The sequence below is a fragment of the Gavia stellata genome, chromosome 21 (genome assembly GCF_030936135.1).
Source record: "Gavia stellata isolate bGavSte3 chromosome 21, bGavSte3.hap2, whole genome shotgun sequence".
NCBI lineage: Eukaryota > Metazoa > Chordata > Aves > Gaviiformes > Gaviidae > Gavia > Gavia stellata.
The window spans coordinates 15,646,374-15,749,519 of NC_082614.1; the positions used below are offsets into that span (position 1 = coordinate 15,646,374).

The 103,146-nt window shown below is 46.9% G+C and overlaps 1 protein-coding gene across 1 annotated transcript; it reads left to right on the top strand.

Moving 5' to 3' along the window:
* Nucleotides 1–22,253: 22,253 nt before the first annotated feature.
* Nucleotides 22,254–94,773, top strand: GRK3 (G protein-coupled receptor kinase 3). The gene is made up of 21 exons (XM_059827620.1): nucleotides 22,254–22,366; nucleotides 40,532–40,608; nucleotides 60,025–60,098; nucleotides 65,248–65,349; nucleotides 66,503–66,577; nucleotides 68,112–68,173; nucleotides 69,265–69,316; nucleotides 69,956–70,047; nucleotides 72,818–72,917; nucleotides 79,915–79,993; nucleotides 81,197–81,327; nucleotides 82,132–82,226; nucleotides 83,448–83,555; nucleotides 86,294–86,360; nucleotides 86,584–86,684; nucleotides 87,862–87,928; nucleotides 88,394–88,489; nucleotides 91,054–91,216; nucleotides 91,871–92,007; nucleotides 92,954–93,067; nucleotides 93,641–94,773. The coding sequence occupies exons 1-21, from the start codon at nucleotides 22,254–22,256 to the stop codon at nucleotides 93,800–93,802; spliced, it is 2,067 nt and encodes a 688-aa protein (XP_059683603.1). The 3' UTR covers nucleotides 93,803–94,773.
* The last annotated feature ends 8,373 nt before the right edge of the window (nucleotides 94,774–103,146 follow it).

Sequence of the window (103,146 nt, forward strand, 5' to 3'; positions counted from 1 at the left end):
GCTCCCGCAGAGGAACCGCAGCCTTTCCCTGCCCAGCTGCGCTCGGCGAGGCGGCGGCACCGTCCTCGCAGCTCCGCGGCTCTGCCAGGGCCCGGTGCAGCAGTGGAGGCGGCGTGGCGGCTTCTGGGCTGGCCCGCTTTGGTCCCCTCCGCCGGCAGGATGCGACCATGGCGGCGGCAGCTGCTGTATGTCACTGCAGCTTTGCGGCGCGGGGCGGCTGTGGGCGCACGGGGGTCGGGGGGCTGCGCGGGTTGGGGGGCTGCTTCCCAGCCCTGGTGATGGGCATCTGACGGGACGCCCCGGCCACCCCTGTGCCAGCTCCTGCCACGCTCCTCTCCCGTGCACCGCAGCTCCGGGCAGCAGGGACCTGGCTGCAATATTTTGGTGTGAACACCAGCAAACCCAGGGATGGCGGGGAGGTGGGGGCGCGCGGCCCCCCCACGCGTGACCGCCCCGGCGGATGGTGTTTTGCCCGCGGAATCCTCCGCGTTTCAGAGACCTTTCCGCTGCGCTCAGGATGACGGAGCCCGGCATAAATCACCGCTTTGGCAAGGCCCAGCTCCACCGGGCGATAATCTGAATTAATCATTTGCCAAATGTTGCTGCGAAATGTCAGCTCCTCGGCGAGTCGTGCTTTGGCAGCGCGCTGCCACAGCGCCTCGACTGAGCCGCTTCCCTGCGAAAATCTGTGCGTTTCCCTCAACAGGGAAAATTCAGAATGAGCCCAGACCTGAAAATTTCTCGTGAAAAACGGAGTTTTAATGAAAGTAGCGACACACACCCTTCTGCGCTGCTGGTGGGTGAGCACGGCCTCGTCTGGGTGAATCGTCAGCGGGAAACGGCATTTTCTGTGGGTGCAAAAATCAGCAACAAGGTGGAGAGCAGCGACCCGCAGTCCTTGCAGCCGGGGAGCGGGGCACCCCCCTCCGGGACCACAGAGCCCGGCTGTGAGCAGCGGGGGGGTCCTGGGGGGAAAAGCACCAAAAGCGGAACAGGAAAATGTGAATGAGCCGAGAGGCGGCTCGTCTGGGACTTGACGAGGGAGTTTCCTCGTCTGGGGGCTGGGTGCGCTCAGGTGGGTGCCCTCGGGTCACCTCGATGCAACTTCAGCTCTGCTGAGGTGGGGTTTTCCACTCTCTGACCCTGGGCTGCTCCCCGGGGCACCGGGGGCCACCGCGCTGCCCCAGGTGCCCACGGCAAGGGGACTCGGCGGTGCCCTGACCCCCCGGGGTCCTGCCCAGCAGCATCCTCTCCCCAGGACGGCGCTCCTCGTTGCTGGCCCCGTGTTTTCGTGGCCTGAGTCAGAGATGGGAGGAAACAGAGGGGCCACGGCACAAGCGGGACCTGACCCCCCATCCGGGCGCTTCGCACGGGCAGGTGGGCTGTACCCCACTTGCCGCGGGGCGATGGCGGCACACCGCAGCGGGCGACTTCTGCAGGGGCTCACGTAGGAGGAGACGTGTTTTCCTGACCGAGCGAGGGCTTCTGTTCTGTGGCAGCTGCTCCTGTTCTGACTCACAGTTGCTCACCGGTAACCCCAGCACAGTCACATCCCATCCTGCAAACGGCGCTGCCGGGTGTCATCCACGGCACAGCCCATGCCCCCACACGCCGCCGTCCTTGGCCGGGCTGGAGAGGTGCTGGGCCAGAGCACCACACTCCCTGCCTTGCCCCCGCTGCCCGCAGGGACGGCAGCCGGACAGCCGTGCGGCTCCATCGCTCCTGGTGCCACTGTGCACCACGGCTGCTGGGGACCGTGCGTGGACGTGCCGCTGGCAGGTCCCCAGCTCTCTTCTCGTGTGGGAGCGGCGTTATTCCCTGGGTAGCCTCCCAGCATCACTGCTGTTCCCGGCTGCTACGAGCAGGGAGAGCTCCGGAGAGAGCCACTTCCCCATCTGGCTGCATTTTTAAGCAGGCACAGATAACAAATGTGAAGCCATCTGCCCGGCAGTGCCGGGTGGGCAGATCTCCCAGTCCTCCCAGAGGCACGGCCTTGGCCCAAGAGGCAAAGAGCCGCGTCTGGTCTGGGGAAGGCGAGACTCACCACACGCTGTCGCCCAGCGTCACCAGGGCAGAGCCGGGTCTCCGGTCTCGTGTCGCCCTGTGCCAAACGCCGAGGCAGGAGCTGTCAGATGCCGGCGCGTGGTCAGGACCCGATGGGGCTCTGGCTGCTGCCCAGCTCGCCCGGCAGCTGCCGGCATTGCTCGGGAGGTGACGGTGTGAACAACTGCTGCACCCTCTGCGCCGGACCCTGGCAGTGGCACCCCCCCACGGGGCTGGTGGGATGGGGGGGCAGAGGACGGGGCACCCCACTAGCCCCTGCCCCGGCTATGGGGTGGCTGCACCGCGGGAGCAGGGGAAGCCGGGGTTCAGCTCTCGGGGGAGCAGTGCTGCAGGCACCGCTGCCAGCGGCCGAGCCCTCCTGGTGCTCCTCTCCCAGGGACCGTTTTTCAGCCGCTTATGGCTTTCCCAGAGGTTTGGATCCACCACCCAGGAGCACAGGGCTGGAGACGGCAGCGTGGGCTGCTCGCTCCGGCTCGGTGTCCTCCTCCGGGATGTTTCCTCCTTCCAGCTCCCCTTTTCCTTTTGGAGAAGCCATAGAAGTGGTAGGACCCGGGGGGTTGGGGGGGGAGAGAAATCAGAGGCGGGGAGGCTGTTTCGCTGCGCCGACAGCCAAATAGCAAGAGCCGCTGATTGGCACTTGAGGCTGAACAAACCGCGCAGCCGGGCGAGGGCTGGGTTTGAGGGCGAAGGTAATTAATCTGCTCAGGAAGGACCCTCCGCTTCAGGGGATTCGCCACCATTGGAAACGTCACCACCGAAGCGAGTGTTTCGGGAGACGTGGGCACCCGAAAGGCGCAGCTCCTCGGCACGGCTGAGCAGACGCCGTCGCTGGCTCTCAGAGAAATGTGCTGGGAATTTTTTTTTTTTAATTTTTTTTAAGAAATTTTATTCAAAAGCACAAGATGGCTTCCGTCCCATGCGAGCTGCGGAGGTGCCATCTGGCACACCGCCACCCTGCCGCTCGCCCCCCGGCATGGCCGCCCGCCCGCCGCAGCGGCTCGGTGCCCCCGGCCACCCCGAGCTGTGTCTCTTGGACCCTCTCCCTCGCGGCTGCCCACCGGGCCTCGCCGCCGGCGGCGGGGCTGCGGGGGGAGAGCGGGCGCTGTCAGCGGCGGTAGCTGGTGATATTTCAGCAGTCCCACGGCTCTGCCGGCGGGTGGGTGGTTTTGCTGTCGTGCCAATAGATGGGAGAGCTAAAGCTGTTCTCCAGACGGGCAAAGTATTTTTTTTTCAGCCGGCAAATACTATGGGGGGGCTCAAACCCCACTGCCACCGGCCGCACTGGGTTTCAGCCCCCTCGGCTGGCCGGTTCCCCTGATGCCCGCGGTGGCTGGGGCACGTTCGGTGCTTTGCGGGTGCCATCGGGCGGTGGGGGTCCCCTGGGACCCTCTGCAGGTTAACCCCCCTCCCCAAGCGCCGGGGGCTGTGCCGGTGGGGGGAACGGGTGCTGGCTGCGGGGGAAGGCGCGGCAGCCATTTGCCACGGAGTAATTCATGCCAGAATAAAAATAATGCAAAACCCTGGCTAAATAGGTGCCTTTTCCTTCCTATTTTATTTTTCAACTTGAGCATCAGCCATTGTCTGGCCCTGGAACGTGCCTTCACGGGGGACCGTGGCTGACGCGGGACGGGCTGGTTGGTGGGGAGGAAGAAGATGCGATGAAAAGCGATGTGGAAGTGCCTGTGCGCTCACGTTGGCTTTCCTTTTCCTTCCCTCTGTGCCGGCCAAGCCCGGTGGCGGCGGCAGCTGGGTGAATTCCCCTTCGTGCGCAGGGTGCCGAGGCCCTGGGAGACGCGCCAAGGTCGTGGAAGTCATTGGCTAAAAACCAACCGTCTTGAAAATATGAAATGCTTATTCTTAGTTATCGAGGGGGGAGTTTTATCCGCAGCCTGGATACTTTGGGTATTGAATGCGCTTTGTCAACTGTTAGGGGTTGACTGCAGGTTTCACAGATTTTTATCCTTTGAAAATTATTGTTATTGTTCCATTTAGTTCCCCAGCTTCTGGAGCCATGTGATTACATGAGATTCTTAGCTTTGATTTTTTTTTCTTCTTTAAATTAAATTGAGCCTCTAGCCTCATGTTTGTGCATACACGCGCAGACCCTACCGCAGATACTAAAGGCTTAAGAAAGGAAGGAAAAATAAGCAGGAACGCAGCATACATTATTAAAGTCTTGTGGTTTTCAGGTCAGGCTTGTGATTTATCAATGCTCAGCTTTGGCATGTGGAAAAGTAATGTCACCTCTGATTAATGTGAAAGCTGGGACGAGAGTGAAATAACCCGGTGTGTATTTCTCCAGCCGAGAGAGGAGCCTCTCCCCACTTCGGCGAGGGACGCCGGGTTGCTGATGTCCCCGGGGCGACGGGGAGCAGCGGGGCTGAGCTCGGGGCTGGATGCTGAGCTCCCTCCGGCTGCTGCTGCCTTGGGTTTCCCCTCTTCTGATTAGAGAAAACATCTGGGGAGAAACAGGAGCTGCTGTGAGCGAGGGGACCTGCTGTCGGGAGGGTCCCTGGCCACCGCGCTGGCTGGCAGAGCTGGGGGGGCCGGGGGGGGTCCACCGGGCACTGGCACCGTGCTGCACAGCCCCGGCAAGCAGAACGTCCCTGCTTGGCTTGTCTGTATAAAATCACCTGTTTATAGCGACCAGTTTCTAACGCTCGTATGTGAAGGGTGTGTGGGGCCAAGCGATTTTTCCGTTTCAGGCTCTGAATGCTGCAGCCAAACCAACAGGATTAGAAGTGGAGAGGAAATAAGCCGGGACTGATGGCTGCCGGACGCCGGCTCAGGACCCGTTAGCGTCGCTGGACTGATGCCAGCCCGGAGTACGGGGCCGTGTGGGTCGGCGGAGGACATCTCTTGTAGGCATAGGCAGAGGTAATACCAAGTCCTGTCCAGCAACCGGTGAGACAAATGCTCCTCGATCACCCCGTGGTACCCAGGGCTCTGCGCTGCGCCGGGAGCAGATGCCCAGAGCTGATGGATGCTCTTGTCCCGAAGGCCAGGCTCCCATTCGCTTTCCTGCTGCTTGTTTTTATTCCTAATATTAGTGCGAAGAGGGAGAAAAAGGAAGGAAAGAAAGCTTTACAGCTTCCTAGGCTTCTTTCAGCAACCGAAACTCCTGTCCAGTTGAAACGCTAATTAAGAAACATCACTTCTTCAAAGGCCAGAACTGGAAACAGCCACATGGAGACGTAATGGGATTAAAGTGTATCAGGGGATTACAGCAGCGGCGAGGGCTCAGCGGCGCAGCTCCTGCCCCACGCACCACAGGCAGTCGCTCGGTGTGTTCTTCCCAACGCTTGATCATGAAACACTCAGGACAAAACCAAAACGCTTTAAACCTATGAAAAGCCAAAGGTATGTGCCGGGAAATAAAGAGTGGGCTGCAGCCGAGGGTGAGGAGCCTCCCGCGCACGGCTGCAGCACTCAGCCCCGGCCCCCAGCGCGGGGGCTGCGGACACCCTCGTGCCGTACTCTGCTGTGGGACGGGGCTTTGCGTCGAACGGCTTTACCCAAACACATGGGAAAAAAGAAAATGTTGTCTTTCCCTCCGGGCGAGCGGCCAGGGCAGCCCCGATTGCTTCCTCGTCCCGCCGCAGCCGGCAATTAAACCCCGGCGATCGCCAGCAAACGCAGCGTGACCCAGTCATTGTACCCACGCACCCCGACCCGGTATCAGCGCTGCCGCCTTTGTACAGAAAATAGCAGCTCGAGGCGGGTAATTGGAGTAGGAGCAGCCAACGCCATTAGATAATTTGAGGCTGTAAAAACCAGCGGCGGGTTCTCGCTTTCAATGTCAACACGAAAGGCAAAGAAACTATTTTCAGTGATGCAAACTCCTGGGCAGCAGAAGTGCCAATTAGGAAACATCTGTTCCTCATAGTCCAGGCGGACTACGAGCGAGCACATGGCAACATAATGGGATTAAAATATATCACTGGATTATGTTAGTGCTGCAAAGCTCAGCTGCTGTGGATGTTCTTATGAAATAAGGGAAAAAAATGAAACCCAAATTTCTCTCTTTGGGATGGACATAACCTTTTTTTTTCTCTTTTTTTTCTGTCTTAATCTGTGTCTTATGTAACGTGCAGGAGCTGGTGCCATACCTGTTCTCCGTACGGTTCAGTTCATCTAAAAAGACAGCCTGGGCTGAGCTGAGTTTAAGCAATTTTAGACGAACTGGCCACGTGAGCAGCGGGTCCCTCCCGGTTCCCGGGCGCTGCCTGCGTGGCCGTGGCTGCACGGTGGGAGGCTGCACCCCCTGGGAAACGGCTTCGCCCGGGTGCCTGGGGGTACGAGATGGGGGCTGCCCCCTCTGCCACCTCTGCGCGGCCGCTGCTCCCGCTGGTGGGTCTGGAAGGGGCAGCGAGCAGGATTCGGTCCCTGGGGTAGAGCAGTGCCTTGTGCGAGGGTCAGGAGTCACGCAGCGGTGGGAAGCTCGTGCAGGAGCGGGGCCGTGTCTGTGAGCATCCCCGGGATGCAGCAGCGAGAGGCTCTTCCCCTCGGGCTGTCCCCTCCGCTCGTAGCATTTGCCCTGTAGGAAAGCACTGGGCGAAGCATTAGGAAAGAAGAAATTCAAGGCAGGGAGAGAAAGATGATCAGAGCAAGAGAGAAACCTGCACTGTGTCCCATGCCCCCCGCTCGCCGCGCTCAGCCCACCCGCCCCACCCTGCGCACAGGAGCACCCCGGGGCTCCCCCGCCGGTGGGACCCCGAGCGCGGCTCGGCTGGTTTGGGCCTCCCCATCCCTCCCGCACCGCAGCCGACCCACCACAGAAGGGTTTTGCGCAGCGGCAAGCAGCGATTTCCAGCCATCAGCCACTGCGAACCCCGCAGACAATAGGGACATTCTTCAGAAAACCACACAAATAACACAGAAAGGCGCACACTATTTTGGGACACTCATATGCTCTAAGGCAAATGTGATTTATATGTAACATCCATTTAGGGAGCCGAGTAACGAAGTCATGCATCAGAAGGAGGGAACCGCTCGCTTAGCAACCTTCCCATCGCATGACGTCTTCCTCTGCAGGACGGGATTGCTCCTTCGACAGCCGGGAGAACAAAATGCTGCTCCCAGCTGCCGTAAGAGGCATTTTTAATTGAAAGACACACCAGCTCCCATTAACGTCACATTCTTGATTCGGGCTTGTGCCCCGAGTTAGACCCCAGGCAGCCTTTGTGCTCCGAGGGGCCGTTTGGCTCCTGCTGGCTTCTGACCGACACCGGCACATCCGCGCGCTGCCCTCCCGGCCCCTTCCTCTGCTCTTCTCTGGGTGGAAAGAAGCTGGGGCATGGGGGGAGGAAAGGGAGCCCTCCCGTTGTGGGGACTGAGCGGGAAAGCTGCAATTTCAGTTCCCATCGAGAGCTGCTGAACCATCAGGGTGTCTCTGAGAGTGCTGCAATGGCTGATGGCAAACGCAGCAGCATCGGTTACGGGAAGCGCAGCTGTAAAACCCTCCCAGCATTTTGTTCATGAAAAGCATCTTCAGAGAAGCAGATTGAAAACCAGCCCCTGCTCCCTGCCGGCGCTGCTCGTGCCGCTGCAGATTTTGGCTGCGCCATGCCACGTGTGGAGGCGAGCAGGCGCAGGGGTGCGCTGGGTGCTCGGGGTGCGCTGGTGCTCTGGGTGTGCTGGGTGCTCTGGGTGCTCTGGGCATGCTGGGCACGCAGGGTGCTCTGGGTGTGCTGGGTGCACTGGGTGGGCTGGGTGGGCTGGGTGCTCTGGGCGTGCTGGGTGCACTTGGTGCTCTGGGTGTGCTGGGTGTGCTGGGTACTCTGGGTGTGCTGCGTGCACTGGGTGTGCTGGGTGTTCTGGGTGTGCTGGGTGCCCTGGGTGTGCTGTGTGGGTGCTGGGTGCCCTGCGTGCATGCTGGCAGCAGGATGGTGGCAGGGAGGGAGAGGACGGCTGTATCACATGGGGGGGATTGTCCGTCCTGGCTCACTCCGAGGTTTCCAGATGATAAGCAATTAAGGGAGAGAGATTTACAGAAGATTAAGTCCGAAGGCAAAGTCCATTATCTGCTGAGATGAGCTCCAAAGGAAGAGGCCATGCAGAACGGGGAAGTAGGGCGCTTTAACTGTTAAAATCCCTTTCGGCACTGATCTGGTATCTGCAGGACAGCGGCTCTTCTCCCGCGGGGACGGTGGCTGCCACAAGGATGCTGGCACAGGGGCCGCAGCAGGTCCATGCGCTGCCTTTCCCTTGCCACTGTAATGGCATTTTGGTACCTGAATTAGCCCCGGTTCTCTTACAGCAGCCTGGCTGCGTGAGAAATGTGAGCATACGCCATTGCAATGCTTGGTTTAAGCGCTTGGTACGCCTGGTGTGTGCAACGTGCCTGCCACGCTGTAGCTCTCACACAGCGAAAGCAATGCGAAAGGTGTTCTTTGCTGAGTTTGCGATGCATGCGCCTACACAACAGTAATTAATAGCTTGCATTTTCCTGTATGTGGTTTAGAGGCATTCTTTGCCCTACCCAAGCAGAGAGGAGCTCATTGCTTTTAGTGTTTAATTGAAACAAGTATCTTTTCTACATCCCATCGTGGTTTGATTTGCTCTTAGTGCAGTGCATGGTAATGACTGCGTCTTTCAGCGGACAAACCGAAGTGTCCTGTAGAAGAGGTGCTTTTCACCAGTGCCACTGGTCAGCTGAGCTAAACATGTTAAATCCATGGGAATACATTTTAGCAGAAAGATGCTTTTGAGGTCACTGACAGTTTATTCACTGTGCTTTTCTGACATGCAAATCCCTCTGTGAAATGCCCCTTTTTTCCCGGGCAGGCTGTCTTCGGGATGCTGCAGCTATCTGCCCGGATGCGCTGATGGTCCCCATCCATGGACAGTCCTGCCACCGGCTCCCGTGTGCCTCCGGGCAAGGCGGCCTCATCAGAACCGCGTTTCCTCAGCTGCGAAATGAAGATAATTTACTGGTTTGCTTTACAAGGGCATCGAGAGGGCAGATTAATTGTTTGGCATATGGAGACCGCAGAAAGGACGGGTTATGATCCTGCAAATCCTTCTGCTTTGTTGCTATGCACAGTGCAGCAGGAGCACAGCTTCGCACCGTGGCGATCGTGGGCTCCTTTCCCCCATGGACCTTTCCTGCGGTGTCGCTCCCGACCAGGCGGCCATGGACTCAGGTACCGGCACAAGGGCAGAACCAGCGTCCCGGTGACAGCATGGCTGGCGGCTCTGGTGGCCTCACGCCCGGCAAAGGGCAACCCGCTCTCCAGCACCTGCGTGCGGCGTGATGACGCAGCCGTCGCTGCCTGCCAGAGGCACCCGCTGCCATATGTACCTTTGGTGTCTGGATTAAACCTGGCACCTAGAGCCTGAAAATCTGCTTAAGGGAGAGCTGACATAATCCTGGGTGTTGCCAGGACGTGCACTGCAGACCAGGGGCAGATCCCTCCCTGCGCTCCTGCTTATCCGAGGCAGGTGCCCGTGGACGGTGCACCCGTGGGCTTCACCCACAGCTGGTGTACCGGGATGCCCCTTCGCACCATCCTACAGCCGACGACAGAAAAATCCTCTCACGGGATGATGTCGGGTGCCTGCAGATGGGCAGCTGATATCCCCCAAATGGCCAGCCTGCCCGCAGCCCCCGGCCCTTCCCCGCGGCGGGGAGGTTCCCGGTGGCTTTGCCTCCTTAGTCCCCGGGGGTGCGGGACTGGAGCCACACCGCATGGTCTTGCTCCCTGCTGGCCCCTTCCCCGGTACGGATGATTTCCCGAGCGTGCCCCTGCCCTGCCGCTGGCACCAGTCCCTCGCCATCCCCGCGGTGAGCCGTGCCCCCCCTTTGCTGGCCCGTCAGCTGCCTGGGGCGCTCCTTCCCCCCGCTCCGTGCCAGTCCCGGGCATGTTTGCTGCAAAATCAGGACGTTTTGGGGGAAGGCAGCACACTTGCCTGTGCTGGTGGCTCTCTGGGCACGGCGGCACTGTGCAGCTCCTCCGGGACCCGGGTGCTACCGACACCAAAGTAAGTTATCACTGTCATCTCCTACCAAACTGGAGAAGGCAGTAATTAAGGCTGCTGAGCACACACTTCTTTGAAAATTACCTCATTTATTCAGAGAATCAGATGCCGCAGTCTTTCATGGCTTCTTGCAAGGCTTGGATCTCGTGGGATGCGAGGCTATTAATAGGAACCAATCTTTCCCCTTCTTCTCCTCCAGGCTAAAGGGAGAAGAATTCAAACAAGGGCCCCTTTGATGTGATGGAAGTGCAAATAAACTCCATGCCATTTTGTTCCCAAGCTGGCAGCGCGTTCCTGCCGCTTCACCCCGTGTCTCTGTCCGGGTTTGCCTGTGCGAGGGCTCGATCCCCAGCACCTGGTGTTCCCTGGAGCAGGGTGGCTGCGGTGGAGGAGCAGCCCATGGCACCGCTGTGCTGTCACAGGACACGGAGAGCACCAGGTTGGTTCTGTTTTGCAGAGGAGAGTTGTTTTCTCTCACTGAAATAGAGTGAGAGATGCAGCCAAGTAGAAGAATTAACAATGTAATGGCTGGCTCGGGCAGAACGGTGTGATTTCCCCTCTGGTTTCCTGAGCAGCCTCGGAGGGAGGACTTTCCCCATGTAGGTTTTAAACACAACACCCAGGTAAGAGGAAAGGAGGGCTGGGACACGGGCGGTGAGGAGCAGCAGGCTGGGGCAGCCTGGCTTTCCCCCGTGTCTTGCTTCCTCCATCTGCAGCCGACGGAGATGAGCCTCCTTTCAACGCCTCTTTAATTTGTGGGCACGATGGCCGGTGCTGCAGGCAGAATGCATCCCCTCCCGCTGCCCACAAGGCTCCTGCCTCCAGCAAGACGTCAGTGGATGAGCAGCGAGGGCAGTGGCCGAGCAGGGCCAAGCCAGCAGCCCCCGGGGCTGCGTGCGCCCGGGGATGCTGAGCCGTGTGCCTCGGCTCCGCTCTGCCCGGACCAAGCCCGAGCTGCCAGGCTGGAGGAAAGGGGTCAGCCTGACTGCAGCGCTGCGGGAGGCACGTGTGCTGGCACCCGAGCTCCACACCCCGGTCCTGGGCGAGATGCTGATGCCTGGCGCTCGGTGCGGCGTAGCGTCTGGTGGCAGAGCGTGGCAGAGCCGCCCCGCGCTTGCCCAGCACTGGGCGATGCGCCGGCTCGGGGGCGGCTCGGCCACGGGGGACGGTGACTTTGGCTTCTGCCACTGTGCACCTTCCATCTGCGGTGACATCAGGTGCCCAGGGCCAGCTCGGAGACCAGACGTGTAATATTGGATTCGGGTGAATGATCAGCCAGGGCGCAAATGCCAATTCGTGTGCAAATAGACTTGAGGTACAAAAAGCCAGGGAAGAGAAATAACTAGAAAGCGTTTCCCACATAACTAGAATTGTTTCCAAGGAGCATATTTTCAAGGTTTTCTAGCAGGCTGGGCTGGCTCGGCGCAGGCAGCCTCGCCGGCACGCGGGGGGAATTTCAGCGAAGCGGCGCTGGAGCCCCGCACCCTCCGGCTGCCAACCTGCGCCCACCGCGCCTGGTGCGTTCGGCATCGCCCCGGGCTGCCGCCGGCCGGAGCGAGCCTTGCGCCCTCCCACTGCCTGCCGGAGTTAATTGTGTCCTTCTGATATACTCCTGCAATGGGCAGCAAAACCACCCTGGAGATGAGGGCTTTTATTTTCAGCACTGCATGATTTACCTTCCATAAGATGTTGTGACAGAATCTGAATTAACTTGTGCCATTTCAATATCTGCACGGTTGTCAGTTTTTCTCCTTCTAGCCCTCAAAATTTATAGCTAAATTAGTCAATTATTGATTTTTTTTTTTTCCCCTTTATCAAGTTACATTCAAGCCAGACGGTGGAACAGTGAATGCTCAATGGTTCCCTCTTGACATCTGTTTGTCTAATCAGTCTGTACAGGGAAAATGTTTCTTTAATGCCAGCTGATATTAGCTCTCCCGTGTAGTGCTGAAGGGGGACCCTTTTCAAGGCTTTAAGACATTTGCTGTTACAGTCCTCATTGGATTTATTTGCTTTAAACCATAACAACATACTCTGCTGTTTTTAAATCAGGGAGTTCTTGAAGACGGGTCAGTCCGGAGCTGGGCGAAGGAAGGCACGAGCAGAGGGGTGCGGGGGGGCCTCTGTGACCCCAGGAGGGGGTCTGCGAGGGTCACTGTCCCCCGCTCCTGGCCCTCCTCAGGCACCTCTAAGCCCATGGACAGGGCTGCAAGCAGCCTCCCCAGCAAGGTCTGGGCGAGATGCCATGTCCACATTGCGATGGAGCTGTAAGGACAATCGAGGGTGGAGATTTAGGTGTAAAAATGGCTCGAACGTCTCCTTGGTCCCCTCCTGCCCCGTGACAATTCGTGCAGGGCAGCCCCCCTTGCAGAGGAACACGGGGTGGGTGCAAGCGGCACCGGGTAACACTGCTTAAGGAGCAGAGTCAGGGCTGGGGATTAGCCCCGGTCCCCGGGTCCGCCTTTCTCCTCCAGCAGTAACAGCGGGTGGTTTAGTATCACCAGCGTCGTTCCTGCGCCTCAGCTGGTTACCCCGGGCTGGGCTGGTGTTGGCTGCAGCCCCGGCTCGTCCAGCAGCTGCTCTGCACAGGAGATGCTGCTCTCGCGCTTTTTAAGCTTGCGCTGGCCAGGTCAGAGGCATGCTTCTTTTTTTAGACGCGTGCATGGTGGGGAAGAAAGCTGTTTCATCACCGTGCTCGGTTTTAGTAACACTCCTGCGCGTCCTGCGAAGAGGTCGCAGCCAGCTCGGCAGCAGTGCGAGAGCATCGGGCTGTGGGCTGTAGGGACAGCAAAAATACAGCCCGTGGAAGGGACCGATGGCTTTACACAGCAGTGGGTGCCTGTCACAGCTGGGAGGGAGGGGGTGTCGGGCACTCCTGTTTTCAAGGAAAAGCATGCTGTTTTGCCATGCCAGCAGAGCTAGCAGTGGTCGTTCAGGTGCTAAGGTCGTTTTTACATTTGACCTCTGTGGGTGGCCTCAGGTCTCTTTCAGCACACAACTGTCCCTGTCAACTCTCCATTTACAGCTCAGTTATAAGTAAATAAATAAAGTGTCTTTAATAACCGTTCGTCCCAGTAAATGATTTGGCTCAGCCCATAAGGCTTGGATTTGAACCCTATGCTGGGAAGCCACTCAAACAACTTCTGGTTCTCAATAAAAGCAAACAAATGTGATCTCCTGCTGCGGAGAATCCAGCACAAGGAGCGCTGCGATTTCAGTCAGGCCACTGGTCCCTGGGAACCCCTCGGGTCCTCGGCCCCGATCGTAGCACACCCTTTCCATGCCGGGTTTATGCCAACCTGCCTCACCACCAGCATCGCATCCTGGGAAAAGCAGAGCGTCCTGCAGCTTTGGAGAGGAGCAAGAGCTGGCTTTCCCATCCCTTAGGCTGGGTTTTTCCCATTCAGCTGGAGGCACCAAAACGCGTTGAAGTTATTCACAAAAAAACCCAACCCAGGAGGGATCCACGGCATGTTAGAAGCTGCTCAGGTGTGCCTGCTGTTTTGGCTTTTCTCTCTGTCTGGTTGGAGCGGGTCCCTGTCATTTGTTGGGCAGGGGAAGGGCTGATTTCATTGCTGAGCAATGGAGAGACCCGTGGGAGCGGTGAGAAACCGCACCCCAGCTCCGGGCTGGAGTCGGGGCAGAGGGAGCCCAACCAAGGCGGGCAGGGAACCGGAGCCCCGTTTCTCTCTGTGCCATTTCGCTACTGATTCGCACCCGAGCCCGAGAAACCCTTCCCGCTCAGCCCGCGTTCTCCTGCAGGAAACCTCAGTGTCAGTGAATGGGCACCTACTATCCGTTTTAATTTGTGTTTAAAAACTGGATATATTCTTCACAACATTCTGTGTTTTCATTTGTGCCTGTTTCCATTCCTCATGGAAAGGCAGTAAAGGGAAATAAATAGTAGAGACTGTCTTAAAAATCTAGAGTCATTCCAGAGGAGGAAACAGTGCTTATTTAAAGAGAGAAAGAGAGCGCCCTTCTTTTTTTTAAAAAAAGTCTCTTTGTGAGTTTGAACTGCTTAAATTTCACCACTTTGTATTCAGCCGTTTTTCAAAATATTACCAGACAGGAATTCCTGCACATGACAATTTAATTATGCCTTATAGAAAGTTCATTTTTAAATCACTGTGTAGAGTAGAATACGGCTGAAAACTCAACTCGTGCCTCTTAACCTCTTGCCGGCCCGGAGTTGCCCACTCGCTGATGCTGGGATTGGAATATTTTTATCATCCAAAATGAAGAAAACACTCGTGTACATAACTTTGGTCCTGCAGATTAACTTTGTGAAATTAATTGTTCAAGGTTTTAACAGTTAACGCCTGAGCGGTCCGGTTTAGTGACTTGGTCTGATTGCCTGGGTAGCCAAGCGTCCAGACGAAGGGCTCAACGTGCAGAAAAGAAATGTCTCTCCCCCGAAAAGAAATGTCATCTGTATGAGTAGACCTGAAAACACCGTTTCTGTGAGTAACCCCCAAAGTCAAATTCTTCCTTTGGACAGCAATCCCCAAACCAGCAGGAAAGGTGTCCCTCAGAGGCCTTCACTCTGGAGCACAAGTCTGACAAGGAGCGGCTGAGGGAGCTGGGGGTGTTCAGTCTGGAGAAGAGGAGGCTGAGGGGAGACCTCATCGCTCTCTACAACTCCCTGAAAGGGGGTTGTGGGGAGGTGGGTGTTGGTCTCTTCTCCCAAGTGACAAGTGATAGGACGAGAGGAAATGCCCTCAAGTTGCACCAGGGGAGGTTCAGGCTGGATATTAGGAAAAATGTCTTTCCTGAGAGCGTGGTGAAACACTGGAAGAGGCTGCCCAGGGAGGTGGTGGAGTCACCATCCCTGGAGGTGTTCAAGGGACGTGTGGACGTGGCACTGCGGGACATGGTTTAGTGGGTGTGGTGGGGTTGGGGTGATGGTTGGACTTGATGATCTGACAGTTCTTTTCCAACCTTAGTGATCCTGTGATTCTGTGAAGAGCAGGCAGGTTTTCAGCTGGCTGCTATCAAACTGGGAGAGACTGGAGAGAAGGTGGAACCAACTGGGATGCCTCTCATTTGTGGGCTGCCTTTTGGCTTTGCCTGACATCCATAGTATGTTAAAAGATTTGCAGGGCTCCAGGCACGTGGTGAGCCTCCCCAGCTTGTGATACATGCTGGTAACTAAACCATCAGCGCAGCAGCTCCTCTGCAGCGGGGCATGTGGACTCCATCACAAAATAGATGTTTGCTGTTGCTATTGACGACTATTAACGGCTATTGGAGAGCAATGCTGCCGCAGTGTCAGCCCAGCCGGGGGGTAAAGGGACCAGCTCACTGAGACAGTGCAGGCTGGGAGTGCAGAACACAAATGCACTACAAATGTGCTACCAGGACAAAAGGGTCTGGGATGTGGGTGGGCTGCGCGCCTCTAGGATCTGAACTGCAGCATTTCGCAGAGTTGTCCCATTCCGGTTCAAATCCAGGATCTCCACTTAGGACAGATGTTGAATAGAACATGGTCTTGCAGCGCAGGCAGTACATGGCATTAGTAGCCGTTAGCCTGTCTCAGAAGAGGACTATTACTAGAATCAGTGCTGATCTACATGGACCATTCTTTTGGGGAGAAAAAAAGGAATTTGCAGAGGATCCTTTCTGGCTTCTTTTTATTCCCCACTGAATGGGCAGAACAACAAATCGGAGGGGTTGTTGCTGGTGTCCAGCTGTGCCTTGGAGTAAGGGCAGTCCCAAACGCCCGGGAGGATACGTGCCATGCCGGATGCTCGGAGGGATGCGCTCTGCTCAGCAGCAGCAGTTGTGCACAGAAGCCGCTTTCAAGAATCGAAAGCCCTCTGGGGCGGAGCTTGGGCAGGATGGGTCCCCGCGATGCTCACTGAACACACAGGCTGTTCGGCAAGCCCACAAAGTCGGGCTGGAGGCTCCCACAGATGTCGAGATGAGTTGGACCAGGCCCACAGTAAACCCATCGTAAGCCATCAGCTCCCGGACCTGGGTGCTCTTCGCCTTTGGGGAGCGAGCCCAGTTAAACCAGAGCAGCGGGAGGGCCAGATGTCTGGGGTGCCATCAGTACTGGCCCACCAAAGCCAATGGGGCCACATCAATCAACATCTGCCCAGGATTCGGGCCTCAGTTTTTATGAGATGATCTGTACTGGAGAATGTCCTGTGTGGCTGGCAATCGAATTAGCGAGGGGCCAGAAGAATGCCTTCTGATGTCGCCATCATCTGAATTAGATTCGTTATTTCTTCACAATTTATTTTGATAAAAAATATCATTTCAGCCAATTTCAAAGGAAGACATATTTCCTCCTGGAGTATTAAGCCAAGCCAGGAGTCCAGCCAGGCGCTGCCACCGCACAGAGCAGAGAGGACGACATTTCCTGCCATCCTCAGCGCAGCCTCCTTGACGTGCTGGCCCTGCGGCAGACGATGAGACTCTTCTAAATGGCCCCCGTGGGACCATTGTGAAGTTTAAGAAGCAGCCGGCAGAATCGCAGGAGACTCTGTGAGCACACCTGGGACGCATCTGCCCGGCTCTCAGGCAGCCACGGAGGAAATAGCAGCCTCGGATAAGGAACCGGCAGCCTGGCAAGGCGTGGACTGAGCAAGGAGAGAGGCAGCAAACAGGACATTTCTACATGGCATGTCAGTTTAAGAAAATGTAGAGGGGAAAATGAAAGTTATTTTTACGATAGTGGTGAGAGAAATGCTGTGATGCAATGGCAAACTGAAGGACCTGTACCTCTCGTGCCTGTGTTTCCTCATGCAAGACTTAAGACGTTGCATGACTTCCAACCCTGGTCTTATCTCTATCCCCAGAGGCCATCGTTATTATTACCAGCCAGACTACTCAAGTACAAACGTTTGATGGTGAATAATATTTTTGAGAATTTCATTTCCATTTGTTTCCTAATTAAAATTTAGCCTCATCATTGTCTCAGCTAGTTACAAAAAGGAACGTGGTGATGATGGTGAACTACCTTGAGCGCTTTACCTATCGGAAGTGGCTGAAGTACCTGCGTTAAGAGTATTCAGGAGAAAGCTGGAGGAATTTGTACAGATGCAGAGGAGGCATTGCGTTTCTCCAGGAGGCCAGAGCTGCAGCACTCATTCCCCTCCTGAGATTCAGGGTGCCTAATGCAACGGCACTGCGAAGGCAGAGGCTGTCTTCTGTAAAATTGCTCCTTCTGGAATAGTCAGTGAATAAAGGCAGCAGCAGAAATGGCCATTAATTACTCTATTTGTTTTCCGTATTGCCTCTCACTGCTTATTAGCGTAGCATTAAGGAGATGGGACGCGACTTCAGTCTCGGTGCGGATGCTGCAGAGGAATGCCCGTGTGCTTGGCCTGGACGTGCCGCCCGCCCTGCTCCGCACCGCCTGGGTGGGGAGAGCGGAGAAAGCCACGCCGGACCCCCGCAAATCGGAGGAGCCCGACAGGCAAAGGGGATAGCGTGAGGCTGTTTCCCTGGGGCGCCGGGTAAGAACGTCCCTCTCCGCCGTGTCCCGCAGGGCCAAGCGCGGGAGCGGTGACTCTCTGCACCTTCTTGTCTCTGCCGCAGGGCAAGATCGGGAAAATGCAGCAGACTGAGGAGGGCTTACCTTGCCTAATTTTTACTAAGAATAGTTTGCAGTTACTTATCTGTTACTGTCCTCTGGCCACTTTCCTGTCACTTACTAATGAATCCTCACACAACCTCATTAAGCAGGAGCTACAGCTCCCGTGTTTTACCTCCAGGTAACCCCGCGGTCGGAAGCTGATTTAAAACACTTTGGCGAGAGGAGCTCGGTGGAGGCGGCGTGGGGAAGGGATTTCTGCCCTCTCCCTTCAGCCAAGGAAGCAGCAAAATGGCACCTTTCTGCTTGGCTATTGCACAAACAAGCCACGGAGAGTCGGACCCCATTGGGATCCATCACCAATAAATATCTTATCCTCTACCAGCGCCGCTGAGGAGGAGCAAGGAATGCAGCGGATTTCTGGCTGTTGGCTTGCTCTCGCTGTAGACAGCAGCATCCCGTGGAGGGAACTGGGCTAAACACTGCTTAATGCTCTTAATCTCAAACCATGTGCATTCCTGGTAATATATTAGAAATATTAAAAAATAGCATTTAATAATCTTCTCTGTGAACATTCCCCTCAAGAGGTATTTTGTTAGCGTTAGCCATGCATAGCAGCAGAGATCTTATTTATTATCAGATTTGCCACTGGTTCGAGGGCAGCAGGACGAAGACGGCTCCCTCCTGGTGTGCTGTTTTGCACCATTATCTTGATGGGATGGTGTTAGTACAGGGCACACTAATAAATCTACTTTAGACTCGCTACCCTCTGTAGTATCATCTGTCATCCTGCGAAGCAGCGCAGTGCAAAATTAAACATTTAAATCTTATACAGATGGTAGGAGAAACTCACTCCTCGGAAGGAAGGAACAGCAGGGAGGGTTTCTTGGCTCTGCAATGGATGCACGCAAAATCCTGCGCTCAAGCCCAGACAGGTCTCGAGACACATTTAAATTGATTGAACAGCATCAGTCAGCATCCACAGAAATGTCAGGAGATACTTAAATGCATTCAGAGCGTGTGTGAGTGTATCGTATTCTGACCTCTGCGAACCCTGGCATCGATTAATTCAGGGTTTCCTTTACCTAGGGGAATACACACAGGCACAGGGCGCTGTTTATAAACACAGGCAAATACTACATACAACCGCTGAAACCAACGCACAACGCGTAACACAACACACACACAGAAAAGCAAACCCGACATGCAACACAGACAGACAGTAAAGCCGGGATACAGACAAATGCTAGGAAAAGCTGCAGACTTGCCCTCGGGGAACGGAGCGGGGATGCTAGCACTACCTGTTCCGCTCGCTTCACTTCAGCTTCAGGAAAAAGTCAGGTTTGCTTCCACTTTATCATTAAAAAAACACCTGTTCAAGTGACCTTCAAAACCTCTGAGTATAAAACTGCAAACCGTAACATGCTGCTAGAGGAGAACGCATAAAAAGCCCTCCCCTGCCCCGTGCCGGTGCAGCACCGCTCCAGCCGGGGGCAAGAGGGGAAGCTGGAGCTCCGCTGGCCGGCCGCGTGCCCGCCTCACCGGCTAGCGCGCAGGGGCAGCTACGGCGTCCTGCCACCACCTCTGACTGCACGGCAAACGCGCTTTTTTAAATAAACGGTGAAGAGGACACCTTTTCTTCTAAGCCACCGCTGCTTTGGTTCCAGTGGCTGCTGCCACGCCAGCTAGCACCAATGGAAACACGAAGGCAGAAAGAAGAGAACACGTTTCTTAACTGGGCTTCTGTATTAGCCATCACCAAACACGACTTCCTAGAAACTGTCACCGAGAACACCGTCGAAGGCTATGTTACAATAATATCCAGATAACAATGGCGAAAACACAGCACAGGAATAAAAAAGAGAGTTTTATGAATCCTAAGTGGCATTTTGGTGGCCATTGTTGCTATCATCGTCACCGTGAAGTCATTTAAATATTTTAGAAAACACAAGGGCCACCTTCGGCGAGGCGGGCAGCAACGGGTTGCGGTTTGCTTTCTCCTCCCCTCGGCGCAGTTGCGTCGTGATGGCGGCGTTCAGCAACGCTGTTGGGTCAGTGCTGACGGCCTCCCTGCAGTGCTATTGCTTCTTCCACACGTTCACGTTTCAGGCAACAGAAACTGGTTCTCTCCATGGAAGTATCTGTGAGTGGTGAAGGACGGAGGGACTGCAGGAGCTGCAGCTTAGCTGTCACCTTGGAAGAGCCGGCAAAATGCACGTGTCTGCTCGCGTAACCAGGCTAAGGACCTGCTAGCGCTGACAAATGTTTACTCCTGGTTAAATAAATCAGAATACTCCTTTTAACAGTGGAGCCAAACAGTTTTGGACCCATCATTAGATAACACCAGCCTTTCTCATCAAGACCCAAACGTTTTAAAACTCTAAAATGATTCCACAGATGAGGCGCAGAGCACGGGTTTTGCCTTAGTCGGTAGATTAGTGTGCTACAGCACCGGGCATCACGTATCCTTATGCATTTACAACTAATTAGACAATAATTCTGCAAGCGTTGATGAGGGTGCAGAGCTGTACATGCCTGGATGGCTTCACAGGCAGCAACGGGGGTCCTCCTGTGTGGAGCACTGAGCGAGAACGCTCCGCCGGGCTGGGGGAGAGGTACCACGGCAAGCACCCGCGATCCCCGCACCCCGGCGTGGGGTCTCTCCCATCGCGACCCCTGCAAAAGGAGAGCCCGTGCAGGGGCACTGAAATAAGGTTTGGGGCGGGAGGCCCGGGTCTGGACTGAGCCTGAGGAGTGACGGGAACCACGTCACGGCCCACAAGCCAGACCCCGCGTTCACTGCCAGCCCGGTGGATTTATGGAAATAAACCCATCCCATTTCCGTCTTGTAGCTCGGCTCCGTGAAAAATTTAAACAGGGCTGGCGGGAAACTTTACGCTGAGCTTCCAAGAGGGACCTGCCCCAGGTCCTCCTCTGCTCCCTTCCAGCTCTCTCGCTTGAACACCCCAAGGCTCAGGACGGCTCTGTGATCAGGAACGTCACCCGCGGAGGAGAAACCTTCCCCAACGGATCTGTTCAGGTGAAAAGTGTTGGTTTAAATTAACATTTTTAACAAAAAGCGGGTTCTCAGACGGTTCACGATGAGCCGCACGGTGAAATCCTCCCAGCTGTATACTCTACCTAGCTTTAATCAGATCATTAACGTTCACAAAGATGTAGGAAGGAGGAGTGGCGGCACTTGAAAAGAGCTCAAAACAAGCTGAGTTTTAAACTTCAGACTTGTCATTGACTTCGCCTTTCATTGAGTCAATTATTTATGACATATTTGACGAAATTCAGAAAAAGAAAGAAGTTGAAATCTGCATATCTGCTTGGCTGCAGTAGAGCTACTACTGCATGTTTGAACGGGGAATAGGAGCGGGGAGCTCTGCTGGGAGCCCCTCGGTGCCCGAGGAGAGCCGGGAGCACCCGGCCGGCAGATCGCCGCAGTAGCCCGGCGGTTTCGGCGTGCAGCCTTCTTTCGCGCCCTAACTCGCCAGCGGAAGAGTTTCAACGAAGCAGTAACGGGGTTTCACACGGGTGCCTTTATTTGTACCCACTTTCTCCCGACGCGCGTCACGTTTCAATAAACTACGAGGAAATTAATTTTGAAGATACGCGTCCGACTCGGCGCCGAGGCCCACGGGCAGGCCGCCGCAGGCCGGGGACGCGAGCTGTGCCGGGCCGGCTTCGGCTTCTCCGTTCCCCTCGCTGTCGGGGGGCTGAGGCGCGGGCGGCGCGGGGAGCCCCCGCACCCCCCGAACCGCGTCCGGGATCAACAGGCGGCGAGGCCGCGGCGCTCGCCCCCCCGGCTGCCAAAGCTACCGAAGCCCGCGGCGTCGGGGGCTTTGCTCCCCGCCTGCCCCGGCAGCAGCACCGGCAGCCGGCCCCGGCCTGCCCGGGGTCAGCGGCCTGCCGCCCTCTCGCCCTCAGCCGCGGCGGGGGGCGATGCGGGCGGCCCGCGGGGCCGGGCGGAGCCCGGCGGCGGCCGCCCCCTCCCCGGGACCCCCGCGGGCCTCCCCGGCGGCTCCCCCCCCCCCCCCCGCCCCGGCTCCGGCTCCGGCCCCGCCGCGCCGGCGGCCGCCGCGGAATCCAGGTCCGGATTTTTGCAGGCGCCGCCGCGCCGCAGCCCCTAACGCCGGGCAGCCCCTGCGGCCGCGCCGCCCGCCCATGGCCGCCCAGCGCCGCGGGCGCACTCGGACCTGCCCGCCCGGCGCCGCGGGGGCCGCGTAGGCTGCGAGCGGCGGGGGCCGCGCCGGGCTGCCCGACCGCCGCCATGGGCCCGGCGGGGGCGGGCGAGCGCTGAGGGGCCGCGCGGGCGGGGGGCGCTGCGGCCCGGCGCGGCGCGGCGGGGGCGGCGCGCGGCCGCGGGGGGGGGTTTCCCGCCCGCCCGCCGCGGCGGCCGCGGGCTGAGGGCGCGCAGGGCCGGCGGCGAGCCCCGGGCGCGGAGGGCGGGGAGGCGGCCGCTGCCCCCCCGCGCTCGCACACACACAGACAGACAGACAGGCAGACGCGCGCACGCACGCACAGGCGCAGCCGGGAGGCGCTCGGCGGCACCGGCGGAGGGGGAACCACCGCCGCCGCCCGCCCGCCGCCAACCCCCCGCCTCGGGGGCGGCTGCCCCCGGCGGAGCCTCCATCTGCAGCCCGGCGGCGGGAGCGGGAACATGGCGGACCTGGAGGCGGTGCTGGCCGATGTCAGCTACCTGATGGCGATGGAGAAGAGCAAGAGCACCCCGGCGGCCAGGGCCAGCAAGAAGATCACCCTGCCCGAGCCCAGGTACCGCCCGCCCCGGCCCGCGGGGCCCGGCAGCCCCGGCCCGGCCCGGCCCCTGCCCGGCGGCCTCCCCGCGCCCCCGCGCCGGCACCGCGGTGCTGAACTAACGGTCTGGCGGCGGCCGGCCCGGGCACCCCGCGGCCCCCGGCGGGTCGGCGCCCGCCTTTGCGGCCGGAGCAGGTAGCGGGGTCGGGGTGGATGGGTGCATTTGAAAGAACTTCTGCGGGCGCTCCTCGCCGGGGCAAGGTGTGGAGGAGCCCGCGTCTCCCGGGGAAAGCACCCCAGGGTTCGGGCGTGTGCTTGGTCCTAAACTTGACGCTTCATCCAGCGGGTGAGACGTTCGTTAAGGGGTGAGCTAAATAAAGTGGTAAAGCCAAAGCGAATCGTTCCCACCGCTTTACTCTGCAGAGCTGTTTTTTGGTGATGCTTCGTGAGGTTTGACAGCGGAGCAGGGAGACGCAGGGAGGGAGGACAGGCTCGGGAGAGAGGTTTTCTCTTAGCAAGCAGCTCACGGAGCAGGGGTGCTGTACGGCGGTGAACTAGTGCGGGTCTGGGTCTCGTGGCCGTGGGCTTCCACGGGTCTCGCCGGGTGCCTTGGCATGGCTGAGGCCGTTTTCTCGGGGTTTGGTGGTAAAAGCAGCTTTTCTTCCGAACGGCAGTCGCTGGTTATGCCTTATACAATCACCTGAGCATCGCTTATTTATTGCTGAAATTAAAAGCGAGCTTTCCCCCTCTTTCATGGCTCTGTGTGCATACACTTAAAGCGAAGATTTAGCCAGCAACAAAATATCGCAACCAAAAAATACTGCAAAACGTGTAGGCAGCTTGCAAGCCTGCCGGTGGCCTAGCCTAGCTGTCTGCTGTGAAGGAGAGATCGCTGGAGCCCTCTTCGCGCTTGTTCGCTCGGTTTTCTGCCTTTCTGCTTGAATTCTGGGTAGCGCAGTGGGGCTGCAGGGCAGGGGAAGGCGAGGGGCGCGGGGGTGCCCGGCCCGCGTTAATCCCCCTCGCAGAGGCAGCGAAACCCCAGGTAATGAAGTTTGGCAGTCGTTTTTAAGGTCCAGCCGAGGAGGGCTTGCTGGACAGATGATGCTGCCTGCTGTTCTCCTGGTACGTGTCAATGCTTATGAAAACAATATCCATAAAATCCAGCCTACGCTGTTAACCTGAGGCACAGCACGCTTTACGGGGAGTGCTGCTAGCTTTCCATCTATCAGTGCTTCGGGTATGTCTGTCACTGTCCTTAGCGTCAGCGGCGTGCCGTGGTGCTCCCTGTTTGCAGCAGGGACACGACCCTTCTGGGGAGGCAGAAGGTGGGGACGCGGAAGGTGTGCAGGGGAGGATTCCTTCCAACGCCGTGAGGAATAACAGCACCGCTGGCGCCTGCGAAGAGGCTCGAAAGCTGCTGCCGGGACCGACGTCCCCTTGCGCAAAGCGCGGCGCAAGCCTCGTAGCACAGCGCGAGGCCTGAAGGACCCGCGGTGTATTGCTCTCCTTCTCCAGCGTTGGCGTTTTGTCGATGTTTGGTGGTTTTCCCTGAGCTCGGAGGGATGGTTCACCCGCGTTGGGCTCCGCGGGGTGGGAAACGGCAGCCGGGTGCAGCAGGAAGTTTCGCAGAGCAGGAGGAAAGGTGAAGGGTTAGGTGGCTGAAATGCCTCGCTCCTAGAGCTGCATGTGGAAGAACCTGTTTGCAGATTACATGAAATATTAAAGGAAAAAGATTGTTTGCCGTCCCCCCCTGGCCTGTTGTGCTCTGAAGATTGTGAGAGGCCTTAAGCGAGGGAGAGGTTTGCAGCTGTAAGCCGTGCCAGGGTGCCGTGGGACGGGGGACGTGTAAGACAGCTCAGCAGCTGAATGAGAGGAAGCGTGGACATAAACGAGAACAGAGACTTACCTAAGCCTGGGACCACAAACGGCTCTAGATTGCTTGAAATGACTGAACTTCTCAGCTTCTAACTGAAACCAGGGATTTCCTCATACAGTAGGAAATTGTGACCGTTATTCTGGTGTCAGATGTCTTCGTGCTGGTTTCTGGTTGGGTTTTTTCGAGCCCTCTTGTTAAAACAGACATGGTGTGTTGGGCATACTTAAATATTCTGTATCACTGGCAAAGTGATTCATTTAAAATTATATAAATCGTCTGGTTAAGTGCAGGTTGATATAGTAACAGTAAAAAAAAAAATTACAACACACAAAGTCCTCTCTTGTATGATTTGAAATCAAACAATTTTTCCAAATAATTTATTTTATTTCTGTGTGTGTGAGAGCACCTCCTCAGAGGAGCATGAGCACAGCTTTGTAACGCCGGGCTACGAGTGGCTGTCGTCACGTTTGGCTCCTGGCTGTCACTGGGACGGATAGCAGGAAGGTCACTGGAATATCACATCCACGCTTGAAAATAAATGTCTCGGCCTTATTGCAGCACTCTTCTCACAGGAATGCATTCGGTGTTGGTTTATCTCCGGCGGGCAACCACTGCCCAGCGACGGCATCCTGTGCTGCTGACGTTATCTCCCCAAGAAATATGTCAAGGGTTTTACCCCCCGATTACAGTTTGTCTCTTTGCTGGAGCCTGGTACACCTGCCGGTACCGTTTTATCTTTCTGAGATAAGACTGACACTAAATGAAGTAACCGAGTTTGCTGTAATGCAAATTTCAGGGGGCTTCCTGTTTACAAGGAAATAGCTGTAGTGCAGGCAGAATAAATTCCAAGGCTGCAGGCCAAGGCTTAGCAGCAAATAAACTACGAGGGTGAAGAGTTTATTGGCCGTGGGGCTGATTATTGCTGAGTTTACGTGAAGCATCCTCAGACTGGTTTTGTACCAAAATCGTTAAATATCGCAGTTTGGGAAGAAAGAGGACAGAAAACGCTAATGAGACAAGAGTGCCTAAGGAACAGGCTTAGCGTGGTTTTGGTTTGTTTTTTTTTTTTTAAAACACCAAAACAAAACAACCCTTTTTCCATCCTCTGTCATCTACTTTTCCTTCCCTTCTGCGTTTCCTACTTTCGTTCCTAAGAGCCTTGCCAAGAACTGGGAAAGCTGTGATATCTTTTAGTTTTACGTTGTTTCTTGAAAGCCTGTTTTGAGGGTAGATTCGCATGGGTGGACTGACCTAAGATGGAAAAGGAGGCATACATATTGAAATATGAGCAAATACGAAATCTTAATCTTTTTTCTGAAGAATTACTGTCAAATACTTTAAGTTGGGGGGAAAGGAGTAAATTGCGTGCACTCTTAATTTTTTAGGCTATTCAGCAGACTTCTGAAGTTTGTCCCTTTTCCATGTAAATTTTAGATTTCCCTTATTTTGGTCAAAGGGAGTGGAAGAACACTGTATAACAGCTCTTCTTATTTGCCAGCAGCTGCTTCTTCTGCTTTGAGTCAAGGATTTGCATAATGTGAAGTTGAGAACAATAGTCCAGGAAATCAGGTAACGGGAATCAAAGAGGGCGCAGGGCTGGCGCAGGGCTTGCGCACAGCACTGCTGTCCTCACGCTGGCTGCGGCCGTCCTCGCCAGGAAAGTTAACGTTAAAGCCTCCTTACTATAAACATCACGTAAGCTTAGGGTGCTTTCGGTGTACAAATACCAAGGGCATGGTAACAAAACATAGCATGCATCTGTCCGGGCTGCTCTCCCACTGCTCTCGCTGCGGTTGTAGATGTTTCTCATCTCATCTCTACTTTTCTAGCCTGCTTATTCGGTAATTACCTCCCTTTCAAGTTAATTCTTATTTTTCTCCCAACCTTTTTCTTTGCTCTCCTACCTTCCTCTGAATCTTACCCCTCTGGGGGAGAAAAAGGCATGTTTCAGTCACTTACTTCTTAAAAATCGGACTTTTAACGTGACCTTCTTCCTCAGTTATCATCCCATCTTCACTTTACCTCCAGAGATGAAGACTAACGCACTGGTACCCCAGCTGCTTCTTGCCGGGACAGTTTAGTCTGTGATGAGCTTGCCTAGTATTCAGAGTGACTTGTTTAAAACTCTAATTGAGGTTCACTGAATGCACGGAGGTTGCTTTTTCTTTTCCAATTACACACTGAGCTGTTTGTGATTTGCTTTCTTCCTGTTACAGTGCTGAATATGGGCGAAACCCAAGTGACATCTCCAGCGCGGAGTTAAGCATCATTACTCTATCCTGTATTGCTTCTGCTTTTTCAATTTTGTTCTCTTGGCATTTACTCTTTCTCTGAATTTCAGTTGTTTCTTTGATGTGCCCTTCAGCCTGTTCGTGTACCTCTTGAAACTTCTGTAACATCTCTAAGTTACAGGCTAAAACTCCTCTGTCTCTCTGCTGTCAGTCTCGGTTACTTTGATGGGATTTTCTCTGGCTTTGTTTAATGCCTTCTTGTTATGCTTATTCATTTAGCGTGCTGTCTCTTAAGAAAATTTCCCTGACAATTGTTCATGTAATTTTCGTATTTGCTGCTGTTACGCTCATGTCATCCCTGTGCATCTTTCTAGGTGCTTCTTTGTTGCTTCAAGCATACCCTTCAGTTTGGGGCTTCTGCAGGTAGCGCTTAACTCACCGAACATCTCTTGCTCAGCGTCACGGTATCGAAAACTGCTGCAGCTGGCTGGCACTGCCAGCTCCCGCCGTTCCCCTACGTGAGTTGGGCGGCACCTCCTGCTTCGGTCTGTGCTATTCGTTGCCATCAGGTCTACAAAACTCCTCCCCTGAATCCCTCATTAAGACGCTCTTGTTACGAAGCTTATGAAGTGTGACTGTGATTAGTCTGCCAGCGCAGTGTTGCTGTGTTGATGCAGTGTTTGTCGTGTTTACTGATGGTGTTTCCTGTCTGTCTGCCCTATCCATTCACGTTCGCCCGTCTCCGATGGCAAGCGGGGGAGCTGGAACGCCTTTTTGTGGTGCTGGTCCGTGGCGCAGCACAGCAGGGCCTAAGAGGGTCTCATCAGTGTCGTTAATACCAAACCCCCCTACTTTAGATGCGGTTTGTTTAGAGGATATAATGGCTCCAGGAAGGCTTGTGCTGTATTACGTGTCTTCCTCACTATCTGAATGCAAATGGTAGAAACCTTCAAAGGTACTGTGTTCAGAAAAAAAGCAGGCCTAGATTTTCCAAAGGCTTATGCATTTACTGGACTTAGCACAGAAATGGTGCCAATGAATGCAAAATTAAATAGGAGATGATATGGAGGATTAAGGATCTAATGCTTAATTCGGATGAATTTGTGTCACGGTAACTTTAGCTCTGTAAGGTGGTGGTACTTTACTGAAGTTTGTTCCATCTGCTTGTAGCAATAATGACTGTAAATTATTTTAGTAGAACTTCTTAAGCTTGGCTGTCTAAAATTTCAAAACAGTTTAGGTTTTTGTGTGACATTTACAATTTTTTTAGTGTCAAGCAAGATTGTGTTGGTATTTTATGGTATTTTTACACCGTTTCCAGGACTTACTAAAAATTGAATTGAAAAATTTGAAGTGAGAAATAAAAACCAGCATAGAGGACACTGAGACTGTTCAGAGTGGTTTCATCGACATGTAATTTGTGAAACTGCAGAAGGAAAAGGGATTCTAAATGAAATGGTTTTATACACTAATTTATTATTTTCCAGCTATACTATAGCCCACTGTTTGAGTTGAACATTTAAGCGAAGAGTAAAGGAAGTAAAGCTTGGTGAGAGCTAAAGATGGCTGAACACGTGGTGTACAGCAGGCAAGTATTCTGAGAGCTGGGGTAAGTGCTGTAGGTGAGCCTGAGGTAGGTGTGTGTCGGAGGCAGGCAGCGTGGATTTGTACGTTCCAAGGTCAGCGTGTCCCCGTTAGATGGAGCATCTCGTAGTTCACTTTCTTGAAGCGGGTAGTAAACTACTTGGATGGATGCATTCCATGTGACTGTGCTTCCGAAGGCATTGCCATTTAGTAGGTGCAACTAATATTTCTGAGACGGTGACTGTCTTCTCATTTCAGTTAGTCCTGCTCAGGGTGGGTTCAGATGACAGAGTAGTTAAAAACTCAGTTTTGTTCAGAAATTCAGCCTCCTAAGTTTGCTGTCAGTAGAAGTGTTGGTTGAGAAGGTTGTAAAAAGATGGCTTTCTCAAAGTAGTTCAGTAGACATACGGAAAGCTTGGGCTGCTAACAAAGCGTACTTGCTTTTTATCTCAGGTTAGCTTTGTAGTACAGTACTTTCTTAGCCGGAAAAATGCATGCTTTAGGGATGGAGATGGACTGTCAGCGTAGGAGCCTGTACAGGAGGGCTCCTGCTTGCTGCAGGTACCGCTCTCTGCACCGGTTGGGTGTTCTCTCACTCGGGAATTCAGGTCGTTATTTGTTGTAACTGCAATGTGTGATACCTTAATAAAAGCCAGTCCTATACAGAAGTGCATGGGAAGACGAAGGTGCTGTTGCAAAGCTCTTGCAGCTTTAATAGACAAGAAATGAGAGTCTGGAAGAAGGGCATTGTTGCTACCTCTATTACATAGCTCAGAAGCTAAGCGAAGTAGAAGATAAATGATGTACCGTTGTTGACACATAGGATGTTTGGCAGATGTGGCAGTTGAAGCTGGATTTTCTGAGCTTCAGCTAAGCAGTGGAGGCTCCAGCCTGTCCCAGCTCCTGAGCGTACATTACTTGGAGCGTCTCTGGGCACAGGAAAGAGAGATCTGGCCTTGAGGGAGATGCTCCAATTAGTTCTCCTGTGGGGATGCTATAAGACTGAAGCTTATGTTTTGAAACATAGAGCTTCCCCTGGGCGTCATTACCTTAATTAAGAAAAAAGGTAAATGAGGGTGATCTGGGAAGACATCAATGTGCAGACTTTGTTACTGTGCTAAAAACAGAGGGATGTTTCTAGGGACATTTTTGGGGAAAGCTTCCGTAATGTGATGTTGCATTGTAGGTGTAATGCATCTGTGGGATCCCATGCGGAGCCGGTGCCGGGTGCAGATGGGCTGTGGGTGCTGCTGGGACCCGCCTGGAGCAGCAGCCAGGGCTGGGAGCATCGACTGGAGAGAGTTCAGCTGAGCTGCAGAGCACGCTTGGTGTTTCTAGCGGGAGATGTGTACAGGCAGATTTCTCTTTTCAGTAAAACTAATAAACCTTACAGCTATTACTCCTTTCATAGGTAGGACGACTTTTCAATGCCTGGACCTTCCCGTGTGAAATGTTTTCAGCGAAACGCTGGTACTATAGCTTCAGGAAACAAACGTATGTGGCTCTTGGTTTCTGTTCTGGTGAAATCATGTGGAATGGCCTGGTTTAACCTTCTTATCAATAATAGCTTTTTTTTTTGGTAATTAATAAAATTAGAAAAAAGCCTATCAGGAGCTGTCAGGTCCAGGTGCGTAAACCAAAACACATCATTTAATTGAACTAAATTGACATAAAAGCAGCAGTTTCTAGCTTTAGAAAATACAGCTGTTTTCCACAGAAAGAGCTTCACCCCATGCTTACTAGTTTCTCCAAGAAAATCATTCCAATACTGAATAAACACCTACGTAAATATGCCTTGCATAAATAAATAAATATGTCTGAGAGTGTTAGGACAGACCGCTTCCATATAGAAAGCCCCCAGTCCCCTTCCAGTGTGCCAGGAATTTGTCCTGTCAGCATGCGTCACATCCTATTGAGAAAGGGACTGGGGAAAGGGCAGATTTCTCAGGATCTGGTAGAGCTGTGCACATCAAAGCCGTCATTAAACGCCAACAGAAATTCGGTCCAGCTGATGGAGCGTGCTTGCGATACACTGCACCAGAGGAGCACCAGCTGCAGTCCGACCTCCCCGCACTCCGCTGCAGCCTCGGGGGGCTCTGCAGGGATGCATGTTGCAGAAGCTCTGTGTGGAGCTGGGGAAGGTTGGATGCTCGTCACCCGTGAGGAGTTGCTACCTCTGCTTAAGGTGCAGATGAGAAAAGAGCTCCCGGTAGCTTCCGCATCCTCCCAGAAAACTAAAAAGCACTGGGGATCCTAATAAAATAGGCAATTCCTCAAGCCTTAGAGGAAGACACCCCTTTCCCAAGGGGCTGCGCACAGAATGCAGCCTCCACGTGATGGCTCTGTGGATGCTACTTGGCTGCTGTTCTGTTCATTACATTTCTGCCTTAATTTCAGAAGGGAAGGCAAGCTCTGTGAAACACAAGTCTTCGTTAAGCTGAACTTTAAATGAAGGAGGCAAAACGTGGGTAAGCGTTTTACTCTTGAGGCCGTAAGTCTCTGGTGAAACAAGCCTGGCTGTGCCACGGGCAGACCCGCTCCAGAAGGAGTTTGGTTCGGGCAGCTGCGGTTTGCTGGCTACCCTTGAGCGTTTCGGCTTTCCTGGCTTTGATTCCCTGCCCTCGGTGGATTGTAAGGATAGCCGAGGGAGTGCCTCTGAGGTGACTTTCCTTTCTGAGCCTTCTCATCGTTTGCTGTTTTTCCTTACGTCTCCAGCCTGGCTTCCCCGTGTCTTCCCCATCCCATTCTGTTCGTTTTCACATTTAAGTGATTCTGTGCATCAGTCCTCTGATTGATTGATTTATTTATTTTACCCCAGATTTTGCCAATCTTACTTCCAAATTGTTCTAACGATCACGGTTACTTTGTTCACATCTCCCTTACTTCTGGGACCTTAAAATAACTGCCAGGTTGAAACGCACAATGAGGAGCAAAAAAATCAATGAAGACAATTTTGCATGTCTTTTTCTGTTTTGCTTTAGGAGAATCGCAGCAGTGGTGGTTGGGATGCAGGGCTCTGGAGGGATGCTTCCTTGTTCAAACAAGGAGAAAAAAATACGGGAACATTTCTGTAGTTTTAACTTGTTGTTTAAAAGAATTCTGAGAAGATCTGGTTCTTAGGCCAAATATTTCTTAACAGGTTTCACTTTCAATGAATCTTGCATTGCTAAACCTTTTAAATGTGCTTTTTAGAAAGGGAAAAAAAAAGAAGTTTTGGCTGTAATGGCTGTGTGCCATTCTGCCGTTGCTTCGAATTGTACTTGTTGACCCTGTCATGCTTTCAGTTCAAAGGCCTCTGGGGCAGGATCGTTGGTCCAATTTTAGCAACTTTGTGATGGATTTGGATAGTGCGAATAAACATTTAAGTCTCTGTAAAATTGCATCCTGAGACTATAAATGAATAAATAAATCACAGGCGAATGTAGTGTGTTTCAGTCAACGTTGGCCATAGTTCTTGGTGGCTCAGTTAATGTTTATACTTGCACGCCGCTTTTAAAGAAGGTTCTAAACATTTTGTAGATATGGAAAGATTAAAAAAATTGGCATGTCTTCAGTAATTTTGTATTTGTTTTAAAAAAACCCATTGTGATTGACAAATTACTTAATTGCAGTAGGAGTGAGGAGATGTGATTTTGCTCCGATCTCCCTTTCTTGTAATTTCTCAGTAGCAGCGTTCTGGTGGAAGGGCAAGTCCTTGACATTACAATTCAGTGTAATTATTCCTGAGAAATTCATGTACTTAGAAGCTTTTATACTAGTTTCAGATTTTAGCAATGATAATGCAAATGATCGTCAAGGAACATGAGGATAGAGCGTATTGCAAAATCATAGCTACATAGCTATTGCTTTTGGCTCCCTTGTTGTAAACTTTCTCCATTAATATAATTTGCATAAATGAAGCTGCTTCGTCTCCTGGCTGAGATGCATGCACCAGAGGGGGTGTGTGCGAGAGCGTTGCTGAGCTTTAATCCCTTCCACCGCAAATGGGGTTCTTGGGTGGAATATGCTATTAATCATCCTTGACGATTGTAAGCGTATTTGTTTGCTGCAGGGAAACGAGATGGCACTGGCCTTTGCATAAACTTCAGAGGGTGTGCAAAGGCAGAGAATGGGAGGGAAATGGGTGAACGTGGGACAGAAAATGGCAGAGCCCTGTTCTTGTCCTGTGCGACATCCAGTGCAAGAATAACCGGGATCGGTTCTGCGGGTGCCTGCCGGCCGTGCGTGGGGCTGGGCCGTGCTTAGGGAGAGCAACGAAACTGGTCGGTTGCACTCGCTGCTGCTTTATTTGTCAGCCGGTGAGACGAAGGGTAGAACGGGCATGTGCGCTAATTAACATAGCACCAACGATCACCTTTATTTCTCTATTAAATAATGAAGTCAGTTGGATGTTGCATGGCTGTCAGGAGTATTCCAGTGATGTTATAGGGTGCTCAAAAGGAAAAGAACAAAAGGAACATATTTTTTCCCATGTTATTTCATTGTGAAAAAACATTTTTGGATGACAATCTTCTAATGATTTGTTTCCTCTTCAAATATGGAATTTTACAAGTAATAGATAAATATCTCAGATTAGGTGGTCTAATGGTCCTTTCTGGCTTTATATGCTGGGAATTTACTTTGCCCCATTAATTGCTTGAACAAAAGTTGCAACGTGTCAAATACCCTTTGCAGCATCTGAGAACAAAATAATTTGGAGAAGTATTTACTTCTGCTGAACTTTGAACTGGGTGCAAGTCTGAGAGGAAGCAAAATGCAATGGACTGAACTGTTTGCGATAAGTTCAGTCTTCTTAACCTCTTATATAGGAGGGAAGCCAGTTCTTTTTTGCTGGTTGCATCTGCCCTTCGCTTTCACCCCCAAAGTGGAGCATTAAGCTGAGCTGGGGGCTGTGATCCAGTGGCTCACTGCAGTTTACAGTCTCGTTCGAGGGGAGTTTTCTGTTCAGTTGGAGAGGTACTTTGTGCCAGTGATGAAGCTGTTACAGGGAAATAATAGCATCATTAGTAATCAGTCACAGATCTACGCTTTATGTTGAGACGTTTCTTTCCTTCTCCCTGTCGTCCTCTGTTACGTGACTTGTTTTCTTCCCTACTCTGCAAAACCTCAGTAAAAATACTTTTAAGGAGAAACTGTATTACTAACGACGCATTGGTAGTAGTATACTTCAGACTTTCAGATTTTCTTCTCATTTGACGTTGGGTCTAAGCGGGCTTAGCTATCTTCTGGCTGCAGGCAAGCTGGGGTCTTCGTGGGCTTCGGGAGACTTCCCTGCCTCTGCGGGCTGGTGCGTTTGTGCAGAATGAGAAGGCAAAGAAGAGAGTAGAGGTGAAAGCTGAACGGGATGAGGGGACGTGATAAATACGGTGTGGAAGGCAAGGTGAGAAGAGGGTGAGAGATTTGAAAAGGGGAAATAGGGAGTGACAACAAGAAGGGAGAGGAGAAAGCAGGCAAGAATAAGTGGAAGGTGACTGTCCAGTGTGGAAACGAGGTGCTGGAGGTGCGGAGAGCGGGAAGGTGGTGAGGGGCAGTGCAAAAGGTGGCGGTCAGAGGCAGTGGTAATTTAGTTGCTGAATATCTAGCATTTTCTTGAAATAATTGTTAGCGTTTGAGTAGTTTTTGGACGTGCCAGGAGCCACGAGGAGCTTAGTGTGCTGGGTACAGGATACGCACATGGCAGAAGGACGATACCTGCCCTGATGGCAAAGAGGAGGAAAAAAAGAAATACAGCTTTATTTTACAGACTGGGGACCTGAGGCAGATAATGTTTATGACTTGCCCAAGCTGACACAGGAAATGTTGGTAGAGTTAAATACTGAACTCCGCTCTGCTCTCTTTAAAGCTGCCATTTCATTCTTGTTTTGTTTTTCTGTTCTCCTTTTTCTGTTTCAGTTTATAGGTGAATGTATTAGTGAGTGTAACTGTGCATTCTTAATGTAGGTATGATTCTTCAATGCTTGCAGTAAGGCCAAACATTTTGTTTTTCAAGCTGTGGTGTGCATGTGTGCATCTGTACAATAGACGATATCCCACAAATCTGAACTTTTACTGATTTATAAGAAAAAATAATGTGCTTTTATGATAAATAATTAAAAGCTCCTTTAAGATACAGTAGTAAGAAGGCCGGTAGTAAGTAGCTTCTTGATCTAGTTCCAGTAGTAAAAGTATGTGTACGTATACAAACCACTGCATCTTTCTTTACCCTTTCCATTTCCTAGGTGTGAGATGCTTTCAGAAGAACTCCTGCATAATTTAGTGTAACAAATCTGCGGGGACAAAATCCATGCATCTTTGAAATTAATAGCAGAACTGTTAGGAAATGCCAAAATGCATGCTGTTTATTTTACTCTCCCCCGTAACATCTAGTTTCTGCGTACGCCCGCATCCGTTGCGGTCGTGCTCCCGGCTGCCTGCACTGACTCGGGCTGCCTGATGGACTGTTCCTCGGGCTCCGTGGCCATCCTACGGGCTGTGCGGTTGCAGATACAGTCGTACACCCAGCGGAATTTTAATTTCTTTTGAAAGGTGTGCTTATCGTTGGAGTCACAGAATATTGCTGATCTCTTTGCGGGGGGGAACAGCAGGAGTAACTACTGCTGTCGGCACCGGTGTGTGGCTGCAGCCAAGGACAGATCCTGGCTCTGGGGTGAGCTCCCTCTCCGAGGGACCTCTTGCTTTGCTGCTCCTGGTATAGCTTGCCTGAGAGGGAGGAATGTGGATGAGCTGTATGCATGTCCTTTTCTGTGTTAAGAACAACATAATGTGTTTTCTTCTTAGTTTTTCAGAAGATGTGTTTTCACGTAGGCATTTTCCACCTGTACCCACCTTGGCGCTGCAACTGTTGTCTGCGTCCTGTCAAACTGCGTGCCACCATGCATGCTCGTAGACAGTGAGAGCTTTTTAGTTACAGAATGTATTTTAACCTTGAAGGTTGCATTTCAGTGGATTTCTTTGATCAAGTCTGAAAGATGAGGATGCTGGCTGTAGTCACTAGAGCTTCAAGGTGCAGCTCAAAGCTCCTTCTAACAGGTTCTTCAGCTCACGCTTGTAATAAAATAAACCCCTTTTCTGGGGAGGTGGAGGAGCAGACCAGGTTAGAGCGACCTGTGCTGTTCACAAAGTTTATAGTTCGATGGTGATGCAGATAGTCATCTTTCCGCCTGTTTCTGGGCAGGCAGCGTGCTCTGAGCTGCTTCACAAGCCTGGTGTTTTTGTTCAGCTCTTTCTTTAAGGGCAGCTTCTCCCGTGGGGCTGCAGGAGACGAGCCCACTGAGCACCTGCATCCAAGCTGCGGCATCCCGCTGCCCGCACCCCGCTGCCCACACCCCTCAACATCAGCACGAGGCACTACGTGGTACCGTTTGCACTGCCAGGGATCGAGGTGTTGGTTGTATTTGCAATAAAAAAACTCTCCCAAAACTTCTTTACTCTCTCGCTGCTACATTAGTTCTCTCTGGCTGACCTCGGCACGGGTGCTGCCGTGCCCCTGGTCGCAGGGCAAAGGGCTGCACCGTGCTCCCAGGTACCCGCTTAAATTAGGTCCCAGTTAAACCAGTGAAGAGGTATCCAGAGTCCATGTTGCACTTCTCACAAGATTTTAAACCTGACCTTTGATTTCCCATACATATACTTGTCCTGTTATTTCAGTTGACTTGTGGTATGTGGACAGCAAACTGAGCGTTTCTGAAATTTTTGTTGTTTGTTATTTTCTTCTTCTTTGAAATAAAAAATATATGGACAAAAGGTTTTGCTACAGTATAGTCGGATATGCTTTTGTTTCTGAAGTCTCCCTGGATTTCACTTTTAGCCAGCTTTTGTTTCTGCTTATTTTGAGTGTTGCTATTAAGGTAGATCATGCTGTGAACTGAGATGAACTTATGCAAAAAGTCCACTTCTCGCATTAGCGCATTGTTTGCGCTGAAAGCATATTTGGATATGGAAAGCTTTTCAGAAATGGCTACTTTTCTGTGAAATGCGGCTTTTAATCCCAGATTGTTTACGTGTAGGGCAACTGGTGATTCAATATACAAAGGCAGAGAGGGAACCTTCCTTCCTGTTTGTGGAATGTGCTAGCCTCCATTTTAAAATTTTCCACCCTTCTGAAGGATATATGGATTCTGCTTCATTTCTTTTGAACTCAGTAGGATTTTTACCTTTAACTTCCACGTGAGAATTAGAGGGTGATTATTCTGGGTAGTCATAATCCACTTGGTGTAATTTATTCCTACTTATTCATATGGATAAGGAGAAATGAATTTGAAGGGGTGAAAGTCTGTTGTTTAGAAGCTGGAATGCAGTGTGGACTCCCGTAGCCTGTGATCATTTTACAGATTTGTTCAGATTCTGTAGCTGCAAAAACGTTTTGTTCCTTTGACATGTTATCCATCAGACCAGAAGTACTAGATGTCAAGGGAGAGGAGGAGAAGCGCTGGAGAGATATGTTCGTTACACAATCGGAGTGTTTTCCTGGACACTTCAGTCATACGTTAAATTTTTCATTATCTTCTCCCATTGTCTAGACTAAGAGATGTTGATGTAATTTCTTGCAGTGCACTTGTTCGAGCAGAGGAAAGCTTTCTTGATGTCGTTATTATTAAAAAGGCTTATTATGTTACTAACGGTCTAGCGGTCAGTGGGAACGGGACATTGCCGAAGAGTGCTCCAAGTGCAGGCACGGTGGTGAGCAGCGCTGATGGGCTCGGCTCAACCAGGAGGCCGAGGAGAGGGAAGTTTGTGGTCTTCGGTGATGCATGCTATGTTCATTCGTCAGTGGTCCTCCTGTGAGCATGGGGAGAGAAGGGCAAGGTGTGGTTGGGAGAAGAGGGATGCAGAGGGAAGGAGCCCGCGGGCGGGCAGAGCGGCAGGGCTCTCCTAAACCTCCCTGGGCTTCTGCTGCCGCGTGCCTCTGGCCGTGCCCCCGGTCCTGCCAGCCCGACCGCTCCGCTCCGCAGCCGAGCGCTGCCGGGGGAAGCGGTGTGGCTTCTGCTGCCCGTGCTCACCAGCACGTGACAGTGTCAGTACAACCCTTTGGCGGCCGGTCACAAGCGGTGTTCCCCAGGGCTCAGTTTTGGGGCCGGTCTTCTTTAATATCTTGATCAATGATCTGGATGAGGGGATTGAGTGCTCCCTCAGTAAGTCTGCAAACAACACCAAGTGTTGATCTGCTCGAGGGTAGGAAGGCTCTGCAGAGGGATCTGGGCAGGATGGATCGATGGGCCGAGGCCAATTGTGCTGGGTCCTGCACTTGGGTCACAACAACCCCATACAACGCTACAGGCTTGGGGAAGAGTGGCTGGAAAGCTGCCTGGCAGAAAAGGACCTGGGGGTGTTGGTCGACAGCCGGCTGAATATGAGCCGGCAGTGTGCCCAGGTGGCCAAGAAGGCCAACGGCATCCTGGCTTGTATCAGAAATGGTGTGGCCAGCAGGAGTAGGGAGGGGATTGTGCCCCTGTACTCGGCGCTGGTGAGGCCGCACCTCGAATGCTGTGTTCAGTTTGTGCCCCTCACTCCAAGAAGGACATTGAGGTGCTGGAGTGTGTCCAGAGAAGGGCGACGGAGCTGGTGAGGGGTCTGGAGCACAAGTCTGATGAGGAGCGGCTGAGGGAGCTGGGGGTGTTCAGTCTGGAGAAGAGGAGGTGAGGGGAGACCTCATCGCTCTCTACAATTACCCGAAAGGGGGTTGTGGTGAGGTGGGTGTTGGTCTCTTCTCCCAAGTGACAAGTGACAGGACAAGAGGAAATGGCCTCAAGTTGCGCCAGGGGAGGTTCAGGCTGGATATTAGGAAAAATGTCTTTACGGAGAGAGTGGTGAAGCACTGGCAGAGGCTGCCCAGGGAGGTGGTGGAGTCACCATCCCTGGAGGTGTTCAAGGGACGTGTGGACGTGGCACTGTGGGACATGGTTTAGTGGGCATGGTGGGGTTGGGGTGATGGTTGGACTTGACGATCTTATAGGTCCTTTCTAACCTTAATGATTCTGTGAACTGGAGGTATTTTGCCATCGATGTGCAAACATTTTGTGCATTTAAGAGAAGAATTAAGTTTTATGGCCACCATTTTAAACATGTTAAGCTGGGATGTATATTTTTTAAAATCTAACCGTAGAACAGGCAGCCAAATTTTACAATTCTGTCAATTAGATGATAAATTTTATTTTACTACCTTGCTTTTCCCGACTACAGAACATGATCTCTATTTACTGCTTCCTCATCGTTTGAAATCAGTATTTTGTTTAGGTTGTTAAAATACACAGAGAGCAGACCTAGTTTTTAATGAACACATAAAAAGACTAGCAAGTTCGTCACTGAATAATTTATAGTCTGAAACCAGATTCACAACGTTTAGCCCTCCCAATTCTTGTTTCACTTGATGTGATGGTTAGCCTCCGGAGTTCTCGCTTTGGAGCACAGTGTTCATAGATCTGTGTTCCATGTGGGGCTTTGAGATATACATAGAAACTATTAATAGAATAATTTCCTAGACTGGGGTTTAGGGCCTTTGAGTTAATTTCTTGGCTTTTATTACAGACTTCTTTCTGGTCAGGTCATTCAGACGTCAGGCCTCAGGTCCTCATTTGAGGAGAAGCACAAGTACTTCTCTCCCTCCAAGATGACGGAAGAGATCTTTGTTAATACTTGTGAGGTTTTTCAGGAGTTCTGGTGATGGGGTCCATGTAAGCACATGAGAGGGGACAGTCTCAGCCCTTCGCAGGACTGTCTGTGAGGTCCGCAGCCTTTTCGGGCAGGTCTCTGCTGCTCACGGTGACCCAAAACTGCACAAGTTCGTGTTAATGAAGAAGCTTTAGAGAAAAAATGGGTGAGAAATAACCCCAGAAATCTAGTTTTTCTTCTCCAGAAAATGTTAAAACTTGTCCATGAGAACTGACCTGTTCAGTTCTTTCCTGACATGAAGTAGTTCAGAGTCCACGGTTTACAAGCATTAGGTGCTCAGTCTTACTTCTGCAGAAATGTGAGTGATATTTAACAATCTTGTTTAGAGCGTGAGTACTTTGTACAAGGTATTTGTGGTTATTTTCATGAAACTAAATAGTACATATGAAAATACCAATTTTAAAATTGGAAACAGAAAAAGTCTAGTGGAATTTTGACTTAACGCTATGACAATATAGTTGTTCTACCAAGGCACAGTACTGCTGGGCTACATTGATTTTAAAATTTATTTACTTGTATTGTTGCCCGTATGAAATTTTTATAGGCATTATATTAAAATGAATATTGAGGTTACTTGACAAATAAAGGAAATCTTTGTTAATGTGGTTTAAATGAGTGATTGTGACATTATAAATTAGGCAAAGTAGATGTTAAGTGCACTGCAGCCAAGCTGGTGGCCTAATGGAGCTTACATTGGCTCATTTTCTAAATGATATATGGCAATTGCAGTGTTAACAGCCTGATGTAGCTTTGACTGACTTGTACATTTATTTTCCGTGGTGCAAGCTGAAACCTGATGTAAGAACGAAGCAAGGAAGCGACGACCAGACTGTCCCCTGGAAGTGCTGTGACCCCACGGCTTGGCTCGCCCGAGGCGAGGCCAGTCCTGGGCTCCACCTGGTATTGCCTGCGTGCTTCTGCCTGCAGTCTCGTTCCTCTGTTTTTGAGGAAAAACACCCAGCGTTTGGTGCTCCAGCTCCCGGTGGCAGCCCCATGCTACCCTTCCTTTCAACCCGCAGATGTCTAACTGGGATAAAAACCCTGCCGGGCAAACCTGGGGAAAGCCTGGCAGCTCTCCTTTCAACTGTTGTGCTCTTGCTTCCATAGTGGCATACAGTGAAGGGAACTATGTGCCATCGCCGATGGCTTGTTTGGGATTTTTTTTCCTCAATTTGTGCTCAGTTGCGTTGTCTGATAAGGTTTGAAAATAAGTATAGATTCCTGAAGGGCAATTCTAGCTACATCACACTGTGTGGTGTAGGCTATTGCTACATTAAGCTTGAAGTGGAAAAGTTAGGTCTCTTCTGCACTGAATAGGTACTAATATTACTAATAATCTATACTGTATAGTGTTAATATTTACAGTGGGGAGAAGTGATATTTCTTGTGTACCTCAAACTCAACCTTTAAAAAAAAAAAAAACCTTAAAAAAATCGCAGTATTGAGACTGCAAGGCTAATTTCAGGCTAGTAAGGTGATGTCTGGAAAGGTATTTATAGGCGAAGGTTGAATTTTCATAAAACAATTTGCAGTGTTGAATTCTGTGAATTCAACCATCTCTGTGTTTGTGAGTTGACTACAGGCCTGTTGACGTTCGTGGCTGTAGTCCTCTGAACTCTCTTGGTCTTTAGATAGAGCAGCAGACTGCCTGTGGTGCTGTGAGTTGATGCAGTAGATGGGTGGTGGTATCTCATTTTGCATGAGTCTTTTACATTGATATTTCATTTTAGTGGTCTTTTTCTCCAGAGTATGTTAAAGGTCTGGTTTAAAAGAAGCAGTTTCAAGTAACTCTTCTTTTTTTCTTTTTCTTTTTTTTTCTTTCAGTATCCGCAGTGTTATGCAGAAATACCTTGAGGAAAGGGGTGAATTAACCTTCGACAAGATCTTTCATCAGAAAATTGGTAAGTCATATTTCAATAAATCGTTAACTCCCGTAAATATTTTTAAGATTGGCTTGCCTGCCACTTCTCTGTAATGACTGCAGAAAAATCAGTGTTGTAGATGGTCTGAAGAACACTGGAATATGGATGGGACTTAGTAAAACAAAGGTCTTCAATAAAATGAAATGTTGTGAAAGGGAAGAAGATGAAGCAAGGCAATCTGTCAACTTAACTTCATGTTCTGGAAAACTACTGGAAAAATAATTAAATTATTTGGAAACATCGAGGAGAAAATTATATTACTTGGTATGGGCTTGTCAACAATATAATGTGTCACATCAGTTAAACATTTTTTTTTTCTCTGCAGGGTAATAAGCCTTGTGGATAAAGGGAGCAGTAGTCGAAAAGATACCATACGTGTTGTCTTGACTGCCTGACACCATGTCAGACACTGGCTGAAACTGCTGTGTACAGGGGGTGAATCTGTTGGGCAGATTGGCTTGAGGAACAGTTATCAGTGCTTCCGTGTGAACATGGAAGGATGTATCCAGGGGGTTTGCACAAGGGCGTCAGAGATCAGTTAGCCTGCAGCATTTTAGTTAACAGTGTGAATGCTGGGATGAAGAACCTCTGTATTCTGCTTGCGTGCTGAGAAAGACTGTGACCACACCGAGGACAAGGAGAGAATTGCAAAAGATCTCTATAAAATAGAGGAGGAGAAAAAATGCAGTGCTGCTCAGTCAAAACAAGCAGTGTCCTCTACACCTGTGCTGGAGTAATTACACAAAGACAGAGTGGGGGACCACTGTTCAGGTAGATGTTTTTAATTGACTTGGCTGTTATAGTGAGCTGTAGGTTGTATTGTCTCAGCTAGATCACAGGATTAAATATAAAATCAGGATTGGAGCCAGTGAGGCATGTGAAGTAATCCTCTTTTGGCAGAATATTGTGTCCATCCTGGCACTGACGTACAAAATATACATGGACCTGCTGGAAAGAGTCCGGGAAAGAGCAGTGGGAATGAGCAGACCTTACTTAGCAGTCTGCTAAATATGACCTGCAAGGAAGTACTGAAATAGGGTGTTATGTAGGCTATGAGAGAGAGAACTGAGGTTGAACAGTCTTCAAAAACAGAAAAGTTGTTGCAGAAATGATGAGGTTGGTCAATTTTCCAGAGGCTTAACATGTGAATTTAAAAAAAAAAAGCTGGATGTAAGTAAAACCGTTTCAGTAGTAGGATGGGTAGTAAAGCAGGGGAATGGCTTTCATGAGGGGCTTGAGAAATCTTTGTCCAGTAGATCTGGGGAGTGTGTTGGTATACATCTGCTGGGATAGTACAGCTGCTCTCGTCTTGCGAAATGGGGACAAAACCATAAAATGGGCTGGGAAGACTCGAGGAGATCAATGGATCTATTCCTGTCTGAAATACACTGAGACTGTAATTAAGAGTGGAAGCAAAGGCCCAAGACCCAAGTGCCGCTGCGCCCAGTTTCCCGGGGAGGGTGGTGCAATGGGGGCATCTTTGGGCTGCTTGAGCTTTAGCTGGTCTCTCTTCTTGGCTGGAGCAGAATATCCAGCCTTCCAGGTCATCTGGAAAGGTGCAGCTCAGTAGGTACGAGAATATTCTGGAGTGAGAGTTTTAAGTATTGCCAGATTAAAATAAATAGTATTCTTGTATAGTACCACAGATTGTCATTAATGGGTTTCACAGCTTTTTACAAAGAGGGTTGTGGAGACGCCAGTCTAAAGTGTGTGTTCATAGAAGTCTCATGGAGCTTTCCATTGTGTTACAGTAATTGAACTGTAGTCTGTATCTTTGTGCATAAAAACCTATGACTTTTTATTCTGGCAAAAAATTTTACGCTGTAAATGCATAGATACCTCATTTGCTTGTGCTGACATCTCTCAGTATGTGCTTCAGTTTAGATGCCTGTGCTGAATCATTAATGTTTTGCTATAGCATGGCAGTTGCAAAATAAGTGGAATTTTAAGCAACCAAACACAGGCTGACTTTAACTGTTTGATTCTGTTTGGTGGCAATGAAATGAAGAAGTATTTTTTTTTTTTCTCCTTTTAAAAAAAAAAAGAAGTAGTCAACAGAACAGCTTATATGTAATGGATATTTCTATTTACGTAATTGAATACTTTTCATTAATAGTTGGTTCCAAAGAACAGTGAAGAATGTTTTGGTAAGTTACAGCAAAGTAACTGTAACCTTGGAAGGATTTTATCTTTCTTTTCTCCCATGTTGGTAGCCATCGAACCTGGAATTTTAGAGCCCAGAGTTTCATTAACAGATTAGTTTCTCCCCCAGATCTTGAGAGGCATAGTTCACAGATGTGCAGAGTTTTTTTCTTCTCTCCCCTCGGTACAGTCATAGCAGTACTTGCCCTCTGTTACCTGGAAGTGAGGAGATCTTCTGTGACCACTTTGCTGGAGTTTCGGTTACTTCTGAAGCCAGTTTCTTCTTTAGAAGGATTTAGAATGGCGGAAAAAGAAGAGTAAAGATAAACATGACTTTCTAACAGGAGACTTTGCATTGCACTGGAAAATACTGTATTTCCTTACTGTGGCTGTTCATTTAAATTTTATTGTGTTTTCTAGCTTGTTCTTTGCCATTAAATTACTTCTGTTTCCAGACATTAGCATAATTGCTTGTGGTAAAGTACCTTCAATTTTAGGCGAGCATTATGCAAAAGGCTGTGAAAATAAATACGGTGAGGTAATTAAAAGTCCAATCACCTTCTTACTCTTTTTGTTATCTCTTTATATGGCAGGGACGTGGGGGGAGCACGGCTGAGGCTGGACCTGCGTGTGCGGGTCTGGGGCGGACGTCCCGCGGGAGGCAGCTCCTGCTCGGAGGAGTTTAAATCAGCAGAGTCAAACGAGTCTCTGATCCTGAGCTGTAATTCTGCTGGTTCAGCCCCTTGCTGCTGGCTCTTCCTGTGACTTGATTTTCTCAGTTAGAGCCGTCTAGTATACAATGCTTTATCCCTATATACTAATTATAAAACTTCATCAAGCTACCTATTTTTTCCTTTGGCAAGCAATGTAGATGAGGACTATTAAGCTTTTTTCCAGACTACAATTCTTTCTTATGGCTCCAGGCCATTGTTTTTTCTCTTTTTCAGTGTCCTTCTCTCAAATGTAAAACGCAGGGCTTTGATCAGTTGTCTGACACAAGTCTTCCCAATGTCATTTGTGGGGTCGTTCCTGTTGGATGTTTTCCTATGAGTAGGTGTAATTATGGTGCTGGTCTTATCAGCTGCAAGTGTTTATCCTTAATGAGCCCTTAAATCTTTTTAGGATCAGTGCTTTCCAGGTCCCACGGTAGAAGATTGGCCCAAATTCCCTCCCTCCTCCTTCCCCCAGGTGCAGGGAATTGCATGGTCAGCTTGGGCTTGGAGACCTAAACCTTTGCCCTGCCCTTCAGGATCAAAATAAGAGCAGGAAACTCTGTCAACAAGCAGCATGGTAGCAGCCCTTCCAGGGATGAAAATGGCCTGGAGACTTCATAACATTTGCAGAAACAAGTGTCTCTCCTCTATTTACATCTTTTTCTTCATGAAGGCAAAGAGGTTGCTCTCATCTCTTGAAGATGGCAATGACTGTTTGCAGGAGTGATGCTCCAGAATAATCTTGAACTCTCTAAGAATCTCCTAATGAGTCAGAGGACATGAAGATAAAGGAGCCACCCAGAAAAACGCTCTGGCAGTGCTTAATAGCCCAGCAGCCGGCTGTTCCCGCAGAAGCTGCTTCCTCCACAGCACAAGCTTCATGGGGAAGTACAGCATGTCTCGAAGCGGAGCGCGTAACCACCTTTAGCTAGTTTTCTTCTTACCACATCCTGTTTGCTACAACACCAGATTGTGTGTTTGCTTTAGAAAAAGAGACATTTTCTGGTATCCCAATATCTATAATTTACATGTGGAATCCATGCCGCTTCGTGATTGCGTTAAAATTGCCCGTGGGGTTCTGCTCGTGCCCCCTGGCACTGCAGGGTGGGCACGATCGCACAAATGCTGCTTTCAGAGGGCAGTGCTGAAACGAGCTGTAATGTGTGTGGCTGCAGGGCGGATTGGGGGCTGCTGCAGCGAGTAGAACTGCCAAGTGTTAAAAGGAGTGAATTAGGTCATAATATTACTTTAGAAGAGGATTATCGTGGTTATTAAAGTTAAATGCTTTGGAGCAAACTTGTTGCCAGTTATAGTTCAGTGACTCTTATGTCTGACACTGGCCTTTCTGACAGATTGCATCTACCTGGTAGGTAGTGAATAAAGTTGGCTTAGAAATTCTGGGATGTGATGGTAAAGCATCCTACAGCTTCAGGGCCTGGCTTAGGTTTGTCCTTGGGTTCTCTGGTGACTGCTTGGAAGCTGGTGGGATGTGGCAGTTAGTCTACACCCTTCTCAGTTTCTCATCTGTTACGTGGAGCCGTTGGGTTTGGGTCTCGGGAAAGATGAGAACAGAACATATTTTAGCTGTTTCAGCAGCTGGTCATACTGCAATATAAGCTTTTCACCTTGTCTAGTAAGTAACTTGCTTTTTTTTTGTTTGGTTGGTTTTTTCCCCTGAAGCTGGATCTATTTTCTTGAAATACAACACTTGTAAAAAGAACCAATTAAAAAAACTTGCAGTTGACGTAACAAGGTACAAACTTTTTTTTTCCTTTTTAGCATCCACTTTTGTGTAGTGAGGAATGATCTTTCTTGGGTGACTCATTTAACTTTCTTTTATATCCTCTTAAATCAGCAGGCTCCATGTTGGAGGTCTTCCCAGCCAGGGTGAGCATTTTGCCATCTGTATCGGTGCTTCTTCCTACACACGCATTGCTGTGAGGGGCTCTCTCGCATCTTATCTGCTCCCTTTGTACTGCTACAGCTAAGTGCAGCTGGTGCATACGCTGGTTGCTTTTTAGCTGAGTTTCCAGAGCAGATGAGCGTTTGGTGTATTTTGCAGTTCCTTCTGCACAGACAGCCTGCAACTGTGGGCAGGGACTTTTCTGCCTGCCCTCTGCAGTTAGAGGGAAACGCGCTCCTGACCGTTCTGGCTGTGTTTCCTCCAGCTTTGTCAGTGACAACTTTCTGTTGAAGAAAAAAAAAAAAAAAAACAACAAACTAGGGTGAGAACAGCTAAAGAGTTGAGGGTTTTTTTAGGGCAATGAATCATGCTTTCTGTTGCTTGTTTCTCTGGTTATGGACCCATCATATTTCATTATTTCAGAATTTTGATGCTAATCATTAGATGGATCTTGAGTTAAAGTCTGTTGAGAAAAACATTCTTGCTCTTCCTCTTTCTGTTGCCAGCGTGGTAGCACAGCGCACTGCGCTCCCCGAGATACCTAAAAATAACAGGCTGGGAAAAGTACCTCCCTAGGGCATTATTTAAGCTATTGTTTAATTTAAGCATAAGATCTATGTGCCGTTGGCATTCTGAACTAATTAAATAGTCCTCTGAGGAAATAACAATGAAAGCAATAAAACTTGGTTGGGAGTAAAGAAAAGCACCCAAGTTTTTGGCTATTAAATGAGCAGGGGATGACAAAATTATTAGCAGGTCTTGCTTGTAGCCACTTCCAGCCGCTCGTGATGCCTCTGAAGCTGCACGCTTGCCTGCACCGTCAGGGGAGGTCCTGCGAGCGGAGGAGGGGGTCCTGTGAGCGGAGGGGGGGTCCTGCAAGCGGTGTTTCCTCCGGCCGTGTCCGGCTGAGCCATGGGGCACCGGGGCTGGCGGCGGCCGAGGGCTGGCCCGGGCGTGCTGGGGAGCCGCCGTGCTGAGTCCCCGCAGGGGTGGATCGAGGTCTGCTGTCCTCGAGGATGGTGGCGAGTAGGAGGGGCTGCACAAAAAACTGTGCCTTTAAAAACTGAGAGTATTTTTAGAGCCAAAGTCACCTAGGGGCATTCATTAGCTACTGATCTAAGACTTGAATGATTGGAAGTGTCACAGCCTTGGACTTCTTCCTTAACAGTGTCCGTGAGACATGTAGCACTGCGATATTTTTACTCTGTTCTGGTATATTGATGTTAAATAATGTGCAGCCATATACTAGGGAAAATAGCTACTTGCTTGGCGGGCTTTCTGTAAGAGCAAGAAGGCAGGTCGGTTGTTCAAGTGGTTTTATTCTGGGGTTCCGTTTCTGACCTGGGGAAGACGGCCACCATACAGAAGTAGACACCATCAAAATTAGGAAGTAACTGTACAAACAAAAAATTATATTTAAAATACCATTTGAAGACTGATCTTCTTCTTTCTCGTGTTACTTCTTATTTTCAATTCAAGTTTAGACTAAAACTTGGATTGTGGATGGTCTGCAGGAGGCCTTTGTGAATCTGTTGAACCCATGCTTTCCTTGCACGGTTCGCATGATCAGTTAAAAACAACACAAAAACCAAACCACAAGTAGATGTCGGAAACTGTGTGATGGTAAACCGAAACAGAAACTATTAATGTAAGACATATCACAGTGGAGCTGTTCCTTTACAGCGATTCTCTACTTGTCTCAAACTGGGGCATGGACAGTGAAAGAGAGAAAATACACACTCAGAGCCTTCTTGTAAAACTCAGTCTGTTCTGCTGCATGCAATTTTTTTTCACCGAATTAGTGTTAGGTTTAAGATCTAGTTTTTATGTCATAATTTAAATGTTACTGGAAGTGACATTTCTTTCAACATACTTTTATTTTGTGGTAAAATAAACGTGATACTTTCATGATTACATTGAAGATCATTTAGAGCTTGCTGCTGTAGATTTCATGTGTGTTTTACCTGCAGGCAGTTTTAAGGAGGTGTCTTTCTTGTGTGTCAGGGATAAATAGTATCCAAAGAATACATACATTTTTTATAGTTACGTTTTGGTTTTTCTTCTGATCATGAATAATAGAGCATTTCTTTGTTGGTATGCAGCCTGATACGCTGCCATGCCTTTCTTTGTGGAGGGGTTGAAGATACGCAGTTGTGTGATTTCCCAGTGGACTTGCAGATTAAGTCTGAGCTTTAAAATAGGCAAAATATATATCCTATCATCTGGAACGTTGCATAATGGATAATGTACACATGCTGATACATATTAGCATTTATATACAGTATAGTTCTTGGAAGATTTAAGTCGTGGGGAAAAATAGTCTTTATCTCAGCAGAGCAGTGTAATTGTACAGTTTGGGGGTTAGATTATCAGGAATTCCAGGCAGGCGGGAAGTTTTGAACTCCAGAAGTAGTACTGTAGGAGAGGAGATGAGCAAGATAGGTAATGAGTATAACATACAGAGAGAGAACAAATTACAAACTATTCGAATGAAATTTCACTTGGATGTTCCCACATTTAAGTTTTCAGCAAACACACATGCCAGACAGTAAACCCCAAGCTGCTCGTAGGCAGCCTGCAATGACTCTGTTGTGTACGTTGCATAGGCTTGTTTGTTTTTCCCCAGGAAGCATGTACGTAAACTCATTCCTTTCAGATTAGATGGGCCCTAAGTGATTGGTTCAGTCATCCCGCAGCTGCACACCTGAGGCTTCGGCAGCCCTCTCCTGCGGCGACGCATCTCCGGCCTTTCCTCCCAGCTCTGCCTGCGGCAGCTTTGCTGGCGCGCGGGGGAGATGGCATCTGGCTGCGTGCAGGCGCGGCGAGGGGAGCCGAGGAGGAGGAGAGGGCAGCCGGCCCCGGGCTCTCTGCATGGGTGCTGGCGAGGGACAGGCGTTTCCTCCGAAAGGTCTTGTGCAGGCGCTGCACGTGACCTCCAGAGTGAGGTCCTGCTGTAGGTGAGCTCTTTGTTACGCCTTTGGGGCTCGCCAGCTCCACTACCAACTACCAAGGAGCGGTTGCAAAGACCAGTTTGGAAAGCTTTGAGCTAAAATGTTATAAACCCATCCTTAAACTAGCACAAAGTGACTTCCATACCAAATATCATGTTTTCTCTCTGCTTGTGCTCACTTGAGCTTTCTTAGCCCATTTCTGATGTTTGTGCTTGTGTATAAACAGCGATGGCGTACAATCTTGATTTCCCCCTCCTCCTCCCCGCCCAATTTCTCAGTCAATCAGAAACAGTTGCACTCCCCTGGAGTTTTTATCCATGTGTCTTGAAACAATTCACAGACCAATTAAGCCTCCGAACACCACTGTGAAATAGGTAAATATTAGTTTTCTGTGTCTGTAATGTGGCATAATAACAACTTTAATGAGATTTACCTGCCTAGCTCTGTACTACTAATAAAGCAGATTCTGTGGTCCTGCCAGTGCTACTCATTCATCTCAGCGGGATAACTCATTAGTAACAGGAGAAAAGCTCAGAAACCGTGAGAAGAGTAAGTAGAACCTAAATTACCAAAGTTGTTAAGTCTTCTAACTTTCAGCAGTGCTTTTAAGAGATGGAGCAGTTAGAAAGTCTCAGAGCAGAGAAGCTGGAGAGCTCTGGCTATCAATTATCTCATGAATTCATTTGTAGAGCAGAGAACAGACATGGATATTTACTATAAGCCTTTCAAATGCTATTATTGTTCTATACCAATATCTGTCCTATAAAAGAACAATCCATAATACAACTTGCAACCCCCCCGGGCAATTGGTCCAGATTTGCGAGGTTCTTGCTGCAGAACGTCACTTGGTGCACTGTCAGGAGGTGAGTCATGTACACCATGGGACCTCCGAATCTTCAAACTCTGGAGGGGAACAGAGCAGTAACCTTATAGGGTAGTTGCTTCTCTCTTTCCTGGCCTCTTTCCACTGACAGCATTATGTCCAGCCAGTGCTTCTGTAATATTCTGCTCTCAAATGTGTACATGTCTGCGGTGCTTGGATAGGTAGGTTCAGAAATATGCAAAACAGTTTCTTCATGTTTCTAGTGACTTCGATCAATAATTTCTTTGATTACAAGGGGAAAGATTCTGAAGAGAAGTAGAGCCATCTGTTTCTGAACCTCCAGCTCTCAGCAGCTTTCTTCTCTCTTAGAGTGCACAGAGTGAACCAGAGGAAGGCTTTAAAGTTCTTGCAGGAGAATCATCTGTGCTCTGTCACTGTTCTTGTAGTGGTTTTGCTCCTCTTTACCTAAGTGCTGTGTGTATTTACTAACTGAATACTACTGGTTTTGGGTTTTGATTTTAACCACAGTACAACAGTCTTCCTAGATGCTATTGCAGAACGATTTGATTCTATACAGTGGTTAAGATATTGAACAGTACTTGCTAAGGTGAATACTGGCATCAGAGACTTGAGAACACTCTTCTGTTGTGAAATTATTCCACGTCTTCATTAACTGATTCTATCGGCCCCCTCTCCCCCAAGGAGAAACACACACAGATCTAGGCCCTTTCTAAGAAGTAGAAATACACCTCCCAGTGTACTTTGTGTATTAAATAATTCAGAGCAGTGAATGGTTCATAGCTTCGAGCTTGTCAAAAGAAATGGTGTGCTTTACAATAATAAAGGGATATTGGCTTGCGTTATGTAAGTAATTTTAAAAAGTTGTATAGTGGGAAAATACTGATCAAGAAAATAACTGTCGCGTCCTTCATAAGGACTGAATATTCTTGTGACATGGGGAAAGAACCCATACAACAAATAACAACCAACAATCATCATGACGTTTTTAAGCTGATAACACTTGCTAGCTTGCTAATAGCTTGCTAGTATCTGCTAATACCACTTGCAAAAGCAGTGGGAGTTTCTTCTGTTTACAAGTGACAAAAGAACAAAACCTCAAGTGCTATGTATTTCTTGATGACCTTTAGTGAAGGAATTTAATCACGTTCTTTGCAATAACTGGTTGATTGAAAGGAAATGTTTCAATTCTGTATTTAGTTGTCCTTTTAAAAATTAGAGTATTTTTATATCTCTTTGTTTAGTGATACTAGTCCTTGGTCTTTTAGAGGTACTTTGTCTTACATACAACCCTTTTTTTTTCTTTCACCTTTGATACGTTGAATGCCTTTGACGCTCTACTTTCAATGTATGTATAGATCTCCTTTAGTCGACTGGAATTCTGCATGTTAAGGGAGACCGGAGTATGAAAGGTATGTGCTAAATGTGGTTCAGATAGAGGTTTTCCCCATTATTTTCTTTTCATGGCTTCAGAAAATTATTTGTTGCATGCTCAATATTCGGAGGTACATTTCATGAGGGTCTTAAGATGATACGTGGTGGGTTTTTTTTTTGAGGCAAAGATCCAGTGGCAGTTGCAGTGGGTGAAGCACAGACATCACATTTTTTTTAATGATTTACAACTGTGTGTTAAAAATAGAGCACATTCTTCTTTTCCTTAGAAATCCTTTTATCATTTGAATTGTGTGCCTCCACTTGACATCTTGACAGCTGCTGGTCCTACCCTTTGGAAGTGCTGAACTTGGGCCTGCTGTCAGAGGATGGGGAAGGGTGTTCACCGTGTGCCTTCCCGTTTGAAATGCAGACTCTGTAATCCACCTCGAGTATTTTGCTCCCAACAGCTCTTCTGGGCTTGAAGCAGAATAATAATTGAACGCTCTCAGTAAGTCAGTGTATTAGCTGCTTAAGATCCTCTGCCTTGTAAGCCCGTGTTGAGGTTTGACACAGAACCTGGGAATACTCCTCTGTCGTGTCCGAAATGGGTGTGCTGGAGGAGCGGTGCAGAGCTCCTGCTCTCGTGCGGGGTTTAAGGCACGCGCAGGTCTAAAATTTGGGAAGAGGGCCGACCACGTTTTAACAAGTGTTAGTGATTTCACTGGCTGAAAAGCTAATGGAGAATATGCCTGGAAATAAGGATTTTCTTTGGCTAAAAGGTTTGAAGTGTCTTCGAAGTTTATTTTCATCTAATGATTTATAGATGTCATTAAACAAGCTACCTGGCAACTTACAGACTAATTTGAGCTCGATTTGGTTCTGTTGTAGGGAAATGGCTCTGCACTCCTCACCATTGCATGCAAGTCCTGTCTTGTAAAATGTAATTTGTTCTTTTAACCCTGCTTTTTATGCACAAAGATATGTTTTAATTTGTCATGATGTATTATTTAAAATGAAAAGTGAATGTAGATTAGGCACTATTAGGAAAAATAGGTTAAGGACAAATAGCTCATAATTGGAAATAAAAGTAGTGAAATCTGTGGTGCCTTCTGGCCTGTGGGGATTTTTGTGGCTTTGTACCTAGCCAAAGCTGTCATTCCTATGCAGATGAGTTTTCCCTGGTAGCAGCAACTCTCTTTGTTCCTGAAGAAGGAAATTGGTGGTTCCCTCAGTTCTGGAGCTTTTAGGTGGTCTCAGTTATTCTGTGCTGTGGCAACTGAGTGCGTATGCCATACAGAGCAAGGTTTTAAACTCGACTGGGTGTTCTGTAACAACTGCAGGCTGGTTTAGATTACAGTTTTTGTATGGTTTAATAACAGATCTCTACCCCTAAATTTTGTGTCTAAGACCCAGGTCTGTTATTGGTATCAGTGGTGGACTCGTTACATTACTTGAGATAAATAAAATAAAATGGGATAAACCATGAGATGGTACATTGGGAGGAATGGTAACTTCCCAGCAGCAAAGCCAAGCATCATCCTCTGTCTGTGGTCCTGGCACCCAGTTGTACAGAGGCTACAGACGGCGCTGGGGAAGAGCTCACGGGTGTCACAGCGGATCTGCACCTTTCGTAGAGGGGCCGCAAAGCCTCCCCAGCAGGTGAGGGCCATTTCAGACAGTTAAAACAAACAGCAACTGGGTTGAAACATAAACGTACAATAATTTCACGTGGTGTGTTAGTTGAGTTTTGCTGTTAGTGTGTGCTGCCCCGCGGTTTCCTCGGCAGTTCTGCACAAGGGGTTTTTCTGGGGACGAGGCGTCTGCGATAGCACCGCGTGCAGATGTCCCCCTGCTTACGCTCCTCTGACTTCTTTATGCTGTTGTCCGAATTCAGCCGAGTAAGAAAGATCAGGAGAGGTCTTGGAGGGACTTAGGACAGAGGCCCTGAAGTGCCCTAAATGAGGGAAAATCCTTGTGTTGCGGGGTTTGCAGAGCACCAGCGTGCGTTCCCAAGCAGCCTGATACGGGGAGGCTTTGCCTGCCTGGGAGTCGGAGCCGTTAGCCGCAGCCGACAGGAAACGAGCCTGTCTGTACTGATTCTGGTGCAGATGTCGCTACTTATTTGTTTGTCATTATTCCGTATTTATACACGGCACGTTTAGTTAGGATTTGGAAACAGCTTGATATTTTTGTTTTCTAATTTGCTATTTTGCCTACTAGAAAGAGGCTACATCAGCATTTTGGACCACATTCAGGTCTGCTGTAAATAGATGCAGCTTCCTTTCAATCAGTGACATTGTGAATACTTGTATCAGGGCTGAACGTGTCTATTTTTAGCTCTGCTGTCTTACCTAGTCACTTCTGTTTGTTTTAATAAGATTTTTATTTACTCCTGTTAAAAGGATATTTGAATCAGATACTAACGACATTCCAGTTAGAATTAGATAGTAGCTTTCTCCAAGGTTTGTTTTATTATGGAGTTCCTCATTAATTTTTTTTATTATTATTCCGTGCTCTCAGTTAATTGACATTCCCGTGACGATCAAGATACGGCGTTACGAATGCAGAGGTGACCTTTAGACGGTAGGAGAAGGCAGGAGGCCGGCACTCGACCCTCTGCCTGGCTGGCAGCGTGGCTCGAGCTGCCGTCCTCTCGGCGAGCCTTGGCAGAGCCGTCCCGGCTGAGTGCGGCTCGACGCCTGCCGAACCTGCTGATGGGGCAAGGCATCCTGCTCTAGTAACGCTGATAGCAGGGCAGGAAAATGACCAGTAACTGTAAAATGGGAAGGCAGCTTTAATCCCTACAAGTGGCAAGGGCAGCATTCCTTTATTAAAACTGTGAGAGGAGAGTTCTACGTTGCAGGTTTTATTCTTTCTTTAAAAAAGACTCTGCTAACAAACAGGTGGCTTTTAAAAATGCTCTGTCCTGGCAAAGCAGTGCCCGGTTCTGTTGGTCTCAATAGCGCTGTGCAATCCCGTGCTGGGAGGCCGTTTTGGGGGGTGGGGGGGCTTCAGGCAGAGCCTCACTTGCGCCAGGCTGGATGTGGCCCACGGGCATCGGTCTCACTGCAGAGCCGAGGGTAGCTGCTGAGAAGCGCTGGGCTTGTGTCAAACCGGGGCGACTGCAGAGGTGTGAATTCAAAATGTCCTAGATGGAGTGTGTTAAATGGATGAATGTGCCAGCTGGGATAGCCTGGGAAGAGCGGTGGGCTCGTGGGGGACAGGCACCTTGCCGTGGGTACCTGCCGGCCTCGTGGTGGGAGAGAGGAGGCGTGGATGGCATGGAAGCCTTCTGTGGAAGTGAGAAGTGGCACGGAAGACTTGCTTTGGGGTAATAAAATAGTGTAACCCATACTCAGCTCGTAAACGCGGTGTCAGTGGCCAGGCCAGGTTTGGTAGAAGCGTGTAGGCTGGTCACCAGCCGCGTTTCTGTTCTCTGCCCGAGCCTGGCCCTAAGAAGTGCTGAATTTGGGAAATAAAAAGCAGGCCTCACTAATTCGGGTGTGGGGTGGGGGGTTGCTGCTGACGTAAGAGTCAGGATTTCACGCAAGTTTTCTGAAACCGTGTTAGAAAAACATAATTTGAAATAAATATAGAAGTAAAAAGTATGTTCTTTTTAAAAAGAGATGGCTTAATTCCCTCACCTTGTCCCCTCCAAGGTTGTGAAATGGACCTTGTCCAGTTGGGGACAAGCTCTGGGAATGGCCCGATGGCTTGAGCGGGTGCAGGCTTTCTCGCCCAAGCGCCCGGTGCTCGGCTGCTCTCCGCATCTCCCCGTCCGTACCTGGTCATGAGTGTCCAGTTAAGATTGAGCTGCAAACCTCAAGGGTCATCTTTATCCCTCCTTGACAGACGTTTTGTCTTGGTAATTGGAGTTAGTGCAATTAATGGCATTTGGCAAACTTAGCTGTACAGGATTGTCCATAAAAAGATAATGGGAAAAATTACTGTCCAGAGACTGGGAAGGCAGAGGTGTGGAGCTAGGTGCTGTCTCGCACTCACATGTATGTGTTATTGATATCATCCATCACTTCAGCGTTACCAGAAAAAGCTTTTAAAACACTTTTTTTTTTCCACCTTAACAGCTAGTGATCTGGTTGTTGCAGAAATGATATAGTATAGAAGAAGAAATCTTTAAAGCAAAAGCTGTCAGCATCTTTATTTCATAAATAATTGCCGGTTCCTTTTATCTGTTACTTAACGCTATCATTTTTTTAATTCCTGCTTTCTGTTCTTGGTCTTATTTTGGTGTGTGTAGTTAACTGTGCTTATTGTGCTTTTCGTCAGTTCTCCTTGAACTTCTTAAAACTACTGTCACTTATTCAATGCTGCATCTGTCAATTAGTTTTGCTGTTATCTGAGAGCTACGGTTTCTGGCTAATAATTTTTCACTCAATCTAAGAACATGAGTAAAAGAGGAGATTTCCTTTATGCTGCAGTGGAAGTGCAGAATCCGTCGATACAACGGGAGGTCGAAACAGAAAGGCTTCCAGAATGGAGGACATTAAGCTCTAATTGGATTTGTTTGAATTCAGGACAGTGGAAGGATTCCAAGTGTGCTGATACCTGGGGATGTGGATTGCATGGTCAGACAAGCTGCAAATGCAAGGCGAGGGAGGAGTAGTATGTTTGCATTTGCAGTTGTGCTGTAACAGAGGTAATGGTCTAAAGCCAATCATTCAAAAAAAGATAGAAATTGTGGAGAATAGGTCTTCTTCATTTAAGAATTTACCCACAAAATCTTGAATTTTTCTTAATACTTAGGAGTTTTAGATCCTTTTGAGCAGTACTCTTGACTGGGTAGTGGAGATTCCGATTCTGTTTTCCTCTGTTGTAAATCTTCAGCGAAGTAATTACAAGCCACTGAAAACCCCTCTCATCGCTTGGCAGTCTGGTTTTGTTTCTTGGCTTCCCTAAAGATTTTTCCTTAACACCTCTGTCCTCCAGGCTCCTCAAGAGTCTCTTACAGTCCCCAGACCCTTCTTCATTCCTTCTCTTTAACGGTCAGCCTCAGATCAATCATCCCTGGAAACACAGCTTTCCTGCAGACCTCCCGTCTTCCTGGCACCGCGCAGCGATTCGCCTCCTCCCGCTGCTTCCCTGCGCAGCCGTGGGATGCAGCTGCTCTTCAGCCAGCTGACATCGAACACCGGCAGAAGAGCAGCTCCCTGTCCGGGCAGGGCGAGGAGGGATGTGTTTTGCTGTCTGACATTACTGGCATTTTGTCAGAGAAAATGCCTGAGTTGACACCCTTTCCCCCTTGTTTTCATGAGACAAGTGGAAAAAAAAAAAAATCTCATTAATCGTGAGATTATCAATTCGTTAAAAAGATCTCCACCATTCAGCTTATCCTTCCCCAGATACAACCTGCTGAAGAAAAAGGTTGTGCTGGACACCCACGAATTTTCTCTGCTGCCTGTATTGCTAATAATTTCAAGAGCAGCGCTTGTGGTTGCCTAATGCAAGCCAAGCATTAGGATGTACTTAAAGACTCTGAAAGAATCTGATTCTCGTCGACCACAGGTAAAATGTCGTAGCCGGGAGGAAGCTCATTTTCCCGGCGCGGGCAGAGGGCTGCCCAGCCCCTGGCCCCCTTCGCCGGAGGCCGCTGGCGCAGTCCCCGCGCCAGAGGAGCGATGGCTTTGTTCCTTGCCACCGCAGCAGCAGTAATGAATTCTGCAGCTGGCTATCCGCTTCCAGTTCTGGAGTATTTTTCCAGTGCCGATGCCACCAGACAGTATCTCAGTGACCGGTGCGGGCACCGTCACATAGTGGTTAAAATGTATTCTTGGAGGTATTCAAAATGCATAGGTTCCGGAGGTGAGGTATGGATCTGCACAAAGCGTCACGTGGAAACCTTGTAGGATGAAATAACCTGGTACTTACTTGCAGAGCAGTGCACGTGTCCAGCTTTCTAAACTGTTGCTTGGAAAGCTTACGGTATGTAATCCTTCTTCTGGTTTGGTTAGAGCATGCCTTTTAAAAAGTAATACTAGAAACCTTTCTGTCAAGGGAAGCTGGTGCCTGTGAAATCCTGTTTTTTGATGACTATATAAGCTGCATGTATGTATGCAGTATATCATAATATATGTAGATAAATGCTCCCAGTCCATAGGTTCTTCAAAGAAAACTTGAAATACCTATTTTTATTTCAACTTAACTGGTAGCAAACGGCGTTTCTTAACAGGGAATGTATTTTTTTTTTTTTTTTCTGAAAAGACAATGGTGAATAGTAATGAAAGCTGATGCTCTAATTTATCTGTTAAACACTCCCCAAGTGTTAGAATAATATTCTTCTTGGATGCTACTGACCTTTTCAAGCAGGGTTTTATTCCCCCTCTTGCAACTTGTTAAAATCACAATCAAAAGATAAACTTAACTGTTTTTCTGGCTATGAGAGAATTTCCACGTGACCTCCAGCTGTGCCCAGGGTGAGGAGCGGGACAGACCCCGTGGGTCGGGGCCAGCCCTCGTGCACAGGGCCCACCCGAGGGGCCACCCCGTCTCCCACCGTCCTCTCCCCACCGCCCTGCTGCTCTTCAGGGCGCTGCGGAGCTGGAAGAACCACCCTATGGTTTTGTCTACAACGGGCTTGCAGGTATCTTGGGTGTCCTGCTAGGGAATAATTGCAACGCTGGTAACTTCATGGAGAAGAGATGATGTTTCGTGCTATAATCTATTTTACTGCAGTATTTTTTCATAGTTTATTTCTTATTGTACATTTTAACATGCTGCTGTAATAATTCTGCTCATCTTCACTGGTACCTGACTAACAACATTTTCTCAGTATTGATTCATATGGCTGTAACTTATTATGACTATATTAATCATCTATGAAAGTTTCTAACTTCTTGTTGTGGCTGTCTCTAGTTTTTTGCCTAGCGATGCAGTTTGAAGAAGAGACTTGGTGAGAAGCGGGCTGCATAAGGCAGGCAGCATAAGCCTGCTATTGTTCCTTGTTCTCTGGTCTTGTGAGCCTTTTCTTTCTCTGCGATAATTAAATTAAAAATTTGGAAAATGTTAAACGGCTAAAATGCTTGGCATGGCATTGTTGAAAATTTGTGTTGGTATATTTTCACACTCCTCCCACAGTTGTCTTTGTGGGCTGGTTTTTTTTGTTTGTGGGTTTTTTTGGTAAACAGCCAGTAGCTGGGACCAGGCCAGGGATTTTTCTTTCACTGCACTCATTGCTGTTTGTGCCACTCTTCAGTCTCTTAATTACATGACTGTAATCTTCTTTGCTTCATTGTCCAAGTAAAAGTTCAGTCAATTCAGCATTATTTTGCTCGGTGCTGCTGCTGTTTCGATCATGTGTAAAATAATGAATTTAGGTTCAGATCCGTAAATGGCAGGTTTTGTTCTCAAAGCCGGGTTGGGGCCACGGTGGCGGCTCAGGCAGGGGAAGGTGAGAAGGGGTGTGCTCCGCGGAGGTGCAGCGTGTCAGTCTCTGGAGACGGGCGACTTTGGGTGGGTTCGCCTGGGTTTGGGCAGCGGTGGGGACCATTTGTGACTTGCTCGGAGCGAGCGCTCGCGTCCCCTCCTGTGACGGGGCGACTCTGGGTTGGGTGGGTGGCTGGGAACTCGTCCTTCGTACGAGGCATGGGGGTCATGGGGCTGCGCCGGTGCTTCGCTCCTGTCCCCTCTGCAATGGGGGAAGATGGCTTACTAAGAGTATTTCCAGTAAAATAGGAACTAAGACGAGCCCTTAAAGAAAAGAGAGAGGAAAAAAAAGCACCCTAATTGCAGATTGTTTTTAAGGAATAGAAAACGTGGGGTGGGTTGGTTCTCAGAAAAGCACATCTGTTTATAAAGTATTTCAGGAATTATTCTTTTTTTTGAGAATAATTAGAAAGTTTGGAGAATCTCATAAGAGAATTTCATGATTAGATTTCTGTCCTTATTTAGAGAACAAAACCCAGTTTGTATAATCTTTGAAATATCATCCTAATCAGCTAAATGAGCCAAGCGAAGTATAGGAGTTCTCTGGCCATAGTCCCTTTTCTGGTATTCTGATTGTGACCAAATAAATCCAGGGCACCCCGGGAAAACAAGCTCTTCCAATAGGAATTTAACTTGGGTTCCAGATATAGCTAGAGGGGCTACCAAGAAGCTGGTAAATGTTTTCATTATACATAAATTAAAGCTTTTGTTTGCCTGATTAGCATTGCTTTGTCCACTGCCACTAACGATTTTGCTTCTGAGTAGTCAGTGGGTTTTTTCTTATTTAGGTCTTTGATAAAATTAGATGATAGTGAGTTGAAAGGACATGATGTTCATAACTGATAGTTAAATGCTCTCCCGTACACACTACAATGGAATTACTATGTAGCACATGAAGGGGGTTTTGCATTTTTTTAAAGATAGTATACTCTGGAAAACATGAGATGTTGTAGGTGGTTGAATTATCTCTTAGTCGAGCATTCAGTGGTGTGCCACTTTTTTTGGTAATATAATTTTGCTGTAAGTTCAAATTACATTTACATTTTAATTAAAAGAAAAAATAGGCTTCGCGTGTGTATATATATTTTTAAGTTGAAAAGGAGTGTTTTATATCTTGATGTGCTGCCCCGTCGGGAGAGGAATCGAGCAGGGGAGCGGGATGGAGCGGTTCCCAGTCGGCGCCAGCCCTCGGGTTCATTGCTCTGCCTTCTCTTGCTCGCTTTGTTACTTTAGTTTACATTTTTGTGGTCTTCCCTCCAAAAGTTGGGTGTGATTTCAGTAAGTGCGCAGTAATTCTAAATAAGGAAAGGTATTGCCTGCTGCAATGAACTGAAAGCACATTCGTTTACAGCTCTAAGGGGCTTGCAGATAACCCAAACAGCCAGCCCTGACCGCAGATACCCATGTAAAGTAAAAGGGTGGCAGGTACCAGCTCAGGTGAATGCCAGTACTTCCATGAGGTGAAACATTAAAATGCTTATAGTGGAAAATACTCATCAGCAGGCTGCAGGGATCAGGCTTTAAATGACTTGCAACGGCACTGTAAAGATCCTGATGTAATTTATTGTGCTATAAAACCTGTTAGAGGTAACATTAACGAGGAATTCTAAAATCGGAATGCAGAAGAGGTTGCTTTTTATTGATAAAAAGCAGGTAAATCTATTTCAAAACACCAAAACATGTGAATAGTGTCTAGTTCTTACTCTGAAAAAAGAAACAAAATCTGATCTGTGAAGAGGAATGGGATATTTCGGTGCATTATGTAAACATCTCATAAAATTCTCAGCAGGTAGAAATTGGAATATGCTTAATATACCTATGGGAGGTGAGTGAGGTTTATGATCCTTTTCTGTTCAGAAGGCTGTAGAGCTGCTTGATAATCAGTCTTGCTAAGCCTTGGCAATTAGAGATTCTTGCACAGGTAGGTGCAACCCATGATGTTACCCGGGTGTTTTTGTATCCTTTTTTTACAATTTATCGTAGTAACGATATATATTTTTCTGAAATTCTTCTTTACTTCTCTCTCTCCAGGATTTTTGCTTTTTAAAGACTATTGCATGAATGAGATTGATGAAGCTGTCCCTCAGCTGAAGTTTTACGAAGAGGTAAGCGGCCGTCGATGGAGTGTTGGGGCTGTGCGGGGAGTCAGGCTGCGGAAGACTGTCCCTCTGGTCCTGGGCAGGGGATGCCGAGAGGGAAGGAGAGGCATGCAAGGCTGCATGTTCTTCTGAGTCCTTCCAGCTTCGTAGTGGAATGGTTGATTCGTGAGAGACAATATTTTATATGCTAACGATTGCATCTCAAAGGGACAAAACTATCAGTTTAAACAAGTCCAAGAGACTTTTGAAAATAGCAATGTAGCTATTTAATCAAGTTGGTAATTTGGTACAAGACTCTTACAGTGTATGTTACGAGAGTAGGTAGATGGGGTTGTTGCCCTCTCACCGGGCAAATACTTAAGATTTAGAAAATGGAGTATTTGCAAGAAAAATCTGCTTAGCTTAACTTCTAACAGTGCTTTCATTTGCATATACTAAAACCGTGTCTTTTTATTAAACATAGCTAACAAAGCATTTTAAAAGGTACTATTACAGTTTTTGTCCTTCAAGAGTTTAGTATGTTTAGTTTTAAGGCGTAGTATGTTGACAACAAAACAATGGAAGAAAGTTACCTGAGCAGCCACTTAATTGACCGTTCATTCAACATGTTCATGTGTCAAAAGATAGCTTGGAAAATACTGAGAGAATGGTGGAAAGGGGAAGAATACTATTAAAGATTAAAATATCTTTAGGTTTATTAATGTTTTCTATCATAAGGTACACTCTTTGACTATGGTTCATTTGAAATATTCATAGGAAATGAGTTGAAATTAGGTTCATCTCGGCCTCTACTTGGTAAAGATCTCTGGTACCTTAAGTTAGGCCAGGTATGTTCTTGAGAAACGGGATAAGCTTTTGATCTTCACGTGTGAAGACGATGGTAAATCTTAGTTCTGCTACAAAACAGGGATGGAGTTAAAGTAAGTAACATCTGCCAGCTTGCAGTGGAATTACCACAGTGGGTTCCTTCTTTCAAACAGACCTGAAAGCAAAACCAGTGCTTTTTATTATTATAGCTGCCGTGGGACATGGATTCATATCTATTGCACATAGCGAAGATTTTCCTTAAAGGCAGAAAGCCTAAAATAAGCAATCTTACACTGTCCCAAAGAGCAAAAGCAGAAAATCGAGCGTGGTTCCCCGGTGCAGCTTGCTGGTTTGTCCCTGGCACAGCTGGTGCTGTGGGAATTGCGGGCGGCTTCTGGCTCGGCTCCGCGTCATCCACCGGAGGAGGTGGCCTGGCTGGTCCCCGGCACCCCTCGCCACGCTCCCTGAAGCTTTCCCCATGCCCTCCACGCTTCAGTGAGATGGCCGAACGCTGCGCCTTCGGTCCCGGCACCTCTTGCTCTGTAGCACCCGCCCAGACGGGGGGCGATGCGCCGTTGTCTGCAGCTGATTCTGAGCAGCCGTCTGCGCTTGTAGGGAATGAGGTGCAACTGGAGCTACCGGTGTTCGGATCACGCTCTCGAATGCTTCATGCCTTTCTCTAACATCCTTTTACCTATAGAAAAGACAACGGAGTGCAGCTGTCCGTGGCTTTGCATGAGGGACGTGAGGACAGCTGGGGGATGCTAGCTTCTGGGATTTCTTGGGGGTCACTGCGGCAGGGTTGCAGAAAAGCCCTGTCAAGTGCTGCAGATGGGCAATAGGATCCTCCAGAGAGGATGCGAGAGGTGGCTTTAGCTCGATAAGGTCAGTTGTACCCCGTTGTTAGGAGATAATCAAGGAAGAAGCTAACAGACGTTGTGCCCAAGGCGGGCGTGCGTCTGGAAGGGTTGGTATTTCAGAAGGGAGGTGGTGGAGCACGTCGTGGCCCAGGGAGGTGGTGGAGTCACCGTCACTGGAGGTGTTCAAGGAACGCGTGGACGTGGCACTGCGGGACATGGTTGAGTGGGCATGGTGGGGTTGGGTTAGTGGTTGGACTTGATGATCTTATAGGTCCTTTCTAGCGTTAATGATTCTGTGATTCTGTGTCCTTCCACAGCCCTCCTTCGCTGGAAGGGCTCCCGCAGTGCTCCTGCATGGGCCGCTCAGGAAACTTGATGAGCTGTATTGCTCCATTCATTCCATGTTATATTTGTGACACTCTAAATATAAAACTGTAGTTAATCCTATCATAAGTGCTGGTTTCTGTTAAAACATGCACACGTGCTTTTAAAAGGCAGCCCATGTTGCTCAGTATTAATTAGAAGTGCTGCCTGAGGTAACCTTTTGTCTGGATTACTCTTAAGCTGATGATTTAAGATTTTTCTTGCTAGTGGGCTAACAGCACAAAATAAGCTAAGCTGGTTATCAGATTGGAGATGAATCCTTAGCGATATAGAGTTCCCCCACTCAGATACTTGCTGTCAATAAAGAAGAATCTTTTTCTATCGTTTTCATCTTTTTCTATGTCGAAGAGATCACTGTCATAAGGAATCAAAAAGACATGTTGTAACAGATTGTTTAGCAAGATATTTTTAGCTGCCTTTTTATCTCTGAAACAATTCAAAATTGTATTTTTAGGTTATTAAGCAAAGTGTTACCTAAAAAGAGTTTAAATGCTTTGTCATGTACTTTTCGAAAAATCCCATTAAAGATATTTAAAGAGAGGTTCATTGCATTTTCTTCTGTGACATACCAGATTCAGAAGCTTTTCTTTTTTTTATATATTTGATTTGCTTACTGCATTTATTACATGTAGAATAATTTGAGTACATTGCTACATTAAAAATCGCTTGCTGTAGAAGGGCTCTGTACTCCAGGGATTTCGTGTTACTGCAGCTCAAGTCACGATCAAGCATTTAACTGGGTGAGTGATTCATCCAGATCGGTTTCAAAAAAAAAAAAAAGAAAAAGAACTTCTAGGTGCTTGAAAACTAATGCATTCTGATTTCAATTTTTGAAAAGATACTGTCAGACTCTTTTCTTGAGGGGAGCTGAAGTTTGCCAGGGAAGCGTTGAACTAGTGATGAGACAGTACGTTATCTCTGGGGCCGGAGCAATACTGAGGAAGCTGCTGCTAGCAGAGAGAGGTGACGTTTGTAAAGGGTGACACTCCTAGCTCTGCCTGTCGCTGTGGATTTTGGCAAGGCACAGCAATGTTCTGTTTAATAAACATGTAAAATTAGCTTGTGAATGTGTCAGGCGTGCATGCTAAATGTGAGCACGGTACAGGAGTCCCATCGCATCACCTGGGTGATGAGAGGGATCGGGCAGCGTGTTCGGCAGGGCGTTCTCCCGGCGTGGAATGTGTCCCCGAGGGGGACTTCTGTCGCCTGCTGTCCTTGTCTTCAAACCTGTACAGAACAAAGGCACTTTGGATGGTTAAAAAGCCCGCTGTCGGGGCAGGTGGGAGAGACGCTGACCTGGCGCCGGCGTGGCTGTGGGGGCTGTTGCAAGAGACCCCTCCGCTTTGGGTGCGCAGTTAGGTGGTTTAATAAAATAAATATTGACGGGCAGGAGGTAGCATTCAAGTAAGACAATATGGTATGCACCAGGCTTTCTCCTGTACTTCTGATTATTTTGCGGCATTGCGTTAATTAAAAAATGTTTCTTTGGCAAAGATGTTTCAAATCATTTTAATTATAAATTGCTACCAAGGGGGAAGTAGTCACAGATGGCAAATCGTGGTGGAACTGTTGCCTTATCATAGTCAGCAAACAAGAGGACTACAGCTAGAAAAATACCCAGTTTAATTATGGTGTTCCACCTTCAAAGATAGATTGGTCTGGGCTTGTCGCATGGAGACCTGTTCAAGAGCTGTCAAGTACAGCTCATCCTGTAAAGGGAGCAGCCTCTGAATGAAGAAAAAAAAAAATTATATTGTGAAACAGAGGCAAAACACATGTTTTTTACTTCTGAAAGTCCTCAACAACGTGCTTTCTGTTTGCGCCAGTGCCGCTCTTGCTATGAAAGCGTGGCTGGCTGGAGCGGCGGAGCCCTGCTTTTTGTTGCCGGAGGCCCAGCCGGCATCTTCCCCCTGCCTCCGAGGGAGAGCTACGCCCTTTGAGCTGGGTTTATTCTGTAGGCTGAAAGTACAGACAGCTCCGATGTGGCCCGTTCCTTCTCCAACAGGCACTGAATGAAATCCATCTGGGTCTTATTCTGCTGTGGTTTTCTTGAGTCAGCGTAGGGATCCAGAGCAAGGCTGCACACGTACGTTCATTTGGAGTGTGAGACCTCACAGGCTGATGCTGGGAAGGTCCAGCAAGTCAGAGCTGAGACTTTTCCCTAAGGATCTCGTATGTTTTTTACATTCTATCAGTCCTGGAAGAACTCTTTCCCCAAAAACGCTCCGAAGGACCCTTGGACTTGGTGAGGGTGTTTCTCTGGAACTGATTTTCTGGTTTTGTTCTGTAAATGAACCATATGGGATTGCTGCTGCTTCACCTGGAACACACTGACCTCCTATATCACCCCTGAAGAAACTTGATATATTTTGTGACGCTGTCATTCTAGCCACCTTTAGGATTCAAATTCAACGCGTAGCTGAATTACGTGAACATTTTGAAAGGTGCTTTAAATTCTTGCTTGGACATCCGTAGCTTGCTGTAATCGCCCTGGGGCAGGATGCTCGGGTGCTGCGCTGGCAGCCGAGGGCTGTCTCTAGGCGATGCTTGTGCTGCCTGTACGATATTACAGCTCTTCTGCTAGCCCCAGGAGGCTGGAAAAGGGCATGTTTCGATGTGCTGTGGGTAGTCCAGAGCAGCAAGTGAAATAATTTGGAGTGTTAGAGGAGCGAGGTCAGTGCTCTCCATCTGTGAGCCGAGCAGAGGGGAAGAAAACCCTCCGAAAGGTTGCTGTGCGCGTTTGCTCATCTCGCTCTCCTCGCGCGGTCCGGTCCTCTCACGCAGTTAGCTTCTGAGTTCCCCTCAGGTTCATGCTCTGACAAATGGTACGTGGAAAAGATGCTGCTTCAGCTCAGTCCTTTTCATACTTTTGAAAACCAAGCTTTGTAGCAACTTTAAGCAAATTGGTTCCTTGCGTAAAAATTCTGAGATGGGAGGGAAATCTAAGGTCCCCTGTAACTATGGTATTGCAGGTGGTTTTTCTTTAAGTCTTAAGAAAATAATAAAGTAAAACGAAACTTCAGCCGAAGTCTTGTTTTTACCAAGTGAGTGAAAAATCACTAGAATTGTGCTCATCTAATGGATCCTTCTCTCTTGTATTGCAGATAAAAGAATACGAGAAACTGGATTCTGAGGATGAGCGTCTGACCCGAAGTCGGCAGATCTATGACATGTACATAATGAAGGAGCTCCTGTCCTGTTCACATGTGTGTATCGTCCAAAAGTCACGCTGCGCTTTGCCTTACTTGAGTAGCTTGGCAGCAGTGATAATTCAAAATAACTGCTATTTCATTCAGAGAACAATTAAGACTATTGCTGAAGGGATTGTCACTACAAACACTTGCAGTGCTGTGGATTTCCAGTTGAAGTCCGTGGGACTGGGTTTGGCTGAATTCAGCATGTCTTGGAGTTGTTTGGTTTTTTTTTTAAAGATTGGTGGTGTGTGCCAATTTTTATTAAATTTAGTGGTATGCAAAGGAAATATTTTGAGATTTATCTGCTTTATATTTGTTTAAATCTCTATTTTAAAATATGATGAGTGCAGTTTGTGTGTATATATACATGCACACATATACATATGTTAGCTGACCCCTCCCCAATCCAGCAGCAACCCTGCCCCAAAACCTTGAAGAACTGCGAGCTGCCAGGGGCTCTGCGGGACAGGCTGGATGTTGAACTTTGGTATCTCTGAAAGCTCAGAGCGAAGTTTGAGATTTTGTCTAAAACTGATCACTAGAGGATTTTATTATTATTTGTTTGGTCATAAAGCAGTCTATCGTACTATGCTAGCGACAAAACACTTTTGAGCTGCAGTATAGTGAGTGCAAGGCATGGGGCTGCGTGGTGACGGATGCAGCTTTGTTAAAGTGGGTGAAAATACACCTTTCCTCCAGCTGAAGTTTTGGCCCATTGATCTCTACTTAACAGTTTCGTTTGCTCATATTTTAAAGAAGAATTTGCAGTGTGTTTTGCCCTTGTGGTACGGTTCTTTGGAGGGTTTAAGCAGTTTCTTGTTAAGCCTGCGTTGTTGGCGCTGTTGGGGTAAAAAGTCCATGCCAACTGCGGAGTCGGGAGCTGGCCCTGTGCGTGGGGCTTTTCATGGATTTGTTAAAGGAGCGTCACCTAGCCCTCTTGTCTTCCCCGTTCTCCTCCTCGTCTTCCCCTCTCCCCCCTTCCAGCTTTAGAAGAATTGTTTTACTGTATTATTCTGCGTGTTTCACAGTACCATACCTAGGGGAAGGTATGTTGCAGTCGTAGGGGTGGTTTTTATATGGTTAAAAGAAGAGCAATGCTGTAGACCTGAAATGAAACTTCTTACATTTCCAACTGTGTGAAATCTTTCTTTTTCTTTTTCAAAAGCCTTTCTCAAAACAAGCTGTAGATCATGTACAAACACATTTAGCCAAGAAACAAGTGCCCGCCAGCCTTTTTCAGGTGAGGTTAAGACAGTCTGAATGTTCAAGTTTTCTTCGCTTATTTGCCAGTAAGTGACTTTGTACGTATTATTTAAGGAGACAGAATAAAATGGTACTGGTACATATTCTTTGCTATAATAGTAGTATTAGAATGCTTTTCTAAGTCAAATAAAACTTAGAAATTACTATTCTTATCTAAAATATTTTAAAGCACGTTTATGAAAGCAAACTATGAACATATGAACATATGAAGAGAATAATTCTTAAATTTACGTAATTTTAAGCCATTAAATGATACAGAGTAAATCACCATACATCAGGAAGATACCCGTCCTGTCAGGATAAACCAAAATGCATAGTGGAGAAACTGCCTTAATGTTTCAGTAATGTGAAATCTTTGAAAACATTTTTCCTTTTTCATTAATTTTAAGGTATATTAATTCATAGTTGATGATGGTGTGGAATTAAGCATTGGTACCATCTCACATGTTTTTGTGTCTCTCCGCAAGACAAAATCCCGTCAAAAGTTACCTTTCCAAACAGGAGTTTCTGCATCGTTCAAATTGTGGTGCTTTTTTTAAACTTTCTAAAATTCTGGATTGTTAAAAGAAAGTTTGGGATTTGCATATCCTCCATTTGAATACAAAAATAAATGTGTCCTGTCTCATTTGCGAAATTATACACCTTTTGTGTTGTTATTTACTTTAGAAAATAAAGAAATGAGAAGTGAAATATTTCTTGCGTTGCTACAGCTCTAATACACAGTGATACAAGACAAGAAATTCAGAATTACGCTAACTTTTATAGCTAGATGCATTAGACCAGTGTGCTTTTGTAGATAATTAATGAACCTCATCAATCATGGGAGTGTTGATAAGCTGAAATGTCTTTGATGTAAATCGTACGTATTTTTATATATTGCAAAAATGTGAAGAATCCCCCTACCTGATTTTTCTTACTGCTCAGTGAACTGGTTTTAATGTTGCAATTAGGTGAACTGACAAATTGGTAACCGCATTGCTTGAGTTATATCTCACCGCTAATTGGGTTGGGATTTGAGATCGCTGCATGCCATCACACCTCAAAAGAAAGTATTTCTCTAGAAAAAGTCGCTTGTGAATTGAAGGTGCTGGTTTCTTACTAAGGACAGAGAGGAGAGAAGCACCAAAAAGATGAAGCGTGGCAGCAGCTCCGGGAAGCGCAGACTCCACAGGAGTGCCCATGTATTGTATTTAAATCTATCTGAAAAAAGAACTGCCACGATTGTTTTGCCAAACTTCTTGTCCATAGGCAGGTTCTTTAGACCAGTTTCGTACAGCCCCCCCAAGGGAAACATTTGATGTTTTCTAGCTCGTGAAAGTATTTTCTGTTCGGCTTCAGGGCACCTGCTCAGATTCCAAAAGCTAAATGAAGCTTAGATGCTTCCTTGAGCCTTCTTCAAGGAAAGCACATAAATGCTGTAGTTATATAGGATGAGTTATATGTAATGGTAGTATTGCATAATCAGTTTATTGTATGCTTAAATACTAATTGTGTTTCTTAACCCTTTTTAGCCATATATAGAAGAAATTTGTGATAGTCTCCGAGGAAAAATATTTCAAAAATTTATGGAAAGGTATGAACGCGACATATTATCTGCACTTTCTACCTAATGTAGCAGGAAGCCAGGTCCCTTAAGTATGGCTGTAAATTAAGGCTTAAAAATGTTTAGTAAACTTCATTTACTTAATAGTGTACTATCAGCAAGCTTCTGCAAATGACTAACTTTGTTGTGTATCATGATTAATGTTGGGGTGCATGAGTGGAAAAATTGTAAAGATGCTAGATTTTTCCATTGCTCCGCGTAGCGGTAGTAATAGATTGCAGTTTCATCTTAAAGGTTTAAAAAGGCAGAACGGTGGTCTTGTGGGATGTTCTCATGAGTAACCATCTGTCGGGTGTGACTGACAGACCCAGTCTTCCTCGTTTGTATCTGGACACTTTGCAATTAAGCAGAAAAGGTGTAGGAAAAATGCAGGGCATAGACCTAGTTCAGCTGGGCAGCCCTCTTAACGGAGCTGCTCTTGCCTGCAGGGTCTGTAAAGCACGGCTCTCACCCAACGACAGCCAGAAATACTGTATAAAATGGTATGGTGGTATTCTGCAGTCCAACTGAAATAATTGTAACAATGCCTCCACAGAACTATTATTTCTTACTCTGAAAATAAATAATTATTTAGGTAGAAATGAGAAACTTTTTTTGGCAACAGCTTGTGGTATTATTGATGTTTTTCCTATTTTAAGATAAAAGGAGTTTAAAATGTTCCTTGGAGTATACAGCGGTTCATTAACATAAATCAAGCTTCCTCTGTTTTCTTATAATTATCTTTATGATGTAATTTTAATGTTTGTTACTTCCAAACTTAGTTGTTTTTAAAAATTAAAAACTGTCTGCAAGAGAGATGTGAGGGCGTACGGAGCACTTATGATTACAGGGATAAGGTTATCTGATATCTTTCTCTTAGAAGGATGTAAAATATTAAGTGTGCACTGCCTAGTAATTGTTTTTCTTGGTGGGGGTAAGATTACAATTGTTTGAAAGGAAGCTATAATTTACTAAATATCACAACATGCCCCAGCGCAAACTTTATTTTAAATACCAGAGTCTTGATGTTTTCTGTAATACTTTGCACAGTCTCAGACAACTTTTAAACTTTTTTCCTACAGTGACAAGTTTACTAGATTTTGTCAATGGAAAAACGTAGAACTAAATATTCATGTAAGTACTTACAAGTATATTTATCTTGTCAAAGGCTGGTACAGGAAAGAAAATGTTCAGTTTTGAATACTGCTTCTGAAAAGGCCTTATTAAGCAGTACGGTGAATGTTACTGATCTGCCCTTCTATTCTTAGAAGTACAGTCCTAACAATTCCTTTCTGGACGTCCCTTCTGCCTGTCTCGAGTTAATAGCTTTTTTGATTTTTACAATCGCTGAAAGAAACTGAACTGCCAGAATTGCTGCTCTTTAACAGCCCCAGACACCCTCAGTCTCCTTTTTCCCCACTGCGGTTCCGACGTTGTCCCCAGCACCCTTTACCTCGGCCTCTGCTTTTGTCCCTCTTCTACAACTTTGTCTGTAAAACTAGCCCTCGTCTGCTGCCGACTGGGTTATGAATGAGACTGTCAGTCTTTGGCAGCAACAGTCTCGCTCCTCTTGTTTGTGCTTCAGACCGTAGTGCTTGCAAGTACGTTGAAATATAAACGATAAGGGGCTCCTTTTTCCAAAACAATAAATGCTGTATGAATTACAATAGTTAAGTATCTTAGCACATGAATAGATCATTTAGATGTTTTTACAGTAAGTTTTTTAGTACTGAAAAATGAAGGCTGGTTTTGTTTTGTTTTTTGCATTTACAGCTGACCATGAATGATTTTAGTGTACATAGAATAATAGGAAGAGGGGGATTTGGTGAAGTGTATGGTTGCAGAAAAGCAGACACTGGAAAAATGTGAGTATATGCACACTTGATTTTAGAGGTAATTGTAAACTCTGAACTAGTAAGGAAATCCTTCCAATCATTTCTTACAAAATCACTGGAAAGCAGCATCGCATTTCTGTCTAGTTCTTTGTAATTAAATTTTATCCCAAGGGGTTCTGATTTCTGGATCATCTTTAAGCTTAGTTTGATATTTGATCCTGTTATGTGCCATGCTGTGGGGCTTCAGTCTAGCAGAGTTCTTAAGCGCATCCTTCACCTAAATGGTCTTGTCAGAATTAATGGAGACTGCACATGTGTTTAAAATTAAGTATGTGCTTAAATGATTTCGTGGATCAGAGCCTGACAGTGCAGAACGATGTTCTTGTGGAAGCCATGGTGATTATGTGAGGTGTTACCTCTCATCCGCTGAAGGTTGCTCTGCTCGCAACAAAGCGCATCACATAGCTGGTGCTGACGTAGGGTTGGAGGACGGCACAGGAACGTGACCTCAGCGCTGCTCAATCTGTAGGCTCGTGCCTGGGCAGATTCTGAATACGGTATTCCAGATTTGTGGAGCTGCATAAGTTTCTGCCCTGATGAGCATGTTTCACTGGCGAAAGCAGTGATCCTTGCTTACATTTGGAAGAATATAGTTCCAGTGTTGAACTTCTGTTTAACAGCGCTCTCAGTGGGAACGCCAAGATCAGCCTGTGTGGTTTTTTCTTTCTCTGGTCTTACCATTCACACACTTCTCCTAATCAACAGATCTCAATCTCTAGGCATAATTGTCCCATTATGTCCTGTTTGGAACATCTGGGCATTGATTTAACAAATTGTTCTCAATATTTATTTATTTATTTGCACACCCTCCCGCCCCCTTTCATCTTACTCTTCTCCTAACAGTTTGAGCCCAGGGACCATCCTTGCACATTTCTAAGTTAAGCATGGCATGTTTGAAGTGCCGAGTCTCTGCGGTTACAGCTGGCTTCACTGGCAGTTGTGTGTGCTTGGCATCCTTGATAATAATAAACTCTTGAGCTATTAACAAGCGGAAGACATCTTCATGTTGCTATCATGCTCGGTATTTTTGCAGTGACCTTAAGTATTTATATTAATACTGTTACTAACAATACTGTCTTTGTTCTTGCTTTGGTACTTTTTTGTCCATGTACAATTCATTAATTTGTCCATGTACAAAAATAAACATTTTATTTAGCTTGAGCCACACTAAGCAGGTGTCCACCCTGAAGAGGTAGTTCTCAGATTCCCAGTCATTTTCGTGTCTGAGTTTTGCTCTGGCAGGAGGTGGATGAACCTCGGGACTAGCAAGGGAAGCAAAGGACAGGTTTTATCAGCTGTAAATAGAGTAAAGGGAAGTGCAATGTGGGAGAAACAACCTTGCTCAAATTTGAAGCAAAACTTTAGATTAGGTTCAGTTTCTGGGTAGAGGTTTGGTTTAGTTCTTTCTTAATCCAAACCTGTTTACCCATCCCTAATCCAGATCCCGTCCACTCTAGATGGCTGCCTCTGCTGCACTTACTGCCTGCAAGGAGCTTGGGAAGCCACCCCTCCAAGGTAAATGCCATCGGTGTTTCACTAACCCACAAAGATACACCTGAGGCTTCTTTCACATCACCTCCTTCAAGGACATCTAAATATGGGCCAGAAGTACAAAGCAGAAAGCAGTCCAAAGGGAGGGATAGCAGTGCTCTTCGAGCACGTAACTCGATGTAAGAATGAGAGTCTTGATTTTGATCAGCCTTAAACGGCCCCAGTCATTCACTTTGATCAGTGATGTCAAAGCATAAGTAAAGGGTAGCGTGTGAAACGTTATTTATAGTCGTCGTTTACAGACTCCTCAGCAAGAGCATGTGCTGTGAATATATTCCTTGTTTTGGAAGCTTAAAATTCCAGTGTGTCCACGCTCACTCTTCCCCCACTCACCACACATGCATGGCAAGGAATGACGTGGCTTTTTTAGGGAGTGTAAAGCGAAGGTGATACGAGGCCCTGTTTCTGCACAGGGCTGTCACAGCGTAGGCAGTTGATTAGCATTGATGCAGGGCTCTAACATGGTGTTTTCCTGAGCATATTTTAAAACAAATGGCCTAAAAATCCATGGCTGCCCATGTCTAGAAAGCTTGTATGGAGGAACACATGTGTCCTTCTCAGCTGTTCTCTAATAGCAGGCTCACCTAGTGTCCTGAAAAAATAGCCACAGACTGTATTAGATCCTACTCGTGTTTGAAGGTTGTTAGGGAAACATTCTTTTTTGAGCAAAATTTTATTAATTTGTGTAATACAGATGGTAGAAGATTAACAAAGCTTTCTTGTGCATATCTGACCTTTCTTTGAGTAGAAAGAAAACTTAAAAAAAAAATATAGAAGTCAGCATGTGTTGAAGATATTACTTTCCTGTTAGAGCTGAAACTGTTAGAATTAAATGAAACTGTAATAGGGTCTCTGTTACTTAATTCATACTGCAAACCCTTGTTTGTAGATACTGAAAAATGGATGTATGATATGTAATTCCTGTATCACTGTGATTGTTTGGGCACAGAATTATTTGTTAAAGCACATTTCTCTATTAGGAGGCTTCTTTTGAAAATGCTTTAATTGTGTGAGATTTTGGAGATGTTCTTGCTTAGTCATGTAATGATGTTTTTAGTACCACGCTTAAGTCTTTAAAGAGCTTGCTTACAGGACACTGTAAATACGCATGGCATAACTGCTAGTGAATAATACTGAGTATAGGAGGAAATTTTTTCTGGTGCTGTTTCTGAACGGTTAATATTTTCAGGTATGCAATGAAATGTTTAGATAAGAAGAGAATCAAGATGAAGCAAGGAGAAACATTAGCCTTAAATGAAAGAATTATGCTGTCTCTTGTCAGTACAGGAGTAAGTATCATTGATTTGTTATTCTTCTCTTTTTTTGCATATAATATAAAAGCTATTACATATAATACATATTCCATCAGTTGAGTCGTGTGACATGCAGAAGTTAAATCCCACTGGCACCTTCCCCCTAATTCTAGCGATGTATCTGAAATAAGAAGGGAAAAGCAAGCTTGCTTTGCAGTTTGGGTGCTTTCAGAGATGAGCATCTTGGCTAAAGACGCTTGAGGAGGTTCCCATTTCTTAGGTAATTCATTCTCCCTCTCCGGCCTGCCCCTTCCTCTCTCTCTCCCCCTCCCCTTTTGATTTTTTTAAATACTCCTTTTTCAAGTATTTATATTTGAAACTTTTCCAAAAGATTATTCTGTCTTGTAAAAAAATTTCCTTTTCTGCTATAGTTGCGTAGTGCTTTTGTAGAATATAAGATGCTATTTCAGAAACAAAACTTCAGTTACCTGTTCATCCTCCCTTTCCTGAGACTCTGATATTAGCTTATCCAATTTTTCCATTTTGTTTTTTATGTACTTTAGCTGAGTACCTGTCAAAGTGTACCAAGTAGGTCCGCCCATCTAGCATGCAAGTCTGTTTAAAGTTAGCAGTATCACTGATGTGCATAAAAAGCAGCCCGACTGGCGCTGGTTTCACCAGACCGTGTCTGGTTACCTGCAGATGAGAAGTGGCCGCAGTATGTTGTGCTCAGACAGCTTCCGAGCAGGCTTTGAAGTGCCAGAGCCTTCTGAGTACGCTGGCCTCGTTAAACAGAACTTGAAATCGGCTCGTGTCACCATGGTTACGTGTGATGCTGATAAAAAGGTTAATTTTCCTCATGACTATTGCGGTGTACGAATTAAACCTTCGGTTTGCAGCTCAGTGTAAACACATCCCCTTTTCCCAGCCCCGGTAAAGCACGAGAAGGAATTGTGTGTGATTTTGTTCTAGGCTTGTCAACCAGTGTGCAAATAGCATCATGTCTGCGGGGCAGGAGGATTACTGCTGGGGCTTACGAGATGGCAGAGAGCAAATACTGCGCTCTGCTCTCAGAGACGAGGTCTGTGTCTTGCAGGGACTGGGTTAATCCTGGGTTTGGTTCTGCATTACCCAGGGGGGGGTTGGTAAATACTGATTTCTTTCTAAAAAAGTCTCATTTGTGATGCGTTTAGCATCAATATGTCCTTTAAGTGCACGCACAGCATTCTTGCTGTCGTCTGTTCAGGGAGGCCATCAGTCTGATCGGGCTTCAAGATGGGCTGTCTTCCGCCCGCAGATAGTCTGGGACTTTGCACTGCATGGCTTGTAGGCGCAGCCGCAGGAGAGCTGTGGCGGCCCTTGTCTTCTGCAAACTTGGCTTTAAATAACGGAGATACGTTTCTCAGAGCTTACGTATAAATAGAGTTATAATTGCTAAACAGCGCCCTTTGATTGTCAGGTGAATGTGTTGTGAATCAGACAACACTTGGTACTGTGCAGCCTCACGACAGGCGTGTGAGGTGCTCTCTGGTGCAGGCTGGCAGAACGGGAAAGCCGGTTGCAGTTGTGTCCCTAGAAGATGAGCTTTTGAACTTTTCTTTCTGCCCGTCAGATCGTTTTCCTTTGCTGTTAGAAATACCCTGGTAAGGCAAATCTTAGACCAGAAATTAGGGAAGCTACACATCAAGGTCTCATCTCTCTACAACTACCTGAAAGGGGGTTGTGGTGAGGTGGGTGTTGGTCTCTTCTCCCAAGTGACAAGTGACAGGACAAGAGGAAACGGTCTCAAGTTGTGCCAGGGGAGGTTCAGGCTGGATATTAGGAAAAATGTCTTTACTGAGAGAGTGGTGAAGCACTGGCAGAGGCTGCCCAGGGAGGTGGTGGAGTCACCATCCCTGGAGGTGTTCAAGGGACGTGTGGACGTGGCACTGTGGGACATGGTTTAGTGGGCATGGTGGGGTTGGGGTGATGGTTGGACTTGGTGATCTTACAGGTTTTTTCCAACCTTAATGATTTTGTGATTCTGTGATAAGGTTGAACTTTCTCCTCCTTGCAAAGCTCCGAAGGAAGGACGAGGTATTTCTTGTTGTGCCTGTCATTGGAAACTCCTCCCCTGCCTCAGCCTGTCTCTGGAGAAGGGCAGGCATGCACTCAAGTTAAAAGTCAGAGCATTTCCTTTAACACAGAATTGTGTTCACATTTGGCTTGAACATAGCGATAGACAAAGGACTGGAAAGTATTTATTTGTTCTTTTACCTGTGGCATTAACAACGGGAATTTATTGGTTAGAGTTTTTAATCAAGTTAACTGTTTTCACCAGAGATAAGTGGCAGCATGTCCAGAATGTCAGGAGTCTTGAGAACCAGTGGGGTGAGTTCTGTAGCGGAGACTAGACAAGAAATCTAGGCAAACTAGTAATAATTGTCCTATTAACTTCAATCTGTGATTCTGTTGCTCCAGTACTGCATGTGAATTTTCATGTCTAGCGATTCAAAAAGAAAATTGTTCACAAGGCTGCTAATGGTGGAGCTAGCTTTCTTACATGACAGTGCATAGCTAGTCATTTAGCAACAGAAAAGCAAGACAAACCATTTGGGTGTTTTTGTTAAGGATTATCAGCTCATTAGAGTGTAACTTCTTTAGATTCTCAGAAATTTGAAAGAGTTTGAAAAGAGAGGTTTTGTACAAAATGCTATCCATTCAGGTTGGATACACCTGCTGGTGCAAGAGATGCTGGAGCGTTCTGAATATGCAGAATTAAATAGGTTTGAAAATGATAGAAGAAGGTAATTCATTTCATTCCTGAATATAAGTTGTTAGGTTTGAATGGCGTGTGCCTTCCCCACTGACAGGATTTATGTGCCGCCCGGAACAAAATGGAACTGGGAAGTTCATCATAGTACAATTAGTCATTTAACTGGGACTCCAGATGTCCCTGCGAAATACATAATAACAGCTGTGCAGATTACACATACGTTTGTGTAATCATTTTTGTTAATCCACCTAAAATTTTGGCATTCACAACTGCTTCTTGAATAGGGAGCTCCCAAATCCGAGTGCATCGTGGCCGCGTTGCGAGGATAGCTTTTCATGGTAAATCAGCGCAGCTCAGCAGTACGGCAGGCTCCTCTGCAGGGCACAGGGAACTGCTTGGATTGGCCTAATAATACAAAACGCGGGTGCTGCGTTACTCGGATTGTCCATTGGTACATTGGCTTTGTGTTGGTGTGACATGGACAAACTGTTTTCAAGATGCAGGCCCTGTCTTCCTCTCCCGTAGAGATGTTCAGTCTGGAGGCTGGAAGTGCATTTTGAAATTCTTAGAAGATAGCATAGTAGGGACAATATTTTACTTTCTGTTAAAAGGAAAAAAAAAAAAATTCTGTAATACCCGATGCTTGCCTAACGTTCAAAAACTGGGATGTTGAAATCACCGAGACCATCGCTGCTGATGGACTGTATAAAAACAGTCTGCCAAAAGGTGCTGTTTGTGGAGGGAAGTGGTTATTTAATACATCTTTTCCTGGCAGGTAGGAGGTGGTCATTCCGGCAGGCTGTTGTGAGACCAGGGCCTTCCAGGGCTGTGGCTCCGCTCTACTGTGTCTTCTGGTTCTCTTGTTCTGAAAAAGCTAGGCAGTTAAGCTGTTTTACTCAGCTCTTTTTGGGATAATTTGGCTAAAGACTGGATTCAGGATTCTCTCAAGGGATGATAAATACAAGATACAGCAAAAGTGGGCAGGCTGAACAATAAAACATCTGAGATCAAGTATTTTTTTTCTGAGAAGAACAGGTATGTTGTTTTCATGTGCACTGAGATTTGTAGGAGTCTCGATTTTGCTCCAAAAATGGAATCTATTCCCAAATCTTGATTGTCACTTGAAGGACATCTGTGGGAATGGCAGATAATAGCTGGGTGTTTCAAGCATTGACTTGCACATCTTCCTGAGCAAGACCTGTCAGGACAGAGCTCTACTCTTCAGTTACAAGTGCTGCATAGCTGCTCTGCACTAGGAACACGTTTTTCGCCTTTTTGCTGTCATTTCTACTGTGGTGCTCGAAATCCGGGTGCTCGGTTTACAGGAGAGAGTCAGAATCAAAGTTTTCCTTCTAAAGTAGTTGTTAGTGTGCTAATGTCTTAAAAATACTACATTCCTACAATTTTTTTATAGTTATTCTAATTTTTTTTCCTTCCACATGATTTATTACCAAAATTTGTCTTCTACAATTTTTTGGATTTAATCCAGGATTGTTTGCATGTAAGAAACTGTTTCCAAACTATTCTTAATTCACACATTATTGTCATACTGTCACTTATTTTTTTCAGAGCAGAAGCTTGACAGCAACAAAGTATTACTCTCTTGAGAAATCTGCTTTATTGCTTTATGTTTCATTTAAAAAAATACCTATAGGGTTTTTTTATTTTTATGCTGGAAAATACTCTTTTGCAGTGGTTTTTGTGTCAGCAAAATATCGTGGTCCTACAGTTTCTTCTCTTTGTTAAACAGTGAGAGGGTAGTGATTAAATTAGGAAGGCTTACACAGAAATGAATTATGCATCACATTTACACTTGCAGATTTATTTTCTTTTGAAAAATGAGGTCCATAAAAATAAAGGCATACTATGTTCTGGTATAGAAACACCCTTTTATTTTTCTGTGTACGGTGCTTAAATTCTAACGCTAAATCCTTCTGGGTAGCTAGATAGCTCTAAGGTTTTAGGAAGCCTGCTTGGACACTTCTGTATTACCCAGCTGATTCAGAAAATTAAGTTGTTAATTCTGCTAAAGCTTTTGTTCTGAAGTTAAGTGGTAACTCCGATAGTCTGCAGTTATGAGCAAGACTAAGTTTGTAAGGAGAGGTAGTGTCTTTTGTTAGATGCCGTATTGCCTTGCCTATAGTCTCCTTATCTCTAGGACCATTTAGCAATCAGGCATTTTTCATGCATGTCTCTGCAGGGTGTTTCAAACGTGTGCCTGTGTTCTGCCGAGGTGCCTTTGGAATTGTATTTGCCCGGGAAACAATGAAATACAGTTAGGTTTGAAGGTTACTGCAGGATCAGTCCATGCGGTGTGGGAGTCATTTGGGATTACAGTTGAGTATATAAAGCTTTATATTTCAGCGCTACGTGGTTTTGTGGAAGGATGAACCGACTTGAACCGTCCCGGCCAGCCGGTGAGGATGGTGTTGCCGTTCCTCCCTTTCCTGCTCGGCAGGGCCAGCGAGGCGGCACCCCGAGCCGGGTCCCGCGGCCCCCACTCTGCCCAAGGCCACCCTGTTTTGCCACTTCAAAATTGGGAAGCAAACGAGTTCCTGTTAGAGATTCCCAGAGCTTTCACTGTCAAAACTGCAATAACGAACACATTGTTGAACTCACGTTAGGTCACATTCGTGCTTCCTGCCTGGTGTCCTGGCTCGTCAGCAGTTAAGCTCGTCTTAGCACGTCTTCCTGTCAGCCTCCGCGCTTCGGGGTCAGACCGTCGTCCGTCGGTATGACGGTGCAGTCCAGCCTGTTTCGACAGGCTGGGGTTGTTCAGTCTGGAGAGGAGGAGGTGAGGGGAGACCTCATCGCTCTCTACAACTGCCTGAAAGGGGGTTGTGGGGAGGTGGATGTTGGTCTCTTCTCCCAAGTGACGAGTGACAGGACAAGAGGAAACGGCCTGAAGTTGCGCCAGGGGAGGTTCAGGCTGGATATTAGGAAAAATGTCTTTCCGGAGAGAGCGGTGAAGCATTGGAAGAGGCTGCCCAGGGAGGTGGTGGAGTCACCATCCCTGGAGGTGTTCAAGGGACATGTGGACGTGGCACTGCGGGACATGGTTTAGTGGGTGTGGTGGGGTTGGGGTGATGGTTGGACTTGATGATCTGACAGGTCTTTTCCAACCTTAGTGATTCTGTGATTCTGTGACAGCACAGCCCTTCCTTAAGTTTTCAGTGTAGACTGGTTTCATATGGCTTTGGAGAAGGGGTCGACAAGGTAATAGCCACCCTCTAGTAATTAGCCACATACATCCAATATAGGCCTAATGAAGAGGAAGGTCTGCCAACCTCCTGCCATGGCGTCTTTCAATGCCTGTGCGTGATAGAGGTACCAGCACACTGAACAGATCATTCGCAATAAAGCGGTGCTTTTCCAGCTGTTTGTTTTTAATGGCTGGCTGTCTTTAACCTTAATGCACACAGATGTTTGAGTGCATCAAGAAGTGGGAAGGTACTCCATGTAATCCACCCCTGCGCGTGGCCGCTCTGCAGTGACCTTCTTAAATCTGCACCCACCATACTTGATTTCTGGGTTTTGCATAATCTGGACCTTGCTGTCCTTGCTTCCCGTGCATTGCATACGCATCAGAGTTGTGACTTCCTTCCGAGTGTATTTATGTTCCTTTTTAATCACGTTGCAAATGCTGCCGGAGAGCTGAAGGACAGCAGCGGGCGCAGAACGCCTCGCTGCCACAGTCGTGCAGCTCTGCAGGGGGAGATCAGCGGCGCGGACAGGGTGTTACCAGTCTAGCTGCATTTAATGTATAGGTGAGGATGAAACTTTCTTTCCTTTGGGATTTTGTATGTGATGTGACTCAGACTCTCGGTCAGCATTCCGACAGCTGAATGTTCGCCATGCAATTGTGGGAAATGTTGTGTATCCTTTACACTTCATGGGAGCAGCTTTATTTTTTTTTCTGAGCTGGCCTAAAGCTTATTAGCTTTGTTGTATCTTTCATGTAAGTCTAGTGCAGACTCAGGTAAATATTTTTATAATATGCTGTAGTTGCAAGTCGTTAGGAGATACTGATGCTACCTGCATATTTTTAAGCATTTGGCTTGTCACAGCTTTTTTTGTTTTTTTATTGAAATGAGATAGCAAAATCTAAGATCTCTAAACTGTAAGTGAACATCAGAGTGTGTAGATTAATACCCAAATACCTTTAGAAAATTATTATGAATATTGGCAAATATCATAGGAAAAATATCACATGTATTTTTAGCTTAAGTAGTACTTTGCTTATTGCCTGAGATGAACTTTTTGCTCCTTTCCTTCTAGGACTGTCCTTTTATAGTGTGTATGACCTATGCCTTCCACACCCCCGACAAACTCTGTTTCATTCTGGACCTGATGAATGGTAAGTGAGGCCCATGCAGATGATGATAATGTTATAGAAATGTTGGCAGGAGGACCAGGAAAAGTAATCTGAGGTGTGAAGCACCGGCCTGCAAGCAGGAGGGGTAAATTGATCTGAAGCAGGGAATGTATAGAACAGGCTGGAAAATCTGTTACCTTATAACAGTAACATATTTAAATAAAGATATCAAAGGGCCTGTGAGGCTGGAAGCTTAGGGAAATGATGGTCATGTGGAGAAATGTATGAGAAGATCAGGGACACAGCTTTCAGAATAAAAATAGAAGGGCTGCTATAAAGAGCTCTGCAAAGAAAATTGGTGGGGGAAGCATTCCTCAAAGGAAAGAAATTGTACCTAGAAGCCTTAGCATAACTCTTGTGAGAACACAGAGAGAGAGAAATTGGCAGAGTTGAGAGAGAAGATACTGCAGTGCCCATATTTGCTGAGGATGCTCAGCCCTTGTGGGACTTAGACTCGAACTATGGCTGCACCTAAAGCGCTTAAAGATGTTGGAGCACATCTGCACGTACCGTGTTGCAAAGCTGGAAACTCAATTGAGAAATAGAGCTCATGACCTCTGAGTAATAGAGACTGGCTTTGGTGTTTTGCAAGTGAAGATTCTCATTAAAATCTAAGCTGTAGGTCATATTCAAGTAACTGGTTGTTTATTCTAAATCTGTAGCTTGATCAGGAACAGTTTTGCAGGAATATTCACAATTTGGTGTGGCTTAGCTCAGAGTGATGCTGTATTGTGTCTGTTCTTTGATTAGGAAAGTGTGAAAACACCCCCAGCATGAATATTTGAGTATTTTGGCCCAGATGACCTTTTGAGGTCCCTCCCAACCTGGCTGTTCTGTATGCTAATTTATTCAGTTCTCCAGAAACCTACATATGTGACTGCGGTTTACTTGCTGTGGAAATCCTTTGCATTAAGACTCAGTTGCTGGATTAGTTACTGAATGCAAATGTGTATGAAGAAAACATATTTTCAAAATGGAGTTTCAGGTTGATCAAATTTATTTATTAACTTCCTCAGGTATTTTGTCACCGTGTGTACTTGCAGAGTGTATGTCTGGGTTCCTGCACGCTCTACAGGTTCTAAGAACCTACAAATGCTATGCTGTTCCCCCTCTACATCATGCTGTCTGCCTGTGAGGCAAGATTTTATTGTTCTTTTAATTGTATCTCAATTCTTCCGATTTTAGGAGGAGATTTGCACTACCACCTCTCCCAGCATGGCGTGTTTTCTGAAAAAGAAATGAGGTTTTATGCTACTGAAATCATCCTAGGTTTAGAACACATGCACAATCGCTTTGTTGTATACAGAGACCTAAAGGTAATCGTTAACATGACTGCATTCACACAGGTGGTTGTCAGATAGCAGCAAACAATCTAGAGATACTGATAAGTAAAATGAAGTATTTTACCTGAAACCTTGGGAAGAATACAGATCATTTGTTTATCTTTGGCTGATTTTTCTAATAATTTTTCAAAATAGTTCTAATCTGTGCTGTTATGTAGTTTAACCAGCCTGGGAGATGCTTCCCTGGGGTCAGAATAAATCCCATGCAGTGTTTTTCATCTCACCATCTTAATGATGCTGTTAGTTTAGAGAATGTACTATATTTCTGAGAGCCCTGAAAGAGGGGTGTGTGCGATGGGAGACTAGTAGGAAGGCAGTTGCCTGGGGGTGTTTCACTGACCATTGGGAAGTTCAGGACTGCTCCATGAGCCAGGTGAGAACACGAGTGGGTAAAAAAATCCACACAGAGAGCGCAGAGTGTAGATTGCAAGTAAAGGGTGCACAGACCTTCTGTGAAAGGACCCAAAGCAATGTGGACTTAAGGCCAACACGGATTTATTCTTTCATGTGCTTTCTGTTTCAAACCTTGCCTGTTTTTTCTCCTCTGGTATTTGTCAGTATTTCATAATCTCCTCTGGAGTTGATGGTATTGCTCCATTAGAATGTAGATTTTATCTAGAAAGTGTCCGTTATATTGATGTAAAAAAATAAAAAAGGTAGTTACCTATTACCAGAGGGTATTGATGTTTGAGAATGAGTTACTGTGTTCTGAGAATTTGTAGTTCTGCCAACTGAAAAATAGCAAGTGGTAACCTTTCTGTGTCTGTGCATTTCTAGCCTGCAAATATCTTGTTGGATGAACACGGGCATGTGAGGATATCAGACCTTGGGCTGGCTTGTGATTTTTCCAAAAAGAAGCCACATGCTAGTGTGTAAGTATTATGTATGGGAGCTTGGCTGCACATACAGTTATTGCGAAATAAGTCTTTTACGTGTCTTTATAATTTAACTTTGCCTAAAGGAAAAAAAATAACACTTGCGTGGCACAGGCTTGCTTTATAACACAGCTAAGCTGGATAGTCTAATAAGGTTTTTGAGCCTCCTCTTTCTGTTTTCCTGCGCAGTTGTAGCAGCTGATGTGTAGGCATGGCTGGAAGATGACATATTATTTCGAGATGATTCACTGTTCAGAGAAGATAAGAACCTGACTGAGTTAAAGTACCAGATTGTTTTAATTGTCCTAAATGGATAATTAAATATTCTGAAACTGACTGGAAAAACAGGATTTATTGTGTCTTTCTGGATCTTTGTAGAACTGGAGGCAAATTGTGTTCCTTTCTGCCTCTTGGCATCAGGTCATAAGTGGGATCTGAATTTCTTGGATTGTGTGTGGATTCCACATCTTATCTGGCACATTTTATTCTTAGGTCCTCGTTTGCCCTGATTTAGTCTCAGAATTTATGCAAAAAGGAAGGCTTCATCCCGTCATAGCTTAAAGGATTTGCAATTCAGTAGCTTCTTGAAAAAGTTCATACGTTCCAGTTGCGTCAAGGGTAAAAGCAGTACGTGGTGGCTGCTTTCCAGTGGTGACCAGCAATGACTTCTGGAGGAGGTGTCCTGCTGTTAAATCTGGCACACAGGTGTTAGCTGGACACGTGAAACACGTCGAGAGAGCCCGAGCCGGCTCTGCTTGCCCTGGTTCCGGGGTTGCAGGGCCCAGGGCTGGGACAATCTGGCCTGAAATATCAGGAGCCCTGATTGTGTCCTGGTGCCTGTCTTTCCTGTAAACCGAGTGGACACAGTACGCAACTTTTCCACCTCTCTTTTGTGTTCCACTCTTAGACAGAAGGCTGCCTACTGACCCCTATACTGATTCTGCTAAATCTCGCTGTTGCCACTTCAGTTTGCCTAATCATTTCTGTTGTTCTGTTGTTTATGTTTTAAGGTATTTCCTCAGTAGATATATACAAGCAGAAAACATGCGTATGTATGTATGGCTAAAGAAGAAGCAAAATAAAATCATGTTTAAAATGAAGTCTCTTTAAATTAGGCTATCTTATTGAGAAAGCACTGATTTATTTTTTTTTTCCTTTTTTTTTTTTACAATGGTAGTTTTGGTTGTAATCAAGATTTTGTCTCTTTCCACTTCTCAGAGGTACCCACGGATACATGGCTCCCGAGGTGCTCCAGAAGGGAACAGCGTACGATAGCAGTGCAGACTGGTTCTCGTTAGGCTGTATGCTTTTCAAACTTCTGAGAGGGTGAGTGAAGTTTCATGTCCCGTGTGCTTTTTCTTTTTCAGCCTGGGCCTCGTCCCTTGAAATACTAATATGTAACGTATTACATATTATCTAAAATGATATCTTATTGCTGTCTCTGCAACTTAGACCACGTCTGCCCATGAGACTAAACCAGGCTTTTTTTGCTTCCAAAACAAAGAAAACACAAGCCCTGCTTCCCTTAGTAGGTACAGGTGTGGGGCAGTGAGGAAAGCAGATGCTCTATCCACTCTTCTGACTTCTGCTGATAGGCAATTTACTCATCTCTTGGCTATTATTAGTATTTCAGATGATATGATGTTACTCATTGCTTAAATACACTAGCAGCTCTGTTGAATTATGGACTTCATTTGATGCTTAAGACCTGCTGTTATGGTGAAACTCATTGCTGCACTGTTCCCTTTTTACATGATACTCAGTCTTTCCTTCTGTAGTGTTTGGGTAAGTTGTAACATGTGGATGCTTGCATTTGCTGAATCTGGCCTGTAACCATACTGGTGTATACAAAATTATATGATAATTACAGCTTCATCAACTATTACCTTCTCAGTAAACTTACGTGGCTATGTAGACTTTATTAAGGCTAAGAGATTTATCTGAAGAGTCAGTAAGCACTGATTAGCAAGCCTTTGTTGAAAATAGCATCCTCAGTGTTAATGGCAAAACAGAAAAAAATCTTTTAAGCTTTTCAGAGTGCTTCTCTGTAAAAATTGATCATTAGTTAGATCACCCGTGTCCTCGCACAGAATTAATTATAAGCTCTTGCCTCTATCCCAGACACTGTACAAAGGAAGGTAAGCGTGTGACTTCTGAATTGAAGTATAGAGCTGTATCAATTTAACATTAGTTGCTCACAAAATAGAGTAAATGTAAGTGTGCAAATAAAGAAAGAAATGGTGTTTAAATTGTAAAGGAAAAAAAAAGTATTTCTAAGTACGGACAGCATCACACAGCAGTGAGCAGTACTCGGTCTCTCTAATCACTCATTGAAGAATGCTGTAGGTAGGTAGACACAAAACAGTTTGGATTTGCCACGCAGGACTGCTGTGGACTCCTCGTCTTTCCTTTTGAAAGGACTGGGGCGTCTGACTGACTCGGGCACGGAGGATTAGGGTGTCCGACTGACTCTGGCGTGGTTCTTCCTTCACAGGATTGAAGTTGTGTGATGGAAAAACCAGCACCTGGGGGCAAATGGTCCCATTTACCATGGAAACTCAGGGGGAGATCTCAGTCTTTGTGGGCTGTGATTCTCTCTGACAGAGATGTGCGGGGTGGTATCGGTGGTCGGCCAGAAGCCAAAGCATTATTCATTGTGAACTATCCTTCCTCATCTGTTCTGAAGCCAGTTAAACAGCTCGCATCCCGAAACAAGGGTTGGGCACATGGTGCCATTTCTCGGTGTTTAGTAAATTTAGTCTGGCATAAAATCTGCCCATAAGTCCACAGTGAATCATTTGCTTCCCTGATCTACTTGCAGTCTCATTGTCAAAGTATATGAGGCTGTATGTTAGCCATTTACTCTTGCCTTCATACCTATCGTGCTTAAAACCAGAGAAGTGGAAGTCCTGGTCTGTCCATCAGATCCAGTCATCAGAAATGTTTTTGAGGATAAAAGGGAAATAACTGTTGAGTAGCAGGTCCCCAGTTGAAACAAGCTAGTACACACTGACATGTGGCAAGGCAAAATGCTTTATAATAGCTACTTCCTGTATTGGTAAGGAAAGAACACTTTAATTTTGAAAAATATCGTTCCCTCAAGGTTTTGAAGAAAACTAAGAAACAGGGACTATATCCTAAACCTAATTAAAAAATCTCATACTAAAACGTTTCTGCTTTCTTTCATGCTGTGGTTTAAGTACTGCATGGCAAATCTGTAATATTCTAAGGTCTTCTATAGCTAAAAATTCAAACTCAAACCAGAATTATAAAGCAGGAAAGGGATAAAGCTGATAATTTACCAGATATCATCAAATAGCTTCCCAGTCACTAATGCTGTGGTATCTGTGATTACCTTCTGTTTCATCTACTTACTTTAAGACCGTGCTTCATCCTTCCCATATAGATGAGTGGTAAGTTCTGTAGGTCGTACTCAGTCTCTGTACATAGATCAATGTTTTTAAAGACCTGTGTTGTGATAGCTGTTCAGGGTTTTCTTGTTAGATGAAATTGTTCTGGTTTTTGGGAGGCATAGATGTAACTGGTAAGGCATTTGAAACACCGTCTTTAAGGACGGATCAGCGCATTTAAGAATAAACTAACCCTCTGCATGCCTTCTTATGGAGTAACTAGATCAGATTTCCCTGAGTTTGATAATCCTCAGGGATATCTCTGTGTAGTCGTTAAAGAAACAGAATGGTCGCTTTTCTCTGAATTTGATTTTGATGTCCACCGCATGCAGTGGTACTGAAAACAGAAGGGATAAACTTTCTTGGAAAGTGGTGCAGCTCTTCGCAGTAAGAAAAGAAACCAAAGTTGTAAGAGATCAGACATTGGTTTTTTTGAGGTAGCTAGTAGCCACAGCATGCTACTGTGTAAAGTTTCATTTTTGGTTGTAAATTCTAAATGTTTTACTACTTGTTCTATTGTTCTGCAGGACAGGATTGATGAGGTGGAAGAATGGGACTAAAAGGATGCTACGCTCTTTCCTGGGGTTGCCACAGCTGAAATAACCTGATATGTTATGGCTTTACATTTATTAGTGCATTTTCTTATTTCTACAGTCACAGTCCTTTCAGACAGCACAAAACCAAAGATAAGCATGAGATCGACCGGATGACGCTCACCGTGGTAAGGAGCCTGGTGACAGTTGCAGTTACATTCCTCTTGTTTAGTAAACTCCCGTTTCCTCTAAAAACTGGAACTATATAGCCCGCTTTCTGAGAAAGCTGTATTTACAGATGGAAGAGTTGTTTACAAACACTATCAAAGAAAAGCTACTCTCCTATGTGGGGAAAGCAGATCACGCTACTTCTGGAATTAAATGTCTCTTTTTGTACTACTTTTTTCATAGAATGTGGAGCTACCAGATTCATTTTCTCCTGAACTCAAGTCCCTTTTGGAAGGGCTCCTGCAGCGGGATGTTAGCAAGAGACTTGGATGCCAAGGAAGAAGGTAGGTGTTGTCTTCTCCTTGGACCACTGCCTTTAAAAATTTCCACTTCTCTGTAAATGAATGAATTCATTGCAAGTAAAAATCTGCTTCCTGTTGTGATGGTTTTAAGTTTGGAAAAAGAACATTAAAAAGTGCTGTTGCATGGAATTACATTTCAGCTTCCTTTGGTCTGGACAAATTTTTGGACCGTTTCTGTCATTAAAGACTTCCCCTGAGTTCTTTGCAGTCATGCTTACATTGGATGGAGTTCATACCCTTCGTCCCTGTGTTATTTTTCTGGTTTTGCCTGATCTGTTTTGGCATGGAGTCATATTACTTGATTCAGACATATTGATACCTAAAATGTATTGCCTCAATTGTAGCTTAATGATATGAGCATATTCCACAGACAAAACCCAAACTCCCAAACCATCAGGCACAGAAAGCTGTGAATACTTGCTTCATTTTGGGTTACCTCTATTTCTAGATGTACTTGTTTCATTTCATAATTCTAAGGAAAAGGGCATTTTTTTGTTTACTGACTACAAAACGCTACTTGCTCCTGCCTAGCTTACCTTGCTTGTAGCTGTTAACTGAAATTGTTGTTATCACCTATTTAAAAAGCCAGAGTTGCCTTCCTGTGAGACTAGGAGAGAAAACTGTGAGAGGAATAAATAACTGTTGAGAAACCCTTGGCAATGTGTGATACCTGTTAATTGATAGTCACACAGGAGGCTGGGGCTGGCTCTAGTTCCAGTGAGATGTTCAGAGGTTTTTTTTTATCCTGGAGACCTCTGTGATAATGACCTGAGATTGCTTTTCAGCCTTGGGCCTATCCAGAGTAGTTGCTTATTTTGCCATAAAATATGTATAATATCAAATGGAGTGGAGTAAGCTTGTTGCTTAGAAGTAGCGTATGGGATCTGACAACAGGCGCGCATTGTTTGTTGTTCGAAATGATGGAATACCATAGCAAAACAAGAGTGGTTGCTTGCCAGACCTACAGCACTATTTCCAGTGTTTCCACATGAAAGTCTTCAGTTGTTTACTTAAGAAGACTTTTTTTTTCCCTTGAAATAAAGAGCATTTTACCCATGTTTTCAAGTGATAGAAATGCGACCTTTGAAGGCTTTGTATTTCTCAAATACATTTGAAAAGCCCCTTCATTTTGTTGACTTCAGTTACTTTTATTTTGCAGTGCACAAGAAGTAAAAGAACATCCTTTCTTCAAAGGCATTGATTGGCAGCAAGTCTATTTACAAAAGGTAAAGGATTAAGACAGTAACCTTAGCTTACTTGGTAGAGCAATAAAAAGAAAATAAGCCTAAACAGGTAATGGACAGAAAACTTCAGGGTTCCAGTCCCCAGCACGTGTACTCATTTGCACCAATATGTGGAGGATTATTGATGAAGACTGCTCTATGTATATTCATTGCTACAAGTCTTCCTGATCGGTAGTGCTGAATTATTACTTTCTCAGGGTCAAACGACTGCATGGTTTCTTCCACTTAGCTGTCTCTAAGCTGTAGGGTTTTTTCCCCCAGATTTTTGGAGGAGCATTTGTTAAAGGAGTGGAGAACTACTTTGCACTGAAGTTTAATTTCAAGGGACGTACTTTAGCACAGTCATGTGTAATTTGTGTAGAAAATGAAAAGGCCGTATATTTCTACAGAATGGATTTAAATAATGTCCATTAATTTGTCTTTCATTATGCTGCTTTTAATTTCTAGTATCCTCCACCATTGATTCCTCCCCGGGGAGAAGTAAATGCAGCAGATGCTTTTGATATTGGGTCATTTGATGAAGAGGACACTAAAGGCATTAAGGTATACAACTTTAAATGATAGGTGGAGAATGGCACTGTGACTGCTGTGCTTAACTTTTCATGTGTGCGTGCCATTCCTTTGCTTCAGGGGCTACCGAATGTGCAAGGAATTGCTTTCAGGTTTGGAAACTTAATCCGTGCTGTTATGAAGGAGGTAGCTTGGGCTGGTTGGCTGGTTTGTTGTTGCTTGCCAAGTCCGTATGTTTTATTTTTTGGATTGACTGAAATCTGCCCTCCTATCAAAAGTTTTATATGATAAAGCAAGTATTTCAAATGGTCAGACAACTTTTGGGAAATTCTCAGATTTTCAAGAATACTTAACGGTTTGTAGTTTTAGAAATTGTAATTTGTTTCTGGTGTCTTGGATGAATTCAACTAAACCTTATTTTAATAGTATTACCTCATGCTCAGAGAATGCATTGGAAAAGTCTCACAGATGACAAGCTGTGTATTAATGGTAGCAACTTTATAAGTTAGAAAAGTGATACCAGAACGTGAAAATTTCTTTTATTATCCAAAATCTAATGAAAACAACATAAAGGAAAAAGTGAGAAGTTAAAGCTGCTGGCCCATTTCTGACTTGCGTGGAGGTGGTGTGACGTACCCTGTGAATTCATCCCCTCTTCTGAAGCCTCCCTGGTACTTTGAGGCAATAGGTGAATCAGTGCTTGTCTCGGGTCTGTCCCCTTCATTATTTTTATCATACATTTCTTCAGTAGATCGAACTTTATTCTTGTTGTTACAGAAGTGAGTCAGGAGAGAAACTTAATTGCTCTAAACTTTATAAGCAAAAAAACATGTTAAGTACTCACTGTGCCTAAAAAGGAACTTGTCTTGTCAGTGTCACCTGCTGTAATTACAGAAGTTGGCACAGAAAAGATTTTACGTGTTTAAAGAGAAATGCGGAGAACCCAAGATGTTCTTTATCCCGTAAAACTCCACATCTTCAGCGTCAGTGTTAGTCTAACAGGATTCCAGTTTCCTGCAGTTCTGGAACACCGTAATTCAGAGGAACATTTTGCAAGGAGAAACCAGGTGGCCATTTTATTTATTGAGGCGATCAAACATTCTCAGCAAGACCTGTAAACCCTATAGCCAGATCACTTGCATGTAATCTTTGTTCAGGCTGCCTATAAGATACATTTATTCTTAGTCATGAGTCAGTGAGGGATATCATGTACAGCTTCTTTGCTCTGCGCTTCCACTGGGATGTCACAGCCTTTTAGAAGGGACTGAATAATTCGTGCCTCTGAGTCAGCTGCAGTCGGAGCTTCCATTAAGGTGTCAGGAGCCGTCTCTGCCCATGAGGATGGCAGTTTTGAGTGCCTTGCTCTCCTCCATTGCCCCTGTGGGTTATATTTATGCTGCAAAGTGTCCTGTGACACCGAGAAGAACACGTGTTCTTTGAGGTTACAAACTGGAAAGCCAACAGCAGATGCCCATGGCATTCCCCTCTTACTCGGATGCCATAAGGAGTCCCTGTAAGCCACTTGCATGGGATTGCAGAGAATTCTTCTGCCTTCAGATCCAGCATGTATTCTCCTGCTGTGATACGGCTATGGATCTCTGGAAAGCAGTGTCTAGCCTGGCCGCAGAAGGAGGATTGAGCAAGGCTTTCCTCCCCTGCTCCTGCAACCGCTGTGTGCTGCAGCAGCAGCTGGAGTCGCTGGGTTTGCTCTGAGCAGCGGTGTGCATGTGTGCCCTTCAGTCGGGATCTGCCTTCCCCTGGCATGCTGCTGCAGTGAGGACCGGACCCAGCCCTGCCCGCTGTCAGACAGCCCGGTCTAGTGGGCTTACCACGTTCGTAATGTGGCAAAGGATGCCTCTTTGTCTTCCTCTCTGAAAGAAAGGTTTACTTTATCACCTGATTGACAGAAACTGAAGCAACTGGGGAGTGGCTGTAGAGAGTTTAAACTCGTCCCCAAATGAAAACCTTTATTAAAGTTACAGGGAAAACATTGATCGCTTTCTGTACTGCATCAGAGTGCCTTGGGGCTAAACCCAGAATACGGCTGTGTCAGGCAACAACTGGTCCTTCCTGAAGATCCAGTCATTTTAGTTTCCTTCAGTGTAATTCAATCCAAGCACTGTAGTTAAGGATTAGGGGAGAAAAGAATCTATATAACAGGAAAATTGAGGTCTGCAGCATGCACTGCTGAATTTTGAAGGTTAATTATTAAGAATGTAAAACTAAGCTGTGGAAGCATGGAAGGCATCATTGTGTAAAAGGTATTTTTTCATTTATTCATGGAATTTTTGTGCTGAGCAAGTTTTTAACGCAATTAGACATTTTGTTAACGCTGATCGTGCAACAAAGTAATGCTTTTGGAGCTATCAAACCAAGTAAGTTTTGAACCGGTGGCCTGTTCTCTGTATATAAATGAATATCTTTGCTTAAATTAGTATTTGTGGTTTCTCTTGTTTGCACCTGTTTGTTCTGGTAAGATTAGAGTTCAATATATATTTTAAAATAATATTGTTATAGGGGTAAATATTAACTGTTGGGGATAAGAATAGTAAAAGTTATTAAAATGTTGGGTTTTTATGTTGTTTTTCTCTTGCAAGTTGCTTGATAGTGACCAGGAATTATATAAGAACTTCCCTCTGGTAATATCGGAGCGTTGGCAGCAAGAAGTAGCAGAAACTGTTTATGATGCAGTAAATGCAGACACAGATAAAATTGAGGCCAGAAAAAGGGCTAAAAATAAGCAGCTTGGCCACGAGGAAGGTAATCTGCCAAATACACTTCTCTCCATCTTTTGGTGCTAGATAGTAATTCATGTGTTTGAAGTTCCACACAACAGACTCTCATATTACTGTCATTCACCAGTAATTGTTAGAATTCACTTAGTCGGTATCGTGTTTCTTAAGATGTTTCTTGATGTTTTGAAATGCTGTATGATGACATAATGTTTTGGAAAATCTTTTGTACTCTCTTAAAATTATCATGTACAGCCTTTCATCGTTTTTGTTTACGGTGTATACTCACAAAAGAGTATGTGGGATTTGATTTCATGACAAAGAAGCCAGGAAAGAAAACAGGAGGTCCTTTACAGCAAACTTCACTTGTTTGCATGAGGATGTTGCATCACAAACTCTGAACTTTGGATAGCAATATACAATTCTTTTAATAGTTAATAAGATACTTTTTTAAGAACCAAATTCTGTTCTTGGTCACTCCACTGCAGCCGCACCAGCTCATGTAATTAAGGCAGAGTTGGCTCTGTGTGTGCCTGCGCACACAGAAGCACTGTGGCAAGCCTGGTGAGAGCGCATTGAGTCACACTGTCTTCAGGGCTGTGTCCTTTCTCAGCATAGCACAGTTGCAGAATACTTTTAGGCAGTACTTTGATTTGCATCCTGATGTTTCCTCTTGTTCTAGATTACGCACTTGGGAAGGACTGTATTATGCATGGCTACATGCTGAAACTGGGGAACCCGTTCTTGACTCAGTGGCAGCGTCGTTACTTTTACCTCTTCCCAAACCGACTTGAATGGCGAGGAGAAGGAGAGTCGCGGGTAAGTGAGGTTACTCTGCAGAGCAGCAGCTTCCAAGGGCATGAAAGGCAGGTGGCTGTGGAGGGAAATCTGCGAACTCATACTTGGGCGTACCTCCCATGGAAGTAGAGTTTTGTCCGAGTAAATGACCGGTGGGTTTGAGTAACTTATCTTGAGTATCGCTTTAGTTAATGGGTAGCTACGCTGCACTGAGGAAACATAAAGTTGACTTGAGAAACCTGTTTACTTTTGTTTTGTTATGTTTTTAAACGAATTTGGTAGTTCATGGTCTTGTTTTTCATTTAGGACCTCTGGACTATTTATACAAAAAAACATAAACTGGTAAGGTCATAAATGCTATAGCATTTTATTTCAAAGAAAATGCTATAGTATCTTTAGTTTAGTCCAGCTGTGATCATGTGCTAGGCAGATCATCTGTATATTTAGTTAAGTAAGGTTTTGAGATTTCAAAACATTGTTCTCTGACAGTCTGTAGGGAAAGCTTTTCTGCAAATTGTTGTGTATGATTGCTTCTTTGTAAGTATATAGTGCTTAAATAGTCCCTTTCAACTCTTTGAAATAGTAAGATTGCCTTTTTTTTAATAACAGCAGTAACACTTGGAAAATTTATGAAATTATATGCAACTCTCTTGAGGGGAAAATAGCGAATATTTTGTTTGTAGACACACCTATTTGTAGATTCTTACTTCATGCTGTCATTACTGGCTTTCTTAAGTTATATTTCGTTGTCTCTGTTGAAGCAACGAAGCCCCTTGCTAAATCTCTCTCTTACCTTATAACCTATCTTTAGTTCGTGGCCTGGTCTTCAGAAATAAAGAATTGTTTGTGTAATGACTGTTAATGTTCAGAACTCGATTTATGTGAGTAGTTCAGAAAAGTTAGATATTGACTTCATTTGATGGGCAACAGTTTTTTTTTCTCTGCTTTATTTTTGCAAATGCTACAGCAAAACCTACTGACAATGGAACAAATAGTGTCTGTTGAAGAAACACAAATTAAAGATAAGAAATGCATCTTACTGAGAATTAAAGGAGGAAAACAGTTTGTCCTACAGTGTGAGGTGAGCCGCTTGTTTTTCAATAACTGTTAATCAGACTGTTTTGCATATGATAAAATGATTGAAAAGTTTCTCAAGTCCTCCCATTATGTATTAACTAAGGGTACGTTATGAAGCAAAGCTGAACCTGAGCAGAACAGGGAAGTTTTTATCATGCTCGAATTCTGAAAGCAGGAAAGCTGCAGCTATGCCTGTTTCTGCCATGAATTTCAATGGTATTTGAGCCAAAATGAGTTCAGTTTAATAAATAGCTAAAAACTTCAAACCTTCTCAACCTACGTGGGCTTCGAAGGCCTTGGTGGCACGTTTCTCAATGCAGTTGGTTTGTGGTAGCTAATGTGTTTGCGAGGGAGGAAGTACGCAAGTCCTCAAAACATCTTGACCGACTGTAGTTGCTGCCGCCTTGCCTGGCTTCGGCAGGGTCATGGAGACGCAAAGGGCTGCACACTTTTGATATCCAAAGTTACTCATTCCTTCGGAAAAATTAAAATAAGTTGCTTAAAAGTGCTATCTAAGAGAGAAGACGCTATTGGCGGTTTACTATGAAGTGCCAAACTACTTCTGTATCTCTTTCAGAGTGACCCAGAATTTGTTCAGTGGAAAAAAGAGCTGACAGAAGCTTTTACTGAGGCACAGAGGTTGCTGCGTCGGGCTCCAAAGTTTCTCAATAAATCTCGTTCAACAGTTGTAGAGCTTTCAAAACCGCCGCTCAGCCACAGGAATAGCAATGGTCTGTAGGAGAAAGAGAGAACAAAGTTCACTTAGGGAAAGCTACTTTGTGAACATGTTGAGTTTCACAGAATCTTTATGAATTACTTTGTGCAATCCTGGACACGGGATGTGCTTAGGAGAGGAAGAATTAGATGTTTACAGCGTGGGATAATGTCAGAACTCTGTCTCTGGAGGTTGTGAAGACTGGAACAATGGCAAGCGAATTCATGCTCCTAGCAGTGGCAGCAATTACCAGGCGTAGAGGCTGCATATTGCTCCCACGCATTCCCGCACCCCGGCGGTGTCCAAAACGTGGTCCGTTACTCTAGAACTACTGATGGAAAGAAGACGCTGTTTCCTCTGCAATACCCTTGTTTGGTGCGTACCAAGCCTGGAGACTGAAACGGTTACTGCTGGCTAGGATTGCACTTGTGTGTGCGATACCGACAAACCTCTCGACTGTGGAAGGAGCTGCAGACTTGCCATCTTGGATAACCTTTAATCTGTCGTGTTGCCATGTTCTTTCCGACCATTACTGCTGACTTTATAATAACCTTTCTCCATACTGCTGATGATCAACAGTGTGACTCTTATGCACTTCAAAGTACTGAATTCTAACTGTCCTGTGGTTTAAATGTTATTGCTACTTCATGGAAACATTGAACTCAAATTAATTCACTTGGTTTGTTGTACTCACTAATAGTAGCTACCACCGTTTTGCTTCTTCTACTTATATGCAGTACTATAACTGACACAATAGAGTAATAATTGGTGAAGAGGAATTTATGGTAGCTTCATCTAGTGCTCTGTTGTATAAATTGACTATTTTAGCACAGTTTTTAAAGAGCAGATTCCTTTTGACAAGTTTACAGTGAACATAAAGACAGTTCTTTTCCATTTCAGGTCAACTGCACTTTTTAAAAATTAAAAAGAAATTATTCAAATCCAATGCATTCTAGTGCATGTACTGGGTTAAAATGTCTGGGTACCTCGGTACGTATTCTGGATCACTCTCCAGTTATGGGACTTGTGGATCCTTCTCTGTTGTACACAAAAACATGAAGCAAGTGTGTTCTCATAGCGTAGATATCCCAGACTTTCACTGTAGCTCAGCTCAGGAGGTTCGTGCACACATCACATGGCTCGGCTTGCAAAAGGATTTTTAATTTTCTTTTCTAGAGAGTTCAAACTGTCCACGTTGAAAACAGTCTGAGAGTACGGAGGATGGAACTGACAAAACGAGCTGATCAAATGCCAGGTTTATATTAATTCTACTTGAGACATCCGTCATGTCATGTGGAAACTCTTGCTAAAGTAAAGATATGATCTCTTAACTGTTAGCCAGCTCTAAGCACTTGAAGTCAGCCTCTCCCTGGTTATTGTGATGTTTTGTGAGAGATAGCTCAAGGCTTAATTTAAGCTTTTTTTCTGATTCAGTAAACACCTTAGAGAACATTTTCTGCCCAATTGCGGTGGTACAGCTCTCATGGTCCCCAGAGACGATGGGGATTGCATCTGCGTAAATGGGAACAGAAGTTGCACCGACAGCTTACTCTGTCTGCGTGGTGTGCTCGGGTTGCCTAGCTTGTGTTGCCAATGAGTAACCACAGAGTTCGAGACCTGTTTCCTTGCAGAAAAGCACAAACTGGCAAAAATAGGAGAATTATTTTGAAAGTATTTGTTTATCCTGAACACGCTTGTAATGGAATTGGACATGTTTGCTTCTAGAAGTGGGAGTGGCTTACCTCTGCATAGCTTGGGCTTTCACACCTGTGCGAGCTCTGTCCTATCATCTGGTGCAGCGTAAAAGGAAAAATGCATTTTGGAAGATACCCCGTGTGAGTCAGGTGACATCTTCTCATGATCTTTTTTTTTCCCATTTATTTTTCGAATTACCCTGTAAAAAGAGTACCAACTTCTTTGTCATTCTTGCTGGTAAGTGACGTTTAGCATCTCAGCATCCTCTGTAAGGAGTAGTTGTGGTATTTACCGAGGTCTGGAATAGAAAATGTCTCATCTTACTGGCACTGACTGTGCACTGGATGTTGTTAAGCTTTTCCTACAATACCATGCAATGATCTTGTTTTTCTTCTTGATTTGGAAAAAACCCTCAGATTGTGATAAAAACCGCTCTTAGTTCTCATGTAACTTGTTCATACTTTCTTAGTTCATCATCAGTTCCATTCTCCTCTTGTAGTTACTTTCCACAGTTGCTTTTTATGCTAAATCCTTGTTGGCGGAGTTTTGCAAGTTTCTGATGCAGCATACCATAGATTCTGCATGCTGGTGTCTGTCAGGAGGGGACGGACAGATCTGTAATTGGGAAATTGTGCCTCAAAACCGTAGATTTTATGTGAAACAAAAGCTGTGTACGGAAATATGCGTATTTTGAAGTGTAACAGAGTTGGGATGGCCCTAGAACATCTCATTAGCGTGGTCCTTATTGCCTCGTCCGGGTACGTGGTGATTTGAAATCAGCACCGCTCACCAATGTCAGATGGGAGCAGAATAGTAAAAGATGTGTTTTTCTTTAGTCAACTAATTTATCGACAGTTTAGAAAAGCTTTGTATTTGTGACTCACGTACGACTGTGCTGTTAGGAGAGAAAGAGAGATTACCGTAGCAAAAATCTCATGTACGCATGGGGGAAGTTGGGATCCCAGTAACAAGTGGGGTCCTGTGTGGATGGAAGAGCTGGAATTCCACCCTTCAAAGCAAAATATTAGATACTGCTCCGAACTGATCGTTCCTGGTTTAGGTACCAGATTCTCTGAAGTTTTTTCTTGGGCAAAGAGTCTTGATGGTGTTATTTTACGTGAGGGTCTTTAGCTGTATGTATAGAAAATCTTGTTGAATGCAGAGAACGTAAGGCATGGGTTGTCTTTTACGCATTTTGGCCATATTTGTATGACTTTTTTTTTTTTGGTTCAGAGAAGTAAAGATAAAAGAAACTAGCGCTTCGGGCATCAACAGAGCTGAGTGAATGATTAAACACAGATTTTTAAACAAATAATCTGAAAGTCCTTTAAAAAAAAATCAGCCGTACTGAAGCATGTACGGGACTTGGTCACGCCACTGCAGCCGGGACTTGTTTCTTACGTTTCCAAATAGAGAATTACATGCAAGACAGAGCCATATTAAACGCTCCCCTGACATATCCACATGCCTTCAGTGCTGCAGGGATCATTTTCTAATTATTCTTTGTCTCTGACGTACAAGCTGACAAATGCAGGACTAGATCCTGGAAAGCCGGTGCGTGAGTGACGTGATGGTAGAAAGATGTGCGGTTTCTGGAGGAGCTGGGCTCGGGGGGGGTCGCAGTGACTTTTCGCAGAGCTCCAGCTCTGTTCAGTGTGCTTTCCCTTTCCCTCTCCCTCCACTCTGAGGTAGGGTGGCATTTCTGATATGCGGGAGTTGTTCTAAATTAATGTCTTCTTTCAAGATAGGGATACAGCAAATTCTTGCCTAAATCAGACTTTTATGAGTTGAAATGTAAGTGCGGGAGAAGCAAAGCACCAGTTATTCCTGCTGCAAGCAGAGTGTGACTGAGGAACCGTTTGGAGCTGGGCACGAGCTTGGCCAGTGCTCTAAGTGTTCCCTGGACACCGTGTCAGCTGAGATGTCCCGTCATTGCAGGTATAAATTTGGCAATTTTTATTATTTAAATTTATTTGGTAATTATTTTGCAAATTCATGAAGCTGTTAAAGGAACATTTACTTTTTTTTTTTTTAAATCCTTCATCTAAGTGTAGGCTATGCAGTTTTCTGAGTATAAAAGCTTCTCCATATTAGTTCTCTTGGAGCTTTAGGTCTTGTCACCGGTCCAGCAAAGTCTACAGCTGCAGTCTCACGAGTTACTTCTCAAACCGCTGCTGTGAGATAAGCCCTGCTGGTGTAAATGCTGGAGCTGATCCAGCTGGCATTGACGTTCCCGGGATGTTACCCCCCCGTTAGGCTTCAAAAACAAAGACTCCGAGCACGCTAATAATAGTTGGATGTGCGGATGGGAAACCTGGCAGGTAGGGACCGCGCTGCGCTCGCTGGGCGAGGGTGACGGCACACAGCTCTGGGAGATGCAGCTCAGCTCAGTCGCATTCGAAGTTCCCTTCATTGCAACAACTCTCCTTTAGAAATGCAGCAGAAGTTTTTCTTCTCCCGCTTTTGCGAAGGGAGGGGAAAAAAGGAAATAGGATCATGGGGTTGGGTTTGGGTTTAATATAAATGCAGGTGTTCGCAGTCCAGTGCGTAGGTAATAGGAAGCGTTGTGTATTTGGTGCTGAAAGCAAGCCTGTTTATCCAAGTTGTGATCCCCTACAAGTGGATGTTGTTGATGACCAGTAGAACCGCTCGGGGCCTTGGTTTCCTGCGGCTGAGGGAGCAGGATCCAGCCCCGGATGCGCGGGATGACTTGGGTGTTAACGTTTCGTAGGTTCGCTGTCTCTGGTGATAGCAGATCAGCTCACGAACAGTGAAATACCTGGCGCTCTGTGTGCCGCGCTCTTCCCGGCAGCTGGTCGGCTTTAGGACTAGGTTCTTCTTCAAGATCACATCTGTATGCACGTACTGCAGGCGTTCGCTAGCGCACGCTGGTTTCGCTGTTCCCTGCACAGCAGATGGCAATGATACCATTACTTTAACTCTGAAATGCTCACACTCTAAATATATATGGAGGAAGGACTCTTTTGAAGTGTACAGTAGAAAGTAAATAATTCTAGTTGTGTTGATTAATATAAGGAATGAGTCAGTTCTACAAATTAAAAAGTCCGAAAAGCCTATTTTGAAAAAGCATAGTATTAATTTTAATATTGTAAAGAAAAAAAGGAAAATATCTAAAATATACAGAGAACATATGTATATCCAAATACCTGAGGAATTTCAAGATAATCTACTTTTGTTTTCTGTTGATTTCTATTCCATGGTGTACATATTGTGTGGACTGAGCATTGGCTGTTTTAATACTATTGTTAAATTGTATTTTTATTTTGTGTTAAACTAATCATCACAGACTCAGCTTTATTTTGTTTATGTAAAGGTTGCTATGCTATGTAGGTATAAAACCAAGAATTCTATTTTAACAAAAAAGCATTTTATATTATTTATTAAATACATGTTTCTCCAACTTCGGACATTCCACAGAATTTCTGCTCCGTATATGTATAGAAATGGCAGTTCCTTTCAAGCAGGATCAATCAGCTTTATTCTGTTTTTCATAATAAAGTCGAAACAGTTTCCGTCAGTCTGTCCAGCTTACCTGTCCGTTCAAGCACAGTGACTTCCAGGCCTTGTCAGGACTGTCTTGAAGTGCAGTGGCTCTTGAATGCAGAGACCTCTGAAAAACTCTTGCGAATAAACCCCTCGGTTTGATATTTCTCAGTTTCCCCTTTATTCCTCGGCATTCCAGGGAGCGAGCTTTTTTCAACCTGAGTCTGTGCTGGGTTAATGAGAATTAATGACCTTAAACTGGGGCAAGGAATCAGTGGGATAGCTGAAGAAGCTCAGGCATCAGCTCAGGTGTTTGCAAGGCTCTTTAATTCCAGGGTTAATAAGCGAGTGGAGGGGAGAGCCTGGAGAGGCTGCGGACTTGGAGCGCCGGAGCAGGCCTGGCACAGGTCCGCTGGGAGCGGTGCCGTGGGCCGGGCTGGTTGGGGTGTAGGGCAGAGAGGGGCTGCCTGGCATCGGTGATTGCAAAAATGTACGTACTGGAAATGGTTTTTGCTGTTTCAGGGAGATTACTTGGTCCTTAAAAACAGGCTAGAGCTCGTGAAGACAGGAGAGGGTCCTGCAGAGCCGGGCGGCCGGCACTGTGCTCGTCGCCCCCGCGCCGCAGCTGACGAGGGGAGTGGGGACCCCCCGGCACCCCGGCAGGTCGCTCTGCCTGCCAGAAGCGTTTGCTGGAGCGGTGCTGCTGCTGGGCTCATCGTAGATAACCAAACCAAGCACCTCCTTCCTGAGCAAGGTACGAAAATAGCATGAAATTCATCAGATAGCTCATTTGCTGCAAATCATTCCAGTTGCAATCACGGCCTCTGCAGCTTGAGGAATACGCAAGGTATGAAAGCACGCGCGTTTAATTTCTGCTGCGGTGGGATCTGAAGTACGTGCTCTTCAGGGTTTAACCGAATGATATCTCGAGGATGAACTGTGGCTTTTGCCGGCCATGCTGCTGAAGCCGCCTCTCCTTGTTGAGGTGCTGCCCGAAGCAGGGAGGAGGTGGCTGCTTTTCCCCTCGTAGTAGTTCTTGCCTTGTTTTCCGTTTTCCCCCCTCACGCCTGCCTGATCGTGTTTTCTCTCCGTGGCTGAGGAGTGAGCTGTAGCATTGAGCTGCTCTGCCCGAGAGCACCCGGAGGGAGGGAGAGGCCGGTGGCGGGTGTGAAACTCTGCCGGTGGGATCGCAGTTTCTCCTCGTCACCTGCCTGAAACGTGCCGTGATAGGGGTAGTGCCGCGCCCAGTGCCGCAAACCTGACACGTGCCCAAGCAGGGCTTCGTTGGGAAACCTGGGGACAGGATCAGAAAGCTGGTTGTTCCTCCAGGGTCAGGATTTATCCGGGTATGCGTACCGCCAGACTGGAAGAGGAGACGGAGCAGGTGTAGCTACGGGCTTGCCTGGATGCGGGGCTGGGAAGAGGCTTTCCCGGCTGTAGCAGGCATCTTTTCCTTAAGTACAGGGAGAGATCACAGAGCAGGTGAGATGGCAAATAAAAATGAGTCTGAAAAACAGAATAAAGTGAGAGTATCCTAAGAGAGGCGTTTTTATGAGCACTGTTTCAGTGACTACATTCGGTCCTTTCAAAAAAAAAAAAAAAAAGGAGCAGATTCACATGAATAGCTACTAGTGATTTAAAGAAATCTATTGAAAGAGAACCTGTTTTCAATGTGTAATTTAATGGTAAGAAAAGCCAGTATCTGTAAATAACTTTAGATATTGTATCTATGAGAATCATTCTTTGTTTTATGTACTTGGCTCTTTTCATATTTATTGTGCAGAGGAGGGTGTGCCCCGTGCCGGTGTATGCTGCTGCACGTTCCAGTAGTACGTCTCACAGAGACTATCTTCCGAGTTTACAGTCCTCGGCGATTTGTGACTGATGTGCCACACTTAGTTAATTCTGCCATTATTTTTTTAAAGGATTATTTTGGCACAGCTAAGCTGCTTCTGTGTGTTGGTCAGTACAACTGCTCTCATGACGAGAACCCCAATAAAAACCGTCCTTCACGTGTGTGCTGCCGCCTGGTTCTTTCGGTCTCTGCCCCTTCCCGTGCGGCCGGCGAGGCTGTGCCGGGCTGCCCGCCGGGCCAGGCAGCTGCCTGCGGGGTGCCGCTGGGCGAACCCCTGCGCCCTGTTGTTCCCGGCTGCTCTGTGCCAAGGTAAGTCCCTTCACTCGCCGGGGAAGCCGTTGTTCACATGCACGGCGTTCGTTCGCGCTTTTTCCACGAGTGGCTGCTGGGGGATGCGCCGGCCGCGTCCTGCCGATGGGATGGGCAACTCCAGACTAACAATCCTATTTCCTTTCTTATTAACAGAGCTTTTCCAGCTGTTGGTGCTGATGCCCTGGGCACGTCCGTGGACCTCTTCGGGGGAGATACGGAGCGGCGGAGGGTGGGTTTCACCTTTGCAGCTGGGCTTGGCCTGATCCCGCATCCTGCACCCTTGGCTGGGTGTTGGATGCTGGTGGCGGCTGTGTTGGGGCGGGTGGGATGCAGGTCCTGCCGGTCCCCGGAGGATCACCCTCTGCCCCGCGTGGTTACCCGATGGCCCCTCCATGTGCTTTGTCCCCAGCAGAGCTCTGCGGGGAGGCGAGGCTGGGGACAGCCGTGCCAGGAGCCCCCCCCGGGCAGGCATGGCCGCCTGCTCCCTCCCCACCTGCCCTGGCTGGGCTGCTCACCACGTTGGCGTTAGCGCCGCGGTGACTTTTTCTTTCCGCTGATGGGAAGCTATTTTGAGCGCTGCTCTCGGGTCCCTCCCCAGCTCCCCTCCCATCTCAGAGCTGGGGCTGGCGGGGGGAGCTGGGGTGCTCCGGGGAGCCCCGTGCCGGAGCTCCGACCCGCAGTCCCGGGGAACAGCCTGGGGTCCCCTCCTGCAGCAGCAGAGCACCCTGGGCTGGCTCACGTCAACCCAGAGCCGCTCCCCCGCTTCTGTGGGGTGCAGCCGTGTGCTGGGGAGGGCACAAACATGCGTGCCGGGGAGGCCGCGGGTGACACACGCGTGTGCCGGGCAGTGCAGATAGGCCAAGGGAATGGGAGGGCCCCGCAGTGCCACCGCCTCTCCCCAGCCGAGGCCCCGGTGCCACCGCCACGGCTATTTTTAGCAGTGACATGTGTCACCTCAGCTGCTGCCACGGCAGGGGGGAGGCGCACGCTGCCCCGCTGCCGCCGCTCACCCGCACGCCGCCTTTGCTCTCCGGCTCACGGGGGTCCCGGACCAGCGCCAGAGCCCGGTGCCGGCGTGGGCCATCAGCCCCCTGAGCCTGCAGCCCCCCACCAAGGTATGGGCGCTCTGGGGGGGTCTTTGGGGTGGGGGATTGGGGTCAGGGTCTGGATGGAGCTTTTTGGGTGTGCTGGCAGCCAGGCCGTGGGCGCCTCGGCGCTGAGGGCTATTTTTAGGTGGGAATGGATGGCGATAGCGGCAGCCCCGGCTTCGGGGGTGGCTTCCAGCCACCGGTCTGCGCCGGGGAGAGGTACATGGGAGGGCCGTGATGGGAGCAGGGACGGGAACGGGGACAGTGCTCCCTGCTCCATGCAGGAGGGTGGCTGGGGACCCCTCGATGGCCTTGGCTCTTGGCACCCACTGGGATGGCAGCAGGTCTTGGGTGGCAGCCGGAGCGAGTCCCCAGCCGGCTCCTGTGTGGGGACCAGACCCACGTGGCTGTGGCCCAAACGCGGCAGCAACCTCCCCCCTGGCTGGGGGGAGCCGGAGTGGTATTGATGGTGGTCCCCACCCTTGTTTGTGGCATGCTGCACGCTTGGTCGAGGCACATCCCCTCTGTGCCTCAGTTTCCCCATGTGCAGAGCAGGACTGAGGATCCAGCTCCGGCTGGTGGGTGCGGGGTCGCCTGCCACAGGCACCCTCTGGGCTCAGGGCTCTGGCTGTGCCATTTGGGGCCAGTTCACCCCCGTGGCCTCAGAGCCCTGTCTGGGGGGACAGCGTGGGGGCAGCGCCGGTCCCCGACAGGAGCGAGGGCACGTGGTGCCTGGGGCTGCCGCCCGAGAAGGCAAGTGACATTCCTCAGCCGGCTCCTGGCCGCTCCCGGCGCTCCTGCCCTTTACTGTACAAGGAGATGTGGCTGCTGGTGCGAGCGGCAGGACCAGACGAGCCCCGACCCGCTCGGTGCATGAATGATCTCAACAGGTGAAGCCGGGGTCAGCCCGAAAT

Coding starts and splice junctions, on each gene's coding strand:
- GRK3 (XM_059827620.1), top strand. CDS start 22,254: ATGGCGGACCTGGAGGCGGTGCTGGCCGATGTCAGCTACCTGATGGCG. Junction 22,367..40,531: donor ATCACCCTGCCCGAGCCCAG/GTACCGCCCGCC, acceptor TTTTTCTTTCAG/TATCCGCAGTGTTATGCAGA. Junction 65,350..66,502: donor AGCTCCTGTCCTGTTCACAT/GTGTGTATCGTC, acceptor CTTTTTCAAAAG/CCTTTCTCAAAACAAGCTGT.